Below are 102500 nucleotides of genomic sequence, written 5' to 3' on the forward strand. Positions count from 1 at the left end.
GACATTTACAACCTCATGCAAAAACGTATATATTTGTTAGTGAAATTGTGAGAATTTCTGAAACTGAAGTACTAAAACTAAAATACAAATATCAAAATACCTCATCTTTTAGACTACTGACCTTAAATATTCTAGAAACGTTGTCCAGGGTGGCGTCCATTACCCGGATCTGATCAATTTGAAGTCCTCTCCAAAAAGAACACGTAAGCTCCTCTTAGCTAAGGAAGGTCATGACCTCCTGGTGTAAATGCGTCTATGTGCAAGATATTTACAAGTCTCATACCGCACACACACGTTTTGGTGTGTACTGTATGTTCTCATATGTTGCAATATTAATGAAGTCCGACTCACGATTGACATAGCATGTCACGATGTTGAGAAGTTCCCGTAACTTTGAAACAATACGCAATGTTTTTCTAAAAATACAAAGTTCTAAAATATGTAGAATTAGCAATTCAATTAGTCATTTTCCAAAAGCAATTAGTCCTCCTAAAAAGTAAAAGAATATCCGGATCCTAGTTATATATATATAATATATATACATGTGTTTATATATATATATATGTGTATATATGTATGTATGTATATGTGGATATATATGTATGTATATATATACGTATATATGTATGTATATATACATACATCTATATATGTATATATACGTATATATATGTATTCATATATATACATGTGTATACATATAAATATTGTACGCTCTTCTCTGCGTGTGTATTACCCCCTTGAAGATCAAGAAAATACTTGCGTAATAATAAAAAAAGAAGTAATACTTGGGTAATAAAATATAATACATATTTGTATTTTTATTACGCAAGTATGTATTCAGAAAAGAGATTTTTTTTTTTTTAAATCAAGTGCTATAACCAAAGTTTTGGCCACTGAGGATCTGTTTTATTGTTTAGACACAAAACCAGAGACGGGAACAGCAGCATGATCGTGTTGTGTTCAGGGACTTTCCCACCAGAGTAACAGTCATGAGTTATCTGTTAAACTGTGTAGGGGTAGTCTGGACCCCATGCTGCAGATCTGTGCTATTAAGTCCATTGATATGTTGATATTTGTTATCTATAAAATAAATTGATGTGCTTTCAAACACAATTTCTATATAGTGTGCATCATGCGCTTTATATCAAATCCAGAGGACTTCAAGCTCTCGTATTGCTGGGTTCATGATCACTTTTCACATAAACTTTGGGTCAGGACCAGAACCCTTTGAGAAACCTGCTTTAACAAAGCAAAGAAGTGCATGCAGTACAGAAAGGACTTTACATAACCTTGTGACGGAGACAAACAGGTGCCATTTGGTCCTTAAATGGTACAGAAAGGGGAATGTGAGATACTACTCTGCATTTTAATTAATAAAAGAAATCATTTAGGGGAAAGAAAATGCTGCTGATAGGAATTACAAGATACATGTTGTGTTGCACATGGTGGAGGAGGAATGGCACCTTAAGGGGAGAAGGTGTAACAGTTTATAAAAAACAAACTGTAGTGTCACACACACACACACACTATCAAACTTATTTTATGTTCCAAATCTTTATTTGGATCCCTTCCTTTTAGAAACAGGTGTCGATATGATCAGAATTAAATATATATAGCATGTGATACAAATATATTATTAGAAGGCAAGATCAATTTAACTTGTTCAATGACAGTGTCAGTGCAGGATTACATCTGTGAAATGAAGAATAACATTATTGTTATATTGCACATGAGTAGCAGCTCTGGGTTTCAAGTGGCCGACATGTAGACAGACGTTACAGCTGCCAGGAGACACAATATAAACCTTTATTTCCCTTCAGGACCGTAAAATATTATAGTTAACTAAATAAAACCACCGGACCGACTTCTTCATAAAGGTAAGGTCTGACGTTGGGCTCAGCTTTAGGTGTAAACAGAGATATCCTGGAAGAAACACTTATTATTATAATTGTAGATCTACCTTTCTGAATATTGGGCTGGGAATTGTATAAAATATTATAGATTATATTATATATATTAATTTGAATTATATTCTTGGATCTTTTCATATATTTATATTGTTAAATACAAAGAAACAACAGCTTGGATGGCCAGTTTGTAATCCAACGTCGTAGATATTATACTTGATATCCGATGTGATGTGTTTTTCATATTTGTGCTGTGTGTCTACGGTTTATCACGATCATTATTTGTTCGATACTATTCAGCTGCAGCTTGAGGCAAACTATGTCAACACCTGTTGGTAAGCAAAAGTGCAAAGTAAAAGTCGTTTAATAAATAACTCACGAAAGAAAAATGCTTCCATGAGCACGACAGCGATGTCTGGGTGGATTTGAAACCACGACCAGACACCGAGCTCGGGGTCCGCCGCCCCATCGGATCGCTCCACCGCAGGCCGAGCCGCCCGGACCGGAAGGCATCGTGGAAGAGGAGCGCGTGGCCTCGGGCTCTGAAAGCCGTCCTCCGTGTTGTGGTTACTGCCATTCCTCCAGAGCAACACTTCCACAACACGTTACGACTGCTGGGATTGTTCGATGGCGACGCCGAGCTTGTCGTAGATCTCCTTCAGCAGCAGGAGTGCAGTGTCCTCAGATTCCCTACAGACAGAGAGGCGAGAACATCACTTATTTTAATTAAAGATTAAAGTCAGGTACGAAAAATGGGGTCAAATAAAAAGAAGGAATCGAGAGGGCAGGATTCCTGCGGCCCGCCCCTCCACATGTATGCGTGGCTCACCAGTAGCACAGATGAGACTGGATGGCAAACAGGTACTCGTTGAAGCTCTCGATGGGTTTCTCCTGGAGGACGTAGTCGACCCTTCGTCCTCCGTTCAGCATCCCCACTTTGATCTCAGGCCGGTCCGGTTGCTCCGCTGACGCCGAGCACTCGGCCTCGTCGCTCGGCCCTGCAGACAGACGTGAAGAGAGATGAGCTGCAAGGCAACAGAAGACAGACTGGTTTGACTTCTTGGTCAAACCAGAGCGGATCAGAGAATGGGAAGGAAAGAAGAGAGCGTTGTGTGCACGCCCCCACCCACAGGTGCAAGCGTGCCATTGAGGAAAGGACAGCTGGATGAGTCAGTTTGGTGATGAGTGTTTGTTGGTATGTTACAAATGTGTTGTTGCGTGTTTAGCAAGTTTTATATGATAAACAGCTGTTATGATTGTAATTCAGACATTAAAAACGAACTTTGTAAATTACATTGTGCCGTGTCCACTATGTAACAATATACTAGAGTCTGGTGTTTGGGATCTTACACCACGATGTGTCACGACTTCCTTCATCGTTCTGTTCATCCTGCTTCATGAACTCTCCTGTCATTCCAGATCCTGTCCTCCTCACCTGATTGTCTCGTTCCCTTCACCTGGTCCTCACACCTTCTCACCTGTAGCCCCTCCCCTCGTTAGTCCCTCATTCCCTTCACCTGAACCTCACACCCTCTCACCTGCAGCCCCTCCCCTCGTTAGTCCCTCATTCCCTTCACCTGATCCTCACGCCCTCTCACCTGCAGCCCCTCCCCTCGTTAGTCCCTCGTTCCCTTCACCTGGTCCTCACGCCCTCTCACCTGCAGCCCCTCCCCTCATTAGTCCCTCATTCCCTTTACCTGGTCCTCACTCCTCTCACCTGCAGCCCCTCCCTCGTTAGTCCCTCGCCCTTCACCTGGTCCTCACCCTCTCACCTGCAGCCCCTCCCTCGTTAGTCCCTTCACCTGATCCTCACGCCTCTCACCTGCAGCCCCTCCCTCATTAGTCCCTCATTCCCTTCACCTGGTCCTCACTCCCTCACCTGCAGCCCCTCCCTCGTTAGTCCCTCGTTCCTTCACCTGGTCCTCACACCTCTCACCTGCAGCCCCTCCCTCGTTAGTCCCTAGTTCCCTTCACCTGGTCCTCACACCCTCACCTGCAGCCCTCCCTCGTTAGTCCCTCGTTCCCTTCACCTGGTCCTCACGCCTCTCACCTGCAGCCCCTCCCTCATTAGTCCCTCATTCGCTTCACCTGGTCCTCACGCCTCTCACCTGCAGCCCCTCCCTCGTTAGTCCCTCATTCCCTTCACCTGGTCCTCACGCCTCTCACCTGCAGCCCCTCCCTCGTTAGTCCCTCGTTCCCTTCACCTGGTCCTCACGCCTCTCACCTGCAGCCCCTCCCTCGTTAGTCCCTCGTTCCCTTCACCTGGTCCTCACGCCCTCTCACCTGCAGCCCCTCCCTCGTTAGTCCCTCGTTCCTTCACCTGGTCCTCACGCCTCTCACCTGCAGCCCCTCCCCTCGTTAGTCCCTCGTTCCCTTCACCTGGTCCTCACGCCCTCTCACCTGCAGGCCCCTCCCTCGTTAGTCCCTCCGTCCCTTCACCTGGTCCTCACGCCTCTCACCTGCAGCCCCTCCCTCATTAGTCCCTCGTTCCCTTCACCTGGTCCTCACGCCTCTCACCTGCAGCCCTTCCCTCGTTAGTCCCTCGTTCCCTTCACCTGGTCCTCACGCCCTCTCACCTGCAGCTCCCGCCCTCGGTAGTCCCTCGTTCCTTCACCTGGTCCTCACGCCTCTCACCTGCAGCCCCTCCCCTCGTTAGTCCCTCGTTCCCTTCACCTGGTCCTCACGCCCTCTCACCTGCAGCCCCTCCCCTCATTAGTCCCTCGTTCCCTTCACCTGGTCCTCACGCCCTCTCACCTGCAGCCCCTCCCCTCGTTAGTCCCTCATTCCCTTCACCTGGTCCTCACGCCCTCTCACCTGCAGCCCCTCCCCTCGTTAGTCCCTCATTCCCTTCACCTGGTCCTCACGCCCTCTCACCTGCAGCCCCTCATTAGTCCCTCATTCCCTTCACCTGGTCCTCACGCCCTCTCACCTGCAGCCCCTCCCCTCGTTAGTCCCTCATTTCCTTCACCTGGTCCTCACGCCCTCTCACCTGCAGCCCCTCCCCTCATTAGTCCCTCGTTCCCTTCACCTGTTCCTCACGCCCTTCTCACCTGTAGCCCCTCCCCTCGTTAGTCCCTCATTCCCTTCACCTGGTCCTCACGCCCTCTCACCTGTAGCCCCTCCCATTAGTCCCTCGTTCCCTTCACCTGGTCCTCACGCCCTCTCACCTGCAGCCCCTCCCCTCGTTAGTCCCTCATTCCCTTCACCTGGTCCTCACGCCCTCTCACCTGCAGCCCCTCCCCTCGTTAGTCCCTCATTCCCTTCACCTGGTCCTCACGCCCTCTCACCTGCAGCCCCTCCCCTCATTAGTCCCTCGTTCCCTTCACCTGGTCCTCACGCCCTCTCACCTGCAGCCCCTCCCCTTGTTAGTCCCTAGTTCCCTTCACCTGGTCCTCACGCCCTCTCACCTGCAGCCCCTCCCCTCGTTAGTCCCTCATTCCCTCCCCTCATTAGTCCCTCGTTCTCTTCACCTGGTCCTCACGCCCTCTCACCTGCAGCCCCTCCCCTCGTTAGTCCCTAGTTCCCTTCACCTGGTCCTCACACCCTCTCACCTGCAGCCCCTCCCCTCGTTAGTCCCTCACTCTTCAGCTCCCTCACTTCCACTCGTTCTCTGACAGGTTGTCTTGTGTGTCGTTGCCAAACTCTCCAGAGAATTCCAAATGACTAAATCTGATCTTCCCGTTACGACCCTGTTTGCCTGTTGACCCGACTTTAGATCTTGACCAGCCCCTTTTTGGATTTGTTGCCCTGTTTGACGGACCACCTGGTTCTGACCCGCCTGAACCACCAAGTAAAGATCCTCCTCCTGCATCCCTGTTGACGTGCTTTTGGGTTCCAGTACCTGTAACCATTACAACATGTGATGAAACACATGATGGTTGTACGTGTTGTGAATGGAAAGCTTTGAGTTCTCGTTGAACATAACGAAGAGGAGGACATGACAGTTTTGTCTGTTGCACTTGTGCAGCCGGTTCCATCAGCAGCTCATGTAATAAACTCACTAGGTACCTGAGGGGCCGTAGGACGTGCACCAGCATGGAGCTACTGACCTGCTTCTGAGGACTGACTCCCCCGGCTGTGAGCAACTTGATTTATACTATTCAACTGGTCCTGTTTGTTCAGAACATACAAGGTTACTAAGTGGCAGGAGAAGGAGGGGAGGGCTCGTGAATAGAACATTGAGTTTAAGATGAGATGTGTAGCAGTGCTGTTAGGCATAGAGGAAGGAGAAGCAGGAGAGCAGCGAGGTGTAACAGTTAATAACGACATGCATTACGTGACATTTGCTCTTTTGGGGGAGATCACACGACAAAGTAAACCAGTGATCGAGTGGGATTAGTTTTTTTCCCCATACATTCTGTGGGTTTTGCAGTATAGTTTTAACCATTAAACAGTAAATGAAAGTGTTGAGTTTTGCCTCTTTTGTGCATATTTATTTGATAGATACAAACCAGGAAAGTTAAATGTAACATGTAGAATAAGAGACACGCTTCTTAGGCTTGTAGGTTTAGAGTTTACAGAGAGAACCAGACTTGATATTTTCATAAATTCTAGCCAAGTTACCATCCTGGCTTACCTTGGACGTAATGGTTATGAAGGGCCCTCGGCCACTCTAGTATTTTCGTCCAAACATCATCACTTTGCTCTCCCCTCTTAGCAGAAGAAGTGACTGCAGCTGAGGCTGCGATTCAAAGGGTAAAGTGGTCAAAGTTGGGGGAAGTGAGAGCCAGATGGAGTGTAAGCCAGGAGGGAGCGTGGCAACATGCAGAGAGGGGTGAGAGGAAACCCAGTTAGACTGTTGCACACAAACACACGCAAAGACACAATTGCAAACACAAGTGCTATTTCTACCCTGTGTCTCTTGAATGTCTCTGTCAATGGAAGTCTCTCCTTCTTCCAGTGCAGCAACTGGTAGTCTTGAAAACGACTGCCACGCCGTCCGCAACGATCCCAAAACATTGTTCTTCAAATCCATGCTCATACGAGTGAAGCTATCCTTTAGTTCTATGAGACAAAGAGACACAGAGATTATCAGTAAGCCTACTACACAAAGGCCAACACCACAACATTACACCAAGACAAAGAGGAAGACACAGACAGCCATACCCAGGTGCATTCTCTTGCGGCCTTTATGATGAGGGATCAGCATGGGCTCCAGATCCACCTCGGTTACAATCATCGGCTCTATCCGGTAGGCAACAGGGTCATACTACACAGCAAAAAGGGGAATAAACTTTGTATCAATACACAATGGTAAACTCTTGGACTATTATTCTTGTCATTATGTCGATTCAATGCGTATTGCGTCTGTGTGGACAGGGGTTGGGTCACTAGATGTGTGGGAAGTCAAACTGTAGTTGTGGTAAATAAAAGCAGGTGCAGGAAATGTGCCTGAATGGGCAGATACATCAGGTCTGTGATTACTCACTGGATGGTAGATGTTGTAAAAGCTCTTGCAGGTTGGGAAGTTGTAGTTGGGATCAATGTGTTTGAGTCCGCGAACAGTCAGGAACATCCCAATAGGAGAGCCAAAAGCAAAGAACGTTTGTGGGTGGAAAGCCAGCTGTGGGTAATCGATGGATACCTGTGGAGAGAGGACGGGGTCGAAAACATCTGCTATCAGATTAGTTTGAAAGCAATGTTAGACGAAGAAAACACAGCGATGTAGATGGATGGAGCGACTCCTCTGGGGTCAGGGTGTTCAACTACATTTCATGACATCAACACAACGGTTAGGGAGTGCGTCTGCAGGTGAAGGGGAGACCAGGGCTCTGGCATTCATGCAAGGTGGGATGAGCGCAGACACAGTGTCTCTGTGGCAAGGATAGTGGTTTCAGTCACCTTGGCACAGTGAGACTTTGCCATGGAAACCCATACAATCATAAAATAGCCACTTTAATTCAAGCCGCCTTGACCTTTTCCTGAACAGACCAGACTGTATGTGAAAAGAACGCCCAGGCAGAGCTGACAGAAACCTAAAGACAAAGCCTGAGAGCATGTGGACGCCATGTGAGACACACCTGTCCCTTGGCTATGCCTCCATTGGTCTGTCCAGGCAAGCAGGGGAGAAGAGAAGCGGGGATGACAGAAGCAGGATGCATTAAGCTTTAATCTACTGGTCCTCCCAAGCACAACTGTGTCCCTCTGTGTCCGTGTGGTACCTGTCCGATGCCGACGTTAAAGTATTCGTAGTCCACAGCGCCGGTGACAGACTGCGCCCTGTGGAACTGGGACTTCTGCATGAATCCTGGAGACTCGTCACCGTCGTGGTCGCTGTTCACTTGAGGTGGAACTTGCAACCCTTCGAACAGATGTGCTGCCCCCGTCTTCAAATAATATTCAGATTTAGAAACATAATCGTTAATTCAGAAGATATCTGAACTGTAGATACTTTAGTTGGTTACTTATTTGGAGAGAGATCCCAAAAGAGCTGGCCATGAGTTACATTAGCTCCATCAAACGGTCTGTTTCTCACTGTTGACGACAGTAAACAAGCTCCCTTTGAAAGTTTAATCTTATCTTGGAACATTAAAAATGCATTAAAAAAAACATGCCACATAACCAGCCTTAGTCAAACAGAATACATCAATGATTGTTTCTACACATGGGAGAAAGTATGGAGTCAAATCAATTGTTTTTGCAAATATTGTGTGATATGGAAAGTTAGTGTATATTAAAAATAATAACACGCAAAGAAACCATCCAACAAAATGTCATCCAGACGAAGTCCAGACCCAAGGAACATGTTACAAACAGGCACTGCATTGGTCATATGTTCCACAACCAGAACACTCAGAATAGTTTGGGCTGACCTCTGAAAGACATTTCTTCTTGACGTAGTTCAGAATCTTCAACCGAGGTCCAAGAGGAATTCCTAAATTTTTGAGATCAGCATCTTGGCAAAGGGCCTAAAAAAGGGGATCAACACATGTTTTACAATGTAATACACTTGTAATTAAATTACAGATTTTTCTAAAGCAATTTTCGAAATAAAAAATAGTCAGGGAGGTGATATGAAATATTCTGTATTTCTTCTGTCTGATACCACTGACTCAGACTATTCTAAAGCCTAATACATAGATTTCACAAGTATAAATAATAATAATAATATTAATAATAATATTAATAATAGTATTTATATAGCACCTTTTAAAACAGAGTTTACAAAGTGCTCCACAGAGAAACAAAGCAGAGACATAGTTGAAACAGGGAGCCCGGAACACAAAACGCAGGAAGCAGAACGTCAACACAAACATTAAGACCAACAAATTGAGTGGCCGTTAGGACTAACTGAAATTTCAGACCCTAATTACTCGTAGATGTGCGTGTCCATTAAGCTTGTGTATGTGTTTTACCAGCGACTCCAGGTCGAGGTTTTCTGCCTGAAGTGTATCCAGGTACTGCTGGAGGCCCAGTCGAGTCAGAGTCTGCTGCAGTGTGTCGCAGTTCACAATGAAGGGCTCAGCGGAGGACACCTAAAGCACAGGGAGGGAGGAGAAGGGAAAGGGGATTTTCTTAACTACATGAAGAGAAAGTAGCAATCTTTCTATCTGTGTAGTGGTGTTATAATTTACTATGAACGTCATCGTACCCGCTCTTTGGCTTCTGATCCAGTCCTCTGATTGGTTAACATATCAAACAGAATCAGCGAACCTGAAGTACGAGGGATGAGAAGGAAAAAAGTTGTAATTCAGCATAATGATGATTTGTGTGTGTTGCTTTGTTTGTACATGCCTTACCCAGGCTATGGCCCACCACTGAAACAGCCCCATTGAAGTCGGAGTGTCTCTGTTTGAAGAGGGTGTGGAGCGTGTTGATCTCTGAGGCCACGGTGTCCACGATGGTCTGGCAGTAGGTGGGGCTGTTATAGAAAAACAGGTCCAGCAGAGTGTCGTTGGTGAAATGCCTCAGCCTACTGATGCTGGGTAAAGTGATCCTCTGGATGTCCCTGGAGTGGGGGCAGGGAGGGAAGACAAGAGTTTTACACTTTTCTGCAAGTACTGGAGAAATACTTCGGAGCATTGTTCAAAAAGCGGGATCTTGTTTTGCTCACTCTCGTGTTAATATTAATCTGAATTATTGAATCGGACTGTCCTGTCCAGGTCCCTTCAAACCTCAGAATAAACAACACGTAGCAGCTGAAGTATGTGCCGATACGTGTTATGTCTGCCTCTCGAAGGTTACCACTCCGCCTCACCCAAAGCAACACACACACACACACACATTGTGTTGTTACAATGAGCGAGGGGGACGAGGGCCCCCTCCTGTGAGAAAGAAGCAGAGAGCAGATCCGAGGTCAGGACGACGTCGCGGGATGTGGATGTTTGAAGAGCCGGACTTGTTTTGGGAGAGCAGAGTGGTTTTGGGTTTTGACCGGTGCTGACGGAGAAGGACTCTCGCTGTGATTGCAATCGCATGGAGCTTGTGTTTTACATGTGATCAGAGAATAAATCCTCCCGTTGGAAAGGAGAGAACTAGAGAAGGTCGTTGGCTGAATTATTACTTTACCAGACATCCAATTTTGGAAATACGCTACCCTCTCCACACTTACTCGTCCACGCCAGTGGCGTCGCCGTGTAGAGCGCTGTGCCAGTTGACTGGGAGGAACTCAACTCTTCCTACTTGGCCATCCTGCTGAGCATGCTTATAGTGCGAGGCCAGGAGGGAGAGGGAAACACTCCTGAAGTCATTTACTGGAGAGACAGGAAGAAAAAGAATCATACAAACACACACACACATATATGTACAGTATATACACACACACATGTAAAGACTCACACTCACCACACTGTATGATGGATCTGAAGCGCAAGTCACATGCAGGGCCGATGCCATGGACCATGAAGACAAGGTGGTCAACCTGTTTTGGTTCACCTGGGAAAACACAAAGAAATACGTCTAATCTGTGGATAATGCTGTGCGAAATGAGCGTATATTCTAGTTTATTTATTACTGGTACACACTTACCGGCAGGTATTTCTACAAAGATGTTGTTCACTCCCCTCTTGACTGTTCGAGGCCGTGTCTGCTCCGAGGGGGTGGAAGCCCACTCCTCCTGCAATGCTATAGGCTGATACTGCATTATAAGCTGAGAGAAAAGCATGAAAATGAAGAGGAGGTGGTTATTAGAAAGAAAAAAATTACATTAAAATGTTATATTAGAATAACAATGGTGTGACTTTGACATTTATTGAAATATAGTGGACATAGGAATGTATATTAACCTTGGGATTGTGTAAAATGACTGTTTCTCCAGTGGGAAACTCCAGTTTCGTTTTCCATTCGTCCAAGGTCACTGCTATCATATAGGCCTCCTGAAGAGTTGGAGGATGAGAGGGTAAGGAATTGAAGACAAACAGAGAGGAAAAGAGTTATGGAGGAACAGGCACCGTTTGTAAAGACAAGTTAGAGGTTGCAGGAATGAGTGATCAGGGTGCAGGTCTGTGTCAGACTACCTCCAGGCTCTTGCTGATGTCCTCGGGGTAAGGCAGGAACATGGTGTCTTTGTCTCCTTTATAGAACCAGGTGCAGCGGCGCACTGCAGTGGGGCCTTGCTCCCAGTACACAGCGTAGCGCTTCCTCTCCCTGACGTGAACGTCATAGCGCTCTCCATCCACAGCGACCACCACCTCCTCCTCTTGGTCTCCCACTGCACAGTCTATGGATGTGGGGAATCCGTGTGGTTATCAATGAACAGTATATCCTAAACGTGTTAAAGAAGCAGTGTAGCAGTGTAGCACCAAGGCATTTGGTTCTCGCCTTAAACGCCATCTCACTTCATTTTGAAAGTTATTAATATTGATATACAGGCTGGCGGCACAGTACAATAGAGGAAAGATATTTAAAATACAATGTATATACATAATTTGATGTTCGTGATATTATTATTTTTTCTTCTAATTTATCAGTAGTTCACATATGCCTTTTATTATTATTTTTACTATGTCTCTTTCTTTTTCGTTTTCTTTTCGTTTTCTTTTTTCGTTTTCCTGTTCTGGTTTTGTTGTTGTTGTTGTTTGTATGACATTTTATGTTTTGATCCATATGTGTGTTACTGTCTGTGTGCCTGTAGTATAGTTGGGAGGGGGCGGGGCTAAAGGCTTCGGGGCGGGGCCGTCCAACTCCTCATCTCAGAGGAGCCTACAGACCTCGGTCTTTGGACGGTCCTCCATTCGTACATTTTTTCTGTTGTTAATGTCTGTCAGTATGTACACGTTATGTATGTACCTTTGGAAAATAAATTACTTACTTACTGTGTAGAACAAAGGTACTGTTGATGAATCATAAGGAGTTTCACATAAAACCGGCCTGAAACTGAACTCCCTGAAACTTGCTGATAAACCGCTTGTTGCACTGCGTCTTGTCAAGAGAGTAAAGCGTCCGACTGGCACCAGGACAGTTTTGGCAACAGTAATGTTTTTTTTATAGTTTTTTTATAGTTTCACATAACTACACACATCTTTACGATTGACGTATTTACACACGCTTACCAGGGCAGCAGGCATTCTCTAGTTTGTCAGAGTCTTCTCTGCTGAAAGGAAGCCAGGAGGTGTTGTCATCGGCCCGTCGACAGAAGAACCAGTGAGGCTGCACTTCTTGATAAGAAGCCGGGACCGACTCCATGTCGAGCATCTCAAAGGATGACGTGGAAGAAGGAGAGGCCCCATTCACTGCAGGCGACCCCTGGAGACAGATGATGCTCAATCAATATCTCTTCTTCATGCCAGCAGTCTTGCTCAATAAAAAAGCAAATATATGCTTAAAACCTGTTCATACAGGTGTACACTATTAAACTCTGGAGCTCCCAGATTAAGAAAGTGGTGGAAGCGCATGACAATGTGTCTTGTAATAACTGCATTGTGTTGCAAAAGGGTTTAGCCGAAAATCAACATTTGCATTTTTATCATTTGAAAAGAGTGAATAATATTTTTAACACAACTGTTGTCACAGATTATTATGGTATGTTGCTCCTGTAAAATGTATAGCTTAACCCTCGTAAATAGAATTTATTGGAGACACATTGAGAATTTACTTTAATCAACAACGAGGACCCCAAGTCGCCTTCAGTGCACCTGCAGCTGATCAATGACGAATGATGCGACTCAAAATAATCTTCAATGTAAAAGATAACCTATCGACAGTTACTGCGAAATGACGATAACTCTGACAGGACCTTTGTACAGCACCATAGATTAAAAAATTCTTCTTGAGACAATAAACATCAATGAGTCATTATCAAATTCTCCAATAGATTTTTCAAAATAACACTTTTTTTTGTAAAGAAAAAAGCTCTGTTTGCCATCAATGTATGTAATCCCAGACCTAAATGTAAAAGCAAAACTCTAATCCCAATAACTTTAATGTTGAACGATAACCTAACCCCAATCTTTGGGATCCAGGAAACAGACTTTGACAAACAACACAGTGATACACATATGCAAAAACCCTGCATGCCTCTCACCTGATCCTCAGGTGTGTTCTCTGCTGCCACAGTCTGAGTGGGGTTGTCAAACTGCTCTTGGGTGTCGACGTTTGGGGCATCCTGAGATGGACCCCCCTCTTCACCAGGACTGTGTGACATACAGCCAGAGACCTGACCCCACACCTCAGCTCTTACCTGAGGGGGTCAGGGGGCCACGCACAAACAGGACCTATAATGAACTCAACTGCACATAAACAAATGAGAGAAAGGGGAGTTTTAAAACACCATCACAACTACTAACGTTACATAACATACCTGTCAAGCTTGCAAGGCAATACCTGCACCAGACTGTTGTTGAGCAGTTTAACCTGAACTAGTATCTGACGGTAATCTCAGAATAGACCCGCAGCTGTCTCATCAGCAGCTCGTCAGGTGAACGTGACAGCTGCCCGACCTGCACACGGCCGCACGATAACAGGTGAGTTGATGTAACTGTTACGTCACAGTTAACTAACGTTAAGTTAGCACTTCTTGACATTGTCTCCAACACAACTGACGCTCACGGATTGTTCTCGTTATGCGTGTATTCCAGAGCTAAACACAACACACACGATACGAGGCGATATAAGTCATGCTAGCTCTGTTAGCTGGGGGAGGTGACCGGTGTTACGGTTGAAGAAGCGACCGCGTTGACTGGCGACTTCGAGCCGTACGCGTCCGTTGTTGTCGTTAGTTATGTGTTGAAAATAGGAAGAGAACACGTAGCTATACCCCGTGAATGCCGCATTGTTTAATTGGTACAGTATATATTATTATGTACCGGGGTTGACACTGTATTACAACATTAAGCCAAAGCGGCATTCGCGAGGACAGCTATACGTGTCCTCTATCCTATTTTTCGAACGGCCGTCGTAACCACGACAACAACGGACGTATTCGGCTGAAAAGTCGCCAGTTAACAGGGTCGCCTGTTAAACCGTAACACCGGTCCGGACCGGACCGGACTGGACCGGACCGGACGGGAGGTTTTCCGTCGTTTGAACGTTTTAGCACCATAGTCACAGACAACAGTGGACTCACTCACCGACAACTTCACATTCAGTTACGGCTTGTTGTCGTTGAGCCGCTCGGTCCCGCGATCCAAGCCTCCTCCTGTCAACCGCTACCCGGTTACCGTGCTGTCGGAAATATGAGCTTTACGAGCACCGACAAACCGACACATACCATTACGAGCACCGACTAACCGACACATACCATTAGGAGCACCGACTAACGGACACATACCATTACGAGCACCGACTAACGGACACATACCGGGTTCAGACGACGATGTTATTAGAGGACAGTGTTTTCTGTTAAGCCCGAGTTGTCAAAGTGAGACGACCACACAGGGAAATACGTAAAGGAATATCACTCATACAATAATACAATCCTACATTTTCTTCAGTATTCCTCGTCAGCACAAAGTAGTTACGAGTCTGTTAACCTCTAAATCAAACGGTCTCTGAAACGCCACGTATAGTGCAAGAGAACCGAATGTTCCTGCGTAAAGGTCAGAGTTACGAGGAACACGTGAAGGCGACATGAAGCAACGCAGCATCACCAGGTCACCGCCTCCAAATGTTAAGCTGACGTCACGAATTGGTAATGCTTTTCTTTTTAGTTGTTTTTCTTCTTCTTTCTGCTGAGAACACGGGAGGCGTACAAAGTATGTATGTAACACATAAAGTTGAAGGTAAAAATAACTATAACTTTTTAATATTAATTCAGTAAATGTGACGTGCTGTTGTTATACACTTAGTAGTTATGATGATTATTACCCCAAATGTATGTTTTTTTATGATAGGGATTGTGTGTTTCTTTTAAAATCCTACTACTATTATGTCAAACACTTCAAATAATTAAGTGAATATTCATCTTAAAAGTAGCTCAACACCAGGGAACGTTGCTATGGGGTTGCTGGCGGGTGGCGTGTGGATCGATACAGCATGTGATCACCTGCTCCGCCCGAAATGTTAATGATTGGTTTGGACTGAGATACGTGACGGTGTGTGTGTGCTGTGGTTTTGCCTCTACAACCACATCTTGAGATATATCGACACACCCGTTTGCAACTGCGGTCAACTCAGCCGACAATTACATTTCTGTGCACCTGTAGACTGATGTTGACGGTACACGCATTCGATCGGGAGCGCGCAAGGGTTTTGATAAAGTTAGCGGCAGGATTCACGTGACACAACATCCGGTTTTACAAAGTTAGCGGAAAGAACTACGTGAAACAACATCCGTTTTTCAAAATAAGATGTCGACAAATCATTCACTAGCATTTACAAGTAAACAATTAACTGATTTTGAATATTTCTAGATCGTTTCTGAGATTTAGCTTAAATTATGCTAACATTAAAACGTTTTACTGTACCAAGGAAGAGTTTATACAAATAAAACTCTGACTTTTGTATGTTAAAAAATTCCTGTATATAGATTTCCCCAACAGTTCCAGGAAATGAATGATGCAGCTGTGTTCATGACAGTCCAGACTTCCATTATCCTGGGAATCAGACATATCTACGGTCCCAATTGGGAGATATCTCAAATTAAAAGTCCTAAATGTTTAAGGAAATCGGTCATTTCTTTCATGTTTGAAGTGCTTTATATATGTTTTTCCTCATAACCCCAGGAAATGACTGAGGCAGATGTGTTCAGGACGTCGTTTTTTATTCGACTAATCGTGCAATAATTAGGGACACAGACAGCAGTTCCAGTTGGAATTTGCTGCTTCCTGAAGTGTTTGTGTGTCCATTCCGACGCACTGGCTGTGGAACCAGCGGGAACAGCTGTCACACTGAATCTAAAAAAAAGAGGGGAAATTAATCACCTTTAACATGACCACGGTTACATGCTGTTTTGTTATTTATAATGTTAACAGTTTGGAGCTTAATATAATAATGTTTTGCAATTAAAACATTTTTTTTGAATTACACCATGTGCTACATTTATTACAATGTTCAACAGTTTGGGGGCCAAAATAATAATGTATACATTTTATTTTAAAATGATCTTACCTTCAAAATAATAGCCTTTTTTTTTAAACTGTTTTTTTTCCTCATTTGATCATTTATCAGCGCACCATCACATGATGTCAACAATCTTAAAATAATAAACACTATCATGCAGTCAGAAGACTAAAACGGATGATGAACTGGTAGGACTCCGGCCAGAGCTCTTTGTTGCATGTCATTCTCCATTACTTGTTGAACGTAATCCCTCTATTATCTTTCAAATAATATGTTCAAATTGCCCAAACAAACAATGATGCGAGTTAAATAATTACTTACCCAGTCAGTGAAAGCAGGCCCTGGACCGGGTGGTTTTTTGGCCGAGCACATCGAACATTTGTACTCCGATTCAAACACTAAGATAAAAATACACTTATTAGATCTTGAGTACTACACAAAAAAAATATGGGCAGCAAAAGTTCTCACTCACCTGATGCTTTCAATATTTTCAGAGCGAACTGTTTCCGCTGATCTTCCATTTCTTTTATTGTCGTGCCAAATACCATGTTTGGCATGATTGGGAAGGCCTCCATGACTTCATTTGCCATCTAAACAATGGCACAATATGTGATGTACATGTGAGCGATTGCAGATACTGTTAAACCAACTAAAATCAAAAATACAGAATTGATAAATATTAATTTGGGAAAAGCTTGGTCTTAGAGTAATATTAATCTCACCATGATTACCACCAACCCACAGCTGTTGCCATCTTGCTGCACTGGGTGTTAATTTGAGATATCTCCCAATTGGGACAGTAGATATGTCTGATTCCCAGGATAATGGAAGTCTGGATTGTCCTGAACACAGCTGCACCAGTCAATGCCGGGCATTATGAGGACAAACATAGATAAAGCACTTCAAACATGAAAGAAATGACCGATTTCTTTCAACATGAAAGAAATGACCGATTTCTTTAAACATTTAGGACTTTTAATTTGAGATATCTCCCAATTGGGACAGTAGATATGTCTGATTCCCAGGATAATGGAAGTCTGGATTGTCCTGAACACAGCTGCATCAGTCAATGCCGGGCATTATGAGGAAAAACGTATATAAAGCACTTCAAACATGAAAGAACACAGCTTGTCCTGAACACAGCTGCATCATTCATTTCCTGGAACTGTTGGGGAAATCTATATACAGGAATTTTTAAACATACAAAAGTCTGAGTTTTATTGAATTTTTTAACATACAAAAGTCTGAGTTTTATTTTTATAAACTCTTCCTTGATACAGTAAAACGTTTTAATGTTAGCATAATTTAAGCTAAATCTCAGAAACGATCTATAAAGATTCAAAATCAGTTAATTGTTTACTTGTATATGCTTGTGTATGATTTGTTGACATCTTATTTTGAAAAACGGATGTTGTTTCACGTAGTTCTTTCCGCTAACTTTGCAAAACCGGAAGTTGTGTCACGTGAATCCTTCCGCTAACTTTATCAAAACCCTCGCGCGCTCCCGATCGAATGCGTTTACCGTCAACATCAGTCTATAGGTGCACAGAAATTTAAGTGTCGGCTGAGTTGACCACGGAGATCCGAGTGTCGGCTGAGTTGACCGCAGTCGTTTACTGCATGTTTAATGTCTTCGTGTTTTCGGTCTGCTCTGTAACAAACAGAGGATGCATCCATAAGAATCCCTTGACCTTGGATGAGAGTAAAACGAGGAGTTCATGTCTCTTTGCTTCATGTATACATGACTTCACTAAATGAACAGTATGCCATTTGTAACACGGTCGTTTTTGTCAGAAGTCGTGTGGTTGATTAGACACACCCAGTCCAACGAAGTGTGAGAGCCGTGCAGAGTAATGAGCCCGTGTGGAGCAATAGAGGGTGTGGCTGTTTTACACGAGTGAACAGATAAGCTTGAACGAGTTTTCCTTGTAGAGTGCAGCAGGAGTCACAATCCTGAGCAGACTGCCATCTACTTTCACTCTGCTCGAACAATCCAGTTGCACACTTCTACTCCCTCTCTCCCTCCCTCTCTCTCCGTCGCTTGTGCATTCCTTCAGCAGTTTGAAGCAAGACCTTGAGGGGAAGCGGCTTCCAGCACAGAGGAGTCAGAACTCAAGAGGAAAAAGCTCAGGAGAAACTACAACGCGCAGCCATGAAGGACAAAGTGAGGAAAGGAGGAAGAAATCAGGCCAAGGCTGGTGAGGAGCCCCCGCGGTGTGTCGTTCATGCTCCTCTTTCTCTGTGTCGAGTTGTTCCTCTTTCCTCTTCCTCGTTTCTTCATCTGGTGCCTCCCCCGCTGGAGGGTTAGCACTGCCCTGCTGCTCTGGACATGGCTGGTGCTGTGCTTTTCTTTCGCCATCTTTTCAATCTGCTCCCCACTCTAAAGTGGTGAATGTATTCACACAGACGCGTGCTGTACATTCTCGTTTCTTTAATAAGGACCAAGAAGGCAACGATTAGCTCGTATTCACATCCCTGTGTGCAGCTGTTGATCCTGTTAAACACTTTCCATCTCTTTTCCAGCCACCTTATCTATCACTTAATGGTTTCTCCCTTTGCCATGTTATTAACTGGGCCTTTGAATTTCTGCTTCTCCCCCTTCACAAGACACACTTATTGAATTAAGGAGTGTGTTCTCGTCTTCAGGTGGGATTACTTGAGTCTTTAAATCTGTGGGCACATAATTTAACATGACTATATTCCGTAGAGAGAGGGAAGTCTTCAGCTTGTTTACGGCAGAAATCATTTTACATTCAGCCAGCGACCCTTTCCCCGATGGAGAACACACCCGGGACTCTCTATATGGGCCTTTGAATAATTTGATGTTGCATTTTTCTTAAATTATGTTCTATAAACTATTAAAGATTAACATATAATGTGTTATAATTTTTTTTAAATATCCTGATAATTTAAATGAATGAATCTGAAGACACCCTGGGAAAGTCCCATGGACCCCTGGGTGTCCTAGGACCCCACTTTAAGAATCACTAAGTGCCAAAGTAAACTCAACAGGGCTAAAAAAACAAAGGAACTGTTACTTGTAGTAAGACAGGAATCCCAGGAGGGAGGAGGAAGCTCTTTCCAGCCAATTGTGAACAGAGAAGCCATTTTCTGGGTGCTTTCCCCTGGTAAAGTAACCCCAGATTGACTATTACATCTAAAATGCTTCCACAGTCGATTGTAAATTGAACATTTTCATATTTCTTGCACTCTTGTTATCTTGTCTTATTTGTCTTGTCCAATGTGATGCCGCCCGCCAACACAAATTCCTTGGATGTCCAAAAGGCAATAAATGGTTCTGACTGGTGCTGGAAGTCGTTCCAGATTGACAGCCAGAGCCGGGGATTAACTGGAGAATGAATGACAATCCTCACAGATTAGTGCGAAATGAGTATTGCGTTCATGCCAAAGGTGTTCGATGTGTTCGTGCACACATCCATGAACGCAAGCGAGCTCTCCTGCCCGGCTTTAGGTTTGTTAGTTTAGCGTCTTCGCGCTCTGCCGTCTCCTCGTGTCAGCACTGGGTGTGGTGGGGCCATCACCCTGGGACGACGTGAAGGCCAGTAGGCGAATATAACAGGTTTACTCACATTGTGGGCTACGGCACACGCTGCAACCTGCCCTCCCTCTGCTTCTGCATGTGTGTAAAAAGGCAGACACACCCCACTTTCCCTTCCCCTTCCAGTTATTTGCATACATGAGCCTCAGGCACTCTCACACGCACAGACTATTCACTCCAGCTCAAGATTCTTAGAGAGATTAGCATTCCTGTTTGATTGTTAACAAGATGCTCTTCTAATGCCTTCACGCGCTCCTCTAGACGGCAGCGTAGCTGCTCGTCATCAGTGAGCTGGGAACTATCCCAACGTGAAATAAGCAGAAGGCGGAAAAACAAACTAAAGTATCTGCTTGTCCAGTGTGGTGCTTTCTGCGTGTCCTCAGTGAGTTGTGTTTCTCCTGCCAGCAGATGGAGTGAGCGCGGTTGGTGGACCGGACGCTGCGGGCGCCAAGCAACACGAGGACGCATCGTTCCCTGTGAAGATCCAGGGAGCAGGAATCGAGCCGTTTGAGCTGCAGGTACAGAGCCAGACTGCTGGTCCCTTTCGTTTCCCCGTCTTCACTCTATTCATTTATATGGAACCGTTCTCATCGGTGACAGGTGTGTTATTGCCAGGTTTATGATCTATATTTTGGCATTACTTGCCGTGTTAAACCACGTGTCTTTGTAGGTCCATGGATTTTGGCTTGTTCAAGATACAGTAATGACTCTGCTGTCGAGAGATGAGGTGTGTCCTCGTTCCAACATGTCGTTGGCGCTCGCCGGCACGGCCCTGGACCCCCTTGCAGAACTGCAAAGCCTCAAGGGGCTGAAACCGGGAGCCATCCTTCGCCTGGTGGAAGGTGGGTTTTTGGAAAGCCTTCTCTTTTAGTTCATCTTTACGGTCATGGAGTCTAGATTGTTATGCATGCTTTTCTTTAATAACTTAGATGTCAGTACTTATGCAAGTGTGTAATCATTTTAATAGGATAATTATGGTTTCAATAATTATCTAATAATACTCCATAAGTTGTTGTCAGGCCTTTTAATAATATAGTTGTATACTCTCTTACATGTATGTTCCTACTTATCTTGCGTCATTCACGGTTTAATTTTTAATTATAGATTATAGAATCACACCCATCAGCCATTCCATTTCACACACACACTGAAGTATCTCTCACCTCAATGGGAAGAGATGACTCACCTGGTCTGAGTCATCACAACAAGATTCACAGAGGCAGAGATAACACGTGTGTGCCAACTAATTCTGTTTCAGTTTCTCACCAGCGAGCTGTAACTGAAACAAACTGCTGCAGCCAACCTGTTGCTATGTGCAGTTTATCTCTCTCAGACTGGTGTATGCATATACATCATTGATGAATTGATACCCAAATGCAAAATATAACGCATTATTAATTTGAAGGTGATCATGACATCCTCGAGTCGAGTATCTGTCCTGTTTATTATGGCTGTTTAAAAAGAGCGTCCCCAGTTTCATGAAGGCCAGTACGATCTCTAACACAGCCGCGTGTCTTTCCAGAACCCTACACCGCGCTCTCAGCCAGACTCCATCTGGCTCGTGTGCTTGAGCTGCTGAGAGCCTCTGGACCTCAGGATGCTCTGAGAGAAGGACGGTCACCGAGCATCCTGGAGACCCTCACACAAACAGCAGGTACACGCACTGTCCACTGAGACAACAGGTCAAAGATACCACGCGCTCAAACTGAAGATCTCCCTTCATCACCTGCAGACTCCAGCTTACTGAATGGAAAGAGCTTGAAACGCTCTTCGAGCAACACAAAAACAGAAACAGCCAGCCAGGATGGAGCTCTCCATGAGAACCTCCTCCCTGGCTCCTCAGAGAGGCCCCTCGTGGCCCTGCTACCACAGAGCTCCCAACCAGAGGTATGTGATGACCTGGACTCCGGTTCCACACGAGGCCAGGCCTCGTCCACACCGACGCGCTGACCCTCTGTGACTGTATGTCCGTCTCATCAGGCCCCCGGCTCCCTGAGAGACTTGTCCCTCAGCTGTTGGAACCCGGCTCCAGGACACAGGAAGCTGCAGGGAGACTTCCTGTACATCACCGTGGTGACGATGGAGGGACGGCGGTGTGACATCACATCTTTTCCTAAAGGGTTCTTCCTCAATAGGTAAATATATTGAACGTATGCTAGAAAAGGTAGGAAAGGCCTCTTGTTTAAACGTATGAATATATAATTAGACGTTAACTACGCGAGTGTTTCAGTTTAATGATCAATTATCTTCTCTTCATCTCAGATCCACAGAAGAAGTGTTTGATCCTCGTCCTGCACAGTCTTCCCCAGTCTGTCACAGCTTCACCGACCTGCTCTGTCACATCAGCCCCGCCTTCAAACTAACGTTGACCACGCTCAAAAATAGGTGACGACCTCAATATTAAGGGAGCATGAATATTACAGTATTTTGCCAGATTCCAGAAGCAGTGGGGTTTCAAATTGAAATCATTAAATGATCCCAGTAACTGATAATATCAACATCTCCTCTTGTTAGGTCTCAGATACCTCCAGTAGAGCGGCTGCCCACTCCTTACCCCACCCTGAGCTGGCTCGGCCCTCCATGCAGCGCTCGCACTCATAAAAATACCTTTGGCCGACTTGGACTGGATGAACAGGCAGCCGCCCAGGTGATTCACTACACGGCGTCGTGGTTTGTTGATATTCATTGGCGCGCCGGTGGCCGTGATCTTTCGTGTGATATGTGTAACTATGTGTAACTATGTGTGATATGTGTGATATGTGTTTATGTGTAACTATGTGTGATATGTGTAACCATGTGTAACCATGTGTGATATGTGTGATATGTGTGATATGTGTGATGTGTAACTATGTGTGATATGTGTAACCATGTGTGATATGTGTGATATGTGTGATGTGTAACTATGTGTGATGTGTGTGATATGTGTGTAAATATGTGTGATATGTGTAACTATGTGTGATATGTGTGATATGTGTAACTATGTGTGATATGTGTGATATGTGTGATGTGTAACTATGTGTGATGTGTGTGATATGTGTGATGTGTGTAACTATGTGTGATATGTGTGATATGTGTAACTATGTGTGATATGTGTGATATGTGTGATATGTGTAACTATGTGTGATATGTGTGATATGTGTAACTATGTGTGATATGTGTGATGTGTGTAACTATGTGTGATATGTGTGATATGTGTAACTATGTGTGATATGTGTGATATGTGTAGGCTCCGGATTGGAATGAGGAGCTGCAAGCTGTGAGAGATCTTCCACAGCGCAGCCTGGAGGAGAGGCTGCAGAGGGACAAAGCTCTGCTCCAGGTAACCACGGCGATAGTTTCTCTTATAACAGGACTCTTATCGCCTGATTTCGACTTCTCCCCCTCTAATCTTCACACGTTTTTTTGTTGTTCAGGTTAACGGTGCATTTGTTCGGGCTGTGATGCAGGGGGCAGAAACGGTTGTCGATGGCTTTGTGGAGCCGGTGAATGGAAACGCTGACGACCCAGCGTTCATGTGGGGCGGCCTGTTCATGAGCCAAGGGGCAGCAAGCGCCGTCTTTGGAGGGGAAAGGGGTCGCCGGTGAGAGCAGAGCACATGTTCAGTGACCACTAAAGACATTGTTTATGTTGTTATGTGGCTGCACAGGATCGAAGGAGGTTTTGTCTTCGTTTACAGACTGACATGGAATTTCTCCCTGATTATCCAAATGTTTGCTTCTCTTCTCCTTTCAGGGCCGCTCAGAGGCTGGAGTTCAAAGGAGTACAAGCGTACAGTGACATCGAGCATTTGCAGGGGTTGCACACTCTACCGACAGCCGTCGTCGACTACAGAGGAGTGCGTCTGTCTGCTCAGGGTCTGGCCCCCGGGTTGGAGGGCTCAGATCCGGACCAGGCAGCTGCTCCCTCCTCAAGGTAGTGGAGCCATCAGTTAACAATCACGCCGTGAGGCCACCATTTTTGTGTTTTCAAGCTAATTGTCTTCCTTCTTTTGCACTCTAGAGGCTTGCTGTACGGGATAAATGCAGGACCCCAGGAGTCCCCCCAACGCAGACGGCTTCTCGAGCTCTTGGCTCAGGCGGCCAAATGTCTCTCTCTGCAGAGACATGTTCTGGTGGGGCCCAACGATCACAAAGTGCCACTGTTCACCTCGGTGGACGCTCAGGGACTGCTGGGCGCTGATGGGAGGTTCTACATACTGGACGTGTTCAGGAGCTTTCCGGCTGATGCCAACTTCTGCCCAGAGGCGGAGACAGAAGTCCAGACAGTCACTGAAGAAGAGGAGAGCAATAAAAGCTGTGCAGAGGACCAGGAGAAGAAGAGTTGTGTAAAAGAAGGTTGGCCTGAGAATTATCAGTCCGCCTCTGGGCTTCCAAGGAGCTTCCCTCACGGACTCTGTCGACTGAGGCCGGAGCTGGTGCAGGCCTTCGTCCAGCACAAGTGAGTTACCAGTAAAATAAAAACACTTTGAATTTGGAAGATTTTTTCCATCAAGTTGAAGTTTTGATTTTTGCTTTTTGCATTCAGGCATTCCCAGTTCACTCAGCATGTCAGGGAGACGTTGGACGAGAATGGAGGCTTTGAGGAATGTGCAACAGCTTGTAAGATGTGTTTTAGTAGATCACTGACTGAATGCATACCAGAATGAAAGTTAACACGCATAGAGAACGTTGTCCATCATATATTCTGTATTTACTTAAGTGTTCCTGTACCTGCAGGTGATTCTCGAGCCCCTGACGCAGTACGAGCTGCTTGTAAAGAAGTGGGCTCAGTCAGCGACATCATCTTTGAGATGCGCTTCAACCCGAGCGTCTTCTCTCCAGGTACCACGAGAAACGACACACACACTAACACACACAGTCGTATCTTTTGCTGGATCACAGTATGACACGCAGCCTGTGTTTGGTGTTTCAGAAGTATCCTTCCCTCCTGGGGAAAGTAAGTCAACAAAGTTGCAGGAGAGGTTACTGAGGGAAGCTGCTGCTTTCATCATCACACATCAGATACCAGCCTTTGTACGTGTTTACATACAGTCCTACAAGATGCACATGGAGAAACAACATGCAACCAACTCTACGTGTGTCTGTGTGTGTGTGTGTGCAGGTGGAGTTTTGCCTACAAAGCAATGAGGCGCCAATGGATGGAGAGTCTCTGAAACAGGCGCTACACCAAAGAGGCATCAATCTCAGATACCTGGGTCATGTAATCACGACCATCAGCCAATCGGAACAAAAGGAGCAACTGAGGCATATACTGGTGAGTTTGATTTTCAAAATGGTCAAACTTGATGAAATAATCTCTCTCATAACAACTTTGCTTTCTAACACTCTTCTCTTCTTCTCAACCAGAGATTGGTCATCGGGGAAATATTCACCCGTTCAACAAGAAGGGTGTTCAACAACTTCCTCCAGGTACTTCACACCATGCTGTCCAGCACATTCCTTTTCAGTCTTATGTTTGCACACCTCAAAGTAAGAGGCAGGTGTGTGAAAAGTCCCCGAGAGACTGAACTGAGTTGAACCGCAGCCTTCGGTTCTGTCTTTGCAGGGTGTGGACGTGCCGAGCCTCTCAGCTGCTGTCAGTCACTTCCTGTGCTGCCTCTTGGTCCCTCACTTCACACCAATCCCCGTGTTGGAGGAGACTAAGAAGAAGTCAAGGCGGCGTGGCCGAGTGGCCGGGGCCTCTGAAAGCACGCCCTGGAGCATGCTGGCAGGGGCCGAGCTGTGGAACCTGGTCTGCCAGGATGCAGCTGAAACGTATAACATCTCTGACAGCCTGGGGTGAGCACACAGCTTAGTTTTCTCTCTGTGGGTATTAGCTACCCAATGGCTCAGAGTCATTGCGAGAATAACTGGAATTTGTATTTGTAACAGCTCTAATCCGAACCACCTGGTGGAGCACTACGGCCTTCAGAAGCTCTCTCTGCTCAGAGAGTTCTGTTTAAAGACTGGAGTACAGGTAACTGACACTAATACATGTATAACGATGTGATGTACACTGAGAGGAAATTGATAAATCCCAGAGACGCTGTATAATTAAAGGGGAAAGTATGTTTGTTTGTTCACCAGTTGAGACTGAGAGACTACGTCCTTGACAACCAAAATAAAACTCCCATTGGTCCCGATGACATCCTCAACATCTTCCCTGTTGTCAAGCACATCCACATGCCAACTGTGGATGCTTCAAAAGCATACCGAGCTGCACAGAACTTCATTCAGAAGGGTGGGTCAAAGCAGCTGGCTCGTCATCATGATCCTGTCTCTGTAATCCTTGTGCTCAACTGGTGTCTTAGAACACAATGTCAATAAAAAGTGCACATTTATTGTGTGCTCCCCACCTGCAGGTCTGCTGGATCAAGCCCATGAACAGCTAAAAGAAGCAACCTACTTGTTTGGCAGGGTGTGTGACGACCTGCACATCGAGGCCTGTTATTGCCACAGCCTGTTGGCCAAGGTGGCCTACGTGCAGGGCAAGGCCGTTGAGGTAGGCTCGCTGCATCCACACAGAAACTAAGGGAACGGTCAAACTGCCTGGCTCCACTTCATGACGTAATGAAGTGATCGTAATCATTAATATACATGAAGCTGGCCCAGGAATTATTGCCATTGCTGTGACTTTCTGTGCTCTCAAGGCTCGCAGTGTCCAGCTGAAAGCCGTGGTCATCAGTGAGAGGGTGCTTGGCTTTGACCATCCCAACACTGTCCACCAATATGTGAGTACAGCGACACAAGGCACCGCTACTAGAGATAGAACTGTGAGATAGATGCATCCTAACTGTCCCCCTGGGTCCATGACAACACATTTGTGTTTGGGTTGTATGCCATATGTGATCATTCCGATGTTGTTGTCATGTGCAGGCCCTCTTGGGTGTGTATGTGTTTGCTGGAGGGGAGACGGCCCTGGCCCAGAAGTGTCTCCTCAGAGCTCGTCTGCTCATGCTAACGGTCCACGGAGAGGACCACCCCTACATCGCAACACTGGATGTAGGTTACAACAAGCACACAAAGGCTTCTCACAACACCTTTACAGACAACCTTTGAGACAATGGCAACCGTCTCATTGTTCTCTTGCAGAGCTGTCTTGGGTTGGTGCTGACTGGAGATCAGAGAGGGAAGTTCCTTCAGAACGCTCTCAGGCTCAACACCTCCTTCTTCGGCCCCTTACATCTGCACACCGCTCTCAAGTAAGACACTATATTGTGTATAAAAGGTAAGTTGATGTATTTTGTCCCTATTTCCTAACATTTCCTTGTGTGCAGTCAGCACCTGTTGGCCCAGTGGATGTGCAGCAAGGGAGACTACAGAAGTGCAATGAGCCATGAGAAAGAGTCCCTCGCTGCTTTCACCTCCATGGTCAGTATGTCGGCGTGTGAGAGTTGCAGAGAGGGAGGGATTGGGTTGTATGTGCACGTCATCTTACCATCATGTTGTCTCTCAGTTTGGAGTGGACCATCCTCAGTCGCTCTGCAGCAAAGAGTTTCTGTGCACGATAACCAAGCAAGCGGTGAAGGTGGAACGCTCGCTCCGACAGACGGGCGCTGACGGCGTGGAGCCGCCAGTGGAGGTTTGTCCAGGAGCTCACGTGGTCCCTGACACCAGGAACCTGTTTGGACCGTACAAAGTAAAGAAGTGTGTTCACGGTGTCCCTGTCCTCTCTGTCCTCAGTGTCTAACTCCCACTTCTGACAATATCCTGGAGCAAATTGCTCTGGTGACTGGGATCCGGAGCCTTACACACAGGTACATATAATTTAAATGTAGCTTGACCAATATTAGATGTTTTAAGATGGTACTGATAACCTAATCCTTAAAAATCCCATCATCTATATTGGTTAATAGCTATTTCATAATGCATAGGATTCATATATATATATGTGTGTGTATATTTGTTGTGACTTCATCATTGAAAATAAATGATATGATACAGTAGATATAATAACAACACGTTGAAAGGTTTACGGTCTGCACTTTCATTTTTGATACTTTTTGGTTCTCCATGTTGAAAACTATCCTTCCCAAAAAAGTAATTGTTAGTACAAATCGGACCTTTAAAATACTAAATGTGGCATAGATTTAAAATGTTGAAGACTTTTTTTTTTTAAATGTCCATCTGAATATTTCGTGCCTGTTACAAAAATGTAAGAAATGTGTTTAGTACAAGAAAATGAAAACTCTAGACAATCTCAAAGGTGCAGGTGTGTTGTTAAGAAAGAAGCCACTCATTAATTCTTTGTTTTCATAGAGATGGACTCCAGGAGTATAGGAAGAAACACAACGAACTAAAGGCAGCGGTGGCAAAGGAACTGGGATTCAATGTGACCAACAAGCTCGGGGCCTCAGAAACTGTGAACGGAGAAGAGAAAAGCTCAGATCTAGAAACAGGAAGCAGGAAGGAAGCCGAGGATGGAGGAAGCCCAGCGGCGGAGAAGCCCAGCGAGGGCCGACAGGAGCAGCCAGTGGAAGACACCTCGGTGAAGGGTGCTGCCACCGCTTCAGTTGATGCTCATGCAGTGGAGCCGCCTGAAGTGAAAGGGCATGAGGAGAAAACCGATGCAGAAGACAGGGACAGAGCGGCTTCAGATACGGAGGTCAAGATAGTGAATGTGGAGTCAGAGGTCAGGGCGGCAGGACAGACAGCTGAGAGCAGCGCCACAGAGAACGGAGAGATGAAACCTGAGATGAAATGCGTGTCCGATGAGGTTAACGGTGACTGCGACGTCCCCGAAAGCCCGTCAAACCCGAAGAGTAAACGAACCTGGGCGGATGTTGTTTCAAAAGCCAATGGAGGGGGGGGCGTAGACACAGCGGTCAGCAAAGATGAAGTCACTGCCAATGGAACCGCTCAAAAGTGAGAATAGAAACAGGAGAACTAGTGTTGTTGTCAAGCTTTTCCAAGTAACTGCTGAAAGATTAAAAAAACTCTTCCAGGATCTTTGATGCATTTTGATCGAATTTATATGAAGCTGGCAACAGAAAGGGAGAGTTTAGTATTCCTTTAGGAGATGTTGGTGCTGGGAGAGGGCTGTACTGCTGCGTGCTGGGGTTTTCAACAATAAACTTTTTATCTGGTTTAAAAGTGACGTTGCTCTTTGAGGGTACATCCACCAAAGTGAAAAGATAGATGTAAACGTGATGTGTTGTAGCGTGACGCTATCAAACAAGTGATGTGCCCAGAACTCCTCAACGGCAGATTCATCTACATTTAAATGGATGTAAGAATCATATTAGACTTAATAAGATGTTACTCGACTCCGGTTGTAAAATCATCAATCAGGAGATTTATTCTTGCAAGAAGAAGCTGTTTCACTATTACAACAAATTACTTTACAGATTGCACTTCCAAGTCTGCTCTGCTCTCACAATGAGAGGCGTCCTGATATACGGAGGTAGTGCAGACTTATGAACCAGGAGCCCTCGGGACTCAAACTGTACATTCTGCTCAGAGATGAAACTCTACCCAGTTATCTCGTCAACGGACGTTTTATTTGTCATGATGCCCTATGACATTTTTTTTTAAGTGGTTGTCAAACCATCTACACACACGTTAAATCAAGAAAATGTGAATTATACATGCGTGCATATCAATGAGAATGCATTCCTGACAAAGAGAAAAAGTTACAAAAATTAAGGGAAATTAATCTTTACATGTTTCTTCAGCCGGTCCTTACAAACTGAGAACTCTCCGGCTGACGTCCATTTCCCTCCAAACAGAGGAGACATAATAAGCCTCCAGTAATGTTATCACATAGTACCATATGAAGGCATAAAACTTATAATCCTGTTATTTTTTTCATCTCACATTTTTTTCGAGCTCCCTGCTGCCTCTGTTTCATTATGAACGTTTCAACACAGACAAAGTGTTGGATATCCAGAGATGTACCAGCAGGTATGAGCAACAGGCTGACCGGGCACTTCACCACTGGGCCAGAACATTTGGTTTATATTTGTTGTCCCACCGGCTCATAACAAGATCGGTCTTCTTGTTTAACGCTAGCTGATCCAATGACATCCTTTAAAACCTGCCTCTTTGGGCTCAGTGGTTAAATAAAACATTCTGTCTACAAAAGTTTACCGAGTGTGCCAGAGCAAACACAGGACAGGCGCAGCTGAACGACGGGCCTTCAGGCAGAACCAGTTCTGGATGCTCAACAGTCCCTTTTAATTCCAAATAAGGCCTTAAAACAAACTACCAGGATAGTATCGCAAGATTCAATCCTCAATTTAGAGAAGGACTAATTTATTTAGAAAGAAATGCTGATAAAGTAGAAAACATGAAGTAACATGTCCATTTCCTGTATCAGCCATGTGTTTCCCTCTGGATTATCTCCAGATCAGAGCAGTGTTGGTACTGTGGTTCAGGCGGCTCTGCCCAGGTGCATTGTGGGAGTCTTTGAAGGCTGGCGGTGGGAAAGGTGATGACTGCAGTGTCACTGAAGACGTCAACCAGACGGGACGGACAGGGCAGCCGTCGCTCCTCACACACGGACACGGCCTGCGTGATGTAGCTGTAGTCCCGCCTGAACTCTCTCTCTACAGTTCTGCTGGGGCGACAGACAGAAAACATCACCTCCGCCCTCCTCCACTTTATTCAACATCATCTCCATCATTCATGTCTTACACCCACCTGTCCATCATGCCATTGAAGCTGTTTCCAATGATTTTCATCAGAGGAAGATGCTGCACACTCCAATTCTTCCACAGAAGGTTGTTGTACAGGGCTTTCCCACAATGCATCAGGTAAAAGAGTGTGGGCTTCGTCACCAGACACTTCCCCTCCTGCAGATACAGTGAGAGAGAGCATATGTCCCACCTGACGCACATCCAGTAAACTATGAAAGTCAACTAGCGGCGACCTGCAGCTTGCATGAGATAAGTCAGGTTCTTTATGTTGTAAGTTAATCCACCTGGCAGGGCTGCTGAGGGTTTGCAAACACACAACAGCATTTGCACGATTCATTTGTTCTCCATGCAGTAACTGTTTACTTTTTTTTTTTTTTTTAACGTGTTGCCAACAACTGACCTCATTCTCTGTGAGGACAGTCAGACCCAGCTCTCTCAAAACATCCATCTCTCCAGATGAGAACGCAGGATCATAAACAGAGCAGTCCTTCGGTGGAATCTGAGGGGGGGGGGGGGCACGGGTCAGAAAAGGATCTCATGGAGACGGTTTCTTATCTGGTTGAATACAAATATCCTCGAACCTGTCCTGCGTCCAGCAGCAGCAGCAACATGGCGAGCTGGAAGCGAGCCGACACACAGGAGGAGAAGGAGCCGAGGCCGTAACACACGCACTGCGGCTGCGCACACCGGCTGCTGCCCAGCTGGTCTGCGGGGCCCTCAGCGCCCGTGTCCTCTGGAGGGGTTGATGAGGCTGAGGATCCTGCCTCTGAACACAAGAGGACTGAAAGAGTCACTCAACGAGCCCACAAACGAACATCGATTACCTTCGCATTGAAAATGCGGAAGGTTATGTTTTGATCGCCGTGTATTTATTTATTCATTTGTATGCGCGTTACTCGCATAACTCAAAAATCATTAAACCGAATCGCATGTAATTTGGTGGGATGATTGGTTATTATCAGGGGACCATTTGATTAGATTTTGGAATCGATCGGGTCAAAGGTCAAGAAAAGGTCAACATCTTCTTTTTACCATAGCACGGTCAATTTCTATCCAATTAGCATGCAACTAATGCCAACATGTTCATAATTCAATGCCCAATATTGTGATATGCGACGGTATGCGCTCTACCGAGTGCCCGTTCTAGTTGTATATGTAATCTTATGTTTTTAGGTTTGTTCTTAACATCATTGGGACTACAGATGAAAAATAGCCCCCTGGCTAACTCTGGCACATTTACTGAAATGTTTTTATTAATGTGCACTGTCCCTTTTTTTTTTTAAACACAAATATGTCTTCATAACGCCACTTCTCCAGCGCACTCACTTTTCCACTCATGCCAAATGTCGTCGCATCTCAGCTCAGACCTGGTGGTAGGATGAGCAGAATGACTGAACATGAAACACGACTCATTCTCCAGGAGACTGCTGCATGGTTTAGACTTCTTACACCGTGTCGCGGACTCGTTTCACACTTTTCCCGATATCCAGCTGCTCCCGGCTGCGTGTCGAGGGCACCTGGAGGGATTTGGATTTCCGCGCTGCACCTTTTCGTCTCCGGGCCACCTGCCACTCCTCTCCGGGGTCCGACATGAGAGCTACTTCACAGTCGCCTCGTGTAAGCACAAGCAGACATGTGGCAAAATACAAATATCGTACCGACACATTTTTTTATAAGTGCAACCATGTGTTGCCGAGTCTGAGGAAAGTGGGACTGTTTTGAGTGTAACACGCGCAGATCCGTTTCCGGTGTCATGCCACATTTTGTAACCCCGTGTTGTACAATTACCTGTAAATTGTAGTCAATAAACGGACTGCAGATCACAGGCGAGTAGTGACGTGGGGAGTTATAATGAGTGAGTTGTGTTAAAGAAACATATTTACCCGTATGAATCATTTGACACAGAGTAGCGCCACCTGCTGGCCAACCCGTCGGTACTGCATGTGTCTGTGATCATATGGTCTGTGGATTAAGAAATTTAGACTACTAGAGAAGGTTTTCCTGCATTAACTCGTAGAATCAGTGGACATTTGGGGTTCAGCCTGACTAACACGGGCACATGCTTGAATTTAAACTGATGTGCTTTTAAAACTTGGTTTTGCCACCTGCCATGAATCAAAAAAACAAACAGAATGTAATTCTTTTGTAAATGGTTTTGTTCCGTGAGATTGAGGTATATTTACGCCTACATTTACTAACATGTGCCAGTGATGAGGACAACTACAGGGATCTCTTTATTTTTTTTAGAAAGATCCAGTAGCCTATATATTGTAAAATAAAGCTATTTTTGTCTTGTCGTGATTATTGAAAACGCACAGGTAAAGCCGTGGTGTAATACACAGTGGTACCGTAGGGGGGCAGGAATGAGTTTATACGTTAGTTTGAGATTCTCCATTATCAGAGAAGAAGAAGAATCGCAGCCGCGAAGACCTTCCTGGTATAAACAGGGGACGACGTTTGGTGCAACACCGGAAGTTACGTCATTAACCGGATGTGCTTGTGTTGTCGTAAAACATGGTGTGAAACGAATAAGACAGTTTAACTTTCATTACTACCACAGAGGAATTCACGTAAAGCGGATTTCCGGATAACGAACGTTTCAGGTGAGTTGTAGAAAAGCTTGTTTTCATTATTCACAACACTCGAGGAGGTAAAGCGAGCCGTTTCACTGCGTCAGCTAACGCGGGCTAGTGGAGAGTGTGTGGGCTTCACGTTGTGTTCCCTCCACAGAGGAAGATCTCTAGATCTATGGGACGTTAGTTGTTCAGGAATGTTAACGAACGTGAATAGTGTTTCATAACTAGCTAGCTATTTGAGTTTATGCTGTTTGCATCTTTCTTTGAGTTCAAATACGAGCTAAAGTGGTGTTGACTTTATTTATGTGCCAGTTATAATGACCACGTGACTACAGCTAACGTTATAAATAAAACTTAAAAAATAAACCTAATTCACAGGATGAGAAAATCAAGTAACCTCAACTTGTAGACGTTTTTGTGAGCTGTCAGCTACCCTTCGTGGCTTTCATCAGGACTTGACCATCTTGGTACTTTGTTTAGAGTGTCCAGAGATGTCCATGTCCCATCTTTATGGGAGGAGAGAGGAGGAAGAGGAAGGTGTTGAGGTGGAGAGCTTTGAGGTGACAGACTGGGACCTGGCCAACGAGTTCAATCCAGAGCGTCGCAGACACAGGCAGACCAAGGACCAGGCAACCTACGGCATCTGGGCTGACAAGGACTCAGACGAGGACGAGAGGCCGAGCTTCGGAGGCAAGAAGTAAGGCATGGGTTTATTTTTGTTGCTGCCCCAATGATTCAATTCAATTCAGTTTATTTGTATAGCCCAATTTCACAAATTACAAATTTGTCTCAGAGTGCTTTACAATCTGTACACATAGACATCCCTGCCCCAAAACCTCACATCGGATCAGGAAAAACTCCCAAATAACCCTTCAGGGGGGAAAAAAGGGAAGAAACCTTCAATGATCGTGTTGTTGTACTTTAATCTGCACCCAACCATAACCGTGATCCCAAAGCGTTATCTCTGCTACATCTAACCTAAACCCTAACCCGAATGGGGGAAACATAAATATAACTCAGGGAAAATATCAACATGAACACCAACTCCTGTATTTATAAACACATTATTATTATCTTCTAGATCTAAAGATTACACTGCTCCAGTAAACTTTGTGAGTGCTGGTCTGCGTAAGGCTGCGGCTGAGGAGAAACGGCAACAGGAAAAAGAAGAAGGAGGCTCTGATGACTCTGAGGACGATGGTCCTTCAGCACCTCCCCCTCCTCGCAGCACTGCACCCCAACATCTCCAGATGGTAAATTGTGTTGTGTTTTACATTATTTGATCAGTGCAGTGTATTCTGTCACAGTATGTTGTAAAAAACAAAATATTTTTATTTATATATTTATATTTAATTTTTTTCTAGGGTACTTTCCGGGGTAGCCAGTCCCAGAGGTTTGCAGGTGGCATCCAGTCTGGTAAAGGCATCGGTAACTGGGAGAAGCACACAAAGGGAATTGGACAAAAACTTTTGCAGAAAATGGGCTACCAACCCGGCAAAGGCCTGGGCAAGAACGCTCAAGGTGGGTCTGAGGAGATTTTCGAAAAAGTATTTTTACAGGATTTTCACACTAGAGTTGATATACTCTAACTTCACACCATTTTGTTAATCCAGGTATTATAAACCCCATTGAGGCAAAGCTTCGTAAAGGCAAGGGAGCAGTGGGTGCTTATGGCAACGAGCGAACGCAGCAGAGTCTTCAGGACTTTCCTGTGGTTGATTCAGAGGAAGAGGAGGAAAAGGTAAAACATGTTGTCTGAGAACAACTCCTCTTTTTCCAGCTACCCTCTTTCAGACAAAATGACGAGTGATATTGTAGTCATTTAACATTATTTTGACATTATTCTCAATGTGTAGGAGTTTCAAAAGGAGCTAGGCCAGTGGCGAAAGGATCCTGCAGGGTCTGTAGGAAAGAAGAAACCCAAGTACTCCTACAGAACTGTAGATGAGCTGAAGGCTAAAGGCAAGCTGGCCGGGCGCAGCACAGTGGCGTCAGCTGGAGAGCTGGCACAGGTCAAGGTATGTTTGCAAAGTGTTTTATTAGCACTCCTTTACATCTGTCTCAATAATAATATTAGTAAAACGCATGAGGGTCTTATATTAATTGTGCTTTTACGCTTAGTACTAGCCCCTGTGGATGATATCAAAATATGAATGTAAGAATATGGTCGGCTGCCATTTTTGTTTCTTAATCTAATTTTTCCTCGTAACTGTTTCTATCTTCAGGTAATCGATATGACAGGAAGGGAACAAAAGGTTTATTACAGTTACAGTCAGATGTCCAACAAGCACAGTGTTCCAGACGAAGGTCCACCGAGCTTGTCCACTCAGGATCAGAAGGGATCTGGCTTTGCTCTCCCTGAACTGGAACATAACCTGCAGCTCCTGATCGACCTCACAGAACAGGACATATTACAGGTATGAAGGAACCAAAACTCTGTACCACTCTGCTGCAGCGTCTTCTTCCACAGACTGACACGCTGTCTCGTTTGCCATCTTGTAGTCCACCAGACGTCTGCAGCATGAAAAGGATGTCGTTGTGTCTCTGAGCCACGAGTCACGAGCGCTTCAGAGCAGACTGGAGCTAGAGAAAGATGCCATTCAGAGAATTGATGCGGTCCTGGCATTGGTGCAGCGTTTTCCTTCTGGGGAGATGGCGCCTGGGGAGGCTCCCACCCTGCAGGTGCATATGCTGTGAACACACAAAGACAAACCACGACAGTCATACGGCTGTTTCAGTTGGTTAGACCTCGCTCTGTTGTTACATCCATATCGGTGATTGTTTTGGTGCTTTCCTTCTCTCTTTTCAGGAGTGCGCCCAGATCTTTGAGACTTTACAAACAGACTATTATGAAGAATACAAGATGATGGGATTGGCAGACTTAGCTGTCGCTGTTGTTCAACCATTACTCAAGGAGAAACTTCGCTCTTGGGACCCGCTGAAGGTATGCTTTAGTAACGTTATACTTAAGCTTATCATTGATAAGCTACCACTCTTCATACTGTTCTTTCATTATTTCAGGACAGCTCTTATTGTCTGGAAGACATCGGTCAGTGGAGAGCAATCCTCGAATCTAGAGACCTCCATAGCAGTGCCCCAGATTCAAACATGGACCCTTACCACAGGTCATTTTAAACACGCAAACAAAGCTGTGCTCACACATTTACACACATTATTTATACTAGCAAGGTGTTAAAGCTTATTTTTGTATGCTTGGGACATGTGTGTCCTGTCTTTGTCGGTCCAGACTGTTGTGGGAAGTGTGGATTCCAGTGATGCGGCCCTGTATGACCGGCTGGCAGCCTCGTATCGTGGGGCCAATGGTGGACTGCGTGGAAGTGTGGGCCCCTCTTCTCCCCCTGTGGATCCTGGAATACCTGATGGAGCAGTTGATCTTACCCCGGCTACAGCGAGAGGCAAGACGCACTTAATGACATGTAGACAACCTCCTGTGTTTTGGATCATTGTATATTTGTGGATAATCTGATTCTACATAGCGATGTGTTTTCATTCATTCCTGTGTCCTGTGTGATAGGTGGATAACTGGAACCCTTTAACGGACACAGTCCCCATCCACTCCTGGATCCACCCTTGGCTGCCTCTGCTCCAAGCACGTCTCGAGCCTCTTTACCCACCGATCAGGAGCAAACTATCCAATGCCTTGCAGCGATGGCATCCCAGTGACACTTCAGCCCGCCTCATCCTGCAGCCTTGGAAAGATGTGTTCACACCAGGTGCATGGGAGGCTTTCATGGTGAAAAATATCATCCCCAAACTCGGTATGTTTTTATCAGCCTTAAATATAGCAAGGAAGTAGAATACAATGTATTTTCCCTGCAGTTTTTTTGTTTTGCCAACGGTTTCTCTTCATGCGACTGCTTCTGTGCCCGTCCTCAGCTCTGTGTCTGGAGGAGCTGGTTATTAACCCTCACCAGCAGCAGATGGAGCCATTTAACTGGGTGATGGACTGGGAGGGCATGCTGTCCCCCTCCAGCCTCGTGTCCCTGCTGGACAAGAACTTCTTTACAAAGTGGTTGCAGGTCAGTTAATACACTTCTACAGAACAGTAAATAACATGCACTTTAACTGCATTTAATTATTGTTTAAATTAAATTGTATGAAATGTTTTGTTTTTTAAATTTTTGTTATATGTTTGGGTTATTTTAGGTCCTGTGTTCATGGTTGAGCAACAGTCCTAACTATGAGGAAATCACTAAATGGTACCTGGGCTGGAAAAGTATGTTTAGTGACAGCTTGTTGTCGCAGCCGCTCGTCAAAGAGAAATTCAACGAAGCTCTGGACATAATGAACCGCGCAGTGTCTTCGGGCATGGGTTGGTATTAATACACAGTCTCAGAAAATGAACATATAAAACCAATTGAACAACATTCCTCTTTTAAAATGATGATAATACTGCCATTTATTCCTCCACTGCAACATAATATACTACAGCACTCTTTATTTTTCTTATCCACAGGTGGATACATGCAACCTGGTGCACGGGAGAATATTGCCTATCTAACACAAACCGAGAGACGGAAGGACTTCCAGTACGAAGCGATGCAGGAGCGCAGAGATGCCGAGAGCGTGGCTCACAGAGGAGTCAGTGCTGGTGTGCCGACTAACTTTAAAGATCTTATCCAGACCAAGGCAGAGGAGAACAACATTGTCTTCATGCCCTTGGTAGCCAAACGGCACGAGGGAAAACAACTGTACACGTTTGGGCGTATCGTCATCTACATAGACAGAGGGGTTGTGTTTGTGCAAGGAGAGAAGACTTGGGTGCCCACGTCTTTGCAGAGTCTGATCGATATGGCCAAGTGAGGGTGGACTGACTGATTCTTGGTCCTGCAAAGGGTTAAACTGCATTGTTAGAGCAAACATTTGCCTCTTTTAAGTTTCTTCAGTATGCAAATCCTTGTCAGATGTGTCTTTGTACTCTCTTAACGTGTCACTAGAACTGTGAATATATACATTTAGAATGTATCTGGTCTGTTTTGTTTTTGTTTTAAGCAGATGTAAAATGTTCAAGCAGTGAACTATATGTTATGGTTCATATGGGATGTACATGTATGTAATATTAAGTGGTTTTAAGAAGGTTTTGCATTCAACACAGTTAAGGCACTTCCCTCTATCTACACTACTTTACAAAAATGTTTTTATAATTGTATGTACCTTTTAATAAATGTTCATCATTGGTGGATCTTCAACAGGACTACGGTAATTATTATTATTGTTTTAGGAGTGCAGTTTATTGTAATGAGTTGCAGTACAGGACATGGGGTGACAGAGCCTTCTCCATTTCTGCCCCCTCCCTCTGGAACTCTCCCCAAAATCATCCGAGACTGCACCGAACTTTCATCGTTTAAATCACAAATCAAAACCCACCTGTTCAAAACTGCTTTTAATGTGTGATTGTGTGCTCTGTACGTTCTTATTTGCTTTTATCGTTTGTTTTTAGTGCATAGCGTTTAGGATTTTTTTTATTGTGTTGTAAAGCGTCTTTGAGTACTATGAAAAGCGCTATAGATATTTTATTTATTATGTTCTCTAAAGTAGGTGGAAGCTGCTGCTACTTTTTTCTCGCCACTAGGACCTTTTTGTCATAGCAGGGCTTCCGTACCTCCTCGGCTACTTGCGCTTCAACCTCGTATCTCACGGTAGTTTATGTCATTTGCGCACGAGTCATTTTTAAAAGCAGACGTATTTTTTCAACAAGGAGGTATGTGACTTGATACACATTACACCACACATTCAATACATGGATATGTATCTATGCACCGCTGCCTTTGTGAGCCGACACGCTAACAACTGTTAGCCAAGCAGCTAACGTTAGTCAGTTGTTGCGGAGCTAACGTTAGCTAGCATGCTAATAGAGAAACAGCGGGCACGTTCCGTGTCTGAGGCTAGAAACGGTTTATTTATTCTCCTTTGTGTTCACGGTCTTCATTCAGACATGTCGGACGTCCTGAAGAAGCGGAAGTCGAAGGTTATCCGAAGTGAAGGAGGAACCCCGGAGATGAAGCGAGGTCGAGCAGAGGGAGAGCCACAGGTAACGAGGGTCACCGGGGCAACGGGAACAGGTAACGAGGGTCACCGGGGCAACGGGTACAGGTAACGAGGGTCACCGGGGCAACGGGTTCAGGTAACGAGGGTCACCGGGGCAACGGGTACAGGTAACGAGGGTCACCGGGGCAACGGGTTCAGGTAACGAGGGTCACCGGGGCAACGGGTACAGGTAACGAGGGTCACCGGGGCAACGGGTTCAGGTAACGAGGGTCACCGGGGCAACGGGTACAGGTAACGAGGGTCACCGGGGCAACAGGTTCAGGTAACGAGGGTCACCGGGCAACGGGTACAGGTAACGAGGGTCACCGGGCAACGGGTTCAGGTAACGAGGGTCACCGGGGCAACGGGTACAGGTAACGAGGGTCACCGGGGCAACGGGTACAGGTAACGAGGGTCACCGGGGCAACGGGTACAGGTAACGAGGGTCACCGGGGCAACGGGTTCAGGTAACGAGACTGGATCTGTTTTTGTTATTTGGAGGAAGGTGTTCATGTGATTTTGAGTTTAGTTTATTTCGATCAGCAAAATATACAAATCAGAATTCAACAAAAGAAGAAAGTGGCTGACCGAAAGGGTCAGACTGAACTATCTAGCTGATAAGAGCCCTAGCCTATGATTTCTCAAACAAAACTTATTTCAAAGAACCATATATATACACATACATATACACATACATGCATACATGCATGCGTATTTATATATACACATGCACATATATATATATACATATTTCCACATGCATACATACACATAGATAAAACAAACAAAACAAACATCCAGAAATTCTAGAACGTGTCCCCATTAGCTGTTACTTATTATGCTTCATCGATGCGTCTATAAACGTCTATACTTCTCATGTCATGTCTTTAATTTTTTTCTTGAATATCACCAGATTTTTACTTTCTTTGATGTCATCAGTTAAAATATTCCACTGTTTCACCCCACAGACAGATTTGAAATGCAGAATTGTTGTTGATGAATTAAATCTGGTTGTATGTACCTCGATTAATAATCACTAACTAATCGGTTACCAATCAAATAATATACAAATATGACTTATCAATGTTGAGGTTTACATTAAGCTTGGAGTCTGGGGCCTCACTTAACTCACGAGTTGTGATGAACTTTCACCCACAGCACCAGGAAGACTGAGGTCAAGTTGAAGTGGTGCGATCAACTGTATATTGATGTAGTTTAATTTGTTATTTTTCAATTGTCTAGGATGTGCGTGTGTACAGTGAGGAGGTGGAGCTGGATGCCAGGGACCCTGAGCAGGACTTCCTGCAGTACAAAGAGTCCTGTGAAGGTCTGGCCACGCTTATGAGTGAGATCCAGGAGCTGAAAGCCAACGGAGCCAAAGACGGTGTAAGAATCAAACCTTTAAGATCAACACGCACATCCAAATGACTCATTGTACTCTGATGTCAGTCAGTTTTTGTCAGACTAGTTACACATCAAGGTCATGTGCTGGCTTTTTACAGTTTGTGGTAATGATAAATGAAATGCATCACAACATTGTATATTTGATTCTGTGTCTACACCTCAATGATGAAGTCTAACTCGTGTTTGCCTGTCCTCAGTGTACGGAGGTGGAGCAGAGACGTATGCAGAGCTGCATCCACTTCATGAATCTGAAAAAGCTCAATCGTCTGGCTCACATGCGACTGAAGAGAGGCAGAGACCAGACGCACGAGGTAACTCCCACACAACTTTCAAAGGCTTTCCAACTTCTCTAAGATATTAAAGGAAATGCCAGCCGTGATTAAGTTCACTCCATTTCCTACATTTACCTTTGTGCTGATGTGGAAAGGCAAGTTGAACACCAAGAACGGTGTTTCTACTTTTAATGCCTAACTCCAGTAATTCAATTCAATTTAATTCAGTTTATTTGTACAGCCCATTTTCACAAATTATAAATTCCCCTCAGAGGGTTTTACAATCTGTACACATAGACATCCCTGACCTTTGACCTCACATCGGATCAGGAACAACTCCCAAACAACCCTTCAGGGTAAAAGGTCAGAACCCTTGAGGAGAGAACAGAGGAGGATCCCTCTCCAGGATGGACAGGTGTCATAGATGTCATGTGATCAGAAGGAATCATTACACACTAATTAAAACACAGGAACAACACAATGAAGATGACAGAGTGGATGAAGAGTTGGTAGTCGGCATATTCCACCATCCAGACCTCCACCATCCATCAGGCAGGTGGAGGTAGAGAGGAGGAGTGGGCGGAGTCTCAGCAGTAGCTGCCAGCAGATAAAACCTATCCACCCTCGAGTTTGTTTTCATTTTCACTTCATTAATCTATTTTCTCATCCTGCTTATTGATCCTTGTTCTTATTGAGTCATGGTTCTGATTATTGGCTTATTGTTTGGCATGTATTTATTTTCAGGGTCACTGGGTTTGTGTTTGTAAACTAACTAAACACCTTTTTCCCCTTCAGGCGAAGCAGAGGGTGGATGTGCTGCACCTTCAGTTACAGAACCTGCTGTATGAAGTTATGCATCTTCAGAAGGAGATCAGCAAGTGTCTAGAGTTCAAGTGAGTACACAAAATATATCCTTCGACTTAAAGTCAAGCAAAATTACTACCCATGAAAATAAGCTGAGGTTTACACATTTTTAAAAACAACAAATATTTAAGAAGTAGTGAACCATACCTTTCCCTGATCCAGGTCTAAGCATGAGGAGATCGACTTGGTGCCTGAGGAAGAGTTTTACCAAGAGGCGCCGCAGGACATCTCCAGGCCTCAGCTCACAAAAAATGATCCTCACCAACTCACACTGGCACGACTGGACTGGGAGCTTGAGCAACGGAAGAGGTATGCATGCTCAAAACATCAGCAGCATGCTGCGGTGGGAAAAAACAACAGATTTAATATTTAGAATATAGCAGCGGTTCAAAGTTTGTGCTTCAATACAGGTTGGCAGTGAAATACAAAGAGTCCCAGACTACAAAGGAGAAGATCCAGAAGAGCATCGAGGTGAAGAAGGAGCATCTGACGAGCCTGCAGCCGGGACTCAACGCCATCATGCAGGTAGGAGATGTCATGGAGCACACATGTTTGAGCCAGATTACAGGTTTTGATGGGACCACCATCACTCCCTCTTTGATGCAGTAGCAGCAGCTTGGAGTATTGATTTTGAAAGTGTTTTAAAAATGTATTGTTCATTGATTATTTATGCCTAAACATCAGTGGCGGAGAAAAGGACATTGAGTAGGCTGCTGACCATCTTGGACAACGACCACCACCCACCACACAGTCCTCTTCACGGACAGAGGAGCATCTTCAGTGGCCGACTCCTGTCACTGTCATGCTCATCGGACAGGCGGAGGAAGGCCTTTGTCCCCAGGGCAATACAACTTTACAACGCCACGCAGAGGGGGAGGGGGAGGGACTTCTCTGCATGAGTCTACCTCAGTCTCCCCTCCTCAGCTCTTTATTTTTCCATCCCACTGTCCATCTTTTTACTCTTTTTACTGGCTATACTAGCCCATTGCACAGACTGTACTATTTATATCACTTTATTACATTACATTACATGTCATTTGGCTGACGCTTTTATCCAAAGCGACTTACAATACTGTTACATTCATTCACCGTAGACACAGCTACAGGGAGCAACTCAGGGTTAAGTGTCTTGCTCAAGGACACATCGACTAGGGCGGGGATTGAACCTCCAACCCCCTGATTGAAAGATGGACCTGCTACCCACTCACCCATAGTCATTTGCACACTGTAATATCTGTATAATATCTGTATACACCCTACTCCCTGTGGACATGTTCTCCCTATGTGTATTGTTTTTCTACTGTGATTTGTGTATGTATGTTTGTGAGTTAAGTTAAGTGTATAAACTACTGGATGACCTAAATTTCCCTCGGGATTAATAAAGTATCCATCTATCTATCATCTATGATATTGTCTGCTTTATTTCTTTCTTCATTCAGGTCTTAACCACTTTAACACCAATGGACCTCGCTTCCGGAGCCTTGAATGACGATATGATTTCTGCACTCTGTCCCAGGCCTCCATCCCAGTGCAGGAGTACCTGTCCATGCCTTTAGAACAGGCTCAGATTCGAACAGAGGTTGCCCGCCACCTGCCTCCACCTCTCTATGTCCTGTTTGTTCAAGCCAATGCTTATGGCCAGGCCTGTGGTAAGGAGTCAATCGAGGAGGGTCAAGTAGAGTTTCTTCATGAGATATAAGCCCTGATTGTCAAGATTTATTTGTGTTTCCATGTCAGACAAGAACCTGTGTATCTCAATAAGCGGCGATGTGGATGAGGCCAAGGCCCTGTCCAAACCTCCAGAGGATTCCCAGGGTACAAACACTACTTTACACGCACACACTTGGCTTTGATGTGCAGTTTATCTTCGGTTTTACTCGATGCTCAATGCTTCATATTTCACGATTGAAATGATTTGTGAGCGATTCGTCTCTAACATCTCCAATCTTGTCCTGATTTCCTCCAGATGATGAGAGTGACTCCGATGCAGAGGAGGAGCAGGAGAAAACGGTGAGGCTTCACTCCCAACACACACAGAACAAATACTAATTAGTACCCTCGGGTCAGTGAGTTTAACGATTTATTATTTAACCCGTCTTTGCAACGGAAGCACACGTTGTCCCAGCTGTCACGCGTTGTGGTCTGGCGGGTTGGCGAGTGGCCGCTATCGACTGCTTCCTGCTTCCCGATGAGTGCCAGCAGGGGGATTTGGGGAAATATTCGCCAAGAATGGCGAGATGACTGTAACCTGAGCACACCTGAGAACTGCACACTCAGCACCAGTGCTGTCGGTTGGGATGTTTCTCTCGTGAAGTAAATGTGTCGTTTGAATATGATGTTTTGTTGTCTGGTGTATATCCGCATATGACGGCAAGGATGAGATTGGCTTTACTGTGCACCTCAGTGGAAATGTGTCTTTAGCTCCTCCCATTAACGAGGTACATCCACGTCACATGACACCACACATCATTTAAAACGTACACAATAGTGCAAACGGGCAGTTAGCAGCAAATGTGATCTATAAACAATAGAAGAGAGCAAGAGACCTTCCAGCCCTTCATTTTAACGGTTGCCTCATTGTATCCATAACAATAGAAGTCAATATCGTGTTACACTACATGTCATTTAGCTGACGCTTTTATCCAAAGCGACTTATACTCCTGTTAGTCACACACCGTAGAGCAGCTACAGGGAGACACTCGGGGTTAAGTGCCTTGCTCAAGGACACCTCGACTAGGGCGGGGTTTGAACCTCCAACCCCCTGATTGAAAGACGGACCTGCTACCCACTGACCCACAGTCGCCCACATTTCTCCTGGAACAATATACAATATTAGGCTAACTATATAACAATATATAATATTAGGCTAACAGTTTTTTATAATTTATTTTATGTGACCATATCAAACACTTTCTCTTGCTTTCTTTATCTATCTTCATCTCTTTTTTTGTCTTGCTTATCATTAACAGAAGAGAAGAAGGCCAACGACAGGTGGCCAGCTGGATGACAAAAGACGAGAGATGCTGAAGAGACACCCTCTGTCCCTTTGCCTGGACCTCAAGTGTAAAGGTAACTCGTTCTCCAGTCTCCATGACTTCAGATTGTTGTCACTGACCGAATGGATCTGTGGGTCTGTGAGTCTGTGAGTCTGTGAGTCTGTGAGTCTGTGGGGCATCACTAGCTGTGCTGAGCGGTAACTCTCCACCTTTCAGATAGAAAGTGGAAGAAAGTGAGCTGACCCAGTCTGCTATGATGTCATGACATCATCTGACCCTCGTGTTCCCTCTGCCGGCAGTAAAATGAATAGTGACTATAGATTATTGGGAGATCTGCATTGCAGACGTAACTCTACCTAAAGTGGGAGGAGGGAGAGAAAGGCTCTTGCAGCATTGTGCGTCTGCAGCACCTACACTATGCTGTAAGCATATTTTGTCATCACCAGCCGCTCTCTACCCTCCGCTTGTGTTTCTCCTGCTTCTCCCGCTCCTCGCTTGTCTTCACCGCTGCCAGCTGCAGCACTCGGTTTACTGCAGTAAAAGCAAACGGTGTCGGGGAGCGTCGGTGTGATTGCAGAGTGGAGCGTGAAAGATGACCATCAGCAGAGAGTGCATCCCCTGGGTGCTGCGAGCTGCGGTCATGACCACACCCTGTTGGTGTTCATCGAAGCGCTGCAGCGTGAAGAAACCCTCTGGGGACGGTCACTGGGAGGACTGGAGGAGGACAGGAGGAGGACAGGAGGAGGACAGGAGGAGGACAGGAGGAGGACTGGAGGAGGACAGGAGGAGGACAGGAGGAGGGATGGAGGGGGACTGGAGGAGGACTGGAGGAGGACTGGAGGAGGACTGGAGGAGGACTGGAGGAGGACTGGAGGGGGACTGGAGGAGGGATGGAGGAGGACTGGAGGAGGACTGGAGGGGGACTGGAGGAGGGATGGAGGAGGACTGGAGGGGGACTGGAGGGGACTGGAGGAGGACTGGAGGAGGGATGGAGGAGGACTGGAGGGGGACTGGAGGAGGACTGGAGGAGGACAGGAGGGATGGAGGAGGGATGGAGGAGGACTGGAGGATGGAGGAGGACTGGAGGAGGGATGGAGGAGGACTGGAGGGGGACTGGAGGGGGACTGGAGGAGGACTGGAGGAGGGATGGAGGAGGACTGGAGGGGGACGGAGGAGGGATGGAGGAGGACTGGAGGAGGGATGGAGGAGGACTGGAGGAGGACTGGAGGGGGACTGGAGGAGGACTGGAGGAGGGATGGAGAGTCTGGAGCCAGGAATGGATCGGTTAATCACCGTGTGTTTTCCATCATGCCTCCACAGATGACAGCATCCTCCATCTCCACTTCTTCTACCTGATGAAACTGAACATTATGACCGTCAAGACCAAGGTCTCCACCTCCACAGACATCACCACAGCCATCAGCGCCGGGTGTGTGTGAAGTTCATCCTCGTTGTCTGTTACCTGTGTTTGTAAAATGTGTGTCGAGATGGATGCCTCGTCTCCCGCGATCCAAATCCACTCGCTGGTCTGGATCCAGTCCCCTGGACCGTTTCCCCGAGAGGAAAGTCTCACGGTGTCTTCCGTTGCAGAGACCTGCTGAAGTCAGACACTCTCCTCAGCTGTCTCTACGCCAGCGACCAGGGGCGAGAAACACCCAATCCAGCTAACCGCTACCAGTTTGATAAAGTCGGGTGAGGATGTCGAGTATTTAAAGGAAATGAGAAGATATTAAGTGAATCACAAGAAGAATTAACCAATCGCTTCCTGTTAGGATTGTGTGCTTTGCTGATTATGTGGAGGATCTGGGCCACCCCTACATGTGGGTTCAGAGTCTCGGAGGACTCCATTTCCCCAAAGATCCTTCCGAGGTGCGTGTTGAAGTGCAGCATTATCCCACGTGTGCACGGCTGCTGCGTGCCGCAGCCTCATCACGCCGTGTGCTCATGTCTCTCCAGGTTGTGCGTGTTGGCAGCTCTCTGAGTGCCAGCCACATGGAGAGCACCATGAAGCTGCTGAGGGGACGCCTCCTGTCCCGCTTGGCTTTGCACAAACAGTTTGGCTCTCTCGGTACATTATGTTGTAAAGGGCCAGGCACCAAACAGTCCTGAAGTAGAGATGGGGCGTCCTGAGTGAGTCTGTGTGTGCTCCCGTCCTCAGAGCACGGTATCATCCCGGTCTCCAGCGAGTGTCAGGACCTCTTTCCCGCCAAGATCCTTTCGCGTTTAGCTCGCTGGACCATGACCACTCACCAGGAGTACATGGTATTCAAAACACACACGCACACACACGCATGTATGTAAAGCCCTGTTTTACAATCCAACGATACTCGTTGTGCAGGACGTGTCTCACTGTGATGTGTGATCTTTCTTGGCAGGATCTGCCGTATACTCGTCATGTGACCGCCGCTGGGCTGGCCAACGAGACCGACCTGTACTTCGTGGCTGTGGTGGAAAGGGGAACCGGTAGGACACGAGCACTGATGAGAGATTGGCCAATGTTAATACAGTGATTGCTCCGTGTCTCTTCCAACCCGCCTGCCTTATCTCTTTCTCCCTCAGCTCGCATCCAGGCGGCTGTGGTGATGAGTCCGCGTTACCCAGAAGTCTCTCCTCTCTTCTCCCTCTCCCTCAGCTGGAAGGGAGAGCGAAGCGGACGCACCGACGACAACCTTCGAGTACGAGCATTACTCAATATCGATCACTATGTCATAATCTTGTGCTCTGTTGATGCACACTCTCGTTTTACATCTCGATATTTTAAGCTCTAACTAACTCGTCTTTTCATTTTTAGGCCATGGAGAGCGAGGTCAATGTGTTCACAAATGAACTGCAGGGGCCACGCCCAGGACACCAGCTCCTGACCAATCAGTTCTCGCGCCTGTGCGTCTGCCTGGACGTGTTCTTGGAGACTGAAGGACAAGATGACAGCGTGGAGGGACCGCGAGAGTTCCCCAGAGAAAAGATGTGTCTGCGCACCGTCAGGTACGACGTCACGAGAAGCGCCGAGACGAGATGTGGTCGCGAGGCGACTCTGTGTCCGACTAGTTTGGCTGCATCTCTGACGTCTCGTTCTTTCTCAGGGGTCCAAACCGTCTGAAGCCGTTCAAGTACAACCACCCTCAGGGCTTCTTCAGTCACCGCTAGGAGGGTCCGCGTGGCTCTCCACGCTGACGTCACGACTGTAACTCCCTCAAGCTCATCTTTGTGGCTCTTTGACACACAAAGTATTCCTTTTTAAAAGTCTTTTTACCTGTTTGAAAATAAAAAAAACACCATGTTATTTTCCTTAATGAGTGTGTGTGTGTGTGGTCTATTTTAAGCTCGGTTGCACCAAGGCGTTGTTGTGTCCCCCTCCAGCCGCTCTCTGGGCTGCTCTATTTATAGCCACTCGCTGATTACTATGCCGCTGCGGCTCAGCGCACAGCGAGCTGAGTCATTTCCCCGGAGAATGATGGCCGTGGTATTTGGTATATTTAGTTATATCATCCCTAATGCTGAAATGGAAGAAAAAGAGCTTGTTATTCAGGATGCGGATGTTCAAGGATTACTCTCATTTTAGGATGCGATGCCAGCGGTCTACAGAATGACGGCAAAGATCTGACTTGTTCTGTTGCTGGAGTCCACACTTCCATGTTCAACAACTTATGGATGTGTGTCGTTGGAAGAAGCCGCTGGGGCTGATTACTAGTTGAGTTCCTGCAATCAGGGACTTTTACTCTTAGAAGTTTCAGTTTGTTTATTTATCTCATTCTTTAAGACATATTTACTTAAATGAAAGGGATTTTTGATTTTGTCAAATTACTTTTGATTGGAAAACTCAATCTTATGATTAAAAGAGCACATTTAAGTTGAAACCAGGTGACTTGTCTTGGCACCTGTATTTCCCAAAGCCTACCGAGATCTGAGATGATGGGATGCCATATGGTGAGTATTATTATTATATGAGTAACATTCAAATGAAGTGACGAGAGACAAACGTGTTGCTTCCACTACGTGTATCCTGTGACGATCCCATGAAAACAAACTGAATCCAACGCAGCAGATGAGATGCGTTGCTCACCGGCTGCTGCACTTGTTAATACCCCATCTCAAAAATGCATCTACACCTTTTCTGTGTAAGAATAAATGATGGGGGGGGGGCGGGAATGAGAGGATTTCGTGGTTGGAGAAGTGAAGAGCTGCCCTGTAGGAAGGCCTGCTCCCAGCACCGGACGCTGGTCAGTCGGTCTGGTGTGAACTTTCCTCTCTGGTTTGAGGCGGAGCTGGAAATAAAGTGTGTCCCGTCCAGCAGCAGCGCTCCTGATTTATAGATGAGCGTGGTCTCTGGGACGGGGGCTCCGCCTCTCCTCCGCCGCAATGCAGTTACTCGCTCCTTTTTCCTCTCGCCGTGGATGAGAACTACACACTCTGCCTTCATGAATCCTCACTGGAGGTCACTTAATTGTTTTTTTTTGCAGAAGTAAACAGATTTGCCCAAACGCTGTTGTATGTGATTTTTCATTCTTTATTTATCTGTTTCATATTGCATATTCTCAGCAGCTTATACATAACATACTAATCATTGTCTCTAGCATTGCAGACCAAGAGTGAGAAGCTGCAGTTCCCCTGTCAGGAGAAGCTGCATTAAGGTGCACAACAAGCAGAATTCAAGTCTGTCTTACTAATGTATCTGTAAATATAATATAGACATTTGTATCTCTTTAAATATACGTTTTTTATATTCAATATCTGTCACAATCTTAAGCTCAACATTATTTTGACATCTGTTCCCTATCAGCAGGATTCATTTTAAATGCACTTGTTATTCATTGAGGGCAGTCGTCACATTCACAGAGAGTTAAGCATTCTGCTTCACGACAGTCGTACGTGAGAAGCGTCGGGGGGGGGGGCCAAAACGGAGGGGGGGCGGCACTGGCCATACGGAGTGGGGGGGGCACTGGCCATACGGAGGGTGCACGCGCCTATTTGCCACAGAAATCACTATTGCTCACATACCGTCGCCTGCTTTGCTTTGGACATTAAAGCGCCGCCTCAGCAGCCGGCTCTATCCATCCCTTGTTCCTGCTCCTCCTCCTCCTCCTCCTCCTCCATAGTTCTTTGGCATCTCCACCTCCTCATGCCTCAGCAGCCTCACTTCTTGGCCTTCTCCTCCTTGCTCTCCTTTGACTCTGTGCCAGAAGATTTCTCTGCCTTCCCTTCCTCTTTTACCTCCTTGGTTGCCTCTGGCTTCTTCTCGTCTTTCTTGCTCTCGCTTTTCTCGGGTTCACTTTTGGGTGCAGCCTTCTCCTCTGGCTTCTGGTCCTCCTTCTTGTCCTCTGTGTTCCCGGGCTCGGCCTTAGCGGCCGGCTTCGGCTCCGGCTCGGCCTTCTCTGCTTTCGGAGCAGAGGGTTTCTCCTCCTTGGCCGGGGGGGCGCTCTCTTTGGGCTCCGGCTTGGGGGCCGGTTTGTCCTCGGAGGGCTTGCTGGGAGCCGCTGGTTTTGAAGCGTCATCCATCTTTGGCACTTCTTCTTCCTTGCTCTCTTTCTTTGTTTCAGCTTTGTCTGCCTTCTCTGGCTCTTTCTCCTTGGACTCTTTCTTCTCTTCCTTCACAGGTTGTTCCTTCTCCTTCTTCTCCTCTTTGACAGCCTGTGGTTTCTCCTCTTTAGGTGTGTCTTGAGCAGCGGCAGGCTCCGCCTTCTCTTTCTCCGGTGACTTTGGTTCAGGGGTCTTGGGACGAGGAGATTCAGACTCAGGGGATTTACTGGCCAGGGACTTTGACTCGACTCCCGCTGGGGACTTTGACTCTGGGGCCTTTGACTCAGGGGCCTTTGACTCAGGGGCCTTTGACTCTGGGGACTTTGACTCAGGGGCCTTTGACTCTGGGGCCTTTGACTCTTCTCCTGCTGGGGACTTTGACACAAGTGACTTTGACTCGTCTCCTGCTGGGGACTTTGACTCTGGGGCCTTTGACTCTGGGGCCTTTGACTCTTCTCCTGCTGGGGACTTTGACACAAGTGACTTTGACTCGTCTCCTGCTGGGGACTTTGACTCTGGGGCCTTTGACTCAGGGGCCTTTGACTCTGGGGCCTTTGACTCAGGGGCCTTTGACTCTGGGGCCTTTGACTCTTCTCCTGCTGGGGACTTTGACACAAGTGACTTTGACTCGTCTCCTGCTGGGGACTTTGACTCTGGGGCCTTTGACTCTGGGGCCTTTGACTCTTCTCCTGCTGGGGACTTTGACACAAGTGACTTTGACTCGTCTCCTGCTAGGGACTTTGACTCAGGGGCCTTTGACTCTGGGGCCTTTGACTCTTCTCCTGCTGGGGACTTTGACACAAGTGACTTTGACTCGTCTCCTGCTGGGGACTTTGACTCTGGGGACTTTGACACAAGTGACTTTGACTCGTCTCCTGCTGGGGACTTTGACTCTGGGGACTTTGACTCTGGGGTCTTGGCCGGTGATTTGGGCTTTGGGGATTTGGCTGCTGGGGATTTTGGTGGTGATTTGGATACGGGTGATTTGACAGCAGGAGATTTAGGCAGAGGAGATTTGGATTTATCTTCCTCACCTGCATCTTCTTCCTCACCCTTCTCCTCTCCCTCCTCATCCTTCTCCTCTCCCTTTTCTTCCTCCTTCTCTTCTTCTCCCTCTCCTTCCTCCTCCTTATCTTCTCCTTCCTGAACTTCTTCCTCTTCTTCTTTGGTTTCCTCGCCTTCTTCTTTCTCTTCCTCCTCTTCATCGGCCTCCTCTGTCACCTGGGTCTCATCTGTCTGTTCCTCCACTATGACTGTATCTGAGATCTCCTCTCCTTTCAAGTGGGAAGACATTCTGCTCTCCAGGTAAGAGTACGGACTTCCTCCTGACACAAAGCGATTCTCCTCTCCCTCCAGTAACTTCCTGTTTTAAAGACAAAAGACATGCAGTCAGCAAAGAAATGTCAATAACGTTTGTCATTAAGAAGCCGAAACATTCTTTTAATTATGTGTGAACCCTGACCAACCTATAAGCAGCAATCTCAATATCTAAAGCCATCTTCACATTCAGCAGCGCCTGGTATTCTTTCAGCTGGCTGGCCATCTCCCACCGGGTGGTCTTCAGCTCGTTGTCCATCTGGTTGATGGTCTCCTGTAAAACAACGTCGTCTCACGGGTCAAATGTCATACAGGTGCTATAAAGGGAAGTGAAATGTTTGCGTTGATCGCCTGCCTGGAGGGAGTTGAGGTCATCGTGGTGTCGGTCTTCATTCTCCAGACGCTGCCTCTCCAGGGAATCCTTGGTTCCCCGAAGGGTCTCCAGCTCAATCGTGCGGCTCTGGAGCTGCCGGCGGTACTCTATGATCTCCTCCTGGCTTCCACGAATCGCACCTTGGTTGGTCCTCGCCGCTTCAGACAGACGCTCCATACGCACTGCAGATGTTGCATACAAAAGAATGTAGTTAGGTCCCATTTGCTGTCTTATACCGTCGAGTAGCTACACGTCATGTAGCTGACGCTTTAATCCAAAGCGACTGACAATCCTGTGACATTCAGACACTGTAGAGCAGCTACAGGGAGACACTCAGGGTTAAGTGTCTTGCTCAAGGACACATCGACTAGGGCGGGGATTGAACCTCCAACCCCCTGATTGAAAGACGGACCTGCTACCCACTGACCCACAGTCGCTCACAGTATGCCCAAAGACAGCTGCTGGCATTCTTACTTATTCCAGAGACATTCATAGTTTGTCCATTTGTCTTTCCGCTGTATAGACATCTGACATCTGTCCTCAGAGAGGCTCTGCGGGGAGCCTCGGTTACCTTGGCGATGTCCATCTGTCATTCAGGAGTCTGACTCAGCGCCCTCCCTCCTCCGAGCTTGAATGAGCCACACTGCTGCAGTCAGCTGGACACCCGACAGGAAGGTCATCCAGTGTGCACTTCTCACTGGTTATCCAATCAGCATGTACATGTGCAGCAACGGTAAATCTATAGTTCATTAAGTTCTGTGACTTTTCTTGGCCTTTAGGGTTGTTGATTGTGAGTTTGTGCTGGACCTCAAAGGTCAGTATAATCGTCACGCGGGCGCTCACAGGGCTTCATCTGTCATCCGTCATCTTCTACAGCTTAGCCGTATACGTCCATTCTTACAGTGCACTCCAATGGCCACATTGTGGTGCCTTGTCTGACCTTGGCCGCTTCTATTCGTGGAGGTTCGGGGTAAGAGGCAAAGCAGGAACACACCCACCGTGACCCACAGCGCACATTCATCAGTCTCCTCTCTGTGTGACACCTCTCTCCTGCAGCGGTAGCCTTAAATACAAATGTTCATTCTGCGGCAGCGATGCAGCCGCAGAAAGCTCCACTGGTTAAATTATTGATTAGCCTAAGGATCTCTGTGCATTTTATAATCAAAATACCTTGACTTACTTAATTAGCCTTTTATTGGTTATTAAACGTCCTCTCTTTAGTTAAAGTTCACAATATGGTAGGTTAAGATAAAGGTTACCAGATCGGTTCACCTGAAGTCACCATACGTAATAATAATATTAATAATAACATTAATAATGATTCGAATTGATATGGCGCTTTTCTAGACACTCAAATACACGTCATAGCGTGAGTGCCCCTTGTAGCTCTGATATGATATACTCACCTTAAATCACATAACACATTGGGGCTACAATGAAGCGACAGGCTGCTGTAGAAGTCCCAGGGACGACGACAGGCGTCAGCACCTCGGACAGAGAGCATGCACTATATTCTGCACGCGGACGTTTCTATTAGTTTGGTTTTGTTTCAACTTTTCCTTTCCAGCCAACTCACCGTTGAACCATTCCTCCGCCTGCGTGGAGCTCTTGGACGCGTGGCCGTCCAGCTGCGCGCGGATCTCTCGCAGTGCGCCGGTGACGTCGGTCTTGAGAGTGTCTCTCATGTCGAAGCTCACCTGTGCGCCGTGGATCTGCTCGAGGAGCTCCGCCACTTCTTCCTCGTGGTTCTTCTTCAGGAAAGCAGCCTCCTCCTCCAGGGCGCGCAGCTTCTTGTCCAGCTCCATCCGCGCCAGCCGGCACTCCTCCACATACTTCTTCATGGTGCGCGCGGCAGCCTCCAACTCTTCCCGGTTTCGCGCCTCATCATCCATCCTGACCCGCATCTGCTGGACGTCTTCCTCCAGGTGCTCGTGCTCCAGAGTTACGCGGACCTTCTCCCCGGTCAGCTGCTGCAGGAGCCCCTTCAGGTCGCCCAGCTCGCGCTCGTAGTGCTCCCCAACCGAGGCGCGCCCGGCCTGGCTCTGCCGCAGAGCTGCCGCTTCTGCCTCCAGGTTGCGGTTGTGCATCTCCAGGTTGCGCACCTTGTCGATGTAGCCCGCGAACCGGTCGTTCAGAGTCTGCAGGATCTCCTTCTCGTTCCTCCGTGTCATGTCGCCATTGAACGTGTCCAAGCTGTCCACGGGGGGTGGCTGGCTGTAGTTGACGCGGCGGCGCTGCGAGTGGAAGCCGCTGGAGGACACGGCGGCCGGCCGAGCCTTGCGGTACGAGGTCGAGCCGAAGAGGTGGTGGTCCACGTTGAAACTCATGCTGGCTGCGCCGGTGAGAAGTGACTGCAGAGGAGCGAGAGCGCAGGCTTTATAGAGGAGGGGGAGAAAGCCACAGTCAGCACCAGGACTCCGTTTAAAGAGATATCTGCCTGCGCAGGATATATTTAATCATTGTTTAGTTAAGGATGAGTTGTAGTTTTACTGAATATATTACTAAGGTGGGTTCCATCAAAGCAACACAGCCAAATAATGGTTTTGTAAAACATGTTCGAAAATTAGTTTGAACTTCATTTAAGACATGTGTAGAAATACATTTCAAATAATAGTTAGTTTGGTTCAATGATCAAAACATTAGTCATGCTAGGCATATTCGATACTGTCAATTAGTATTGCTCTTTTTATAAACAGCCAATATTAATTTGTACTTTTGCAAGATTTTACACATTTGAAGACATATTGGGGAAGAGGTCGCTCAAATCTGTGTGAACTGATTGTGTGCAGTGTGTTCTGCTGATGCTCTCTGTAGCACTGCTGCAGTGTGAGTTTGCAGATCCAGCCAACCCCCTCACGAGTCCACTGCTGGGCCATCGGCAGACCCTCCCTTTCCCTCTCTTGTTACAGAACACACAAACACGGCTTGTTTCTCCCGGTATACTTGAAACGTTACTTTAAAATCTCTTTCTTCTTCTCTTTGTTGCAGCAGAGTGCATCATCTGCAGATGTGCACATGCAGTGGCAGCAGCATTAGCATGTACACGGACAGGTGATAAAGCACTCACTCACAAACTGGACTGCCTGTCTGTCAAATCTCATGTTGATGGCTCAAGTTCAGGCTGAGTGAGTTTCCTCTGCAGGCCTTCAAGGAGCATGAACCGTGAACACGCCTTTCCCTTGAGACACATGTTGAAGGAAAGACGGCTCAGCACAGTCATACGCTGTATCAGCCATTCTTCGTCCCTGTGAACACATGTGTCGTCAGCCCAATGACACCCAGGGGACTGCGTGACACCCGAGGCCCTGTAGCCTGTCCTCCAGCACGGCTGTTCAAGGTGCTGACATCGTATTTCTAACGTGAAACATATTACATGTTGTCATTATACTTCTGACATTTCTTAAACAGCGTGCAACATGTTATTTGCTCCATGTAGTGGGATGTGCACCACATCTCCCTGTTCAGAGGGGCAGGACAGAAATAACATGCATCACACCCCCTCCACCCACCAGCTTCATGTTTAATCCATAAGGAGAGCAGAGGAGCCAGAATGCAGTTGTGATGCGATCAGGATCTTGTTTACTGTATAGCTGGTGTTCCTGGATGCATGGTTACCTGAACCAACTGAAGTCTGCAGAAAAAAGACATGTGAGAACATATATACTGGAGAATCATCTCAAACGGACACACTTGAGGTTTTATCAGTGAGAGTGCATGAGTATATTCATAATCAAAACGGTGTTACGCATCACTGTTAGAAAGTTGTAAAATGACCACAAACCAGGCCGATGTATGTCTGTTGTTGGTTTCTTGAATCAAAAGCATTCTGCTGCCTTGATGCAACTCATCACAGGAACAAGTTCTATATGTGAATGCTGGCAGAGGGACAGCACACACAGAGATGGGATGCTCCTGCTATGTAATGACCTTGTCATTGAAGGGATGGATGGACAGAGGGGAGACAGAGAGATGGAAAATAGCAGGATCGATGCAAAGGAAATTTTCACAAAACGTGAAACCCTTCCTGTCTCCGAAAAAGAAAGAAAAGAGCACGTGACGAAAGACATGTGTTGTGTACACGCCTTTGTGTGAGAACACATTGTGGAGCAGTGGTCAGGACTTTCCCTTGTTTTCCATGGTGGTATATTTAGAGCTTTCTGCGATTTGAGACGATGAAAGAAAGAATGAGTCTGGTGGTCGTGATGAAGACAGGCGATGGACGTTGCAGTCAGGGAACAAGATGGTGCACTGAGAGGAGGAGGGGCGGGGGGTGGGGTGATAGAGGGATGAAAGGACAGGACTAGAATTGGTTGAGAAAAGAGAGAGTCACCTTGGGAGGGACAACGAGAAAAATGGCTCTCCCGGCAGTCTTGGGGATGAGTCAGCAGCTTTACAATTACAGTCTTGGCTTGTGTGCACTTGCTTGGTGCTGAATATATTCAGGTGGTGCACTGTGTTGTGTCTGTGCGCCTTTTTAAGGCTACAAAGGGAACGACAGAACACAAACAGCAGAAGCACAGTGTCCAGAGCACAGGTGAAATGAGCTCTGTCACAGCGCCACCTGCCGGACGGCTAGCAGACTGAGGGTGTAGTTGCCTGATGTGACCACAGGGGGCAGCACCGCCCCACTGTGAAGGGAATACTGAGCATGGGTGGGAGAGCACAGATTAGAGTACTGTTCACGTTCTTAAAGGACACAGGGGGTCATTATAGGGTATTTGTGTCTTTGTTTATTTATTGGATCCCCATTAGCTGACGCCTTAGCGACCGCTAATCTTCCTGGGGTCCACAGAAAGGACAAAATACAATACATACAAAAACATACAAAACATATCGTGAAACCAACAGTTAAAAATAGTACAACAAAGTAAAAAAATAGTGCAGTCAGATGCTCAGTACAGTTGAAGGATAAAATATATGTTATGCAATTCAACTTAATTCATACAAAGAAAAGGAAAAAGAAAATCAGATGACTAAAAAGCAATAGAATACGTCAAGTGGTGAATGGTATGATTTAAATGTAGGGATTTATTTTGTATATTTTATTTTATTTTAATTTATTTTAATTTTGTTTTGGGGGTAAAGCGAGAACTGACAGATTAATACTCCAGAGGGTGGCGGTAATGCACCAATTATATGGATGCCAACCGCCGTTAAAGAAGAAGAAGAAGAAGAAGAAGAAGAAGAAGAAGAAGAAGAAGAAGAAGAAGAAGAGAAGAGGAAGAGGAAGAGCCCCAGTGCGCTCGTGTTTACTTCCGGTTGGAGATAGTTCCACTTTCACCAAACGAGGGAAAGTTCAAATCAAACATCACGAACTTGTTCACAAAGCAGCGATATTAGATCTGAGAGATGCATCAAGCGTCGTCTTTATTAGATAGATGGATCCAGGAAAACAACGAGTTGGTGAACAAGTGGAAGGTACGTTAGCAGAGTGTTTTCATCCGTGAGACTATCAGATTCACGTTAGTAAATATAGCCTACCGAATATATATTGTTGGGGTAATTTTTGTTAACAGATTTTCCTCTGCGCTTTTGGTCGATTGATTATTTTAGCTGAGGAGAAATGACCAGAGGGAGGAGAGGCATCCATATCTGTTCATGTAAAGTTAATTCAGTTTATTTATTTCAATTCAATTTATTTGTAGAGCCCATTTTCACAAATTAGAAATTCCCCTCAGTGCTTTACAGTCTGTACATATAGACATCCCTGACCTTTGACCTCACATCGGCTCCCAAACAACCCTTCAGAGGGAAAAAGGTCAGAACCCTTGAGGAGAGAACAGAGGAGGATCCCTCTCCAGGATGGACAGGTGTCATAGATGTCATGTGACCAGAAGGAATCATTACACACACATTAAAACACAGGAACAACACAATGAAGATAACAGAGTGGATGAAGAGTTGGTAGTTGGCATGGACCACCATCCAGACCTCCACCATCCATCAGGCAGATGGGATCTATGAAGTCTCAAGTCAAAAGGAATCTGGGGAGAAAGCAGAGTTAGTAATCCACAATAGAGATGAAATAAATATTGTTTGGGTAATTTCTGTTAACAGATTTTCCTCTACGTTTTTGGTCTATTGATTTAGCTAAGGAGAAATGACCAGAGGTAGGAGAGGCATCCATATGTTTTCATGTAAAGTTAATATGGCAACCACCGTACAACAAAGCCTTGAAAGTAACATGTACATCCAATATAAAAAGTAAAAGTAGTCCTTATCTAGAATAGCTACTCCATAAATTTCACATTTTATTTCATTGATATTATTATGACTGATGTATTAACATGTGAGCAGCAGTATTTTAATGTTGTTGGTGGTTGAGATGGAGCTGATTTAAACTAATTTATACTGCTGAGTAATGCTATTTATATGTATCAATTAAATACCGTTCATCATATATTTTGCATGTAAAATCTTTTTTAAGAAGTAACTTAAAAATGTATCTGATAGATCTTATGGAGTAAAAGTACTCTTAGCAATATGATGTAAGTAAAGTATGAGGACCTTATAATTTGTACTTAAGTCAAGTTTCCAGTTTACTTTCACTTCAATGTTTCAGCAGCAAGAAGCAGGAGGCGATGCGTCGACCCGAGACCAGAACCAGAACCACGCCCGTCTGACATGGTGTTCCTCCCAGTTTCACAAACTTGTAATCAAAATCCAAGGTGCTCCATCTCCTTTTATAATGATCACATCGACTTATTTTGGGGTCTTGGGGTTTGAGTGTAGTCACTCTCAGAGGTCGTCAGGAACTCATGTGACAAGCTTCCCGTGGTCGGAGAGCTTAGCTGTTACCTTCATGTGTCCTTTCCTTTCCCCGTGCCCCTCTCCTGCAGGTATCCCTCCTCTTGCAGATCACAGCCAGTTGGAGCTAACAGTGGTGTACAATGCCTGCGTGTGCTCCATCGCTCGGTCTCAGTTCTCAGAAGCTGAGCTGCTCCTCACACAAGCCACAGAGAGACGTACTGAGGACCAGACATTCAGTTTTATATTAGTTTGAAGGATCGCTCAACTCTGACTTTACCAGTTCTTGTCCTCTACAGTTCTACGGATGAAAGGAGATGGCTCTGTTGCTTCAGACCGTTCTGTGTTTTGGAGAACAGCTCTCAAATCACTGGGAAACACAGCTTTGGATCCCTGTGTACTTTACCTGCTCTGTCTGCAGTGGACAATATGGCTGGCCACCTGCCAGCTGAAAACCATACAGGGATTTCAAGTAAGATGTTATTTCTAGGTGGTGTTCTCTCACTTATTTGGTGTGGTTTAAAGGAACTGCATCTGTTTAGGCTCATGAGGTAGTGTTGATCTGTCCTATGTGGACCAAGCAACTGTACGTAGTCCTCCTAAGCATCTCAGTTAGCAGTCAGCTTCCAAGTGAACTCTGCCATGTTTCTGATTGTGATGTAACCAGTGAGAAGGCTATGTGATATGGATATGTTGTTTTTGTTTGAAGAAATAATTACAAAATGCAAACTTTATTAAAATTCCCCAATATCTCTTTTCCTGTGTCAGCTAAATTTATATTTTCCGGCATGCAACAGTGTCCAGTCCACAACTGTGTGGGATACTGTAAAACTATACGTTATTATTCCCTGTGAGGCAGGATGAGCTGTTCTCTGTGTTTGAGACACGATCACCTGGAGGTCGGGGTGAGGAGTGGAGCGTGCCGAGGAGCAAGTCCTCTGACGTTCTCCTACTGGTGATGGACCAAAGAAGGCTTATTGAATTATTGAAGATCTGTACCTTCATTGCCCAAGGTCAGCAACATTCATGTTTGACATTAACCTATATTAAGGGAAAAGATTCAGTTTTCTATGACCAGATTAATATATTATATAAAGCCTAAGCAAAGAGTTAACGTCTTTATTTGAGCTAAATACACATTTCACCATCTATTCACTTTTTTGCACTATTGCCCCTAAGAGAGAAATGAGGCCCACAAACTCGGCACAGGAACGATTTTATCTGACTCCTAGCGTTTATATTATTTCGTAATTAAAATGTTATAATATAACTAATAATGAATGTAGTCATAATACTGTCCTCTGTATGTTTCATGAAGGTGCGGAAAGATTGAGTGAGGGCCAGAGTTCAGAAGCGCTGCCTGGTCTGCAGACCGCTTCCTCCCTGCCTGCTCCCAGAACCCTGGTCGCATACACACACCTCCTCTCAGGCTGCTGCCGGGCCCACATGGTACCAGCTGAGTCTCGACAAACGGAGCAGAAACAGAATACGAACTTCTTTTATTCATTAACAGGTTTGATGTGAGAATGTGTGTTTACTGTCGTCTCCAGAGCTGCCCTCAGATGGCCCTGCAGTGTTACCGGGTGGCGCTGGAGACAGACCCCCGGTGTGTGTGCGCTCTGTACCGGAGCATGCTTATTTACCGCGAGCTTGGCAACACACAGGCTGAGATACAAGCTCTTCGTCTGCTCCACTCTGTGAGTACCACAGACCAAAAAGATGCAGGATGTCTGTTAAATGTGTCTTAATGTGTGTATTGTAGAAGTAATTCTGCTAAAAAAAAATTGTAAGTGTTAAAGTGGACTAGATCTCAGAAGTTGAGCCAAAACATTGATCTGCGGACTGAACCATGAAGCCTCTCTTGTCCCACAGACTTTAATGTTGCCCTCGACCACAGAGTCTGCTCTGGCTGCTCCTCATCTCCTCCCTCCGTCCTTACTACTGCGCAGCCAATCACTGAGCAGCCTGCTCTTAGTTCCCTCTGCCCTCTCCATCCTGCACAGTCTTGCCCTGAAGTGTGTGCTCCATGAGAGGTGAGAAGACAGGTCCGTTACTGGCAACTTAGCACTGCTGAAACCCAGAAGACGGACATGTGAAGGGACTCATGCACACCGTGCACATCGCGGGGGTTCAACAGCTTTTCCTTTCAGAGTGTCCGAGGGTGTGGAATATTATTTGGACCTGCTGGCTACACTTCACTCAGAAGATCAACATGGAGTAAGATGGAAAACAAACACGCAACATTATTTATGAACTTTTAATATGTTTAAATGTATATATGCGTGCTATGTGTTCCTTAATGAGAAGTCATAATGTGTTCATCCCACGAAGGAATACCTTCTTGACACATTGACTTCTGTTGGCCACATGCTTCCGTCTCAGGTGCATGTTGAGGGTTCTCCCCTTCCCAAGTTGCCTGAGCTATACCTGCAGGCTGGCGCTGCCTTGCTCATGGCCCGCCGTGCCGCAGATTGCATGGCGCTGTGCGATGAAGTCATCACTACGACACTGGAGCTGCTGCCCGGGAAAGTAGTGTTGGAAGAGCCGGAGGAGAAGTGTGAGGCTGAGACCAGGGCTCTGTGTGCAGAGGGTGGAGATAGAGTGAGGATGGTGCTCTGGGTGGGTGCTGCCTACCTCCTCCAGGGTCACTGCCACACTCACCTGAGCGACTGGAAACAAGCTGTGACTCACTACACAAGGTCGGTCACAGGAAATTGCTTATCATTCCAAAACACTGATGACAGAAATGAAGCCAGACACATAAGACTGCTCTGCATTACAGGTGTTTCAACCTGCTGGTGAAGGTGCACTTTAAAAAGAGAGGTGAGCACTTTACTAAGTTTGTTTTTAACACTTTGGAGAGAAATGTCCCTTTTTACACAGCTTGCAGCAGTTCTACTCAACTTGCGGCCTGTGAGACAGATGAGGTGCTGGGTTCTAAGTCAACTAATAACCAATAGGGATTTATTTTGTACTTTCAATGTAAATAAAGTGCCAGAGTACATAACGAAAAGGATCACAATAGACTAATAGAGCTTGCTTGGAAATAAATGTCTGTTATTTGTTTATTAAGTGGCCCTTGGCCTCCTGTCATTTTGCAAAGGTGTGGTTTCCCTGCCCGACAGCTACTCCTACAGTTTAGTCTGTTGTTTGTTTAATTACAGGTTGCCAACCACAGATTCCCAGTGCAGACATGGTGGGAATGCCGGGAACAGATTTGTGTATCCTCCAGAGGCTAAAGGGGCTTTCGCTAGCTGGAAGGGGCGTCAGCTTCACCCAGACAGACCAACTGAGAGAGGCACTGAGAGACCTGCAGCTCAGCATGCAGGCATTCCCAGGTAAACGCCACAGCCTACAATGTAACGGTAATAATGTCAATGCACGAGGGTAGAAGTAAGTTACGGTCAGTTATATGCACTTTAGGCCTCTACATGAGAATTATGAACTACCATTTGAACAGTGTATATCTGTAATGTTCGTTCAAAATGAGTTGACAGTACAGCAGAAGGGTCGACTGAATGTGAAACTCATTTTCCACTCATCTCTGTTCTTTAATGAGGAGCAGATGGTTATTAAATGTTTACTAAAACTAAAATGTTCACATCTTATCTTTCAGGTTTTTAACACCACACCTATAGTTCTACACATGTATGAGCCAAGACCTGTGTCATCTTGACATGAATGTACTCTAGAACTGTAGTGAATCTGTATTTGGTTTGTGTGTATTAACGCTGCATGTTCTGTCTCAGAGTGCACAGGTGCAGGGCTGTGGAGCGGTGAGGTGCTCTGGAGGCTCGGCAGGAGACGGGAGGCAGTAGCTTGTTGGGAAAAGACCTGGAGCATCACCCCACAATCCTCACTCCAGTAAGACATTGACATTTTGATATTCACTGTTCTTGCTAAGTCGGTGTGAAGTGTACAGTACGTGCACACTTCACTCCTGTCCACCAAAATGCATCTCTGGTGACCTGTTTACATGTGTACAGCTCTAAATACAGGTGTGAATGTGCCCACAATCGTAGAGTGGGGTGAACGCAGATGATTCCCAACTATGCTTCAGAGGTTCTTTGCTCAACTTAATGCGCATTAAGACAGACGCTAAAACAGCTCTCTTTTTCTGTTTGTGAGGCAACTTTAAAATCATACAACAAAAATCCATGCAAATGAGAAATGCATGATTTGTTGTTGTGGTTTACCAGAATCTGATTCTGATTCTATTCCACTGTACCTACAATATTTATTAATAAGAACAATTTAGAGGTTTTAACTGTAGCTTGATCCATCACAGAGGGACTTCTATAATATCCACTAGCTGTTTAGTCAAGATTGCCGTGTGCAAATGTGTATTTTCTTTCCTAAGCAGAGGACACTTTCCTACAGATGAAGTCATATATGAATAGGGAGGCTAAGACCTGGTTACAAGTTATACAAACTGCATTTTAATCTCATTCTGATGCCACATGAACTGGAGTCTGTCACATTTGGATTTAGATATAATCCGATAAACTGCTGATTTAAGATACTAGTTTGATCAAGATTAAGCCACTAGTTGTTTAATCAGTCTCCAACTGTTGTGAAGCACATTATTTTGATGTTCATGTTAATTTTTACTGGTTTATGCCCTTTTTTTGCAGGAGTCTATCGGTGTACTTACAGGAACCTCAGTCTGGCCCTTTGTTGGATTCCACGGAGCTGCGCCGCAGAATACAGGACATTGGTTCTACCTTGTCAGCCTAGAGAGACAAAAGAAGAACACCTTATCGCCTACTGAACAGGATCAACTGTCTCTGGCATGTGAACTGAAAGCCATGCACACAACAAACATGTATCTACCGGGGCAGTGAAATAAAGCATCTGGAAAGGGCTTACAGTGTTTGAGACTGAGAACAGTGTGGGTGGTTTATGGATGAGATTAACATTACTTTACATACTGTAGTTTGATCACAGAGGGTCTGGCTTGTAAGAAATGCATTGATTATTTTGGAAAGGAAAGAGTCCTCCAGACTTCAACTTTAATACATCATTTTCAAGGTAGTACATAATCCATAGTACTTCAGAAGATACATACAATAAGCTGTTATGCTGCTCTAAAACTCCTATATGTATCGATTGTATAAAATGCTCCAAATATAGTGCACAAATTAATGTGCACTGTTCTTTACATATCTACTGTTATGATCACCAGTCAAAGCCAACGTTCATGTTTATACGACACTTCAACAACAACGCGGTGCAAATGTATTGGATGGTTTAGGGTGGGTGACAGGCTTCAGGACCAATGAGAGAGAAGTTGTTGAATATAAGACCCGCCTACTAATTTATAACTGGCCAAATTGCCAACATATTCTCGTTGACGTGAGACTCCAGCGTCTCTCATTGGTTGCCTGAACTGATGGCCAGCCCTCAGCCAATCAGAGGCCCGGATGCGCGCGGCTCCTGGTATAATGGTAAGAAGGGCTCGGAGCTGCTGCTCTTTCGTGTGAAATCACAGGGAACGCTCCGCACCGAGAACTCAGCCGCTGACACATCTAGCTAGCTTTTCTTTATTTATTAATACTAATCCAGGTGGACGACCATGGCTTCGAGCGCGGAGTAAGTACACACGTCTTTTAGTACTATTAAAATGCGGATTTCTGAACAATGGATGCCTGCGAATGTTTTTTTTAAAAGACCAACGTCAGCTCGGAATACGTGAGTTTATGGAAGTTAGCTTAGCTGCTAACACAGGAGAGCTAACGGGGTCGGTTACTCCAGCCTCCGCAGTTTGGTCCGCGGGTTGAACAACAAATCCACTGACAGCCGGACGTCATCCCGACGGATAGTTGACGGTCATCGTCCTCGCGGTTGCCGCCGCGGGCCGGTTCCCCGTGTCAAACGAGCCGCCTGCGGGACGGAGAAGTGACAAAGCGCAGTCATCGCTGTCGTGTTTGGATGCTAACATTAGCGTAGCATCGCTGTCAAGGCCAAAGATTTCCACCGTCACACTAACGGGCCGTCTGCGTATATGGTCTACAGCCGGGTTCACGTGTAACTGAATCAAACCGCGATGTGAATGTAACCGGGACCGGGTGTAAACTCTTAACGGGCTGCCGGTTGAGAACACGTTGACGCCTCTCCGGCACCGAGCTAGCGGCTAACAGCTAGCGGCTCATTCTACTTATAACGTCACCTGTTTAGTTGCTTAACGGTCGTGAAATGACCCATTTCGTCACCCGCGGTGCTCGTGTCGCTAGTTTCTCTCCGGTCGCGGCTGCCTCGGGCCGCCTCGTCTCCGGAGGACCAGCTCCGTGAAGCTAGCTGCTGAAGTTGTTTCGGCTCTTTTGCTGTGTCATCTGCTCGTTAGCTGCTCGGCTAGCCTTAGCACGCTAGCAACCTGAAAGGCAAACTACAAAACCGATTCTAGACTTCTCCGGAAACCTTTTGGCCATTTAAAACGTGACGTTGACCACTCGTTAATATTTGCAACGTACCCATGACTCTCCGTGGTGTCAGTAGTCGGTTATTCCTGTTTATTAGCTGCTTTCACGTTAACTGAAACACATAATTACGTATACTTATTTATAATATAAACTCATTAGAATATTGCGTTTCTAGACTATTACATCATTTAGGAAATGATGCAATTTTTCCTCCTATTCCTCCGTGTGCTCTTCAAGCTAATAGTTTAGTTTATTTCGATCAGCAAAATATACAAACTTCAACAAAAGGATAAAGTGGCTGACCGAAAGGGTCAAGGCTGAAGCAATCAAGCTTATAAGTGCCCTAACCTATGATTTCAATAATAATTGAGACATTCAGTAAAATGCATAAATGATCTCTGCAGACAGTTTGCTATTGGGTTGAACGTGATGCGAGTAATGATGGTGAAGGCGGCAAGGAGTCCAGACATTGACCCCCTCCACAGAAAGATGTCCTTCAAGAGATGTTTACAAAGTGTTTCCATTTTCCCCCCTGAAGTTATCAAACCTGTCATTATTTGCTGTTGGATGTACACTTTCTGTTGCACAATTAATTACTAACTTGAGTAGCATGGTTATTGTTGGACCTGCATGAGACGCTGAAGTTGCACAATAAGTCACATTGTTTGTAAACTTTTTTTTAAACCTTTTTTCTTTTCTAGCTCCAAAAATGATGATCTAGCCACTGCGATTCTGAAGCAAAAGAGCAGACCCAACAGACTGATTGTTGATGAGTCCATCAATGAAGACAACAGTGTGGTCTCTCTCTCTCAGGTAGATATTCAGATGGCTTCACAAATGGCTTGTATATCTACACATTCCAAACCGTATGATCTGTTGTGATAAATGAAGTTAATATTTGTCATCTTGATATTTTTAAATGTAATAACAAATGATTGTTTAATGCCGCTTTAAGGCCAAGATGGACGAGCTGCAGCTCTTCCGTGGAGACACAGTGCTGATGAAGGGAAAGAAGAGACGGGAGACCGTGTGCATTGTGCTGTCAGATGACACCTGTTCCGATGAAAAGGTGCGCATGAACAGGGTGGTCCGCAACAATCTGAGGGTCAGGCTGGGTGACGTCATCAGGTGAGGCACATCGTACACTTCATTTTTTTCTAAAAGGGTTGTGGAAAGAAAGAAGTGGTTTTAAATCTAATATCTCATGCAGCATTCAGCCATGTCCTGATGTGAAGTATGGAAAGAGGATCCACGTCCTCCCAATAGATGACACAGTAGACGGAATTACTGGCAACTTGTTTGAGGTCTACCTTAAGCCATACTTTCTGGAGGCTTACAGGCCCATCCGCAAAGGTGAGTAACACATATAATTGTCAGGACAAATATTTATTTTGACCTGGCTGATCAAATCGTTCAATGAATGACATTTGTCTCTCGAGTGGTAGAATAACAGTTTTCTTTTACCATGTGAAGGTGATATTTTCTTGGTCAGAGGAGGCATGCGTGCTGTGGAGTTCAAGGTGGTAGAGACCGACCCCTCTCCCTACTGCATCGTTGCTCCTGACACAGTCATCCACTGTGAGGGAGAACCAATCCGGAGAGAGGTGGGGGTCCTGTAAACGCATGTATTCAAATCTACCAACGTAAATTGCATTTTAACATCTTGTGTTTGAACATGCAGGATGAGGAAGAGTCCCTGAACGAGGTGGGCTATGATGATATCGGAGGGGTGAGGAAGCAGTTGGCTCAGATCAAAGAGATGGTGGAGCTGCCTCTTAGACACCCTGCACTGTTTAAGGCCATAGGAGTCAAGGTAAGGCAACAAGCATACACGTCGGTTTTTATTGTACAAATTGAAGTGAGTGTCACCTAAAACAATAAAATATGTTACATTTACAAAACTTACATTTTTACGAAGAAAATGCATCTTTAATTTTGACGCACACGATGTTCTACAGTCATACTTAAGCAGGACTAACTTGCCAACATGGACGAACTTTAGCATTTTGTATTTATTTAGTAATTTTTTCAAGTGTTAAATCACAAAGTAAACCAAGCGTGGACACGGTGAGGACTATTAGCTGCGTTTGGGTTTTGTATGACTTACTCTGTTAGTGTAGTGGTGTCGTCATTAAAGAATTCATCTCTCCCCCCCTCACAGCCCCCACGTGGAATCCTCCTATATGGACCCCCTGGAACCGGAAAGACTTTGATTGCCAGAGCCGTGGCCAACGAAACTGGAGCTTTCTTCTTCCTGATTAATGGTCTGAACTTCCACCTGTTTATCTTTTATAGAGACTGATTCCTAGTCACTTTAAGATAACACTGTGTTGGTCTGTGACGGACTCCTTCTGTAGTTGGTTTGGATTCTCCAATACTTATCCTAAACCAGCACCAGCATATTTATCAGTGGTAGTTATATAACTATAAGCAACAAAACTAAATTTTTGCCTAATATTATATCATTACACAAGCCTCTTCAGAACCCTCTAAAAACAGCAGAACTTTAGGATATATATTCTTATCAGCTGGCTTCAAGGAGTGCAACGCGTATTTGTAAACTTTGTTTTAAAAATAGGCTTCTCATCTCCTAAAATACAGGTCACGTTGGGGAAATTTATATTGCATAGTCGATACGCTAAAGTGTGTTACTTTATGACTAGAGTGGTTGTATCTTGTGATTCGTACATATTTCAAAGTAGTCTATATGATCACCGTTTCCTCTGAAATTAACGAGTTTGTCTGTTAGGTCCTGAGATCATGAGTAAGCTGGCAGGAGAGAGCGAGAGTAACCTGAGAAAGGCCTTCGAGGAAGCTGAGAAGAATGCTCCTGCCATCATCTTTATTGATGAGCTTGATGCAATCGCACCCAAGAGAGAGAAGGTGAGTGGCAAGGAGAAATAAATGTATGTCTGAATAACAATGCCTGTGCCTCTTCTTTATTTACGTGTTTTTTTCCCCTCCAGTACATGGAAGCCCATTTTGTCGTTTAGAAATGTTTGTGCACTTTGTGATATCACACTCATCCTGATCAGTTGCCAATATGCTCAAACTTTTTTTTATTTTCCCCGGAAGGGGTTTGGGAGTCCCCCCTTAAATCAAAAAAATTTGGGACGGCTTGAAAGGGGGTTTTTAAAAATTTTGAAAAATTTTCCTTTTGGGGAAAAAGGGTTTCCCGGGCTTTTTAAAAATTTTTTTTTTTATTAAGCCCAAATTTGGTTTTTCAAAATTTGGTGTTTCCCCAAATTTTCCCGGGGGGGTGGGTTCTAAGAGCTTCACACCCAAAACCCCCGGGCCCTTTCATTTTTTAATGGAAAAATTTTTAAAAAAAAAGGGGGGAAAGCTTTTTAAAAAGTTTTTTCCCCGTTTTTAAATATCAAAAGGAACCCCCCAAAAAAATTTTTCTCCCCTTTCCCTCAAATTTTAAAGGGGCTTTACTTCCCCCTTTTTTTTTTTGGGGGGGACACCTTTTTTTTCTTTTTTAAATAACCTTATTTGGATTGGTTTTATGAAAACCTTAAATTCATTTTTTCCTTTTATGGGTTTTTAAGCTTTGCAAAAATTGCTTTTGGGGGGCGTTCTTTAAGGTGCCTTAAACCCTAATTTTTAGTTTTGGGGCAATAAAAGAATGGCCGACAAAAGTTAAAATTAAATGTAGGGGGAAAAAATGCAGATTGATTTTCAGCCCCCTACGTGACCTTAAAAAGGGGCTTTGGTCTTTTGGTAATATTTCTATTCACTTTTAAACCTCCCTGTGCGACCCTTTGCTGAAACTTTAGGACGATTTTCTGACGGTCACCTCCTGAGCCTTACGGTACATCACGGGCCAACGCCGACTTGCCAATTCCACCTTTGATGGGCTTAGGGTTTAGTGAATTTTTGCTTGAAGAAATGCCCTTGACCCGGGTACTGCGAGAAGCCTCCTTTTTCAAGGGATCTGAGCTTTACCCAATTAAATTGGGATTGATTGTCCGGTTAGTAAAGTTTAAAGGTCCACAGTTTCTTGAAAATTTGGGGAAACCTTGAGGGGTTTATACTGTAAAATTTAAATTCTGACCTGTGGTGATCAAGGGATTCAGGCTGTAAGCCTGAGGAAATTTGGAGCAAACTAGAAACATTTGTGGAAGCCTTCCTGGGCGGTTTTAGGTGGGGAGAAAGGAACGCTGTTAACACTGTATTAAAACCGGCAAACACTGAGTGACCGGACTGCCCTGCGTTCAAGGGTTAGCGGCATGACTTGCCGAATTCCGCACACTTGGACGGGAGACTCATGAAGAGCATAAGGAAACCCTTCCGTCTCCTCACCTCCGGGTGACTGTTGGATTAAAAGGCAATTTATCATTTGCCTTCATTCATGGTTTAGAGTTAATTTCCCTATTGGACAAATGGGTTGTATCCCCACGTTCTCTTAGGGCCTTGGTTTCCCTGCCCTGAGTGCTTTTTGTAATCCATTGTTTTCCTTCAAAATTGAAAGTTAAAACTAAAAACCCAATGAAAAAGGCAATGGAAAGGCGTGACAAATACCGTAAATTCCTGTTAAATAAATCTTAGTTTTGGTTCTGCAAGTATGGCGTGGGCCACTGCATGTAAAGATGCTCTCTCAGCTTCATTCATACAATTACTACGTTCCTCAGTAAATTTGTGATTTTGCCTGGGACTAACGTCAGCCCGAACCCCCTTGTAGACCCTCATTGGACCCCAAAACTTTTCTCTATCACCTCTTTGCTGCCGAGTGTTCCTCTCAATCTTCGTCATTCACTTTTTTAAACCTTTGTTCTCATGATTTTGGCCTCACATCTTACCTCAAACCCTCTTATCTCCCAAAACGAACTTGTTTAATGCTAATGTGGCCCTTCCCTCGAGCTCTTCTCAAAAACAGGTTTAAATCGTGCAAGTAAAATTGTTTGCCTCCCAATGCCATGGTTAAAGGACATTTTCGAGGTTTCCCTTTGGCAGTCTCCGGGCAGACTCGAGGGACAACTTACCCACTATGGGGCAGTGGGAAACTTACTCCCTTTTAGAGGCTTTACCGACTACGCCAGATCAAAAACTTCAAAGGGAACCTCCAAAATAATAAACCTCTTCTTTTCTCCTTCTGGAAAGAACCCGAAATTTATGAAGGGAATTCCTGCCATCCTCAATTTAGACCTCGTTTTATCGCGCAAAAACATCCCAATTTTCACATCACTTTAAAAACGTTGTTTTGGGCAAAGTTAAATTTCGCTAAAATTTTTTGGAACTTAAAAAAATAAACTAACCTGCATTGCTTTTCTTTTCTAAGAAAAACCAAAAAATTTCCTTTCCAGATTTGGGAGGGCCATTTGATTTACATCCTTGCCTTCGCACTCAATAGTGATTACATGTTTATAATTACTTCCATAAATAGCCTTTTAAGCCAAAATTGCTATCACTCTCATGATAAAGCATTCGGTGTTCACGCCCCTTCCTTGCCAAATTTGAAAATCCAGCCTATATCCATTTCACCTCATTTACCCAATGCTTTAACCCCAAACCCCAATCCACTCTAAATGCTCTAAATGTCGGTACCTTTGTTGGTTCCTGGCTGGTGACTTTTCTGTTGTTGACTTAAAGACTGTAACCAGTTTAAACCGATTTTTGGAAAAATTCTAATTTGAGGTAAAATGAGTTTCAATAAATTACTAGCCAAATGTGGCACTTGTACATTAAATGCCCATTAATTACGGGTTTTAAATTCCAAAATTTAGAATACAGGTTGCTCCATTCAATTAAAAATTATCATTTGTAAACCCATTTAAATTTTAAATTCCCTTTCCCAGGGGCTTTCAATCTCATACCCCCGACTTACTTCAGATTGTCCCAAACTTTGTTGGCAACTGGGGAGGCCAACATCCGGGGACGTCAATTTCCTTTTGTCTCAGGGAAATCACAAAGGAACAATAAGTGCGATTTGGGTGAGTTGTAGGATACTCGGGGTTTCCACAGGGTGACCTATTAGAACCCATTGTGCATTTAACATGATTGTGGGCTGCCCTTCATTCAAATTATGCAGGGGAAAATTTTAAACTCAGGGTTATTAGACCGCTCCCTTAAAGGGTCTATTTTATGCTGAAAATGTTCATTCTTTGAACAAAAAACATTAATTTAAGAAACAGAATTCCTAACAAATAATTTCTCTTTAACTTAATTTCAGTTTATAAATTTTTAAAGTTAACTCCTATGCTAGTCTAAACAATCCCTGACCTTGGGATGATTTGATAGGCCTCCTTGGCCCAGGGCGTCTGCCCTTGGACCCCTTGACCCTCGACTTACGGTCTACTTCTTGACCCCGCGGGTCTTTTTCCCGACACATAGATGTCGCGGCAAAAGGTTGAGTAGCTTCAGCCAGGCTCAATCCTCGGCAATTAGTTTCAAACTAACAATATACCCCCAAACTTTTTCCTTTTGTTGTACATGCCCCCTTTAGTCCCTTTACCCCAAGCGTTTGGTGCTTATTGGAACTTGTCCCACCTTGCTGGTTAACCTCCTTCCCTTGGAAAAGTTGAGCCAAAGTTTCCCCAGTAAAGGCAAGAAATACCGATTTTTTTCTTCACTTTAAAAAAATTTCATGAAGAGGGAAGTTGGCGATTCAACGACCCGGAGTTCAACAGCACACAATGACTATTTACCTGAAAGAATCTTGCTCACCTTAAAACCAACATTGAAGACACGGTTTGACTTTTAATTCTACGGGTTTTTACATTTCAGGAAGCCTCCACTTGTTCACCTTTGGAACCGTCGACCACGAATTTTGGACCAGACTATGAATCCAGAATCAGTTATACAAGCCTTTTTATCCCAATTACCGTCACTTCACCCAGACTCATATTCATGGCCCGGGGCTGCAACCCGTTGGGAACCTCCAACGACGACATCCAACACGTAAAATAAACCATCGCTTTAAATCGGGGTTTGTTAACCTGAAACTTAGTAATGAACTAATCCTTTTCGACTTTATTTCCCCTGTGAATTCTTTAGTCGCTTAGTCTTCATGGTTATCCTTTTAGTCTTTTGGTAGACTCTTTTAGGGTTGTTTTGGAGAAGTTGAACTTCACCAGGTTGTAATACTAAAGAACAAGCGTTTGAAACAGGGAAATCAGATACCGGTAAGGTTGTTTCATCAATAAGAACCAAAAGCTAATTCCAATTTAGAACAAAGAGATCTTGTTAATGAAATTGAACTCTTAGTCATGAATCCATCATTATTGAGGAATATGGAACCTCATTCAAGGGCGGGAAACCGGAATGCCCTGTTTAATCCGTCATCCTGAAATTAAGGAACAATCCCAAATCTTTGACTAATTAAATACGGTTAGGCCCAAATTTAGGAAACAAGAGTTTCGCATTGTCGTAACATTGGGGAAGTAAAGTTCAGGTATTCTTAATGGGGCTTAATATCTGATTAAAATTATTTAAAAGTTAATTTTAAAGCTATTTGACTAATAAAAAAAATGTTATCACAAACGTTTGTTAAAATTAATGATTAAATGTTTTAACTTTTGAAGTTGAATTTTGAGTGTTCTGGTTTCTTCTTTATAACTATTACACTTTGAATCAAAGGCGAAATGATTATGACGTTGTTGTAAACCCGCTAGGTTTAAAGCAACGGAACAGCAGGCCCAGCTGTTACTAAAGTTCGAATTAGGGGCCCATTCCCGGTGCCGTCCGCATGAAAAACAGGACGGACTACATGTTTAACAGGCAAGTTTTGAGTTTTTTACAAAATAAATTTTAAAAGTGTTATTTTCTTGGACAAGATAGGGGAAAACGTTTTTTCTCTGGGGGAATCCCTGATTTTTAGGTCTTATCTCCAGCTTTTAAGAGCAGTTACAAGAACCAAAACATAGCAAGCGAAAGCCAACTGCAAAGCAGCGGAATCAGATGACAACTGGGACAAAAAACCCGGTGAAAAAGAACAAGGTATACCTAAAGGAAAAGATACAGCTGAAAGACAAAAAAACTACTGAAACCACTTAAGGAGCTAAAATGGTGTGCCACTCATACCAATTGACAGTTAAATTTCACGCAGGCCAATGGCAGACAGCTAAGACAACAATCTAACACAGGGAACATTCACGCAGGTCCCAAGAAGGAGAAACCTGGGCCAAGCAAAGTAAAACCTTGTTGCAGCAAAGATGAACCTGCACGTAGACCAGACACAAGACATGGAACCAGAATCCCAACGACCGACGGTTTAGGGTTGCATTGGCACTCCAGCAACTACCAGCCAATAGGGGCGGTACCCAGACAGACCCCAAGTTCGTCAACAGACCACCCACAAATAGGTACCATTAACCGGGAACACCGGAAGGACAATTAAACATTTTGTCAGGCAAAAAAATAACGGCCGGAAGGAGCCTGATGAATTTCGACTTCGGTAACACGGCGACAAACTACACCAGAGATACCTTCCGGAACAAATTAGATACATAAAAAGAATACCGCAGGCCTCAACGGGGGGCCACATCACCGCAGGAAAACCACCCAGAAGTTCTAACCCGTTACAGCTTCCTGTTAATTGCACCAAATCTTTTTAATTTTGGGAAATTTTAAAATTTTTAAAATGTAAGTAGACTATGGTTTGGGAAGTAGCCGATTTCACTTATTTAGAAATAACTTGAATTGATGCTACCCGGGAAGTGCATTTGGGGAATGATCTCAACCGGGATAAAACTCACCTTTTCCCTTTTCCCCAGCCGGAATAGCGCTTGCAGCGTCAGTTTGTGGGAAAGGGTAATAAGACTTATGTTTAGTTACGGAGGAAATTTTTTATAGGCGCGACGAACCTTTAAAAATTCCTGTGTGAATACATAAGGGAGGCCAAACGCGGTTGAGGGCCAGGGTAACTTCCGGTGAGAGCCAGCTTTAAAACCTCTGAACCTGACGGCCTTACCGGCAAGCCTAAGTTAGATTAGGTAAAGGGGGCTGACGTTTAAAAGTTTTAATTTAGGCCTGTTAATAAGGGGAAAGGTTGTTTCTGGGAAACCAATTGTGGGAGAGGGAAGTTAGGAAAATACTACAGTTAGGAAATGGTAACGTTGAAGAAAGCAGTAGATTTAAAAATAGCCCTAGGATCAAGACTAGCCTTTAAAAGGGACTAGGCCTAAGGTGGTGAACGGGGGAGGACGTAGGTTAATGAGTTGGTTGATAAAATAATGTTGATTAAGGATTTGGAATAAAAAATTGATACGAATTTATGGAAATGGGGGAAAAAAGTTTTTTTAAAGAGAACAAAAAGTAAAAAGGGAACAATTATGAAGGAAAGGCAGATTGATGGGAATAAAACAATATTTGTAAGGAAATAAAATAGATAAAGGGGAAATAAGCATTGGGAAAAATGCTGAATCGAAAAGAAAAAGGAATTTGAGCCAATAGCGAAAAATTTTAACTTAGCACTAAAAAATTTTTGAGTTAGGAATAATTAACTTTAAAGGGAATCTAAATTTAAAGAACAAAAAGTTACCCAAAAAAATTAAAAGTTTAAAATTCCAATTGAGGTTTTAAGTGGTATGATTAAGTTTAAATTAAATTAATTTAAAAAAAAATTTGGATACCCATTATTGTAATGAATTCACAAATTCTTTTGGTTTTAATCCTTGATTGACTTTTAAATCCATTTGGAGCGAAAAAATTAATATGAATCAAAAGCTGTGGGTTTAAAACAGTTTAACTACGCTGAGGGCGAGCCAAACGCCACGGTGTTATTTCTACTGGGGAAAATAAGGATCTTATGAACGGGTTTCTGAGAAGGAAAAAGGTTAGTTCAATTACTCAATGTATTAGGTTGGCGGACACTATTGTTAGAAATGTTTTACTAGAATTGAAAGTATTTATTTCAAAGGTGGTAGTTGTCGGATCTTGAATTTTTTGGAGGCTTGGTCGGACCAGAAAGTTGGGTTAACATGATTAGATGAGAGGTGATATTATAATTTTTAGATTTAATGTGTATTTTTTACCGTGGATCTTTAAGGGTTTACCGTTAAGGGAAAAGTGGGGTTTGTAAGGGGTGGAGGAGGATGGGTAGGAAAGGGATAAAAGGGGAATGAGATAATAGAATAGAATTAAATTAAATAAATAGATATACAAATTATAAGTAGAATGAATTATAAAAAGCGTGGGTTTCTAAAGTAAGTGAAGCCCTAAGTGGAGGGATGAGGGGAAGTGGAAAGGTTTAAATGAAGGTGAAGGAGAAAGAATAGGACAGAAAGAGAAGAAATAAGAAAATTTTAGATCTGAAACTAGTAAAAACTTGCAAAATAAAAACAAACAAAAATGGAAGGGAGGGTAATTTAAAAATGTAAAAGAGGGAAACAACAAAGGAAAGTGTGAAGAAAGATTTAATTGATGCCCAAATAAAAGTAACATCCACCGAAATTTTTAAAAACTGCAAATGATTGAGGTTTTGGAATGAGGGCCGATCCTTAGGGTAGAGTTTTTTCATTATAAGTATGTAAAAAAAAAAAGGGAAGTGGTTTTAAGATAATTATGTAATGTTAATTCTTTCAACATCGGGAAAAAGTTCCATCCAATTTCTGGGACTTTTTCATTCTAAACTTTTCCTACAAAGAGCTTTGCAGTTCTGTACGGAATTTTAAGGTCATCGCAGATAAATTAATATTATTTGATAATTCCTCTTTTGCCGCATTTTCCTCTAGCCCTAAAACCCCTTTCCCAAACCTAGCCTCCCCAAACCCACTCAACACATTATTGGCCCAAAGCGACAGGTATTTGACGCAGTGACCCTCATTTATTCCATTCTTCCTTAACCAATTTTCCCTTCATTTTCAAAGAGCTGGATGTTCTTAATTTTATGAAATGAACAGTGTATTTAACTTTAAAGAAAACATTGTTTTAAAACCGGCCCTTAATGTAGATATTCAGCCTTATTTCCAACCATTGGGTTGAGAAAATAAGCCTTTGTGTAAATTTCAACCGGAAATTAACTTTACAGTTTCCTGTTTCCAAAAAAACTTGGGAAAAAAAAAATTTACGTTAATTAAAGATAACTAAAAGAAATTTAAGGGCCTTTTGGGAAAAGTTTTATGCTTGTAAAAATTTAGATGGTTTTAGATCCTTTTTAAACTTTATTGATTTGAATTTTATTTTAAACTAATAAAAGGAAACAATTAAAAAAAAATAAAATTTACTGAATATTTAACCAGGTTTCCCAAAAGGTTTTGAAACTTTCATTAGTTAAAAAAATTTCTACAAAATAGTAACGGGGTTGGTTTTTGTTAAAATTAAAAAACAAAAAGAATTTAAGGACCCCGGGTTCCCAAAATGTCCCCAAATTAACAAAACTCTTAAACCACCCAAAACACCTGTGAGTTGGGTTGGGTTGTAAGTTTTAATATTGAAATTCAAAATTTAAAAAAAAAAGGTAAAATAAAGTAAAAAGGTTATTTTTAAAGGGTTAAAGTATACAAAAAAAAATGAAAAGTATAAAATTAATTAAAATAATAAATAAAAAGTTAATTAAAAAGTAAAAAAAGTAAAAGTTAAGTAAAAGTAATTAAAAGTAAAAAATAAAATAAAAGTAAAAAGTAAAATAAAAGTAAAATATTAAAAGTATAAAAGTATAAAATTAAAAAGTTTAAAAATAAAAATAATAAAAAGAAAAATTAAAAAGATAAAATAAATAATAAAAAAAGTTTTAAAAGTAAATTTTAAAATAAAAATAATGAAAAAAATAATAAAATAAAAGTTAAAAAGTTTAAATAAAAAGAATAAAATAAAAAAATTTCAAGTAAAAATAAAAATAAAAAAAAAAAATTTTTAAAAATTTAAAATTAAAAGTTAAATAAATAAAAAAAAAAAAGTAAAAGAAAATAAAAAAGTTAAATAAATTAAAAAGTTGTAAAAGTAATAATAAGTTATATAAAAAAGCAAAAAAAAATAAAAAATTGAAAAGAATAAAGTAAAAGTTAAATTAAAATTAAGTAAGAAAAATATATTTAAAAAAAAAATGCAAAGTAAAAAGTTCAAAAAAGTATTAAAGTAAACAAAATCCCATTATATAAATAAATCTCTTTTGTAAATTAAAATATAATAAAGTAAAAAAAACAAACGCCTAAAAAGGTTAATCTTTTAGTGTATGGATCAAAAACATAAAATAAAATTAAAAAACCTTTAAAATTAAAATAAAAGAAATTATGAATAATAAAAGTAAAATAATAAATAAATAAAAAAAAATAAGAAAAAAAATACAAAAAGATTAAAAAAAATTAAAGAGTTAAATACTTTATAAAAAGAATAAAAGTTAAAAAAGTAATAAGTATTTTATAAAATTTATAAAATATAAATTATAATTAAAGTAAAAAGAAAATAAAGATATAAAGAAAAATAATAAAAGTTAAAAGTAAAGTAAAAATAAAAAGAAAAAACAATTTAAAAAATAATGATTAAAAATTAAAACAAATAAATTATAATAAAGTAAGTTATTATAATTTTAAAATTAAATAAATAGTAATTTTAAAGTATAGTGAGATCGAAGGCATTGAGAGAAACCATTTAAAAGTAAACGTATGACCACTCAAAGGATTTAAATTAAACATTTTTTTGAAACCCTTATTAATCATTTATGTAATATTGAAAAAAATTAATAAATTAAATTGAAACCTGAATTGAATTTTGGAAATTTAAAGACTCTAAAAGGATTTTCTTTGAATGAAATGATAAATTATAATAATATTCCTAATTTTGAACACTTAGTAATCACTTTTAAACATAAGTTAATGTTCAAAATTTTTTAATTGACCTTTAAGAGGCTAATGTTTTTTAATGGTCTCCAGAAAAAGGTGTTATTTTGTTCACGAGTGTCTCTGATGAAGATGGTGTTCTGTAGACCAGGCTTAACCCCGGGTGTAAGGTGGACCTGTTGTCTATTAACTGGGTGACCCCAGTTGCTCTGACCACTTGGGGGAAAGTTTAACCCATTGGACCATTACTCATATGTGCTGCTTATGTAAATTAAACCATGATGAAGAAACTCTTCTTAAAACTTGAACCATCATTGAAAATGAAATGGCTTTGAATTATTCATATGGTTTTAATAAAAAAATATTAATACTGCACCAAATACTTGAAATTTAAAATGTTTATAAGATTTATATATGCTATTAATTACTTGTAGCTTTTTACTAGTTTTTTTAATTTTTATTTTGACCAAACAAAATTAAATGATTAATCAATGTATATTTTAATTAAACTTTTTAAAATTTACATATAAATTATAACAAACAATACCTAATCAATAAAACATAAACAAAAACATCAACAATATATAATATAAAAAAATACAACATATACATAATAAAACCAATAACAACACACATATACAATTAACTATATAAACATATACAATACACCCACTTACCAGACTACAAATTAAACAATAAATGAGCAAAGCCATTCTAGGGGGAGCAATGAGAACAATGGAGGGTGGAATGACCCCCCAGTGGTTGTGATTCTAGTCATGTTTGTCTTTATATGTCCTATTTGTGTCAAATAATACTGCTTTAATGGAGGTCCAATTATAGAGACTCCATTTAAGGTCCCGGAGCAGCAAAGCACCCCTTCGCAAAACCTGAATCCTTTCAAGTAAATAGATATTTCTTGCAATTACCACATGATTCATGAGCACGGCTAGAAGAACAATAGGTTTGGGCTTTTTGTGTTACCTGAAACTGCAGCATTGTCTTCCCCAGGTGTGAGTGGAGCAGCACACTGTAGGCTCCGATGCTGGTGCTGGAGTCACGGGCCTCTTCTACAGAGACCTTCACAGACAACAGAGCAGCTCAACATTCATGCTGCAACTACATTCTCATTTTATATTTAATACGCTGATAACATTATTTCTATACTATTTAACACCATTATTGTTTTTCTCGTGGTTACAGAACTCTTATGTTTTTACAGAAAATTACAAGAAGAAAATTACACAGTTTTACCAAAGAGACGTAAAATCTCCAGTAGCAGAGTTTCATCTCATTCACACATGTTTTATTGTCCGTCTTCTACCTTCTGCTTCAATCTATTCCAAGACGAGGCCCATGAGTCGACCGTGAGCCCGCTTTAGGACCCATAGGAGGCCGTGTGTTTGCCAGAGCTTCGACGGGCTGCTTGCTTTGTGTTTCTGTGGGGGGTCGGTGAAGGACTGCAGGGGGGGGTTACCTGGACGTCTGTGTCCTGGCTGTAGAAGGTCTGCAGAGGAAGCTGCTCTTGCTTTTCTGGATGGTGGAATATGCCGACTACCAACTCTTCATCCACTCTGTCATCTTCATTGTGTTGTTCCTGTGTTTTAATGTGTGTGTAATGATTCCTTCTGGTCACATGACATCTATGACACCTGTCCATCCTGGAGAGGGATCCTCCTCTGTTCTCTCCTCAAGGGTTCTGACCTTTTACCCTGAAGGGTTGTTTGGGAGTTGTTCCTGATCCCATGTGAGGTCAAAGGTCAAAGGTCAGGGATGTCTCTGTGTACAGATTGTAAAGCCCTCTGAGGGGGATTTATAATTTGTGAAAATGGGCTCTACAAATAAACTGAAGTGAATTGAATTGCTTGTGCGTGTGACTCGGTGCCTCGCTGAAGGCGTCAGGTGTGTGTGTGTGTGTGTGTGGTTAAATGTAACGCTGTGCATTAACACTGGTTCACACTCACAGCACTGTCTGCGGCCGCCTGCTGCAAACTGTGAGCGATGAACTGAGCGTCGATGCGTCGACACGGCAGCTCGTTCACTAGCGAGTTCATCAGCGCCACGCGGGCCGCATCCCTCCGAGCTTCTGCCAGAGTGTCGCACACCTGTGGACGAGGAGACGGCAGGAAGAAGGCCAAAAGAAGGGAAACGTCGTCGGTTCAAACAGAAGTTTCTGGGCCTGCTGCTGTGAGCCGAGGGTCGACTGACTTGAGTGAACAAGTTCGCTCTATAAACCGGCGCCCACTCTTAGTCAAGTTCTGATTTTACACTTCATTAAAGCTAATCATGGGATCAGACCTCAGTTCCTCAATGAGATTAGAACATAAGAGGCATTCACAGATATCCAATCACATGCCTTCTCTGAGCTGGGGGCCGCTGTCTGGGCCCCAATGAGCCCCTTGAGAGGCATTATTGGATTAAATCAGCATAATATGAATTTAAATACACCTTAAAAGAGTATGTGACTATGTGTGTATCCCTACTAAATGACCTTCAAGTGTTGCTTGTAAGCTCGTACCTCTGATGGGAAAGTTAATGTGAGACAACAAATACTTTTGGTCGGAGAACAGTTATTTTATAATGTCGTTTATATATTCTGTGCTGCTGCAGCAAAATGAAGAAAAGCAATCGCAGATCAAACACTGTTATTACTATGTATGTACGTTTAGTAAATGCTAGTTCATTTGAAACTACAGCCACACTAACTGTTTATCGTATAACAAGCTAAGTGGACTAAGGACACTGGTGGAATATTCCTACTACCAACTACGCCACTGCCCTGCTGAGACTCCGCCCACTGTTGAGACTCCGCCCACTGTTGAGACTCCGCCCACTCCTCCTCTTTACCTCCACCTGCCTGATGGACCGTGGAGGTCTGGATGGTGGAATATGCCGACTACCAACTCTTCATCCACTCTGTCATCTTCATTGTGTTGTTCCTGTGTTTTAGTGTGTAATGATTCCTTCTGGTCACATGACATCTATGACACCTGTCCATCCTGGAGAGGGATCCTCCTCTGTTCTCTCCTCAAGGGTTCTGACCTTTTACCCTGAAGGGTTGTTTGGGAGTTGTTCCTGATCCCATGTGAGGTCAAAGGTCAAAGGTCAGGGATGTCTCTGTGTACAGATTGCAAAGCACTCTGAGGGGGATTTATAATTTGTGAAAATGGGCGATACAAATAAACTGAACTGAACTGGTGGGTCGTTGACGCGGGTCAGGCGTGTCAGATGACTCCGTGTGGAGCTCCTGCCCCGCAGCACAGACGATAAACACACCTTGTAGTTGCCGAAGCAGCTTCCTCCTGGCAGGGTGACGTAGCAGACGTGTGGAGGAGCGGGGGACGGGGCCGACTCGTACAGCAGCAGGCTCTCTGCGCGGCCGTCAGGTTCACTGGAGGAACCGTTGACCTGGCCGCTCTGCCTCTGCTCCCAGAAGTTGTGGAGCATGGCCACGACGTTCACTGCACACATGGAACACGGACACACACGTGTGTGAGGACAGAGCCACTTTCATTGTAAGACATTTCTAAAACTCTTCTGTGTTCTCATCACGTTTCTTTGATCTCGCTCTGAGTAAACCTGTCAGAATATGTGTCAATGTTAACGGAAATATAAAAGGCAAACATCTGAACATCAGCTTTTCTAGACAGTGTATATTTATGTAGAATCAGGAAGTGGAGTTGGCATCCCACAACGTATTTCATCATTTTATAACGCTTTGAGCTTCTTCTGACCCTGAAATAGATTTAAATGTTTCCTGCGTCCTTCTTCTTCTCTTTCTGAAGGACAACTTTTAAAGAAACATAACAAAGCAATGAGAAAACAATCGGTTACGACAGTTGTAACTGTTTGCTTTTTGATCTAAAAACCAAAAATGTCCATTTCCTGTTGAAAGCAACATTCGAGCTCCTCCGTTACTCACAGTCTTTGGTGTTGGGGTCAGCCTCACTCTGTGACAGGTACGACATGATGCTCTCCTCCACCTCCACTTCACTCATCTTTATTCAGTGTTTACTTCCACAGCTTCCTCAAATATAGTCAGTCCACTTTTTCCTCATGAGAATGATCATTAACGCAGCACACATGCCGTTAGAATGAGCAACCGCCGGAGCTCAGGATGGGAACGTCACAAGGAACTGGAAACGTGAAAGACCCTCTTTGCTCCACTTTTCTCCTCGTCTCCTCCGCCCCTGTGTGAACATCCCACCAGGGCTGCTTTTTTTTATAAAGCGGACCACCTTTGTCACCCTCGCTGCCAATTAGCTCAGAGGGCCCCTCACTCTTTCTACACACACACACACACACACACACACACACACACACACACACACACACACACACACACACACACAGAGGTGCAGAGCTGGAATGCTGGGCCCCTCCCTCCGGCCATGCAGCTGGCTAATCCCTGAACAGAGCTGGAACGTTAGAGACCTGCACAAAGCTGCCAAGTTAAACCACAGATGACACGATGCGCCAACTCCAGAAACAGGAATAATATAAATTTGGGGACGGTATATTACTGGATGCTTCTTTTCTGACATCACATACCCTCAGTGCCCAACATGTTCGGGACACTTCTACCCGACATGAAGTGCATACGATGTGTGGGCGTGGGATACTTTTGACTTCACACACTAATTTGAGACCATGGAGCCCAGGCTCTGAGCTCCATTCAACCTCTTCAATATGAATGCCCATTGTTCAAGTCTGAATTCAGCCGCTCTCTGAAAGCCTCTTACATATAAATGAACCAAATTCTGAGAAAGAAGTGGTTTCCTAGCTCCTGAGTCCTCTTCCTTCACATATTAAGCCTCGAGTTGAGTCAGCGTCAGTGTTGGGTGTTCCTGCCCATTTCACGTTGAATGTGTTGGTGTTCTGGAGCATGTACGTTCCCACATGCCTTTATCACGCTCTACGTTTCTGATTGGTTGCTGGGAAGGTGGAGATAGAAATCTATTCAAGCTACAATAATAGTTTGGAGATCTGTGAATAGACTGAGAATAAACACAAGCTTTTTATTAACTCGCATTCTGTTTGATTCTTACTCTCTAAGGAAGCCAACTAAACTAAATAGAATATGCTCACTTGACTACCAAGCATGTTTAGCACAGGTGCATTTGACTTCCCCCCCCCCCCCCTCATTTCTTAAAACTATTTTGAATAAACACAGAAAAACACTCATTAGTAATTACAAATGTTTATTCATCAATCATACAGCTTCATTATAAGGAGTCGGTATTTAAATGACACTGAATAGTTCTATCTCGTCCTCTGTGTATTTCACAGAGCAGTTCAGATGTTTCAGACGCTTCTTCAGAATGTTTCCATTAACTATCGTGTTTTTAGCTCTTCAGGCCCAATAGAGCAGTGGGCGCATCCAGCATCCATGGCAACCAGAACCAACAAACATGCCGTCCACCTCGGCCGTTATCCCCAGAGGGAGCCACAATCCAGACTGGACTTGATGTTGCTCTGGTTCTCTCGGTGGGTGTCGGTCACCAGGTTGGCTTCTCCTTTGTGCAGACGTCTCCTCTGTGCAGCCTTCTGCTGCTTGGTGAGCTGCATCCTGACCTTCTGACGGACGACCTCCTGCAGGGCCGAGAAACGACGACAGACGGTTACTACGGACGCACGTCTGTCTCTGCCAGGCCGACAACAGTTTGCAGACATGGAGCTTCTGCTTCTAGTCGACTGAGTCACATTTGTTGACAAATTGAAGAATTTGAACACCAATTGAAACACCATATGAACGCTCTTCAGCTGCACCTATAGGACATTTCCAAAACTAAATTATTAGGATTGCTCCGTATTCAATTCAATTCAGTTTATTTGTAGAGCCCATTTTCACAAATTAGAAATTCCCCTCAGAGTGCTTTACAATCTGTACACATAGACATCCCTGACCTTTGACCTCACATGGGATCAGGAACAACTCCCAAACAACCCTTCAGGGGAAAAGGTCAGAACCCTTGAGGAGAGAACAGAGGAAGATCCCTCTCCAGGATGGACAGGTGTCATAGATGTCATGTGACCAGAAGGAATCATTACACACTAATTAAAACACAGGAACAACACAATGAAGATGACAGAGTGGATGAAGAGTTGGTAGTCGGCATATTCCACCATCCAGACCTCCACGGTCCATCAGGCAGATGAAGTGTACAAACTTTCAAGTGATCACACCTCGGAGTGACTGTATTTTATTATGACAATGCATTAGTGTGTGTGGCGCTGTCACCTTCACGCTTGAGTAATACACTTCACTGCCGACAGCTGTGTGTGTGTGTGTGTTTCTCTCACCGGTGGTATTGTGGAGCAGCCCCCTGTGCTGCCCGCCGTCCCCTCGCTGTCGGTCCTCATCCTCCTGTGATCCGCCATGTGGAGAAGACTGTCCGAGTCTCTGAGGGAGAACAAACAAACAACACAATTGATATTAAGGCAAAACAAAAACCGTGAATCAACGTATAATCTACATGTTAACGTCATGCTTAGTTTTATGCAAAGTATGCTATGTTTTATTCTCTGAAAGTTATGGACCAGCTGCATGTGGCGTTCAGCCTTCATATCTCATCAGATGAGGACTGAGTTTACCTGAAGGGTTTGAACTCCTTGTTGGCGGTAGAGCGGTCTGCCAGCTCTGGACACTCATCCTTTGCCTCATTCAACTCTTCCTCCAACTTCTTATCTGGCTCTTCATCACTTCTTGCAGTAGATGTCGTCTCAATCTCTTTTTGTTCTTCCCCTTCTTCACTCTTGTTCTCCTCAGTTTGGATGTCTGCAGGCGAGTCGTTGACTTTCAGACCTTCTAGTTCCAGCAGTGCATGCTTATATTCCTCCAAGTGCACACTATCTTCATCCGTTTCCTCCTCCTCCTCTTCATCATCATCATCATCATCGTCGTCGTCGTCATCATCATCATCTTCCTCCTCGGGTCCAGCTGGGTGTAGCAATGCAGCATCTCTCTCCAGGTCTTTGGTGAAGCCGCTCGCGAAGACGTTGACATCCAGAGAACAAGACCGCCTGTAGGAATAAACAGTGACAACAAAAGATCGTTTAAGGTGTGCTTTTCACTTCGAAATAACGATAGGATCAAAATGTAATTGTCATAATCACGTAAACAACATTCAAGTAAATACAATTCTTTTGTTCAACTGTATAAAAGAGCAACTGTCATTGTATGTCAGGGGAACTTGGCGCTGCGTACATACTTGATGTCTTTGAAGGTTGGAAAGCACTCACTCTCGTATTGGTATCGTCTGGCAAAGAAATCTCTGATACATTTCACATCTCTGTCAAAATACCTACAAGCAAAGTTAAGAAAAGTGAACAACGGAGAAATCTTCGACTGTTTTAATAATCTACGGTGTTTGTTAATTCTCAATTTTCTAAGGGAGAGACCAACCATTCGGCATTAAGGTGCGAGGTGGACACCATTTGAGGGAAGTCGATCATCGTTATGTGGTCCTGGTCGTCCAGCATGAGGTTGAACTCGTTAAAGTCTCCATGAATCAGGCCGTGATTGCCCAGTTTGACGATGAGCTCCATGAACTCATTGTACAAGGCAGGTAGGTCCTGCAGCCCGTGCACCTGACACCTGAAAGACAACAATACACAGTATTGAAATTAAAAACACATCTTTTCCGACGATATCTGGATTAAAACACAGATTAGCACTTCAGTGGCACTTAAATGGCTCTTATTATGGTACTTTTGTAGTTCGACTATCTTGAAGAAATGTTACTTTCTGTATTCTTGTTGTTCTTAGTTTGTACACTAGGTTGATTCACTTGTTGTAAGTCTCTTTGGATAAAAGCGTCTGCTAAATGACATGTGATGTAATGTAATGAAGTGTGTACAACTGCCGTCACTAAAGTAATATATAAAGCAAGACAGAAGGCTGGCTTGTTTACATACAAAGGGTATCCATTGATGAGCTCCATCACAACAGCGTGTCGGTTATAGTCCACAGGTTTGGGAACAGGAAAGCCCCGATCATACAACACCTGAAACATTTGAAGAAGACATTTTAGTAATTTCTGCCCACATTTTCTTTCCAGTCTACATAACATACATACTTTCTGATAAGTTCCATTACCTTCATGTAGGCAAACTCCTTCATGGCAGAGAGGCGAGAGAGATAAAGCCAGGACATGTTCTTCCTGTGTTTGTGGTAATCTCTCTTGTTCTTCAGGTTCCTGAAGGAGGTACGGCCTAATCGGTGAAGCTTCAGCGCGTACTGCTCGTCGTTTGGACTCGCCACGATGTAGATATCTACAGGAAGGGAGCACAAACACATATCTATATGAACACGAGTTTCTGACATTGTCCAAGCAGTCTGGGAAACTGCTGGAAGAATACAAGTAATGTCAACATATGGGGGAACATTACATAAACTACTGGCAGTTAAAAGTAAGTTTAAAGTATTTCTTTAAAGTTATTATGGGTAACAATGTAAATACTCATTTGTACGAAGAAAAAAATGTAATCAAAAGGGACGGAAATAGTTCAATATTATATGATATTCTCTGTTAAAGAAAACATTTTAATGCTATGCTTTGATTTTATTTGAAGTGTTCGGGCGACTCTTTACAAACTAAGTCTAAATATTCAACACGCTGCATCTGATCCATCTGACGCATTGATTTGGATAAAAGCCCCACATGCCCACCGAGAGGCGTCTGCCTGAACACCTGCAGACGGAACTCACCCGACTCTTTGCCCACGCCGATCTGGTTGCCGACTGAAATGAGAACTTCTCTGGCGCAGAAGGTCTTCAGAGCCAAGTAGTCATATCCTCCGTTGTTCAGCCGGTAACCTTGCACAGCTGAAACAACAGACACATTAGGACGATGACCTACATGTCCTGTGTCCCCCACACGAGGCGCAGCTCGTTTTGTGTGTGTTTTCTTACACTTGGAGCGTTCATACGCCACCAGTTTGTGTTTGACGAGCTCCCTGAGGATCTTGTTGCAGCCGCCGTGTTTGAGGCTCGCGATGGAGGCCAGGAGACTCACCGGAACGATCTCATGGTTCTTCATCCCCATCTCCACCTGAGCAGACAGGTGGACGACAACAGACACGCAGGTAAACAACCAGCAAAGACACACAGAGACATGACAACTGACAGGCAGACAACAGACATACAGAGACCTGACAACGGACAGGCAGACAACTGATAGACAACAACAGACACGCAGGTAAACGACCAGCAAAGACACACAGAGACATGACAACTGACAGGCAGACAACAGACAGACACAGTCAACAACAGACAGACAACTGACATACAGAGACCTGACAACAACTGATAGACAACAACATACATACAACAGACAGTCACAATCAACAACAGACAGACAACAACATAGAGACCAGACAGTCAACAACAGACAGACAACAACAGACAGACAGTCAACACAGACAAAGTCCAGCCCGGACGGTGGAGGTCGGAGCCGTTACAGTCCAGTCTGACGGAGCTGGTAGTAATGAACCATTTCTTTGTCTCAGCTTTAAAGAGTTGAATGCTCGTAGATCTCTGATAGATCTCTGGTAGATCTCTGGTAGATCTCTGGTAGATCTCTGGTAGATCTCTGGTAGATGCGGTTGTTAGCTCGCGACGGGTTGGTTCACCGGGTTGTTTGGTTAGCTTAGCATAGCCGCTGAGCCGCGCGGACCGGAGGTCGCTACTCACCGCGGTCAGGACCCGGAAGTCATCTCGAGATAAGTATCTCAACACCACGACGTTCAGCTTCCCCATGTTTCAACCACAGGACGACCGGAAAGCGAGTCTCTGTTACTGTTTGGGCTCAGTCGTCCACATTTCTAGTAAACACACGTGCAAGTCGGAAGTGAAGGGGAACGGAATGCCGTCACTTCCGGTATACGAGGGCGACGTCATCATGACGCGCCAGCACCGGATACCTTTACCGGAACAATACATCATTTGACATGATAATAAAGAACGGCTTGACCGGGACACGTAAAGCATCATAGCAGTGGCGGGGCTTTCGATATCGTCTATCTCTGGGTTGGAGTAGTTCCACCTATTTTAATGTATTATATTATGTTTACTGGATATTCATTACTGATATCTGCTTTGCCCAAAGCTCTATTTTAAGATATATGTAAGTAAATTGTTACTTATCAAAACTTTTTTATAAAAGATATTTTATGTTTAGTGCATATAGTTTGGGAACATTAATAGGGCTGGATGTTAACTGATTTAACATTACCTGTGAATACAAAATAAACTATAGAATGCACGTTGTATCTCCACGCCCGGATTAGATGTCATGTTTAACCGCTACGGAGACGTCAGAGCCAGGGGAGCATTTAAAAAAGTCCTGCCGAGATCAGGCTGCTCTCGTAGGCCACGCTGAGCCTCCACCGGGGACGGATAGGGACCGTCAACGTGGTGCAGAGCTGAGGAGGATGAGGTCAGATGAAGACGTTCAGTCGATGTTGTTGCACAGGAGATATGGAAACGTTTTTTTAATGAATGGGAAACAGATCGACTGAAATGGCTGTTAAACTCTCTGTAGTGGAGTTTAGTGGAGCAGTTTAAGGAGGACCAATGACTGAGCAGCTTGAAGAGGACCAATGGCTGAGCAGCTTGAAGAGGACCAATGACTGAGCAGCTTGAAGAGGACCAATGGCTGATCAGCTTAAGGAGGACCAATGACTGAGCAGCTTGAAGAGGACCAATGACTGAGCAGCTTAAGGAGGACCAATGGCTGATCAGCTTGAAGAGGACCAATGGCTGAGCAGTTTAAGGAGGACCAATGGCTGAGCAGCTTAAGGAGGACCAATGGCTGAGCATCTTAAGGAGGACCAATTGCTGAGCAGCTTGAAGAGGAATGAATTAACTGATCCATCAGCAGGAGGAATGGGGTGAACTGTTGCGCAATATGCATGATGCTATTTTAGGAAAATAGTTCAAAAGCCACAAAATACAAAAGAACAAGGTATATAAAAAAGGATGAACTAATTTAAGGTTACACGTCCAGAAAATCTTCCAGTAATATAGATGTGTGTAAATATATATACATATGTGTGTGTATACAGGACTGTCTCAGAAAATTAGAATATTGTGATGAAGTTCTTTATTTTCTGTAATGCAATTAAAAAAACAAAAATGTCATGCATTCTGGATTCATTACAAATCAACTGAAATATTGCAAGCCTTTTATTCGGATTTATTGCTGATTATGGTTTACAGCTTAAGAAAACTCAAATATCCTATCTCTAAATATTAGAATATCATGAAAAAGTATACTAGTAGGGTATTAAACAAATCACTTGAATTGTCTAATTAACTCGAAACACCTGCAAGGGTTTCCTGAGCCTTGACAAACACTCAGCTGTTATAAATCTTTTTTTTAAACTTGGTCTGAGGAAATATTAAAATTTTATGAGATAGGATTTTAGAGTTTTCTTAAGCTGTAAGCCATAATCAGCTATATTAAAAGAATAAAAGGCTTGCAATATTTCATTTGATTTGTAATGAATCCAGAATGCATGACATTTTTGTTTTTTTAATTGCATTACAGAAAATAAAGAACTTTATCACAATATTCTAATTTTCTGAGACAGTCCTGTATATATATGTCAGTGCACTGACAGCGTGCACGTTTTTTTGGTGCGCTTTGATCTCTTGATGATCTGTGACGTCGCGTTTGACGTCACGGAGCGCAGAGCCAGAGTTTGGGTATAGAACCGGCCGCCACGAGTCCGTTGCGTTTCCTGGAGAGGAAACGGCCCCCGAGCTCCAACGGTACTCCGGTACTGGAGCCAGGGCCTGGTCGCGCGTTGAGCGGCTCGGACCCCGGGTGGAGTTCGCTCTACTCCCGTGTTGCTACACCCCCCGGTGAGCGGCACTACTTATCGTGACAATGCCATTTACACGTTTTTTTAGATATGGTAAAAAAAGCGTGTATCGGGTTCTTGATTTTCTCCCCCTCCCCGTTAAGGTGTGGAGGAGGTTGAGTCGCTTGCTCCCTGACCAGGAGCCCATTTGAGCGGACTCAGTTGTTTAGACTAGATTAGAATAGAATATGAATAGATTAGAATAGAATATAAATAGATTATAATAGAATAGAATAGAATGTATAAATATTTAGCCGGCTGGAGTCGCTTCGCCCAATGTGAGTTGGGACCGACTCTAAGTGCCCCGAGGCCCGATAGAATTAGGGGTCATCGGTGAGGCAGGGCGGTGGATGGATGGATAGGTTAGAATAGAATAGAATAGAATAGATTAGATTATAATAGAATAGATTAGATTAGATTAGAATAGAAATAGATGAGCAATGTATATAAGAAGAAGAAGATGAAGGAGAAGGAGAAGCTGAAGGAGGACGAGAAGAAGATGAAGGAGAAGAAGATGAAGGAGGAGAAGATGAAGGAGGAGAAGAAGAAGATGAAGGAGAAGAAGAAGATGAAGAAGAAGATGAAGGAGAAGGAGAAGCTGAAGGAGGACGAGAAGAAGATGAAGAAGAAGAAGATGAAGGAGGAGAAGAAGATTAAAACTCGTAAACTATCACCACCTCATCACCACATTTTCTTTAGCTTAAAATGCGAACTTTATGGTCTAGATTACGGACAGATGCGTATTTTATAAAAAAGTGTAAAGTTGATTGGACCCGTATGAGGCTCTGTTGAGGTGGTGATGAGGTGGTGATAGTTTACGAGTTTAATTAATGTATTGTCGCCTAAAGAAAGAAAATAAAGGAGCATCACCAGCAGCAGGAAGACTTCACGCCAATTCATACGATCCGTTACAACGCTTATTGCTGTCACAACATGCAGGCGAAACAACAGATAACATCATAATAAATAAGACTAGAGGATGCTTTTTCCAATTCATAACAGCATTGTAGAAAAGAGAGACAACAAACGGCAAAGATACGTTGATTAGAGACGTATTTGTAATTGTAATCCGTCAAATACAAACGTAATCTGGAGAGAGATACGTTCCAGTCAAACGAAACTGCAAATTGCATTTGAGGTCTGGGGGAACGTGATGTTTGAGACACGGGTCGCTGCAGGAGGACGTGAGTTCCTCTCCTCACACAGAGGAGTCCTGTCATGTTGTGACCGGATACTTATTATTATATGATGTCATTAAGTCAGAAGAATATTTATATATATCATTTATAAAGACTAAATGTGTCTCCTTCTTCTCCTTCTTCTCCTTCATCTTCTTCTTCTCCTTCATCTTCTTCTTCTCCTCCTTCATCTTCTTCTCCTTTATCTTCTTCTCGTCCCCCTTCAGCTTCTCCTTCATCTCCTTCTCCGTCACAGACGATTTGAGTGACTGTTACCGTGGCAACGCTGACAGCGTGCACTGACAACCTGCACTGACAGCGCGTGCATATGTGTATATATATATATATATATATATGTATATATATACATACATACATATGTGTGTGTGTATATAATAAAAGCCCTCTGGAGATTACCTTAAATGTAAGGAAGAACACCTTTTCATTTTCCTAGGCTTCTCAGGCAGCGTCAACACAGTTGGATTTCTTTGTGCACCAGGAATGCAGCGACTTATGAGTCAAGATGTTCAGACCCGACGCAACAACCGCACTCCTGCGCTCTGAAAACCATGATTTCCAAAGCGTGTGCATATTCAAACATCACACACTGGAAAGGCTTGGATCGATATCTTTCAACTTCATTATCTGTTCAATCACAAATGCAACAACTGTGGGAACAAGACATTTCAACCGTGTGTTCCTTATATTGCAGGTCACCATGTCTGCTGTGAAAAAGGCTCACGGGTGTAAATGATGGAGGATTATTATGAGGGTCTTCTTTTGATCTTTGACTGTGTTCTAAACATTTTATTTTATTGTGAATATGTTAGATATTATTTAGCTTGTTTGGCTTTTGTGTAATTTTACTGTATTTTATAATCTTGATTGACCAGCAGTGCCGTGAGTCCAAGACTTCCCCCTCGGGGAAAATAAAATACATATAATTAAAGAAATATATCTACAGAAATTATTGCATTTAGCACCAGGTTTCTGTTGCCATAGCAGCTGGATTCTATGCATTCTGTGGGCAGGTAGGTTCTAAACAGAGTGTTTACTCAGGACTGCCCTGTGACAGACAGCACTATGTTCTCCTCTCAGCCACACACACACACACACACACACACACACACACACACACACACACACACACAAACAGAGTGAGCGCTCCACCGCCACAGGCTGTGTTGACTCAGTGGAATTCCTCCATTGGTTTATTCAACATTCTGCAGTTCAGCAAGTGCCTGTGTCCACAGAGAGGTCAGGCATGCTGTGTGTGTGTGTGTGTGTGTGTGTGTGTGTGTGTGTGTGCGTGAACAAAACCAAGCAGAGGTGTTTTAATGACCTTTGTGTACAACATATATCCTAGAATTAACTCTAAAACCTGCTCTGTGTGTTACTGCAGGGAGCGCAGTGAGACCACCCGCTGTGAGTCACTCGGCCTCTAAGTCTCTACAGTTATTTACACTCGCTGCAAAAATGAAAAAAAGTGATACAAAGTGAAAAAGTAATTAAAAAGTAAAAAAGTAATTAAAAAGTAATAAAAGTAAAAAAGTAATAAAAGTAAAAAAGTAATTAAAAGGTACAAAAGTAATTAAAAAGTACAAAAGTAACAAAAAAGTACAAAAGTAATAAAAAGTTCAACATTTATAAAAAAGTCATGAAAAGTAAAAAAGTAATACTAAAGTAAATTAAGAAAAGTAAAAAAGTAATAAAAAGTAAAAGTAATAAATCGTAAAAAAGTATTTAAACAGTAACTAAGTAATGAAAAGTACTAAAGTAATTAAAAAGTAAAACTTTCTTAAAAGTAAAAAAGTAATGAAAAACTACAAAAATAATAAAGTTAAAAAAAGTTAAAAAAATTAAATAAGTAATAAAAAATAAAAAATCATGAAAAAGTAATTTAAAAAAAGTTATGAAAAAGTAAAAAAATAATAAAAAAGTTTTTAAAAAAAGTTTAAAATGAATAAGATTAAATTAGTAATTACAAATAAAAAAATCATGAAAAAGTAAAAAAATAAATAAAATAAAGTTAAAAAAGTTATAAAGTAGTGAAAAAGAAAAAAAGTGATGCAAAAGTAAAAAATTAATTAAAAAGTAAAGAATTTATTTTAAAAAAAAGTTATGCAAAAGTTAAAAAGTAATAAAAAGTAATAAAGTAATCAAAAGTAATAGAGTAATACAAAGTGAATACAGTTACGTACCAATTAATTTAGTTGGTATGAGTCTGCATTAATGTTGCTACATCAGGTCAAGAAAAGGCGGAAAGACGACAGAGCGATCTGGCACATGAGCAAAGGGTAGTCCTCAATTAAACACGCTGATGAGCATCTAACCTAAATAAATCTAATAAATCAAAGTCTTCATTTTGTGTTACACCCATTATTTATAAATATCTTCTTTTTTGTAATTGATGTAGTTAAATGTAACAAACCATAAATGCATCGCCTCTAAGAAAGGCTTGAATCGGGTTTTTTGAGTGCTGTTACTGGATCAATATCACTGTTATCAATCACAAACAGCCCAGAATATAATTAAAAGTTATAAAGTAATACAAGTATTAAAAGTAAGAAAGTAATGAAAAAATAATGAAATTTAATAAAAAGTAAAAAAGTAATGAAAAGTAAAAAAGTACTAAAAAAGTATTAAAAAGTAAAAAAAAATGTAATACAAAAGTAATACAAAGTAAAAAAGTAATGAAAAAGTAAAAAAGTAATACAAAGTAAAAAAGTTATAAAAAAGTAATGAAAAGTTAAAAAGTAATTCAAAGTTAAAATAGTTATAAAAAAGTTATAAAAAGTTATACATTTATAAAAAAGTTAAAGTAATAAAAAGCAAAGAAGTAATACAAAGTACTAGAGTAATAAAAAGTAAAAAAGTAATAACAAGTAAGAACGTAAGAAATTAAGAAAAAGAAGGAAAACAATTTAATAAAGTAGCCAGGTTCATTTGAAACTACTTTGAAAAACAAATACAGTTACTTACGTAATTTAAGTCATTTAGTTGGTCTGATTCTGCGTTAATGTTGCTGCATCTGGATGAGGTCACAGTCAGGAGAAAAGTCGGAAAGACGACTGAGAGCGCCAGATCTGGCACATGCGCAAAGGGTCGTCCCCAATTAAACACATTTATTTTGCGTTGATATGCACACCATCTAACCTAAATAAATATAATAAATGAAAGTATTCCTACCTTTTGTGTAACACCCATTAAATATAAATATCTTCATTTTTGTAATTGATGTAATTAAATGTATGAAACCATATTTAAATGTGCCACCTCTAAGAAGGGCTTGAATCGTTTTTTTGAGTGACAGGAAACTGGATTTGCAAGATTCATCCAAACAGAGATTTTACCTATTGAAGTCAACTTGTATGTAAGTCATCCTATTAAATTACATTACGTTAGATTGTTCTGGATATTTGAAGTTCACAGTTTTAAGACAAAACTAAAATGGTTTCTTATAAATGAAGTCAATCCAGAAAATGTTGTTGCAATTCCTGCAATTCTTGAAGCGGACACTAGATGGCACTGTGACACAAGCTGCTGAGCCGCTGTCTTTTGTCTCATATGGACCTTTTGTTGTCTCCAGTTTAATTCCTGGTGTGTGCACCTGGCAGTCTGTCTGCACCGACGTGTCTCTGTGATGTAAGACTCGGTGTTCTGTACCGGACCAGGCCTTCCATCACCGGGTGAGTGGAGGAGGGCCGTGGCACTGCTGTCTGGAGCGTGTAAACCACTGGGTGTATCCCCCATGTTGCTCTGATCCACATTGGGAAAGTCTTCGAACCACGATTGGAAACGATTGACTCATATGTGCTGCTTATGTAATTAAATTCAGAATGTTAATGAATGCAATCAATTCAGCAGACCTACCTCGGTGCGACTGCTTAACAAATACTTGAAATCTATAATCCGAATGATCAATGGATTTACTATATGCTACTTAATTACTCTGTAGCTATTATTACTAGAATTATTTAGATTTTTTTATTTTGTTCCATGCTGAAGGCAAATAAGACCACATGATAACTCTCAGCCTTTATTGGTTAATGACCAACGATGGTTTTTATATGATTATCATATTCTGTAACTTTCTTTTGTCACTTAAAGCTTTTTAGTCGTTTATACATATAAACATAAAACAAGTACAAACATGTCAGACATGAACATAAACATATGTATATATATATATATACACACATATACATACATACACACACACACACATGCATACAAATATATACGTATATACACACATATACACATACATACATCCACACATATACACATGCATACATACACACATATACACATATACACACATATACACATACATATACACACATGTAACTTGATGAAAGGAGCCTCCACTGTGTTAACGGGTCAGAGTCTAAAGTCCACAGAGATGTGATTGTTTCTCCTGAGAGGCTGACGGCGTCTCTGACTGATGACACCTGCTGTTTGCTCCTCTGAAGCAGCAGCAGAGTTCTGAGGCAAATGTTTTGATAAACAGCCTCAAGCGGACAGTTAGAAGCTCAGGAGCACGGAGTGACCACCGGGGAGTGACCACCGGGGAGTGACCACCGGGGAGTGACCACCGGGGAGTGACCACCGGGGAGTGACCACCGGGGAGTGACCACCGGGGAGCGCGATGGAGACGGAGGAGAGAGGGAACCCGCCTGTGTGGAATCACCTGGAACGTGGCGGAACAGCCATTCCTGCCTTCGCGTGCCTTAAATCACACACACACACACACACACACACACACACACACACACACACACACACACACACACACACACACACACACACACACACACACACACACACACACACACACACACACACACACACACACACACACACACACACACACACACACACACACCCCACAGAGACACACACACACACACACACACACACACACACACACACACACACACACACACACACACACACACACACACACACACACACACAGAGACACACACACACACTCAAGATAGTGTCTTCTTTCCAGATGTGTGCCAGGGAACTTTTTCAATTCAATTTTCAATTCAGTTTATTTGTAGAGCCCATTTTCACAAATTACAAATCCCCCTCAGAGTGCTTTACAATCTGTACACATAGACATCCCTGACCTTTGACCTTTGACCTCACATGGGATCAGGAACAACTCCCAAACAACCCTTCAGGGTAAAAGGTCAGAACCCTTGAGGAGAGAACAGAGGAGGATCCCTCTCCAGGATGGACAGGTGTCATAGATGTCATGTGACCAGAAGGAATCATTACACACTAATTAAAACACAGGAACAACACAATGAAGATGACAGAGAGGATGAAGAGTTGGTAGTCGGCATATTCCACCATCCAGACCTCCAGGATCCATCAGGTGGAGGTAGAGAGGAGGAGTGGGCGGAGTCTCAGCAGTGGGCGGAGTCTCAGCAGTGGGCGGAGTCTCAGCAGGGCCATGGCGTAGTCGTGGTCATATTCCACCATCCAGACCTTTTGGCAAAGCTTCAACACGAAGCCGCTCTCTCAGCGCTCACACCACTCCATCTTTTACTTTACCACAGTTTTGATGTTATAGAATCCAATACTTCAGATAAAGAAGTGTCCGTGTGTTTTGAGAAGGATTCACCATCACCGTGTTGGTTCATGGGAACACTGGTGGGATCCCACTGGTTCTCAGACGTCTTGTTTAAATGTGATGAGCCCATCTATTCTCTGTGTGTGAAGGGCTGAATATCCTCAATGGAGCTGCAGCCAATCGGGATCCTTTGATTAGATATTGATGAGCCCCTCGTCAGCGTTAGATGAAGGTAGCAGCAGACAGGTCAACGTGATGAAAGGGCCTTTGCAGTAGCGACTGAAGTGATTTCTATTTGATGAACACGGAGTGGATCAAAGCTACTCGCCCTTCCCCCAATAATTTCATTCACACAAAGAAAGAATTTGCTTCTCATGTTTTAATAAAAGCATAAGAGCTAAAAGAAAAAGAAAAGTGCTATCTTATCTATTTACTCCCAATATGTATGGGCCTACAACTATATATAACATATGTATTTTACAGGATAATACAAACCGTCATCGTCGTGCTGTTCATATCGTTTACTTCTGCAAACATTTGAACACGTAATGCGTTTATGAATCCATGAAGAAAGGTTTCCCAAAATGTTTAAAAGGTTATTTGTTCTTCACTCGACCGTCTCTCGATGTTTGGATTAGCTCCCCTGTTGCATGTGGGACCACGGGGGACGTCTGCTGCACACACACACACACACACACACACACACACACACACACACACACACACACACACACACACACACACACACACACACACACACACACACACACACACAACGTGGAGGGTGAAGCACACACACACACACACACTATGTGGAGGGTGAAGCTCACACACACACACACACACAATGTGGAGGGTGAAGCTCACACACACACACACACAACGTGGAGGGTGAAGCTCACACACACACACACACACACAACGTGGAGGGTGAAGCTCACACACACACACACACACACACAATGTGGAGGGTGAAGCTCACACACACACACACACACACACACAACATGGAGGGTGAAGCTCACACACACACACACACACAACGTGGAGGGTGAAGCTCACACACACACACACACACAATGTGGCGGGTGAAGCTCACACACACACACACACACACACACAATGTGGCGGGTGAAGCTCACACACACACACACACACACACACACACACACACACACACACACACAACGTGGAGGGTGAAGCACACACACACACACACACACACACTATGTGGAGGGTGAAGCTCACACACACACACACACACAATGTGGAGGGTGAAGCTCACACACACACACACACAACGTGGAGGGTGAAGCTCACACACACACACACACACACAACGTGGAGGGTGAAGCTCACACACACACACACACACACACACAATGTGGAGGGTGAAGCTCACACACACACACACACACACACACAATGTGGCGGGTGAAGCTCACACACACACACACACACACACACACACACACACACACACACACACACACACACACACTCAGTGTCAGCCTGTTAAATGGCCTGCTTGTTGTTTTCCAGCGTTAAGCTTCAGGGAGAGAGTGCTAAATTGAGGCAGGAATTGGAGAAGTTTAAAGGGAGAGCTCCGACATCAAGCGTGGGCTTCGTTCCGAGGGTTTCATCGCTGTGCCTCCAGCTGCCGTGTGTTTGGAAACATCACGTTTGATTAGATTAGAGCAGAGGAGAGATCTACTTACTCCGCCTGTTCGGCTGCAAGCCTCCGGAACAGTAATCTGCTCTCAGGTGCTGGTGTGAGGAGCAAGGAAACGAGGGCCTGAGGAGGAAGAGGAGGAGGGAAGGTATCACCTGTTCCGAGCCCAGCTGATACAGACGATACACACACATCCACAAACCATCATTTGCCTCAATTCGCTCTTGATGTGTTCATATTCCCTCTTCCTGAGTTGTAGTTCTCATCTGTGTTGCAGTGTGGATGTGGACAACGCCTTGATCGACACACAATGAAAACAGACACACAACAGATGCAGGAAGTTTTCCAGCTTCCAGCTTTTACAGTAGAATTATTCTGATTATATTTTGGCACAAACTGTACGAAAGGATGTGTCACGAAAATGACTAAACATGTGCATGGTAAGTTATTACCAATGCCTCGACATCACGGGACGACACACACACGTATATGTACGATACGTCGACTCAGAGGGTCCCATACATCCATCGGACCCGAAGAGACGGCATAGATCCACCTGCCTGATGGATGGTGGAGGTCTGGATGGTGGAACATGCCGACTACCAACTCTTCATCCACTCTGTCATCTTCATTGTGTTGTTCCTGTGTTTTAATGTGTGTGTAATGATTCCTTCTGGTCACATGACATCTATGACACCTGTCCATCCTGGAGAGGGATCCTCCTCTGTTCTCTCCTCAAGAGTTCTGACCTTTTTCCTTGCAGAGTGATTCTGATAGGATGCTGTTCGAATGCCATTCTTTTCAAAGTGTGGGATTGATGTGTGTGTGTGTGTGTGTGTGCATGACCAGCAAGCTGGACTTCCCTTTTATCTTCAGTGGTCCATACCAAACCCCCCAAAAGGCGATCAGGGTTGTTTTACTTGGCTGAGCACATCATCTCATCAAGTAAAGAGAAAGTGGGAACGTGGGTTTGTTCTTCTTGCACAGTTTTTGAGTGAGGATGTCGGCGCCTTTGAGCAAGTCCTCACATCTTTACGTGTCTTGTCTCAGGTTAAGACTTGGCTGCAGGGTTTAAATTAGGCTGATGTTAAAGATTAGACGATTTGTCTTTTTACTGGGAGCCGCATCCTGGATCTGCTTCCCGGTCGCGTGCAGTGACTTGTCTGAGTCTTTCATCGCTGCGAGGTTCAGGCCATCAGGGGAGACTCCAGGAAGTCATTGTGCCCGGCCAATAAATACTGCTTGCACATAACTCCTCTTAAAACCATAAATCAATGTTTTTAGGGATTACACAAACAGGATAACAGGCTAATTGGTGAGCTTTGCTTTACGACAGCAGCTTTCCCTCGCTGTGAGTTTTTACGCTTAGTCTCTTTGCTCCAAATAACAGAATGCTATCAATCTTAATCTCTTTTGACTCCGCTAACAGGGCAAATAAGGGTATTTCTGAGAAACGGGGTACTATCCCTCTAAGCAGACTTAGGTTACGTATGTAGTTGTGAGGAATAAAGAACGTCTGCAGTCAATTAAATGTCCTCACAAAAATGTCAAGACAAATCCACGCTCGTGTGTTTTTGCGTGTCGTTCATGTGTGTCGGACCTTCCCGGATAATAACATGCCACAGTGATGGAGAACGCTGCTAACTAACAGCAGCTCACAGATGATCCTCTCCATCACACACACACACACACACACACACACACACACACACACACACACACACACACACACACACACACACACACACACACACACACACACACACACACACACACACACACACACACACACACACACACACACACACACACACACACACACACACACACACACACACACACACACACACACACACACACACACACACACACATATACACACATACACATATACACACACACACACACATATATACACATACACACATATACATATATATATATATACACACACACACACACATATACACACATACACACACACACACACACATACACACACACACACACATACACACACACACACACACACACACACACACACACACACACACACACACACACACACACACACACACACACACACACACACACACACACACACACACAGACACACACACACACAGCCCTTGCTTGTCAGACCCTTGCAATGGGATCACGGAGGGATTGGTCACAGCACAGGTGCAACCCACTCACACACACACTCACATATCATGGAGACTCGAGGCTCAACACGGCCGTGTGTCATTGGAACAGGAACGCTGCTCTTTGTCTCAAAGGTAGCCGTTGTCCAGGTCACCAGACAGCAGCTACGTCTGGTGTGTGTGAGTGTGTGTTTGTGTGTGTGTGTGTGTGTGTGTGTGTTTGTGTGTGTGTGTGTGTGTGTGAGTGTGTGTTTGTCTGAGTGCATCTGTGTGTCGAGTTCAATAGCATTAACTCCTGCAAGCGTGAAATGAGACAGTGCGCTTCTGTCCTGAGGAGCTGAGTGGCTGAAACTAACGGATGGAAGCAGCGACTTCTCGTCAGCGAGTCGGTTCGCTCTGAAGGAAACGGGGCTGTTGTCAGGAGGGAGGCGTCTCAAAGTGTCCCACAAAAACAATCCAACATTCCCTATTATATTATGTCTTTAATAGTCATTTATAGCTTTTTGTTTTTTGGTATCGCGTTCATTTATAAGGGAATGCAGCGGGTGACAGATTTATGATTGCAAAGAAAGACTTCCTTCAGCTTCCTTCAGCTTCCTTCAGCTTCCCTCAGCTTCCCTCAGCTTCCCTCAGCTTCCTTGAGCTTCCCTCAGCTTCCTTCAGCTTCCCTCAGCTTCCTTGAGCTTCCTTGAGCTTCCCTCAGCTTCCTTCAGCTTCCCTCAGCTTCCCTCAGCTTCCCTCAGCTTCCTTGAGCTTCCTTCAGCTTCCCTCAGCTTCCCTCAGCTTCCTTCAGCTTCCTTCAGCTTCCCTCAGCTTCCTTCAGCTTCTGTCAGCTTCCCTCAGCTTCCTTCAGCTTCCCTCAGCTTCCTTCAGCTTCCCTCAGCTTCCCTCAGCTTCCTTCAGCTTCCCTCAGCTTCCCTCAGATTCCTTCAGCTTCCCTCAGCTTCCCTCAGCTTCCTTCCCTGAGCTTCCTTCCCTCAGCTGCCCTCAGCTTCCTTCAGCTTCACTCAGCTTCACTCAGCTTCCCTCAGCTTCCCTCAGCGTCAACATCTTAGGGTTGCTGGTTTAGTCTTTGGGAAAGTGATAATAGTCGCCATGCAGCCAGAATCCCTTTATTGTGTTCCTGTTCATTTTTAGACTGGCAGAAGAAAAGCATTTAGTGTGAAATTGTTTTGCAGTGTTAGAAGATGTAAACACAAGCTTGTTCGACTCTCATGAATGCAAACAGAGGATGGGAGCATCTTGTCGGTGGTCCTGGCGAGCGGTCGATGAGATGACGTCCTCCACCCTGAGCGTGTGGTCTGAGCCTCGCTGCCTGCCAGGAGCAGCAGATATCTGACTTGCAGAACGTCTTTGGGGCTTTTCCTCGCTCACTCGTGTCCGTCTTCCAGTTCTGCTTCAGCTGTTGCCGAGGGAGAAGTGAAATAACACACACACACATTTTACACACAGGCATCGAGACTGGGCATCACAGTAATCACACCGCAAGGGATGCTGGGTAATTCGGTTAAAGATGTCAGGAACATAAATCACCTCCAATCAGCCCTGCTCTGTCATTGGTCAATACGGCCACCTCCAGAAGAACCTCATTGGTCACTCGTCCCCCCGGCTGTCTCTCTAGCTCCTCTACTGTCTCTGTAGGTCCTCTACTGACTCTGTAGGTCCTCTACTGGCTGTAGCTCCTCTACTGTCTCTGTAGGTCCTCTACTGACTCTGTAGGTCCTCTACTGTCTCTGTAGGTCCTCTACTGTCTCTGTAGGTCCTCTACTGTCTCTGTAGGTCCTCTACTGGCTGTAGGTCCTCTACTGTCTCTGTAGGTCCTCTACTGTCTCTCTAGCTCCTCTACTGGCTGTAGGTCCTCTACTGTCTCTGTAGCTCCTCTACTGTCTCTGTAGGTCCTATACTGTCTCTGTAGGTCCTCTACTGTATCTGTAGCTCCTCTACTGTCTCTGTAGGTCCTCTACTGTCTCTGTAGGTCCTCTACTGGCTGTAGGTCCTCTACTGACTCTGTAGCTCCTCTACTGTCTCTGTAGGTCCTCTACTGTCTCTGTAGGTCCTCTACTGGCTGTAGGTCCTATACTGTCTCTGTAGGTCCTCTACTGGCTGTATCTGTAGCTCCTCTACTGTCTCTGTAGGTCCTCTACTGGCTGTAGGTCCTCTACTGACTCTGTAGCTCCTCTACTGTCTCTGTAGGTCCTCTACTGTCTCTGTAGCTCCTCTACTGACTCTGTAGCTCCTCTACTGTCTCTGTAGGTCCTATACACTCTCTGTAGGTCCTCTACTGT

The 102500-nt window shown here is 44.0% G+C and overlaps 10 protein-coding genes across 19 annotated transcripts; 5 read left to right on the top strand and 5 right to left on the bottom strand.

The window, feature by feature from the left end:
* Positions 1-1538: 1538 nt before the first annotated feature.
* On the bottom strand, positions 1539-14930 carry ddhd2 (DDHD domain containing 2). Of its 6 annotated transcripts, none has more exons than XM_056419774.1 (19): positions 14769-14930; positions 13372-13576; positions 12401-12593; positions 11366-11568; positions 11135-11224; positions 10878-10998; positions 10695-10784; positions 10462-10603; positions 9650-9858; positions 9502-9563; positions 9266-9385; positions 8723-8818; positions 8072-8236; positions 7339-7494; positions 7017-7119; positions 6762-6914; positions 6487-6591; positions 2740-2935; positions 1539-2600 (listed from the first exon to the last, which is right to left on the bottom strand). In XM_056419774.1, exons 2-19 carry the CDS (start codon positions 13489-13491, stop codon positions 2516-2518), a joined length of 2409 nt encoding a protein of 802 aa, XP_056275749.1. In that variant the 5' UTR covers positions 13492-13576; positions 14769-14930; the 3' UTR covers positions 1539-2515. The 6 variants fall into 6 exon arrangements, with proteins under 6 accessions (XP_056275749.1, XP_056275750.1, XP_056275748.1 ...); XM_056419775.1 differs by having other exon boundaries at positions 14647-14930; XM_056419773.1 differs by having other exon boundaries at positions 14417-14930.
* An 81-nt stretch (positions 14931-15011) lies between these two features.
* si:ch211-166a6.5 (clustered mitochondria protein homolog) lies at positions 15012-28980 on the top strand. 3 transcript variants are annotated; one of them, XM_056419771.1, is made up of 29 exons: positions 15012-15067; positions 18404-18544; positions 20311-20423; positions 20576-20747; positions 21428-21559; positions 21638-21792; positions 21886-22040; positions 22168-22290; positions 22420-22552; positions 23132-23224; positions 23319-23485; positions 23638-23817; positions 23905-24342; positions 24430-24503; positions 24621-24725; positions 24817-24917; positions 25006-25158; positions 25251-25313; positions 25450-25682; positions 25776-25860; positions 25971-26124; positions 26246-26385; positions 26534-26614; positions 26760-26885; positions 26976-27085; positions 27161-27254; positions 27340-27465; positions 27567-27640; positions 28143-28980. In XM_056419771.1, exons 2-29 carry the CDS (start codon positions 18499-18501, stop codon positions 28750-28752), a joined length of 4236 nt encoding a protein of 1411 aa, XP_056275746.1. In that variant the 5' UTR covers positions 15012-15067; positions 18404-18498; the 3' UTR covers positions 28753-28980. The 3 variants fall into 3 exon arrangements, with proteins under 3 accessions (XP_056275746.1, XP_056275745.1, XP_056275747.1); XM_056419770.1 differs by lacking the exon at positions 15012-15067 and having other exon boundaries at positions 17830-18544; XM_056419772.1 differs by lacking the exon at positions 15012-15067 and having other exon boundaries at positions 17830-18544; positions 20314-20423.
* Positions 28981-29155: 175 nt separating this feature from the next.
* On the bottom strand, positions 29156-32253 carry srrd (SRR1 domain containing). 2 transcript variants are annotated; one of them, XM_056419783.1, is made up of 6 exons: positions 31970-32253; positions 31847-31887; positions 31102-31301; positions 30921-31019; positions 30525-30676; positions 29156-30438 (listed from the first exon to the last, which is right to left on the bottom strand). In XM_056419783.1, the coding sequence occupies exons 1-6, from the start codon at positions 32110-32112 to the stop codon at positions 30198-30200; spliced, it is 876 nt and encodes a 291-aa protein (XP_056275758.1). In that variant the 5' UTR covers positions 32113-32253; the 3' UTR covers positions 29156-30197. The 2 variants fall into 2 exon arrangements, with proteins under 2 accessions (XP_056275758.1, XP_056275759.1); XM_056419784.1 differs by having other exon boundaries at positions 31102-31286; positions 31970-32251.
* Positions 32254-32883: 630 nt separating this feature from the next.
* Positions 32884-38306, top strand: tfip11 (tuftelin interacting protein 11). Its single transcript, XM_056418781.1, has 15 exons — positions 32884-33123; positions 33577-33793; positions 34178-34349; positions 34461-34617; positions 34710-34837; positions 34953-35114; positions 35322-35513; positions 35599-35778; positions 35906-36040; positions 36118-36221; positions 36344-36512; positions 36632-36875; positions 36994-37136; positions 37264-37429; positions 37574-38306. The coding sequence occupies exons 2-15, from the start codon at positions 33588-33590 to the stop codon at positions 37918-37920; spliced, it is 2505 nt and encodes an 834-aa protein (XP_056274756.1). The 5' UTR covers positions 32884-33123; positions 33577-33587; the 3' UTR covers positions 37921-38306.
* Positions 38307-38721: 415 nt separating this feature from the next.
* On the top strand, positions 38722-47970 carry thoc5 (THO complex 5). The gene is made up of 20 exons (XM_056419731.1): positions 38722-38818; positions 39051-39148; positions 40387-40530; positions 40746-40859; positions 41616-41713; positions 41847-41993; positions 42095-42209; positions 43201-43333; positions 43422-43499; positions 43651-43694; positions 44654-44753; positions 46001-46109; positions 46271-46372; positions 46453-46549; positions 46637-46748; positions 46839-46942; positions 47056-47143; positions 47240-47355; positions 47472-47662; positions 47761-47970. Exons 1-20 carry the CDS (start codon positions 38764-38766, stop codon positions 47822-47824), a joined length of 2109 nt encoding a protein of 702 aa, XP_056275706.1. The 5' UTR covers positions 38722-38763; the 3' UTR covers positions 47825-47970.
* Positions 47971-49646: 1676 nt separating this feature from the next.
* Positions 49647-54211, bottom strand: LOC130196649 (neurofilament medium polypeptide-like). The gene is made up of 5 exons (XM_056418938.1): positions 53461-54211; positions 51867-52066; positions 51661-51785; positions 51027-51557; positions 49647-50420 (listed from the first exon to the last, which is right to left on the bottom strand). Exons 1-5 carry the CDS (start codon positions 54209-54211, stop codon positions 49811-49813), a joined length of 2217 nt encoding a protein of 738 aa, XP_056274913.1. The 3' UTR covers positions 49647-49810.
* A 2901-nt stretch (positions 54212-57112) lies between these two features.
* fancg (FA complementation group G) lies at positions 57113-63495 on the top strand. Of its 2 annotated transcripts, none has more exons than XM_056419569.1 (14): positions 57113-57302; positions 58447-58552; positions 58724-58849; positions 58931-59103; positions 59491-59644; positions 59950-60080; positions 60182-60328; positions 60504-60664; positions 60782-60848; positions 61014-61330; positions 61414-61454; positions 61796-61969; positions 62381-62495; positions 63266-63495. In XM_056419569.1, the coding sequence occupies exons 1-14, from the start codon at positions 57234-57236 to the stop codon at positions 63366-63368; spliced, it is 1884 nt and encodes a 627-aa protein (XP_056275544.1). In that variant the 5' UTR covers positions 57113-57233; the 3' UTR covers positions 63369-63495. The 2 variants fall into 2 exon arrangements, with proteins under 2 accessions (XP_056275544.1, XP_056275545.1); XM_056419570.1 differs by having other exon boundaries at positions 58450-58552.
* Positions 63496-64097: 602 nt separating this feature from the next.
* vcp (valosin containing protein) lies at positions 64098-67969 on the top strand. Its single transcript, XM_056419571.1, has 8 exons — positions 64098-64223; positions 65752-65863; positions 66006-66178; positions 66261-66403; positions 66524-66654; positions 66732-66863; positions 67212-67314; positions 67800-67969. Exons 1-8 carry the CDS (start codon positions 64207-64209, stop codon positions 67952-67954), a joined length of 966 nt encoding a protein of 321 aa, XP_056275546.1. The 5' UTR covers positions 64098-64206; the 3' UTR covers positions 67955-67969.
* Positions 67970-72063: 4094 nt separating this feature from the next.
* LOC130197374 (protein limb expression 1 homolog) lies at positions 72064-81908 on the bottom strand. The gene is made up of 5 exons (XM_056420027.1): positions 81686-81908; positions 81040-81224; positions 79728-79868; positions 78748-78843; positions 72064-72135 (listed from the first exon to the last, which is right to left on the bottom strand). The coding sequence occupies exons 1-5, from the start codon at positions 81759-81761 to the stop codon at positions 72064-72066; spliced, it is 570 nt and encodes a 189-aa protein (XP_056276002.1). The 5' UTR covers positions 81762-81908.
* A 1039-nt stretch (positions 81909-82947) lies between these two features.
* On the bottom strand, positions 82948-87640 carry riok2 (RIO kinase 2 (yeast)). Its single transcript, XM_056418780.1, has 10 exons — positions 87458-87640; positions 86678-86816; positions 86474-86590; positions 85862-86037; positions 85681-85769; positions 85169-85360; positions 84975-85067; positions 84358-84786; positions 84067-84166; positions 82948-83355 (listed from the first exon to the last, which is right to left on the bottom strand). The coding sequence occupies exons 1-10, from the start codon at positions 87521-87523 to the stop codon at positions 83194-83196; spliced, it is 1563 nt and encodes a 520-aa protein (XP_056274755.1). The 5' UTR covers positions 87524-87640; the 3' UTR covers positions 82948-83193.
* Positions 87641-102500: the final 14860 nt, after the last annotated feature.

This window comes from Pseudoliparis swirei, chromosome 7 (genome assembly GCF_029220125.1).
Source record: "Pseudoliparis swirei isolate HS2019 ecotype Mariana Trench chromosome 7, NWPU_hadal_v1, whole genome shotgun sequence".
Classification (NCBI taxonomy): Eukaryota; Metazoa; Chordata; class Actinopteri; order Perciformes; family Liparidae; genus Pseudoliparis; species Pseudoliparis swirei.

Bases quoted from the DNA above. Each gene is read 5' to 3' on its own strand.
- ddhd2 (XM_056419774.1), bottom strand. From the start codon at position 13,491: ATGTCACACAGTCCTGGTGAAGAGGGGGGTCCATCTCAGGATGCCCCA. The intron at 11,569-12,400 runs GTAAGCGTGTGT...CCACATCCATAG, and splicing joins AGAGAATGCCTGCTGCCCTG to ACTGTGCAGTGGGAGACCAA. The intron at 10,999-11,134 runs GTTAATATACAT...CTTTTCTCTCAG, and splicing joins TCATTTTACACAATCCCAAG to CTTATAATGCAGTATCAGCC.
- LOC130197374 (XM_056420027.1), bottom strand. From the start codon at position 81,761: ATGAGTGAAGTGGAGGTGGAGGAGAGCATCATGTCGTACCTGTCACAG. The intron at 81,225-81,685 runs GTGAGTAACGGA...CCATGTGTGCAG, and splicing joins TGACCCCAACACCAAAGACT to TGAACGTCGTGGCCATGCTC. The intron at 72,136-78,747 runs GTAACACAAAAA...CTTGTTCTTTAG, and splicing joins AGACAATGCTGCAGTTTCAG to TATTACAACCTGGTGAAGTT.
- tfip11 (XM_056418781.1), top strand. From the start codon at position 33,588: ATGTCCATGTCCCATCTTTATGGGAGGAGAGAGGAGGAAGAGGAAGGT. The intron at 35,514-35,598 runs GTATGAAGGAAC...GCCATCTTGTAG, and splicing joins CAGAACAGGACATATTACAG to TCCACCAGACGTCTGCAGCA. The intron at 36,876-36,993 runs GTATGTTTTTAT...GCCCGTCCTCAG, and splicing joins AAATATCATCCCCAAACTCG to CTCTGTGTCTGGAGGAGCTG.
- srrd (XM_056419783.1), bottom strand. From the start codon at position 32,112: ATGTCGGACCCCGGAGAGGAGTGGCAGGTGGCCCGGAGACGAAAAGGT. The intron at 31,302-31,846 runs GTGAGTGCGCTG...TGACTCTTTCAG, and splicing joins CATTTGGCATGAGTGGAAAA to TCCTCTTGTGTTCAGAGGCA. The intron at 31,020-31,101 runs GTTCGAGGATAT...CCCCCCCCTCAG, and splicing joins TGCTGCTGGACGCAGGACAG to ATTCCACCGAAGGACTGCTC.
- vcp (XM_056419571.1), top strand. The intron at 66,179-66,260 runs GTGAGGCACATC...TATCTCATGCAG, and splicing joins AGGCTGGGTGACGTCATCAG to CATTCAGCCATGTCCTGATG. The intron at 66,404-66,523 runs GTGAGTAACACA...TACCATGTGAAG, and splicing joins TTACAGGCCCATCCGCAAAG to GTGATATTTTCTTGGTCAGA.
- thoc5 (XM_056419731.1), top strand. From the start codon at position 38,764: ATGTCATTTGCGCACGAGTCATTTTTAAAAGCAGACGTATTTTTTCAA. The intron at 40,531-40,745 runs GTAAGAATCAAA...GCCTGTCCTCAG, and splicing joins CCAACGGAGCCAAAGACGGT to TGTACGGAGGTGGAGCAGAG. The intron at 47,144-47,239 runs GTAGGACACGAG...TTTCTCCCTCAG, and splicing joins TGTGGTGGAAAGGGGAACCG to CTCGCATCCAGGCGGCTGTG.
- si:ch211-166a6.5 (XM_056419771.1), top strand. From the start codon at position 18,499: ATGAAGGACAAAGTGAGGAAAGGAGGAAGAAATCAGGCCAAGGCTG. The intron at 26,615-26,759 runs GTGAGTACAGCG...TGTCATGTGCAG, and splicing joins CCAACACTGTCCACCAATAT to GCCCTCTTGGGTGTGTATGT. The intron at 27,466-27,566 runs GTTTGTCCAGGA...CTCTGTCCTCAG, and splicing joins GCGTGGAGCCGCCAGTGGAG to TGTCTAACTCCCACTTCTGA.
- riok2 (XM_056418780.1), bottom strand. From the start codon at position 87,523: ATGGGGAAGCTGAACGTCGTGGTGTTGAGATACTTATCTCGAGATGAC. The intron at 85,361-85,680 runs GTATGTAAACAA...GTTGTCTTTCAG, and splicing joins CTCATCAATGGATACCCTTT to GTGTCAGGTGCACGGGCTGC. The intron at 84,167-84,357 runs GTAAACTCAGTC...GTTCTCCCTCAG, and splicing joins AAGGAGTTCAAACCCTTCAG to AGACTCGGACAGTCTTCTCC.
- fancg (XM_056419569.1), top strand. From the start codon at position 57,234: ATGCATCAAGCGTCGTCTTTATTAGATAGATGGATCCAGGAAAACAAC. The intron at 61,455-61,795 runs GTGAGCACTTTA...GTTTAATTACAG, and splicing joins GGTGCACTTTAAAAAGAGAG to GTTGCCAACCACAGATTCCC. The intron at 62,496-63,265 runs GTAAGACATTGA...CTTTTTTTGCAG, and splicing joins ACCCCACAATCCTCACTCCA to GAGTCTATCGGTGTACTTAC.
- LOC130196649 (XM_056418938.1), bottom strand. From the start codon at position 54,211: ATGAGTTTCAACGTGGACCACCACCTCTTCGGCTCGACCTCGTACCGC. The intron at 52,067-53,460 runs GTGAGTTGGCTG...CAACATCTGCAG, and splicing joins GGCGGAGGAATGGTTCAACG to TGCGTATGGAGCGTCTGTCT. The intron at 51,786-51,866 runs GCAGGCGATCAA...GTTGTTTTACAG, and splicing joins ATGACCTCAACTCCCTCCAG to GAGACCATCAACCAGATGGA.